The sequence below is a fragment of the Phoca vitulina genome, unplaced genomic scaffold (assembly GCF_004348235.1).
Source record: "Phoca vitulina isolate PV1807 unplaced genomic scaffold, GSC_HSeal_1.0 scaffold24, whole genome shotgun sequence".
NCBI classification, from domain to species: domain Eukaryota; kingdom Metazoa; phylum Chordata; class Mammalia; order Carnivora; family Phocidae; genus Phoca; species Phoca vitulina.
Window position 1 is genome coordinate 11,328,678 of NW_022589727.1, and position 144,179 is coordinate 11,472,856.

At 37.7% G+C, this 144,179-nt stretch overlaps 1 protein-coding gene and 2 pseudogenes across 3 annotated transcripts; all 3 read left to right on the forward strand.

The window, feature by feature from the left end:
- Nucleotides 1–641: 641 nt before the first annotated feature.
- TRAPPC8 (trafficking protein particle complex 8) lies at nt 642–84,007 on the forward strand. Of its 3 annotated transcripts, none has more exons than XM_032421184.1 (30): nt 642–1,241; nt 7,961–8,155; nt 14,203–14,292; nt 15,101–15,275; nt 18,087–18,240; nt 20,371–20,464; nt 21,326–21,582; nt 21,890–22,005; nt 22,708–22,858; nt 27,258–27,358; nt 28,622–28,727; nt 39,322–39,342; nt 40,261–40,392; nt 44,502–44,726; nt 45,660–45,768; nt 47,409–47,603; nt 48,251–48,381; nt 50,581–50,655; nt 51,150–51,276; nt 51,687–51,841; nt 58,282–58,724; nt 61,982–62,129; nt 64,080–64,176; nt 65,365–65,433; nt 65,522–65,580; nt 67,621–67,794; nt 71,309–71,410; nt 75,252–75,397; nt 81,926–82,015; nt 82,962–84,007. In XM_032421184.1, the coding sequence occupies exons 1-30, from the start codon at nt 1,085–1,087 to the stop codon at nt 83,194–83,196; spliced, it is 4,329 nt and encodes a 1,442-aa protein (XP_032277075.1). In that variant the 5' UTR covers nt 642–1,084; the 3' UTR covers nt 83,197–84,007. The 3 variants fall into 3 exon arrangements, with proteins under 3 accessions (XP_032277075.1, XP_032277076.1, XP_032277077.1); XM_032421185.1 differs by having other exon boundaries at nt 39,325–39,342; XM_032421186.1 differs by lacking the exon at nt 39,322–39,342.
- LOC116642712 lies at nt 10,658–11,335 on the forward strand (annotated as a pseudogene).
- Nucleotides 84,008–89,746: 5,739 nt separating the features above from the next.
- On the forward strand, nt 89,747–90,571 carry LOC116642840 (annotated as a pseudogene).
- The last annotated feature ends 53,608 nt before the right edge of the window (nt 90,572–144,179 follow it).

A 144,179-nucleotide genomic window follows, 5' to 3' on the forward strand; every position in this document is an offset into this window, starting at 1 on the left:
TTGGTAAGGAATTACTGGCTTCTCACCTCTGGGGCTACGAAGAAAACCTCCCGGCATAGTGAAATAAAGGACGCGGCTGCGGACGAAAGACTCAGACGTTTGCAAGCATACTCTTTCCCTGCGACCAACAAAAACGCAGTAGCGCGAGCTTTCCGTTACACTCGCGTTAATTGCGGCACATACATTTCTGCTCACTGGTTGAGTCCACGTTCGTTCGTGGTAGTCCGCTTCTAAAAGCATGGTTGTGTTCAAGCGATACCAGGCCGGCGCCACGGGAACCACTCTTCCGCGAGCAGGTGCCCCTTGCCGTTCTATCGGGAGCTCGGGAAGCAGAGCGAACAGCCACATTATTTCCCTATTGTTTCTAGGGAGAGCCTTTGGGGCTCCAAACAGACCCGGCTCGCGTGGAAGGCGAGCGAGCGCCCCCACCACTGTGACAGCCGGATCTCGAACGCCGACCTGTACGCGCGCCCCCAGCGGCTCTCTTGGCTTTGCCAATGGCCCGCCTGAAAACCAGGCCTAAAGTCGCGCGTCTCCTGTTTGGCTCCGCCCACCAAGTTGGTAGCCCCGCCCCTCCCCGTAGGGGCCCACCCACCCCACCATTTCCGGCACCAGTCTTCCCACCGGCCTCCGTCGCTCTTCACTTCCCTCTCCTCGCTCTTTCCCCCCGCCCCCATCGCCTCCTTTAATACCGTCACGTGAGGGGCGAGCGCGGGGCCTGCCGGGACGGGTACTGCCGGTGGGTCAGGGTTCGGCCTCGATATGGCGGTTCCGGTCGGGCAGTGACCAAGGTTTTGCCGTCGGGAGGATTAACTGGCGATTGTCGGCGTCTCCACTTATCGGGGTGGAATGCGAGGACGCCGGGGCGAGCCCTGAGGAGCGGCGGTGCCGGGGAGGGGTCGGTGTTGTGTGCCCGTGAGCCGAGGCAGCGGCGTCTGTTCCTTCTGTTGGTCTCAAGGCTTCAGTGCGGAGCCCCGCCCGGCCGGGCTAGGCCGGCGGGCGGCGGCAGTAGCTGCTGCAGCCGCAGGATCAGCCTCTGAGAGTGGGCCGGAGGGCGGGCGCCGCCGCTGCTTGTGCCGCGGCGATGGCCCAGTGTGTACAATCAGTGCAGGAGCTAATCCCGGACTCCTTCGTCCCCTGTGTCGCCGCTCTGTGCAGCGACGAAGCCGAGCGGCTCACTCGTCTCAATCACCTTAGCTTCGCGGAGTTGCTTAAGCCCTTCTCTCGCCTCACTTCGGAGGGTATGTGGTCTCCTCCCTTTTTCACTGTGCTCCCTCAAAGCCGGGCTGGGAGAAGGAAGTTGGGAGCGGGCAGGGAAGAAAAGGGCGATGTTTACATCTTGGAGCCGGTAGAGTGGCGTCTGGGGCTGGGGCCCCGCGGTGTCTCCGGCGGCGGCTGGGGGAGGGGCCATGAGTGAGGTTGTCAAGACAGCGCGGTCCTATCCAGTTTTTCTGGGCACTTTCCTTCTTCCCGGGACAAGCCGAGCTGCTTGGTAATTAGAGGAAAGAAAAACATGAGCCCCAGAGAAGGGCGTTGAGACGGTTTTCAACGGCCATAGGGAGGGAGTTAAAAAGTTGCAAGGCGGGTAAGGGTAGGAAGATTGCTGCCTCTTAAACCGATGAGGTCTTAGTAAAGAAGACGAATCATCTTCCTCTGGGTGTTAAACTGGACTTTCAAAGTTGTCTTGAATATTACATTCTTCGGGTAATGGGGTCTGTCTCTTTCTAAGCTTCTGTTTAGTTATTTCATGTATTTTCTTAGAAAATATAAACATTTTAGTAGGTATATAATATCTTATTTAACCTCTTCCCAAAAAATGTTATGAAAATAATAACTTGTAATAGCCTTTTGCTTGATGGACGAGGAAGTAAGGACAAGTTGTAATTAATCTAGATAGTTGGAGTTGAATAGATTTATAGGAATGGAAAACCCCTAAAATTTAGCTTTTCAGTTAAAAGTTTAATTAACAGGAGAAATGTGTCTTTTATTTAAGAGCTACCTGTTTTCTCCACCTTTAGGTTCTTTATTAGGGAGAAATAAGCATAGTAAAACTCCCGAGTATTTAACCAATAATATATCTGCCTTTGTGAACAGAACATAAAGTATAGGTGAAGTTCTTTGTTAAGGGCTGTATAAAATGAAGGGTTCTATAACAAGGCTGTGTCAAGCGAACGACTATGATGTTTATTTGGTTATGATGATTTCTCTACAAAAAGTGCTGTGCCATAAATTTATGTATTTACATGCCACAGGTGTGTATTCTTTGGGAGAATAGCTCCGTAAGTTCACTTTATTATTTAAAGGAGAGCAGGAGCTGTCCAAAAAAAGTTTGGGAACTCTTGGATTTCTTCAGCTTGTACCTTAGTGATCAATCTCAGCTCCTCCAGTGTTATACTAAATCAACAAGAACAACAAAGTGCCCTACATTCTTAAAGTCTTTTAAAAAATGTGAGAATCTGTTTGACTTTGATGTGTATGCCCTTTCCTGCTTTTTAATAAAGAATAATACTAATACCTGATACTTGCTGTATTTAGCTTTTCTCTTTTAGTCTCATTGAATAATATGAGGTAGCTAACTTACCACCATTTTAAATTTGAGGACATTGAAGCATAGAGATGTTAACTTGTCCACAGTCTTCCATGTGGGAAAGATTTAAAAACAGGCAGTGTGACTCAGGGTGTTCTTAGCTCATCTTATCTCCTCTCAATAGAATTGTTTATTCACACTAGAGAGCAGTGCTATCTAGTAGAAATAAAATGGGAGTCACATACACAATTTTAAATTATTTAGTAGTCACATTATAAAAAAAGTTAAACAGGTGAAATTAGTTTTAATATTTCCAAAATGTTAGCATTTCAACATGTAATCATTATAAAACATCTTTGTATTTTATATTCTTTTTCTGTTGCCAAGTCTTTGAACTTTGGTGCGCATTTAGACATTTATATTTTAGTTTGGACTAGACATTTCAATTGCCCAGTGACCACATCTGGCTTCTGCCTTCTGCATTGAATGGTGCAGTGAATAGGGGCTCACTTCAGTATTCTGATTTCCTTCTGTAAACTGCAAAAGATTTAGGGAAGAAATACAATGAATTGGACTTTCATCCTTGAGTAGACAGTTGGTGGAAAGGAAAAGTGCCAGCATTCCCTGTTGAGGAGGGGTGAGGTTAGAATGGCATGGGCAAAAGGTGTAAATTATGGTTGAGTGGTTGGGGAACAGTGAGGAAACTGTCCCTATCAGAGTACAGGATAGTAAGGGAAGATGCCTAGATGAGGGAGGGTCTTGAATTCTAGGAAAGGGATTTTGGATTTCATATCTAATGGTTAAGTGTATAGCAGTCATAGATTCTTGAGCAAGGGTATCAAATTGGGGAGATTAGAATTGTAAGGTTTATAAGGGTAAATAGGAGTTGATAACAATTTCAAAGTTAAAGATAATTAGGGCATAGAAATTTGGTGAAAAGGACTTAATTTTTCTGTGGTTTAATTTTTTGGCTGGTAAATAAATTTTGGGGTTCTTTGCCATCCAGAAAAGCCTACTTTTTTTTTTTGTCTCAAGTGTGGGGATTCCTCGAAGTTAGCTTATCTTTAGGCAGTGAGGCATGAGCATATAACTTCAGGCACATAATTTAAGAATACAACTAACCAAAACAGCTAAAATTTCCTTAGAAGGAGAAAGGAATGTTTAAAAAATGATTGGACTGCATTTCTGGCCTGCGGGTATTTGAGGTCAAAACTTGCTTTGACTACTGAGGTATCAACGTACACTGTTGAGTATTTCCAGGGGACTTTTTTTTTTTTTTTTTTAGATGTCAGTAGAGAAACACATGGTTTAAAACTGTACTGGGAGAGTTGAGAAAACAAATTTGAATACCATGCATGTGTAGTGCCTTAAAAATACAGTTTAGACCTGATGTATTAGGCAGTGGAGAACCATTCTAGATTCCTTGGATACATTTTTTTAAACCCAAGTATTTATATTAAATAACAGTAATTAGATATATTTTTATGATCATCATGCTAGATATATGTTTGAAACTTAAAGAATATATATTTGTCATTTCAACACAAAGTTTGTAATCATAATACTGCTTGAGAAATTTCCACTGGCCATCCATTCAAAGAGTAGTGGTGGTAGTATTACTTAACCAAACCTCACTGTATTGCTGCAATAGTGATAGTTCTTCAATAATTCTAAGCAGTTTTCAACACATCATTTAGACATTTATAAGACTTAAGAAAATTTAACTTAAACACCAACTTTTGAAAGTACTTGGTTTTTACTTTCAAAAGGTATATATTACTATTTTTAAATGGTTTAAATTTAAGGGTTTAAAAAGAATAGAATGTAATTTTTATGTAAATCTTGAATATTTTCTGAAGGACCTTTGAAGGATACTTACTGCCTCTTGTTTTCTTAAGTTTCTTTTAAAAAGTATTTCATCAAATTTTTTCATCAAGCTTAACTACTTCAAGTACCAAACTGGGTAAATTCAAGTCGTTTTCAAAATTTAGATATATATGTTGTTTGTGTCATTTTTGTACAAGTTATGATTTTTACCCAGCAATTGAGGTTTGCTTTATACAGTAAAGTTTCTTGTGCTAGGTAAAAACATAAAAAATATCATTATTACATTTTTCAAAATATGTTCCATAGAACACCCGATGTATTATACGTTCTCTGGAAATGAATTTTGTGATCAAATAAGTTTCCTTCAAATAGATGTGTTTGGGAGAATTACAGTGTCATTTAGCACATTAAAGGCTCTCGGAAGACCTGGTATAAAGAGACCTTTTAAAAACTTAATCCTATATTTCTCAAACTTACTTAAACCTGGAATCGATTTTTCTAAAACAACTCTTAACTAGCTTGAGGAAAAAGTATTCCATGGAACTGCACATACTAGGAAATGTTACTTCATAATAACAGTATTCAAGAAATTATATGGTAACTTATAAAAATAAGACAGTGGTAGAGCTGAATTTTATTTTGAAATTGAGATGTTATGTGATATATAAAGTCAGCTTTTGTGATGTTGTACTCTTAATTAAGCTGAGCTTTTCAATTTTTTGTGTGTGATTTTTTTAAGAGCATATCTCTTAATCATTCTTAGTTCTTATCTTCCTTTTTATTAGGTTAGTTTTGTGATACTCCCGTGTTTTACTTATCTATTGTTGTATAACAAATTACTCCAAAATTTAGCACCTTGGGGAAAAAAAAAAAGCATTTATTTAAAATCTTTCAGTTTCTCAGGAATCTGGGAGTGGCTTAGCTGGGTGGTTCTGGCTCAGGGTCTTTCTTGAGGTTGCAGTGGAACTGTCGGCAGAGACTATAGTCATCGGGCTGGAGGATCTGCTTCCAAGCTCACTCATGGGATTGTTGGCAAGTCTCATTTCCTCACTAGAAGTTGTCCCGAGACCTCTGTTCTGTGCCATGTAGGCCTCTCCACAGGCTCCCTGAGTGTCCCCATGGCGAGGCAGTTAGATTCTCTCAAAGGGAGTGATGAAAGAGAGAACCCAAGGTAAGAGCTGTACTCTTACAATGTTATTTCAGAAGTAATATGCCCTTGCTTTTGCTGTGTTCTACTGGTCACATATGCCAACCCTGGGATGTGGGAAGGGACTACACAAGAGTATGTATAACACAAAATATGGCATCATTGGGGACCATTTCAGAAGCTGGCTGCCACATCTGTTCATTCATTTCTGGATTTATTAGTAGGATTATCTAATAAATCACCTCTGAACATAGAATGTCTTTTTTTTTTTTTTTTTTTTTTTTTTTTTAATGTTCCTTTACCTTTTTTTTTAATGTACCTTTACCTTTTTTTTTTTAATGTACCTTTACCTTCTAACTCACAACCTCCCTCCCCAAACCAAAAGTCAGTGCTCTATGGACTGAGCCAGGCAGGTACCCCTAGAATGTCTTTTTTTGTGTTAACACTTAGGAATACTAAAAGATAATTAGCCAATTTAAAATTTTGAGAGACGTTTAATACACACATGGCTACTTCTGTTATTTAGCAATTATAGACCAACTTTAGGGAGAATACTTACTTAATATTTTCTTAAAATATCAGAAATACAACATGGTATTTTCATTTTTTTCATTTGCTCTATTTCATAGACTAGCTGAGAAGTTTAATTAGGGAGAGAGGCTTGTGTGTGTTTATTTAAATTAGAAAACAAACAATGAATTCAGAGAAGCGAATTTCCTACTACCCAGCTCCCCACTATGCAGAACCAACTAATATTAATCTTTATGTCATATTTACATTGTATTTTTTCCTTTAACAAGAAATCAAACATTATATGATTGAAGTCCCCTTTCCTACCTTCTTTCATTGTGGGCAATCATAATGGAATTTGCATGTATACTTTCTATATATGTATTTATTCTTATAAGTACACATATTTATACCATATATACTATTTTTAAAAGATTATTGTCTGTTTTTATTTTTATTATTATTATTATTTTATTTTATTTATTTTTTTTATTTGAGAGAGAGAGAATGAGAGAGAGAGCACATGAGAGGGGGGAGGGTCAGAGGGAGAAGCAGACTCCCTGCTGAGCAAGGAGCCCGATGCGGGACTCGATCCAGGGACTCCAGGATCATGACCTGAGCCGAAGGCAGTCGCTTAACCAACTGAGCCACCCAGGCGCCCAAGATTATTGTCTGTTTTTTAAAAGGAGGTATTGGGGTGGGAGAAGGGATCTGGGCATTACGGGTTTTTTGTTTTGTTTTTTTAAGTAGACTTTATTTTTTAGAGCAGTTTTATGTTCATAGCGAAATTGAGCAGAGAATACAGTTTCCATATACCTCATGTTCTGGCACATACGCAGCCTACCTACTATCAACATCCTGCACCGAGGTGGGCACTGACTTTTCTGATGGTGGAATAGGGCTGAGAATGCAGGCAGTACACTAGGAGAAGCAGAGGAAGCCCACATGCAGCACTTAATTTCCCTTTCTTCCCCTTTACTGTTTTCAGCAGTGATACCACAGATCTCACAGGTCACACTGCCCCACACTGGTCTGAGGGTGAGGTGAGAATTAGGGTTTTGGTATGGATGGGGATTGGTCCCTGGCAGGTCCAAACATAGGGGGAAGGAAAGGACCTACAAATAGGAAAATTGGGAGCAGTAGCATTGTGGGAGGTTAGACTGTCTAGCTAGCCCTTTTGGTGTATAAGGAAGTATTCTAAGTCAGTTGTATTTCTGGAAGACTGTTCCATTTGGAATTTCTGCTTTTTTCTTTTTTTAAGATTTTATTTATTTGACAGAGAGAACAAGCAGGGGGAACAGCAGGCAGAGGGAGCGGGAGAAAGCAGGCTCCCTGCTGAGCAGGGAGCCCAATGTGGGGCTCGGTTCCAGGACCCTGGGATCATGACCTGAGCCGAAGGCAGATGCTCAACTGACTGAGCTACCCAGGCGACCCCCCTTTTTAAAAAAAAATTTTTTTTTTTAAAGATTTTATTTATTTATTTGACAGAGAGGGCGCACAAGCAAGGGCAGCAGCAAGCAGAGGGAGAGGGAGAAGCAGGCTCTGACGTGGGGCTTGATCCCAGGACCCCGGGATCATGACCTGAGCCGAAGGCAGACGCTTAACTGACTGGGCCAACTAGGCGCCCCCCAAATAATTAATTAATTAATTAATTAGACAGAGAAAGAGCACGAGCAGGGGGGAGGGGCTGAGGGAGAGGGAGCTCCCCGCTGAGCAAGGAGTTGGATATGGGACTTGATCCTAGGACCATGGGATCATGCCCTGAGCCTAAGGCAGATGGCAGATGCTTAACTGACTGAGCCACCCAGGTGCCCCCTCTGTTTTCTGATTTGAGCATTCTTTTTGTGAAGTATTAACCCAATTGTTTATTGTTGTTGTTATAGTTGGGTTGTTATGCATTGTGTAGAATTAATTTCAAGTTTTTTTCCTTTTTTTTTTTTTTTTTAAAGTTCATATGAGAGATCCTAATAATCAGCTTCATGTAATCAAAAATCTGAAGATAGCAGTAAGCAACATTATCACCCAACCACCCCAGCCTGGAGCCATTCGGAAGCTTTTGAATGATGTTGTTTCTGGCAGTCAGCCTGCGGAAGGATTAGTAGCTAATGTGATTACAGCAGGAGATTATGACCTCAACATCAGTGGTATGTAATAAGTTTTATTATTTAAGTAAAGTTTTCTTTTGTTAGAAAAAGCGGTTCTGTATCTTGGAAATCATTCAACAAACACTTAAATGCCTACTGGGTGCTAGGGGCTGGGAATACAGTTGTGGAAAAAACAGTCCTTGTTTTTATGGAGGTTACAGTCAAGTAGGCAGCCAACTATGAACTTCATGATTTCATTTTATATTTTTATAATGAAAATGTTTTTGTAGTTCTCCTTGTAAAGTTAATAGAAGGCTCCATGAGGGCAGGAACTTAGGCTCTTTATTTTCTTTCCAGTGCTTAAAGTAATGTCTAAAACATAAGCATAATAAATATTTCTTGAATGAAAGAACTAGCAGTAGACAAAAAACATTTTTTTTGTGACATAAGTAATACTAAAATAAAGAACATTAAGTTTATTTTACTTTTTATCCAGCTTAGTGTTAAGTTGAAGAAATTTTTATAACATATGAGTCTATATTTAATCTTTTTAAAGTGTTTATTAATCTGATTTAAATGGTAAATGTTTTCTTAATAAGATTGGTAGGTGAAATATATTAATATGTAAAATGAGTTGGCAATGTTTGGTGTGACTCTTTTCTAGTATGAAAAAGGCTAGAGAAATGGAATAGACTTTTAGAGGAAAAGATTAAAAGTACATCATCTAATCAGGATATTTCAGCAACCTAATAAAATAATCTTTTTAGGTTGGTATAATTTATAATCTAATTATTTTAGCACCTGCTTGCATTTCCTTAAACATTCAAAGAGAATTTAAGTGGTATCTTTTAGGTCGTAAAGTTAGTTGGTCGCACTTGTATAGCTAGAAACGTTTGTAGAATTATTTTGTTTAGATATCTTTCTATGTTATTAGCTTTAATTCCAGCAAAAGTTAATTTGATTATTTTAAGTTTAGAATATTATGGTTATCTTTTACATATTAAAAGAATCTGAATTTCAGGTTACGTATTTGAGCAGTTCCTGGCATAATATGTTTTAACACAAGACAAATTTTTGGATATTTCTGGGAGTAAGTGTTGGAATTTGAACTATTGTTTCCCTGTCACCATGGAAAATTCATGTTGAAATGTGAAGGACAATAAATGCCAGAGTGTCCAAGTTTTTATACTACTGTAGTCATTAGTTAATTGGATAATTTGAATAAGTCACTTATTCAGACTTGGTTTCATTTTTTAATAACAAGAGAATTTATTTAGATTCTTTCTTAAGGCCTTTCCTAGAACTTTAATCCTGTGATTCTGTTTCATAGGGTCTTTAACACTTTCGTGATTCTTGCAACAAATATTTATTGATTTCCTACTATATGCCTTGCTTCGCAATAATAGAGATGAATAAGACGTTGTATGAGTTCATAATCTGGTGGGGAGATAAACATCTAAATCAGTAATGGTAATACATTCTAATTTACAATATCTTATAATCATAATACATTATGACAGGGATGTGGCATATCTGATATGCCAGAGTGCTAAGGGGGCACAGAGCGGGATTAACTATCATATTCAAAAAACAAAAATTTTTTTTCTATACTGCAAATATCTTCCTAACCTCTAAAGCCCACAGTACCTTTTACTTTAAAAAAATTTATCAAAATGATATGTGCACATAGATAAAATGCTGAAAAGACTTGTGCTCCCTAAGTCTCTGCCCCACCAATTCTTTTTTTAAAGATTTTATTATTTGTTTGACAGAGACAGCATAAGCAGGGGGAGCTGCAGGCAGAGGGAGAGGGAGGAGCAGGCTCCCCACTGAGCAGGGTGCCTGATGCGGAACTCCATCCCAGGACCTTGGGATCATGACCTGAGCCGAAGGCAGATGCTTAACCGACTGAGCCACCCAGGTGTCCCTGCTCCACCAATTCTTTTAGTGGTTTCCTCTGGTATTTAGTTAAGCATTTTTTGTTTTGTTTTGTTTTTAAGATTTATTTATTTATTTGAGAGAGAGAGAGAGAGAGAGAGAGAGAGAGAGCAGGGGAAGGGGCAGAGGGGGAGGGAGAGAGAATCTCAAGCAGGTTCCACACCCAGTGCAGAGCCCAGTGTGGTGCTCAATGCAGGGCTTGATCTCACAAACCCTGAAAGCATGACCTGAGCTGAAATCAAGAATTGGATGCTTAACCGACTGAGCCACCCAAGTGTCCCTTTGTTTAGTGTTTTTAGGTACTATTTCTATATGGCTGGCTATGGCTTAATCAATTTTAAATTTTATTTATTGATTTTTCATTATAATTGATGAAGATTTTTTTTTAAAGTTTTTGTTCTTTTTTTTTTTTAAAAGATTTTAGTTATTTTTGCAAGAGAGATTGAGAGAGAGAAAAAGAGGGAGAGAGAGCACGAGTGTGGGGAGGGACAGAGGGAGAAGCCGACTCCCCACTGAGCAGGGAGCCTGACACGGACTCGATCCCAGGACCCTGGGATCATGACCTGAACCAAAGGCAGACGCTTAACCATCTGAGCCACCCAGGTGCCCTATAATTGATGAAGATTTAGCTTAATTATTCCCTCTTGTCCTTTCCCCATCTTCCTAATGTAGTTTTCAAAATTTTTGGTTAAGAATGCTGCAGTCTCGGGTCAAAATGGCGAGCAGGCCTGCTGTTGTAGCATCAAGCTGATGGCTGGAGGGTATTCGAAAGTGGTACTACAGTGCTGCAGGGTTCAATAAACTGGGGTTAATGAGAGATGATACAATATATGAGAATGATGATGTGAAAGAGGCCATAAGAAGGCTTCCTGAGAACCTTTAGAACGACAGGATGTTTCACATTAAGAGGGCACTGGACCTGACCATGAGGCATCAGATCTTGCCTAAAGAGCAGTGGACAAAATATGAGGAGGATAAATTCTACCTTAAACCATATCTGAAAGAAGTTATTTGGGAAGGAAAAGAGAAAGAAGAATGGGCAAAGAAATAACATGGAGTTGAAATCTGTGGTTGCAGCTGCCCTCAAATATTTTTAAGAAGTTGAATAAACCTGAAATATACAATTTAGAACTAAAGGGGCTGCAAATGTATTACTTTAAATAAATGTCTATTGTGATTATTAAAACAAAAATTTGGTTAATATTCACTGTTTACAGTATTAAGATTAAACATTCGCTTCTTTATTTCAAAGCCAAATATTGGGCTCAGTTTGTTCTTATCACTTTGTTTTTTTAGGACTTAGTAATTGCCTTTTTTTTTTTTTTAAGTAAACTAGGCCCAACGTGGGGCTTGAACTTAGACCCTGAGATCAAGAGTCACGTGCTCTACAGACAGAGCCAGCCAGGTACCCATAATTATTATTTATTAGAGAGAGAGAGAGGATAAGCAGGGGGAATGGCAGGCAGAGGGAGAGGGAGAAACAGGTTCCCTGCTGAGCAGGCAGTCCGATGGGGAGCTCAATCCCAGGATCCTGGGATCATGACCTGAGCTGAAGGCAGACACTTAACTGACTGAGCCATCCTGCTCAGCGGAGAGCCTGCTTCTCCCTCTGCTCGCGTGCTTGTTCTCTCTCTCAGGGTCATAAAGTGGAGCCATGCTCAGGGTGCAGTCTGCCAGGATGCAGTCTGCTTGGGATTCTCTCTCTCTCTCTCCCTCCCTGCTCTGCACATGCTCTCTTTCTCCCTCTCAAGTAAAAATAAATATATGAAATCTTAACAAACACACACACACACACACACACCGGAGAGCACCTCATAGTAATATATAAAGATTTTCTCTCTCTCCATCTCCCTCCCTGCTCTGCACATGCTCTCTTTCTCTCTCTCAAATAAAAATAAATATGTGAAATCTTAACACACACACACACACACACACACACACACCGGAGAGCACCTCATAGTAATATACAAAGATTTTCTCTCTCTCCCTTTCCCTCCCTGCTCTGCACATGCTCTCTTTCTCTCTTTCAAATAAAAATAAATATATGAAATCTTCACACACACACACACACACACACACACACACACACCACACACCCCCCCTCCCCGGAGAGCATCTCATAGTAATATATAAAGATTTTCTCCCTTCTTATACAGCTGCATGGTGCATCCTTTAATGGATGTGCCATATTTTATTTCACCAGTCCCCTCCTGATGAGCATATGGGATTTGTAGTCTTTTATTACAGATAGTGTTTCACTGAATAGCCATTTTGGAAGATTTAATTTGTTTATTCAGAACTCCTCAAAAAAACCCGAAAAACTCCTCAACCTCATCATGAAACAAACACCTTTTTATATATCTACAACTTTTATTACAGATAGTGTTTCACTGGATAGCCATTTTGGAAGATTTAATTTGTTTTTTCAGAACTCCTCAAAAAAACCCCAGAAACTCCTCAACCTCATCATGAAACAAACACCTTTTTATATATCTACAACTTACCTATTACTTGTTAATTTGAAGCAGCAGCAAAGCAGCAAAGTAACTAAAAAAATAAAGTAGATAGAGAACATTTCCCCATATCTGTAAAGATTCCTTCCTATTTAACCAAATTTTCTTGTCCTTGGTGCTGAGTGAAAATATACAATAATTTTCTAGACAGACTAATTTGCACTGATTTGGGGGGGAAGATATAGGATATTGGTTGGTTAGAAAATTGGTTTTTGTAACAGAGACTAGTATTGTCATTTATTCTCCAATTTTTGCCACTTTTCATATAGATTATAATATTTCTGGGAATGCTTTTTCTCTCATAGCAGTGAACATGAAATGGTTACAGTGATAGCCCTCCTAAACAATATATGAGTTATTCTCATAAGGTATTTGTTGGAGTGAAAATTTTATATATATATATATATATGGCACCAGGTTAGATATTACTATTTGGTCAAGATGAATGGTTCTTTTTCCCCTTTACCTTCCAGTTGGTTAATGTAGTATTATAATGTGAACAAAGTATATTTGCTGTTTTCAGTGATTAAGATGAAAGGTTTGGTAATCAGCATAAATAGCTGGGAATGGAATGTCTTTTATTTATTTATTTATTTGACAGAGAGAGACACAGCGAGAGAGGGAACACAAGCAGGGGGAGTGGGAGAGGGAGAAGTAGACTTCCCGCCGAGCAGGGAGCCCGATGTGGGGCTTGATCCCAGGACCCTGGGACCATGACCTGAGCCGAAGGCAGACGCTTAATGACTGAGCCACCCAGGGGCCTGGAATGGAGTGTCTTTTAGTAAAATTGATTTAGATAATCTTTTTAAACCTTGTGAAATGACCAGTCTAATGACTTAACTTTAAGTAAGTTTAAAAAAAAAAAAAATTGTAGAATGCTTAGCATGGAACAAGAGAGGTTTGACATTTTAAGGATTGCATTATATACATTTATTAAAAAGTGAAAATACACCTCTTTATATTTGATTATATAAGGTAAGTATAGTTTGAAATTTCATTTAAAGAGGTTTTGTTATTGTTATACTCAAGTAATCAAATTATAAGGTAGAGGCTGTCAATCTTAACCACTATTGACATTCTGAACCAAATAATTCTTTTTTGTGGGGAGCTGTCTTGGTCTTTTCATTGTAGGATGTTTTGCATCATTTCTGATGTATTTCCCTAGAAGCCAGTAGCACCTGTCTCCATCCCTAGTTGTGACAACCCAAAATATCTCCAGACATTGCCAAATATTTCCTGGGGGTCAAAATCACTCTTGGTTGAGAAAACATTGCTTTGAAATGATATTTATGAAGAAGAGCCACTTGTGACAACGTGACTAGTGGCAGAGGCACAAAACTTTAGTTCTAGAATCTTTTTACTCATATAGGTAATATTTAACGGATGAATAGGTAAGTAGGTTCTGGGATCATTGTATAGGTTTAGGAATAAGTCAGTTTTATTTTTGCAAATATGTATATATGTAAACCTTAAAGAAGAGGTGAAATCTTAAAGAAGAGGTGAAAAATTTTTATATCTTTAAGTACAAGTGAAAAGTGCTTATTTACTGCTGGGAATTATCTTTCACACCTTTTACGAGTATGGACTTAAAATATTGTCTGTTGTAGATTGATTCTATTGAGGAATTTTAACTATTTTATATATTGTTCATTTTAGCTACTACTCCATGGTTTGAGTCTTATAGAGAGACCTTTCTTCAGTCGATGCCAGCATCAGATCATGAATTTCTGAACCACTATTTAGCCTGTATCCTTTGACCTTTGCGTTTTCTTAAAATGAAATGTTTTGGAAGTTATCAATCTCAGAAATAGTTCTACGAAGGCAAAATTATTGAGAGGATATGGAGAATGGAGAAATTATTTTTTATTGATGATGCTTCAAGATTTTGTCATTGTTGTTTTGTTAAATGGCACTCTAGATACAAGACTGGTTGCAAGAAGTTAATTTTTTAGTACAAAGTAAGAATACTTTTCTCCAGCTCAAATATTCCACATTTAATAAGTTTCTAAGCCATTTTACAAAGAGGAAAGGTAAACTGTCAGTGTTAACTGCTTTTGCTGATTGCCTCAAAATTAATTGCTTATGCAGAAACTCATATTTAAAGATAGTTTTCCATTTTTTTAGTAACCTGTTTTATAGCTGTTAACCTCTTCTGACCATTATGGCTTTTTAGTTTTCTTAATGAAGTTGCAGAGAGAAGTTAAGAGGTAGGATAGATATGAAATTGCAGTGAGATGGATTGGGGAGGAACAGGATTCAGCAGAGTTGTTGAGGATGTTGATGTATAATTTTGATACTGTTTATTTTTATGTTCATGGATTCCTTTATATATGTAAATGACCTAAAAAACTGTTAACAAAAAACTAAGATTTAAAACCTTGAATTATTTGGAAATGTTGGAGGAATTACTTTGTGTTTGCGGTGAAAATCTATGAAATCAGACTTTTTTTAGCTTGAAAAATCTTAAAGTTTTATTTTAATAGGATAAATATCCTATTAAGGATAAGTGATAATTACCTTAATTAAGTGATAATACCTTAATATGGTTTATAAGGTATGTTGGTAGCATCATCTAGTGAAGCTGAACCTGTGGAACAGTTTTCAAAGTTATCACAAGAACAGCATCGAATTCAGCACAACAGTGACTATTCCTACCCCAAGTGGTTTATACCAAATACCCTTAAATATTATGTACTTTTACATGATGTAAGTGCAGGAGATGAACAGAGGTAAGCTTTATTTTTTTAATTTAAAATTTTCCCTGTTAAATGACTAAACATTAGTTTGGACATGGCTTGTTTAAATTTTAGATGTATTTTTTATCTAAGAAAGTAAAAGCTTATTAATAAAACATTTAACTATATCTTTTATTCCTGAGTTATATTTGACAACAGAGTCATTTTATGTTAGATTTCATGTGCATATCCAAACTTCCCTTTCGCTATATATCTCTGTTACTACAATGTTTGTACAAAAGTGCCTGCCATTTTACACCTATAGGTCTTAGCTGTTGTTTCTTACTTTAAATTATTTCCAATGTTTTTCTTTTCTCCTTCCCAGCTTTTCTTTTACTTTTCACTTCTTGACTGTTTTTTAAAGACACTTCTTTTTTTACTCTTCACCCTCTTGTCACTTTATATTTTTAGCCTTGATATTTTCACGGTCTCAGAAACATCGAGACATTTCTTTCTTACGTGCCCTTTAATAATCATTATTAGTGAGTTGCCATAGTCCTTTTATCTTTGGAACAAATGATTAACTTATCTTTAAAAATAAGTCTTGAAAAATAAGATAACATAAAATGCAGTTTTATTTTTATGGTTTTGGAGTTTATTTTGACTTTTGATTCAAGATGTGGATCAAATTAATTTTTTGTTTCAAACTGTCACTGTGATTTCTCAATGCCATTTAGGAAATGCAGTCAAATAATTGTTTCTTGCCGTTGTTCTGAGCACATACCATTATCTTTTAAATAAATATTCCTTTCTTTTTATTTTTTTTATTCTTTTTTTTTAAAGATTTTATTTTTAAGTAATCTCTACACCCAGTGTGGGGCTTGAACTTACAACCCTGAGATCAAGAGTCCCATGCTCTGGGGCACCTGGGTGGCTCAGTCGGTTAAGCATCTGCCTTACACTCAGGTCATGATCCCAGGGTCCTGGGGTTGAGCCCCACATCAGGCTCCCTGCTCAGTGAGGAGCCTGCTTCTCCCTCCTCCCTCTGCTGCTCCCTCTGCTTGTGCTCTCTCTCTGTCAAATAAATAAATAAAATCTTAAAAAAAAAAAACAGTTGCCTGCTCTACTGAACCAGCCAGGCACCCCATAAATTTTCCTGTATAACCAAAAAATTTTTCTGAGGAATAATTATTATTTGGGATTTTTTGAAATCATAAATAGTCTGTAGCCTGTGGATAAGGTATACCGTATAAATAGAAATAATTTGAACTGGCTATTAAAATTAATTTCTATCAGTTGAATATGGTATATATCTTTCATACTGAATATTTGTAACTGGGATATTTAAGTAATTCAGGTATTAGATCAGTTGTTAGTATGTTTAGCAGTATCATTGGTAAAGTGAGCAGTTTATTGTACTTAAGTGTATATACATATATACACATACTTGTATCTGTTTATACAAATTTATAACTTTTATTTATCCAGTCTTTTTTTTTTTTTTAAGATTTTATTTATTTATTTGATAGAGACACAGTGAGAGAGGAAACATAAGCGGGGGGAATGGGAGAGGGAGAAGCAGGCTTCCTGCTGAGCAGGGAGCCCGATGCGGGGCTCGATCCCAGGACCCTGGGATCATGACCTGAGCCGAAGGCAGATGCCCAACGACTGAGCCACCCAGGTGCCCCTATTTATCCAGTCTTAATTTTATAGTGTATAAATATGAATTAATAGTTTGTCACGCCTGCTATTTGTGTGGTACTATTTTTTACATTTGAATACGATATAAGATTTCTGGGTTTGGGTTTTTTTTTTTTTTTTTTTGCACTAGATGGCTAACTAAAAAGATACCATTTAAATTAGGTTAGCTCTATGTACTAAAATTTCATTTTTCATCAGAATATGATGTTTGGTTCTTAGGCTGTCTTATCACTTGAATTATCTTTTTACCTACCAACTAGCGTAGTTTAGTTAAAGTATGGAAATAAAAATGCTTTTTGTTGCATCTGAGATGTAACTCATGGATCTGGCTATTATAAATTTTGCAAGAAAAAAGGGTGGATTTTATGCAATAAAAACCTTGGCTGCTCTTCAATTTTCTCTCTTTTTCTTCCTTTGAACTGTGTCCCTTTGAAGACAAGGGAAGGGTAAACTGTGGCAGTGAAAGATGTTTTTGAAGTTTTGGGGTGCTATACTTTTCTGTTTAGCCCTTACTTTTTTTTATAAATGTTTGTTATTTAAGATGGAATTTCCAAAAGTTTACTTCCCAAAACCTGGTTGTCATAGTTGAAAGAGTTCCTGATCTATAAGTTTGAAGCCATTCTTTGGAAATTCACAGCGGACATTATTTGCAAATGGAAGGCTTGGACGTGGTCTCCTGGCTTTGTTTACTGTGGTTCTCCAACTAGTTTGACCACCAGTACCCTCTCTTTGAATAATGTAGGAGTATCTTGCAAAATTTTATTCCATGAAGCACATTTTGATAACTGTTTTTTTTTTAAAGATTTTATTTATTTGAGAGAGAGAGAGAATGAGAGAGAGCACAAGAGCAGGGAGGGTCAGAAGGAGAAGCAGACTCCCTATGTGGGACTCGATCCCAGGACTCCAGGATCATGACCTGAGCCAAAGGCAGTCGCTTAACCAATGAGCCACCCAGGCGCCCTTGGTAACTCTGTTTTAAGGTGATATCCAAGCTAGCTAAATTTCAGTTAGGATCATGATCTTTGTTTTAATTTTTTTACTACTTTATCTCTGATTTTCTGTTCTGCCTTTTTTGGGGATTATTTTTACATTATTTTACTATCTGTTATTGCTTAAGGTATGCTCTCCATTTACTACAAACTTTTTTTCCATTTTTTATTTTAGAGCTGAATCAATTTATGAAGAAATGAAACAGAAATATGGAACTCAGGGTTGCTATTTACTTAAAATTAATTCTCGAACATCTAATCGAGCATCAGATGAACAGATACCAGATCCTTGGAGTCAGTATCTCCAGAAAAATAGTATTCAAAACCAGGTATATGTAAAAAACAACAATGAAGCAAACCACAAAAGCTGTATTTCAGTTTTATGACATAATGATATCACTGTAGAATTTTTTTTATGTCTTCATCGAACTAGTAGAATTGTTAATATTTGTTTTGTGGAATCTGGCTAGTTCTGATCCATCAGCATGTGAGCTCTTAATTCAGTGGTTTAACACTGTTTTAACTAATACGTAATCCCTTATGCGTACTCCTTCCAGGTATATAACATCAGTGTTACTTGATCTTTTCTTAAAAGATGAAAAGTAAATTACCTAAGAATTGAATTGGATTGGCTAGACATGTAGCAAATAGAATTTTTTACTTGTACATTTAATTCCTTATGAATGCTTACAGTCAATTCTTTATTATCCACATGCTCTGGGGTTGCCTTCCTTCATTTTCAACATGCTGTTCTTATGGCCACCTTTTGGAGCTCATACTTTTTAGGTGGGTGGGCTTTTTTCCCTAACTTTCCTTTGATTTCCTTTCCTTCTGAATTTTCAGGAAGTGTTGTTTCTTCCTAATTTGCTCCTTTCTTAATCTAGAATTCTAGACTAATGTTAATTGTTGTCTATGGGTTGAAGTGGGTAGGTATAAGTTTTCATGGTCTGTCAAACTTTTTAGATAGAATTGTATGCCACTTGGTAGTAGTCAGGTGCCAATTTCCCATGCTTAGTTCAGATAATCAAGAGTTGACTGTTTTCTGTATAGAAGGGGGATTTTGTAAGTAAATAGAAAATGTATTTGTATTTTGTACATTTAAACTACATGTGTACTTTGTGATATTTTTTAAAATATCAATTATAGTTTATGTAATTTTGGATGTCCTAATATAAATATTGTTTAATAATCTGTTTATTTGCCTTATTTTTCTATTTTACATATGGAATTTTTGATCCAGATATAGTGCTATGCTGATATTTACTTTAAGATAATGCTGGGGGAAAGTGAGGAAAAAAAGAACCAGTTGAATAGGAAGGAGTTTTATTTTAAAATATGGTCTTTCCGGGCCACACTCAGAATAGGAACAATATTGAAAAAAAGAATTTTGAGTCCAGTCATCCTAAGGAAGGGAAGCATAAGTCATATTGTCCAATTTGAGAACTTTTAACAGAAGACAGAAGTATCAGAAATTCTATAGCTAGAAGCCTAGGATTGGAGGATAGTTTTAAAGCTTATCAAATCTAACCCCCTAATCTAATACTTTTAATTTCCTTTACCTAATGAATAACCTCATCTAGTACTCACTCTCTTAAGTGACCTGTTCCATGTCTGAACAGCTGGAGGATCAACCAAAAATCATCTCCCTTTGCTTGTACTCATTGGTCCTTTGGGACCAGTTTTTCATTTAGTCAACTTTCAAAATATAGTTCCCATGTCCCCTTTTATATTTTTTCTAGGCTAACTATACCTAGTTTTTTCAACTCTTTCTTGAATGGTGGTTTCAGACTGTTTCTTGTCCTAATCACTTTTATCCTGTTAAGTTCCAGCTTATATATTTCTCTGAAAGCAAGACACTCAGAATAGTACCTCAGATTTACTACTCTCACAGAGTAGTCTGGGTATTTATTTATTTATTTATTTATTTTTCGTCGGCTGGGTATTTTTATTTTAAGTTTTTTTGTTGACTGAGAAACCAGCGCCTTTGTACAAATATCACTTTGGATATTTTAACACACTATGATGTATTCAGAATTACTCCAGCCTATTAACACTGTATCCATGACCCAGGAGATTACATACCATCCCTCTTATTTTCCCCTTCCTGACTAGTAGTCCATCTCTCTTTGCATTTATTTACTTCAGACACTTCTACAGGTATTAGTTTGGGCATGTACTTACCATATGTAAACAGGAAAACTGAGCTAGAGATCATTTGAAGTCAGAAGAATTAGGGTAGTAGATTGAATGTGAAAAGGAAGTTAGGAATATAGGAGGTGTGGATTGGAATGATAAGATAGATGGAAGAAGTTAAGAATTTGGAGGACTGGAAAGAAAGTGTCTTGCTAAAACAAATAAATGAGGCTTAGAGTTAGCAGAAGTTGTTGATGGATTTGGTGGTATCTTAAACATGATTAATTAACTATAACTGCTAATGCTTTTTTATTTTATTTTGATAGGAATCATATGAAGATGGCCCTTGTACTATAACTTCAAATAAGAGTTCTGATAGTAACTTGCTTTCATTGGATGGATTAGATAACGAAGTCAAAGGTCTTGATATACTTTCTCTAAGTTTCTCTTTTGATTGGAAATATGCACTGTTCTCAAAGCATGCTAATCCTTACAGATAAAAGATGAGGGAAATTTTCATAATAAAAAAAATGAGCAGATTAGCTTTTCCTTTGAAGAATTTTTTGGATCATTTGAGTTTGAGTTTTTTTGACATTTAAAAATTTATAAGAGTAATATAACATATTTCTTTTATTTATTTATTTATTTTTTTAATTTTTTTAAGATTTTATTTATTTATTTGACAGAGACATAGCGAGAGAGGGAACACGAGCAGGGGGAGTGGGAAAGGGAGAAGCAGGCTTCCCGCTGAGCAGGGAGCCCGATGTGGGGCTCGATCCCAGGACCCTGGGATCATGACCTGAGCCGAAGGCAGACGCTTAACGACTGAGCCACCCAGGCGCCCCTCATATTTCTTTTAAATAATTTGTAGAAAGCAAGGGGGAAGATACTGTGTGCAGCATTAATTATTCCCATAGTTGACATGATTTTGAGAGCTTTATTTCTGTATTTTAAATACAGTTTTGATAGTGACAGCTCTAAAATTTCTTTTGTTAAAAATTTTTATTAGCTGTGTTATTTTAAAATGACTCTATTATTTTAACACTGTATTTTTCTTTTATTTACATGAATCTTTAAATTTCTATTATGTGTAACAAGGATTAACCCAAGTTCTATAATTTTAGGAGGGAAAATGTTAATGTTATTGTATCTTAGACTTATAAGATATACAGAAAGATAAAGGGTTCCAACATTGTTCTTTTTTTTCTTTAGCAGTATGGTAGTAATATCACAATTTTCTGTTGCATTCTGAGAGTAAAAGAAAGATCTGTTTTTCAGTAGATGGCTTACCAAATAACTTTAGAGCTCATCCACTTCAGTTGGACTCATCCAGTGACCCTTCTAACAGCATTGATGGCCCAGATCATGTAAAATCTGCTTCATCATTACATGAAACAAAGAAAGCAAATACTGGAATTATTCATGGTGCATGTTTAACTCTTACTGATCATGATAGAATTCGACAGTTTATACAGGAGTTCACGTTTCGGGGCCTTTTGCCCCATATAGAGAAAACAATTCGGCAATTAAATGATCAGGTAAGCTTTAATTATTTGGATTAGTATTTTTAAAATTTCAGCGAAGAGTTAACTTGGGAATATAGTAGTGTAAGGTATTTACTAGGATTTATTGGTGTCACTGTTAGTGATGAAATTTTGTTAAATCCTGGAAGGTACCTATTCATTTACATTAGGGATTTTGCTAGCATATTGAACAATTTTCTTTAAATTGATGTTGTTAAAATGAATATTTGCTCACTTTTAAAGCTTTTTAGTTATTTAGAATTCTTTTGTATGTAAAAGTAAACTATTAAATTCTCATATTTGTAATAATCTTTTTTGGTAGCTAATATCAAGAAAAGGTTTAAGTCGATCTCTATTTTCTGCAACTAAAAAATGGTTTAGTGGCAGTAAAGTTCCAGAAAAAAGCATTAACGAGCTGAAAAATACATCTGGATTGCTGTGAGTAAAATATTATTGTTTTTGTTTTTCCTGTGTTTAACTCTGACTGGTGTTTGACTTTGTGATGTCCGGCAAAAAATGATTATGTTTTTAGATTTTTAGTTTCATATTGGTTAAAACTGAAGTAGATAAGAACAGTGATTATAAGTTAATTATAGTAAAAAGTTTTTTTAAACCATTAGGTAGATATCTAAAAATAAATAAGAACTGGGAAGGTCCCTTACTTTGGGGTTCTTTCCCTATTTGTAAAAAGATGGAGTTAGATTAATCCATTAATAACTCATCTAAATTAAAATATAGTCTAGTGATTCGGAGTCATGGCATACATTTAGACAGTTTTCATTAATATAAAATCTTATTTTAAGGGAAAATAAAATTCATTTTGGGTTTTTATGTTTTTCTTGGTTATATATAAAGTTAGTCACCTAGAATTAACCATTTGCTTCATAATTTGACTATGGAGAAAATGCTTGCCTGCTGTTGAGAAGTTCTCAGTATAGGGCTATAAATTATATAAATATAATTGTTTCCAAATATCTCTGGGAAATGACAGTCTCTCGTTGGAGATAGAATTCTTATAAGACCAGATTCGTTTTCCTAATGTTTTAGACAGTTGAACAGCTTGTTAGACATTTTATAATATTTAATGGTTTAGGGGTCATAAATTACAAATTACTTTTTAAATTTATTTTATATTTACAGGTATCCACCAGAAGCACCAGAGCTTCAAATCCGAAAAATGGCTGACTTATGCTTTTTGGTGCAGCATTATGATTTGGCTTATAGCTGCTATCATACTGCAAAGAAAGATTTTCTTAATGATCAAGCAATGCTTTATGCAGCTGGTGCCTTGGTTGGTATTCTATAATATTATAATTTCTTACTTCTGTTACCATAAATGATTTAGAAATTTCTGTTTATGAAATGGTAAGCAAAATACCTAGGAATGAAGTTGTACTCAAAGAGGATATAATGCTTTATAGGTTTTGAATTAGTTTATGCTGAATTGATGGATTTTCCTCAAACTAGTATATTTAAGTATATCATATATGAGAGTTGATGTCTTAGCTTTGGCTAGTACATTCTAATTTTTGTGTATGCAAAATTTAATTTGAATTTCAGTTATTGAGTGTAACTTTTTTTTTAGCAGATGCTTTTAGACCTATTGAAAAATCTTTTAAAATTGCTTACATGCTTTTTTTTTTGACGTATGACTATATATATCAGTTAAGAACATGTACTTTGGTGTGAGACAGACTGTCATCTGAGGCAAATATTGAACATCCCTAAGCCTCAGTTTTTTTGCCTGTTAAATGTTAGATAAGGTATAAGGCATGTGCTGTGTCTAGCGCACTGCTTTGTATATAAAGAGCTGTAAGCATCAACTATGTTAATTTTTATAATTGATATGTAAACCTTGGTGTGGCAGTATTTTTTTTTTTTTTTTAGAGAGTGAAAATGAGTGGGGGGGAGGGGTAGAGGGAAGAGGGGGAAAGAGAATCTTAAGCAGGTTCCATGCCCAGCAGGGAGCCCGATGTGGGGCACCATCTCATGACCCTGAGATCATGACCTGAGCCGATATCAAGAGTTAGATGCTTAACCGACTGAGTCACCCAGGTGCCCCCAGAAAGAATTTTCTATACTTGTTTGCCTTGTAACATATTTTTAAAAAGTTGTCATACATAAATGCATAATCTGCTTTCTGTGTGTAGAAAAGAGTAAAATTAACACTGTTCCTTTCTACATAATCACTTTAAAAATATATAAGCTTGTAAACAAAAGTGTGAAGAACAAAAATGTATAAGAATAAATATTTCATTGGAAATTATCATGTAGACACTCGTTTAATAATTGCCATTTATTTTGCATTTGTTTTAATATGTATGTATAAAACTAAAATACGTAACTTAATGTAAAGCTAAAATAGCAAAATTACATTTTTCTTTTTATTTCTGTAATATTTTTAATGAAACACGTCTGCTAACTTTTGAAAACCTTGTTCAGGAACTGAAATCTTTATGAGTTGAAGTGCTTAAAAACTTAAATGATTTGTCCTTGGCTAGACATTCTGTAATCTCATCTAAAATAATGACTGTATGAATATGAAATCATAAATACTTAATGTTATTTCATAAATACTTTACAACATAGGTATGAATTTATAACATGTACATTATATAACTGCTAATTGAATATTTGTATATAGGTAGAATTTTATAAAGGTAGGGCAAAAGATTTCTGTGGTTTTATGGTATGTAAGCTTTTTCATTTTTATCTACAATCTGTTAAATACCATATTTAAATCATTTAGGTAGAGGTATTAGTAGCAACTATATGAGAGAAAATAGTTTCGCCCTGGAAAATAAAGTCATATCTCCTATAACATAATATATGAATACCTGAAAATTCTTGTAGTCTATAAAAACTGCCCTAAAAATAACAGGCTTTGGAGAAAAATAGGGTTGGGACCTGTATATGTATCTTTGAAACCAGACTATAAACAAAAACATAAAATGTGTTTGTTCCTTGCGAGGTGATCTATGTAATGTAGTGAGGCTACTGCAGCATGGCTAGAAGTTACCTCAGGGAATAAAAAACATACACAAAACCAACATGTAAATACTAGCTGGAAGTAGAGGTGGAGGAGAGTAGCTCCTAACCAGTGGACATGCCATAAAGTAGAACATGGAGGGAAGTGCAGCTGCCTTGAGCCAAGAACTGTGCAAGTACACTGGGCGTGTACTTCTCTGGAGAGAGGATCTGTGTGCACCGAAGTGTAGGTGGTCATTTTCTGTTTTCTTAAAATACAGATGAAAAGAGCTCCTGCCTGTGCAACAGCTGAGGTCAGGGCTTATTCCTTTCCTGCCAAAGGTTATAATTTTATATTTGCTATTTTTGATCCCCTTGTCTAAGAAAAATTGTTTATAAATGAACACAAATTTTATTTGTACTGCTACCACTTTCCTATTTACCATTCACGTATTAGCTAATTGATAAGGTCAAAATGTATCATAGTAGAACAGACCATACTGCCTGCCTTTTTAGCTAAAAATTGAAGATATTTAGTTATGGTAACTTTAAGTTAAATATCATAGCAAAACTAGTAATAGGAACTTTTTTTTTTAAGATTTTATTTATTTATTTGACAGAGAGAGACAGCGAGAGAAGGAACACAAGCGGGGGAGTGGGAGAGGGAGAAACAGGCTTCCCGCAGAGCAGGGAGCCTGATGCGGGGCTCGATCCCAGGACCCCGGGATCACAACCTGAGCTGAAGGCAGACGCTTAACGACTGAGCCACCCAGGCGCCCCTAGGACTTTTTTTTTTTAAGAGGGGGAGCGTGCATGCATGTGCAAGTGAAGGGGGGGAAGAGGAGAGGGAGACGGAGAGAGAGCATCTTTTTTTTTTTTTTTTTTTTTTAAAGATTTTATTTATTTATTTGAGAGAGAGAATGAGACAGAGAGAGCATGAGAGGGTCAGAGGGGGAAGCAGACTCCCTGCCGAGCAGGGAGCCTGATGTGGGACTCGATCCCAGGACTCCAGGATCATGACCTGAGCTGAAGGCAGTCGCTTAACCAACTGAGCCACCCAGGCGCCCCGGAGAGAGAGCATCTTAAATAGACTCCACGCTGAGCACAGAGCTTGATCTCACAACCCTGAGATCATGACCTGAGCCAAAATCAAGAGTTAGACACTTAACCGACTGAACCACCCAGGTGCCCCAGTAATAGGAATTCTTAAGGAAATATTGGTTTGTTTTTTTTTTTGTAGTTTAATCTGTCATAACTACCTTAACTAACTGAAGGCTAAGTAGATCACTCCTTCTTGATGAAAATCTTTGTAAAAAGTATTAATCCACATCAAAGACTATGAGACATGATTTAATGGATTATTGAACATCACATGGTAACTTCGGGTGATCATTTTGAATGTTCTCACCAGATCTGTAGAAATTATGTGTTTTGTTTGATGTATATTGATTTAATATTTCTTGCAGAATTAAGTTAGAACATAACTTAGAATTTGGGGGCATATTTTTTTCTTCTACGATTTTTTCTTAGTACCCTTTTATTAATGTATTGATATATAATATATATAATTTGTGTATAGTAAATATGTGTTTCTGTACAATATAGCATTCTACCATATATTCAATACGTATTTGCTTTTTTGTATAATAGAAGCATATGTATATTCATTATGTATATTAGTTAAATTATAAAGTAGCTAAAACACGCTTCAGAGCTGTAGTATATTTTGTCACATGGATATAATATATTTTCATTCAGCTTATTCATTAAATTTTGGAACAAATACTACTGGACACCAAGGATGGAAATGCATTCTGAAACAGATACAGTTTATATTATCATGGAACCTATAGTCTGTCGGGTTAAAGGTTTTAATCATTCTCCCAATTTTTAGATAATTATTTGGTTTTTTCTATTTAAAAAAATGTTGCAGAGAAATACATTTATTCATTCTAAAAGTGGATTGGCATTAATGGTTTTTCCCCCCAATTTCTGAAAGTTTCATTTATTTCTAGTTAAATTTTTATTGAAACTTAGTCTATAAGAGGACATAGTAGTGTAACGAAGGCCAAAACCCCTTAATTTAGTCTTCATTCCTAGTCTAAATTCCTTAGCACCATTGTGTATTATTTGCGTTATTAACTAAAAGCATAGACGTCAACAACAGAATGGCTTTTAAAAGTGAAATAAAAAGTCCTAGAAAATTGACGGTAATATAGATCTAAGAAATGGTCTTTTGTGCCTTTTGTATGGTATAGGATATAGAGTGTGTAAGTAGCTAAAATATATATGGTGCAAGTTGTGAGCTCTGCTATCATGCTAGTAATTAGAAAGAGATGTACTTTACCTTATCTCTCTCTATATGGTCCTATCATCAGTCTGTTTACTCATTGAGGGATAAGGAAGAACAGGGAGGAGGTGGTAGCGGAATCTTAAACTAGGTACACCTGGTAGTTGTATATACTATAACTCAATGTGTTTATCAGGTCTTCTTGAAAAATCTTATTTAAATACTGAATGACAGACTTTGGTATTTGACTAGAGAATTTAAAAACTAAAAGCATATAAATATATTTTTCAAGTCTGCATTAATCCATGAAATTTATACATGTGCATACATAAAAAGCTCCAGCAAACTTCAGTCCAATTTGTAGGCTTCCAAATGCTTAATAATAAGTATATTTCTCCTTTTGAAGTAGTATAAATAATGTCTTTTTCTTTAGGAAATGGCAGCAGTGTCCGCTTTTCTTCAGCCAGGAGCACCTAGGCCATACCCTGCGCATTACATGGATACAGCAATCCAGACATATAGGGATATCTGCAAGTAGGTGACTAGAATGTTTATGTTCTATCCATTTAGAGGTAAATTTAACACTTATATTGTTATTAGGTATAAATGGTTCTTTGTTTTTCATGCTTTAAATTTAAACAAGCTCCCGAATCAAGTTAATATACTCAGAGACAAGATGAGGTGATTTTTTAAAACTAGTGTTTTATTATGTCCTTTCTCTTCCTATTTTGTTTGGATTTGTGGTTAGGAATTTGTTATATGTAATGTTGAGGTTATATGTTACAGTGAGGGTGATTTTATTGTGGGGACATTTCTAACCTGAACTACTCTTAAGCCAGGGGTTAGCCATTTTGAACTTTTCTTGTTAAATAGGCAGAACACAAAGAGTTAAATAATAGTCCAGGGAAGAAAATGAGAAGTGTTTTGTACACATAATGAGCTCTGTCAGAACTCCATAGGAGTTAGAACTTGCCACCTGTGAGGAGACTAAACTGATCCAGAAAGTGGTCAGAGAGGTTTCATAGGATTTTTGAGGAATGGATCTGAAAGAAAGGTGGTTGGGATTTGACAGCCATGAAGACATTTCAGGAATTGTGATTGGCAGAACACAATGGATGCGTCATCACTGGTGAAAGGGAATAGGGTCCTGGCTAGGTTAGAGGATGTATATGAAAAGGTGTTTTGAAAGGTATTGGTGTGGGGAGCCTTCATTCTCATTTATCATTGTTATTGTTAAGCTGTAGTTAAAATTTATGTAGTTGCAAATGGAGAGTTCTTGAATATTCTGTAGAGGCTTGACATAATAAAAGTTATTTTTCAGAAAGATTGATCTGACTGTTCTATGTAGAATGGATGGGTTGGAAGACAGATATAGAGGTAATTCCGTCTCTTATAATATTATTTAAGGAGTAGTGATAGTAGTAAAGCAGTGCATTTACAACACAGCACTAATAATCATTAGCATTTTTTTGTGTGCCCGGCATTTGCCACTATGCCAAAATAATTTACACACTCATTGAATCTTCATAACAAATCTATGAAATGGTGGGTACTATTACTATCTTCATTTACAGATGAGAAGAATGAAACTTAAAGAGTTTAACTTGCCTTAGGGCCACAGCTAATAAGTGGTGGAGCCAGTTTTGGATCCCACCTCTTAAACTTTACAATCTATTCTAGAATGTATTTAGAGATTCTGGCAGCAGATACAGCCCTCTGTGAGAACACATAGTTACTGTGATGTAACAAGGTATTACTGTAGTGCTAATTATATTTTTCTTGTTTTTTTTTCTTTAGGAATATGGTATTGGCTGAGAGATGTGTATTGCTTAGTGCTGAAATCTTAAAAAGCCAAAGCAAATATTCAGAGGCTGCAGCCCTTCTAATACGGTTGACTAGTGAGGTACTGAAAATGTGTAGTATTTATTTACTTCAGTAACGTTTCATAAATTTTAAAAAATGTTTCTTTTTTTTGAGAGGGTGTGCAAAACATGAAAGTAGAGGGAAATTTCTTTTTGAGAGTTTACAATATGGCTACTTATTTGTGAATTAATTTTAAATGTATTTTTAAAATATTTTATGAATTTATTTTATTTCTATATTTTAAGTCTACATTATTATTAACTACCAACATGTATTGTACATCTTTTATGAATTAGATTTTGACTTATGCATAGCAATATTGATTTATTCAGGTTCTTTTTTTGTTTTTAAATTTTTTATTTTGAGTATAGTTGACATACAATGTTACATTAGTTTCAAACGTACAACATAGTGATTCAACTTCTCTATACTTTAGGTTCTGCTCACTATAGGTGTAGTTACTATCTGTCACATACAACAGTATTACAGTATCATTGAGTATATTCCTTATGCTGCCTTTTATTCCTGTGATTTATTCATTCCATAACTGGAAACCTGTATCTCCCACTCCCCTTCACTTGTTTTGCCCATTTCCTTATTCCCTTCCCTCTGGCAACCTTCAGTTTGTTCTCTGTATTTATAGGTCTGATTCTGCTTTTTTTTAATTCATTTGTTTTTAAGTTTCCACATACGAATGAAGTCATATGGTCTTTGTCTTTCTCAGTCTGATTTGTTTCACTTAGTATAATACCCTCTAGGACCATCTATATGTTGTTGCAAATGGCAAGAGTTCATTCTTTTTTACGGCTGTGAATGTTATATTGTATATATATAAACCACATCTTTCTTATCCATTTGTCTATCAGTGGACACTTGGGTTGCTTCCATATTTTGGCTATTGTAAATAATGCTGCGATAAACATAAGGGTCCATACAGTTCTTTGAATCAGTGGTTTCATTTTCTTTGGGTAAAAACCCACTAGTGGAGTTATTGGATCATATGATATTTACTATTTTTAGTTTTTTAGAGGAACTTCCATACTGTTTTCCACAGTGGCCATAACAGTTTGCATTCCCAGCAGGGCATGAGGGTTCCTTTCTCTCCACATCCTCGCCAATATTTGTTATTTCTTTTCTTTTTTCTTTTAGCCATTCTGACAGGTGTAAGGTGATATCTCATTGTGGTTTTGATTTGCATTTCCCTGATGATGAGTAATGTTGAGCGTCTTTTCATGAGTTTGTTGGCCATCTGTATGTCTTCTTTGGAAAGATGTCTATTCAGGTCCTCTTCCCACTTTTTAATGGGATTGTTTATGTTTTGGTGTTGAGTTGTTAAGTTCTTTATATATTTTGGATATTAATCCCTTATTGAGTATATCATTTGCAAGTATCTTCTCCCAATCAGTAGGTTGCCTTTTTTGTTTTGATGGTTTCTTTTCACTATGCAAAAGCTTTTTATTTTGATGTAGTCCCAATAGTTTATTTTTGCTTTTGTTTCCCTTGCCTTAGGAGAAATATCTAGAAAAATGTTGCTACGGTCAATGTCAGAGAAATTACTGCATTATCTTCTAGGATTTTTATGACATCAGGTCTCACATTTAGGTCTTTAATCTATCTTGAGCTTATTTTTGTGTATGGTGTAAGAAAGTGATCCAGTTTCATTCTTTTCCATATAGTTGTCCAGTTTTCCCAGCACCATTTATTGAAGAGATTTTCCCCTGTTGTATTTTCTTGCCTCCTTTGTCATAGATGGATTGATCATATAAGGATGAATTTATTTTTGGACTGTCTACTCTGTTCCATTGGTCAAAGTGATTCATTTTTATGCCAGTACCAGGCTGTTTTGATTTTTAGAGCTTTGTAGTGTGTCTTATAATCTGGAATTCTGATATCTCTAGCTTTGTTCTTTTTTCTCAAGGTTGCTTTGGGGTCTTTTGTGGTTCCATACAAATTTTAGTATTAATTTGTCCTATTTCTGTGAAAAATGCAGTTGGTATTTTGGTGGGGATTGTATTGAATCTGTAGATTGCTTTGGAAGTATGGTAATTTTAATAATAGTAATTCTTCCAGTACATGATCATGGAATATCTTTCCATTTATTTGTGTCATCTTCAATTTCTTTTTTTTTCAATCTTTTTTTTATTATTATGTTAAATACCATACATTACATCATTAGTTTTTGATGTAGTGTTCCATGATTCATTGTTTGTGTATAACACCCAGTACTCCATGCAGAACGTGCCTTCTTTAATACCCATCACCAGGCTAACCCATCCCCCACCCCCTTCCCCTCTAGAACCCTCAGTTTGTTTCTCAGAGCCCATAGTCTATCATGGTTGGTCTCCCCCTCCGATATCCCCCCCTTCATTCTTCCCCTCCTGCTATCTTCTTCTTTTTCTTCTTTTTTTAACATATAATGTGTTATTTGTTTCAGACCTACAGGTCTGTGATTCAACAGTCTTACACAATTCACAGCGCTTACCATAGCACCCAATGTCTATCACCCAGCCTCCCACCCCCCACCACTCCAGCAACCATCAGTTTGTTTCCTGAGATTAAGAATTCCTCATATCAGTGAGGTTGTATGATACATGTCTTTCTCTGATTGACTTATTTCGCTCAGCATAATACCCTCCAGTTCCATCCACGTCGTTGCAAATGGCAAGATTTCATTCCTTTTGATGGCTGCATAATATTCCATTGTATATATATGTATGTATGTGTGTGTATATACACACACACACCACATCTTCTTTATCCATTCATCTGTCGATGGACATCTTGGCTCTTTCCACAGTTTGGCTATTGTGGACATTGCTGCTATAAACATCAGGGTGCGCATACGTACCCCTTCGGATCACTACATTTGTATCTTTGGGGTACATACCCAGTAGTGCAATTGCTGGATCGTATAGTAGCTCTATTTTCAACTTTTTGAGGAAGCTCCATACTGTTTTCCAGAGTGGCTGCACCAGCTTGCATTCCCACCAACAGTGTAGGAGGGTTCCCCTTTCTCTGCATCCTCTCCAACATCTGTCGTTTCCTGACTTGTTAATTTTAGCCATTCTGACTGGTGTGAGGTAGTATCTCATTGAGGTTTTGATTTGGATTTCCCTGATGCTGAGCGATGTTGAGCACTTTTTCATGTGTGTGTTGGTCATTTGGATGTCTTCTTTGGAAAAATGTCTGTTCATGTCTTCTGCCCATTTCTTGATTGGATCATTTGTTCTTTGGGTGTTGAGTTTAAGAAGTTCTTTATAGATTTTGGATACTAGCCCTTTATCTGATATGTCATTTGCAAATATCTTCTCCCATTCTGTCAGTTGTCTTTTGGTTTTGTTGACTGTTTCTTTTGCTGTGCAAAAGCTTTTTATCTTGATGAAGTCCCAATAGTTCATTTTTGCCCTTGCTTCCCTTGCCTTTGGCGATGTTTCTAGGAAGAAGTGGCTGTGGCTGAGGTCGAAGAGGTTGCTGCCTGTGTTCTCCTTTAGGATTTTGATGGACTCCTGTCTCACATTTATGTCTTTCAACCATTTGGAGTCTATTTTTGTGTGTGGCGTAAGGAAATGGTCCAGTTTCATTCTTCTGCATGTGGCTGTCCAATTTTCCCAACACCATTTGTTGAAGAGACTGTCTTTTTTCCATCGGACATTCTTTCCTGCTTTGTCGAAGACCATAGAGTTGAGGGTCCATTTCTGGGCTCTCTATTCTGTTCCATTGATCTATGTGTCTGTTTTTGTGCCAGTACCATACTGTCTTGATGATTACAGCTTTGTAATAGAGCTGGAAGTCCGGAATTGTGATGCCGCCAGCTTTGCTTTTCTTTTTCAACATTCCTCTGGCTATTTGGGGTCTTTTCTGGTTCCATACAAATTTTAGGATTATTTGTTCCATTTCTTTGAAAAAAGTGGATGGTATTTTGATGGGGATTGCATTGAATGTGTAGATTGCTCTAGGTAGCATTGACATCTTCACAATATTTGTTCTTCCAATCCATGAGCATGGAACGTTTTTCCATTTCTTTGTGTCTTCCTCAATTTCTTTCATGAGTATTTTATAGTTTTCTGAGTACAGATCCTTTGCCTCTTTGGTTAGATTTATTCCTAGGTATCTTATGGTTTTGGGTGCAGTTGTAAATGGGATTGACTCCTTAATTTCTCTTTCTTCTGTCTTGTTGGTGTACAGGAATGCCACTGATTTCTGTGCATTGATTTTATATCCTGCCACTTTACTGAATTCCTGTATGAGTTCTAGCAGTTTTCGGGTGGAGTCTTTGGGGTTTTCCACATAAAGTATCATATCATCTGCAAAGAGTGAGAGTTTGACTTCTTCCTTGCCAATTTGGATGCCTTTTATTTCTTTTTGTTGTCTGATTGCTGTGGCTAGGATCATCTTCAATTTCTTTTATCAGCGTTTTATAGTTTTCAGAGTACAGCTCTGTCACCTCCTTGGTTAAGTTTATTCCTAGGTATTTTATTCTTTTTGGTGCAGTTGTAAATGGAATTACTTTCTTACGCATAACAATATTTAAAGCAACATGCATGCGCATCATTCTAATATAAAATTGATACTTAAAATGAGTAATTACTGAGGAATTTTTAATCTTAGTTTCACTAGTATGAACTTGTAAAAACATTGTCTTAAGCATTCAGAATAATCTATATTATGAATATTTCAGAAGAGGAGAAAGCAATCCATTTATATAGTTGCTATTGAAAGTTTAAAGTAGGTATTATTTTTATTATTTTGCATCACTAATAGGTATGTAATGTATTACCTTTCTACCCCATCTCCAAACTGGCCAACAGTATTTGCATATTTGCCTTAATCTCAAAGAATAAACATCTAATGTCAGCATGCCAGGCATCTGCTGCAGGTGGCTTAAGGTCAGATGTTTCTGACCATGTAAGTTCAAAGGTCTGTAGTTAAGGGGAAGGGTTGTATGCTAGGGCTCAATTTCAAAGCTACTTTTACAGCATCTGACTTACTCTCTTCCTACTTTGAATCTGATTGGTAATAAAAGCATCAATAGATAAAATTTGATAGGTAATACATTAATATTAAACAAGGGTAAAAGAGTGTGTTTTTTAAAGATTTATTTATTTTAGCGAGAGAGCCACGGGGGAGGGGCAGAGAGTGAGGGAGGGAGAGAATCTCAAGCAGACTCTCCACTGAGCATGGAGCCTGACATGGGGCCTGATCTCACAACCCTAAGATCATGACCTGAGCTGAAATCAAAAGTCAGACCCTTAACTGACTGAGCCACCCAGGTGCCCCAAAGACTGTGTGTAGATGGAAAGTTCCAGAAGAGCCACCGGCGCTGCCACCTCCTCTTCCTCCTCCTCCTCCTCCTCCATCATCATCATCTTCTTTTCCTCCTCCTCCTTTTTAAAATTTAAATTCAAGTTAACATATAATGTAGTGTTGGTTTCAGGAGTAGAATTTAGAGATTCATTACTTACATACAACACCCAGTGCTCATCCCAACAAGTGCCCTCCTTAATGCCCATCACCCATTTAGCCCATCCCCCCACCCACCGCCCCTCCAGCAACCCTCAGTTTGTTCTGTGTAGTTGAGTCTCTTACGGTTTGCCTCCCTCTCTGTTTTTATCTTATTTTTTCTTCCCTTCCCCTGTGTTCATATGTTTTGTTTCTTAAGTTTCACATATGAGTGAAATCATATATTTGTCTTTCTCTGACTGACTTATTTCGTTTAGCATAACACACTCTAGTTTCATCCATGTTTCTGCAAATGGCAAGATTTCATTCTTTTTGATGGCTGAGTAATATTCCATTGTGTGTGTGTGTGTGTGTGTGTGTGTGTGTGTGTGTGTGTGTACACAGCAGATATTATTAAGTTGCATTGACTCCAGGCTTGTAAAGAATGGTAATGATTTTTTTTTTATATGTATGGCTAAAGACAGATTTTTTAGATGAATGCTCAAGAACAAAAGAACGAAATCAAACACTTCCTTTGTTTGCCTTTTAAATGTTACTACACCCTATGGTTTTAATCCTTGGATCACTATACTTTTTACTGTACACATTTTTTGGGTGATCAGTTCTTAGTGATGATTTTCACTCTTAAATCTGACTGACTTCTCTTTGAGCTTTAGATTTGTAATGCCAGCTGCCTTTTAGACTTACCTACTTGGGTGCTTCCAAAGCAACTTAACAACATATCTATACTAAAGTCATAAACTTGCTTACCTTATTGCTCATGATTTAAAATTACGTTATAACCAGCTAGTTCCTCATCTACTCAAGGCAGAAATGGGATGTTACAGGAAACTGCCTGTAGTCTCCTATCCTATCAGTAATCCATTTTTTTAATTTCTTTTTTTTTTTTTAAGATTTTATTTATTTATTTGACAGAGAGAGACACAGCGAGAGAGGGAACACAAGCAGGGGGAGTGGGAGAGGGAGAAGCAGGCTTCCCGCAGAGCGGGGAGCCCGATGCGGGGCTTGATCCCAGGACCCTGGGATCATGACCCGAGCCGAAGGCAGACACTTAATGACTGAGCCACCCAGGCGCCCCTTTTTTTAAATTTCTTAAACATAATTTACTTCCCTCCCCCCCTTTAAATCCCTCTTCCTGCTGTCCTGGTTCATGTCCGTAATGTCCTTCTCGACTGTGGCCCTTTTCCTCTTTGTTCCCTTGTCTACTAGTCCTTATATCAGTCATGTCCTTCAGATAGTCATCTGCAATACCCCAGGTTATCCTAAGTGTCTCTATCCTCCCCTCTCATATAATGCTGTAAGACCTGACTTGTCATATTATATTAGAAATTATATTTAAGTTCTTGAGGGTAGGGAATTGTGTTGTCTTCTACATATTTATCTTCCGTGCCTGACTCTAGCCTTGGCACCTGGTATATAATTTACATATGTTTGCTGAACTGAACATTAATTATTCTAAAAAGATTTCTGTAAGATATAACTAATTAGGTTAAGGGATGATATTAACAATGTAGAATAATTGATATTGCATGGACACTGGCCAATATGAACAGTTGCTAGACATAAACTATTTAGTAGAACTGAATATAGATTCTTGAGTGTTGATGTTTTGTATTGTCATAAATAATCTTAACTTGGGTTTGAATATGTTGCTGTTTTTCAGTCCAGGTGAATGTAAAGGGAATTTATGGTTTTAGGAGCTTGAATAAAAATTATTTGGACCAAATTCTTCTGTCTGCATTACAACCTTGTTATTTTCTGTCATTATTCTTTCTTCCTTTCCAAGTTTGTTTTCACCTTTTCAAACCTGGATGATTTGTTTTGTCATCAAATTTGAAGAAACTTATCGTAGTCATTGTTTGGGGGTGAGAGGTGGGATGAGTGGTGGTACCTTTCCCCAGAAATTGTCATTCCCAGTGGTTTTTTTCTGCTATACCTTTCAGATATTTCTTTGAAGGCAAAGACTACTAGGCATAGTGTGCATAAAGTTATGTTAAATTTTAAGTACTAATTGTATTTATTGTGTGCATTCTGTTAATTAAAAAGGCTTATAATACGTGAAAAGTGCACTTGTCTTGAGGATAGGGAACAACAGAGTTACGTACTCTTCACATGAGTGAGTTAGGTTTCCTAGATTTTTGCTAGCACTGTTTTGGAAAAGACAGCTGTGAGGCCTGGGTGGAAAGAGTTGGACTTTGGCTTTATTTTTTGGACTGCAAATTTATGGGCAAGTGGATTTTATTCTTGTTATGGATTCTCAGGATGACGGAGCAAAGCCAGGTAATGATAAAACATGCCACAGTTACTACCACCTAGGACGGTATGTCTGAGTTTGGTGCTTAAGATGTGATGCTTTTTCCCTACTGTGTCTGTGTTTCTGTGCTGAACATTTATTCTGGTCTTAATAGCCCCTTTGTCTGTTACTGCATTTAAACACAGTAAGTCAGGGTTTTTACCATCAGGGATAGTAGTAACAGTTTTTACCAGTTTCTCCACCTTGGGAGAAACTGTTCCTGTGGTAAACTGATCAGCTCATAGCACCTTTCCTACTAACCTCAGTTACACAAGGAAAATCTGAAAGCCGTACTTGAGATTTGATTTATTTAAGTCTGTGCAACCAGTGCCCACATCCATTGTGTTTTTATGGAAGCGTTTATTGAATCCTCTACCTCAGATGATTCCCCCCCCCCAATATTTATCCTCATATTTTAAGTTAATGTTGCAGGTTTTAAAATTATCTCTTGGGTTATGGGCAAAGTTCATAGGCTGGAATTCCTGTTGAAATAGTATCAGAGATTTTTTTTTTCTTAGTTCCTTGTAGAGCATATGTAATACTTGTCATATTGTAGGTGTGAACCACCACTAAGATAAAACTTTATTCTTCAACTCATTAAAAGCCTCTGCTTTCTAGATAAAAACTATCACCTTGTGAAATTCTTTCATTTTTCTTCCATCAACACTGAGGGCAGTTGTCATTTTTCTTCAGGACTATTTTTTGGTTTAAAGTAATCTACTTTCTACTTTAGGTGTCACTTTAAGAGACAGGGACTACAGAAGAACAAAGTTGCAGTGAGTCATGGGAGTAGGGCATTCAGTTCAGCAGATCAGTTCTTTCTCAGACAACTGCCATACTGGATGCAAGAGCGAAAAATACATGCCATGGACCTCCTGGTCTCTCCTAAATTGGTCAGCCCTTGACTATTAAATTTGACAATGCTGAGGGTTTACGGTGCTGGTCTCAATTGGATTGTACATTAGAATCATTTACACACCCTCAAAGTTATCTAGGCCATGTTCCTTATCTTAATTTGAATGTCCAGGATTACTGCCCTTCAAGGTTTCTAGCTTAATGAAGCCTCACAGGCAATTAAAAAAATATGTATTTATGCTATATGTCTGTATGTGACTGCATGTGTTTGTGTGTACATACTAGGAATAAGTTTATAGCACTTAAAGACTGTGAAATACTATTGAAAAGCCTAAATAAAATTCTGAAATGGAAGAAGTAATTAGAGGGAATTGCCTGTTCCAGATATTAAGATGTATTATAAAGCTACAGAAATTGAAACTGTTTACAGTGATAAGAAAGAGTAATGGAGTAGAATGAGAATTTAAATATAACATATGATTAGGTGTCATTTAAAATTAGTAGAGAATGTTAGGTTATTCACTAAATGGTATTGTGACATCTAGCTGTTTGGGGTTGGATTCCTGTCTTACTCGCTATGTGATGATAATAGTTTGATTAAGTTATAATATGAAAAAATGAAACATATATAGCAGAATATATAGGAAAGGATTTTTTTTTTAAATCTAGGAATAACATCCTTTCTTAGTTTGACGCAATATCTTGAAGCCATAGAGGCAAAAGTTAGTATGCTTGACTACTAAAGAATAAACTCTTTCATGTCAAAACTGGGAAATACTACTTGCAAATGTATGACAAAGGCCTGATATTGATTAAGTGTACAAAGGGCTCTTACAAACCACATAATCACAAAAACCCATTCACAAAAGAGTATAAATGAACAATTCACAGAAAAAATACAAAGACCCTTAAACATACGAAAAGATTACCAGCCTTACTATTAAATGTATGTTGAGGAGCAAAGTGTCTTTTTTTTTATTAAAGAGGTAAAAATTTTTTAAAATAATTTTTGGCTGAATAGAGTGGAAAACCTACACTCTAATTCTCTGTTGATGAGATTATATGTTGGTACTACTTTTTTTTGTAGCAGTTTGGCTCTGTCGATTAGAATTTGAACTATATACGCAGCTTTCATTAACTCAGTGGTTCTACTTCCAGAAATGTGTCTAATAAAAATATATAATTACTCAAAAATGGTTTTATAAATGTTTATCAAAGCACTTTTTTGTAGTAACAAAAGTAATAAAAGTATGAAGCAATATTAGTCAATTGGAGACTGTATTAATAAATTGTGGTATATTTATATAATAGAATACAATGTAGCTTTAAAAGAAATAAGAGATGTAGATGTCTTAGAAGGATGTCCATGATACTATATTAAGTCCAAAAAATGAGATAAAGAATATTTTGTATAATACCATTTATGTATGAAAAAGTATGTGTATTTTTAGAAAACTGTATATATTTAACATAAAAGCACAGATATAGAGAGGAAGAAATGACAGATAACAACACCAACCTGGTAACTCTAGTTACCTATGGCAAGTCGGATGAGGCATGGAATGGGGAAGAAAAATGTTCACTTTTTTTTTTGAAACATTTATTCTTTAAGGAAAAAAAAAAGTATTTTTTAAAGAAGAAAACATTTTCCTAAAAATTAAAAATACACTCCCTAGCTCCGCTAAGTAATTCTTATGTAAACCTTTGGATAAGAACTGTGTGTCAATTGTACATTCCTGATTTTCCCACTTACTAGCTTTTGGATCTTACTTGGACAGAAACATTTGATCATTAGTTTTTGTCACAAGGGGGTTTGAAATAGGTAATAATATCTACCATTTACTGAATGCTTTCTAGATTGTTTCCTCAGATCTGTTTCCACTCTAATTTTGTAATTGCTGCAGAGATAATTATAATAATCAATGATCTATGAGCACTTTTTTGATGTAACTATAATTTGTTGACATTATTGCATTTAAAGTAAATGTTTTCTGTTTTCAACTCTCCCTGGGGAAAATAATGGCAGCAGAACACATGGAAGGGCATGGTAAGTTCAGCTTGAGAATAGCTGAAAACGTAGAGAAAGTTTTGGTGAAAATGTTGTTGATACTTGATCAGCATCCTTCACTACTTTCTCTGTTATTTGTAAAGTGATGATGGCTCTTTCATTTGAAAGGTTATCCTTATGGGTGAGGATGTAAATGTGGTATGTGGTTTTTGTAGATACTGATGTAGGAGTCCATTGAAGTGGAAACTAATTTGAGTTGTACCATTTACTAATAATGCTAATAGCCAGTGATAATCTTTGAAGGGGAAACCTTCTAAACTTTTTAATGAAAAGCAGTCATTTTGGTATTTTTGAATTAAGCAAAAATTGAGAATTGCTTTTAGATACAGTAAACTTAATAGAGGATAAAGCAGTAGATTAGATTATTTCATAATTACACACATTCTCTTTTATCTTTCCTTTTTTTCTTGGATAAATGGAAATATGCTATTGGATATCTCAGATCAATTTCCTGAAGAAATTAGATTAGTGTGAGTCTGTTGTTTTCTGTGCTCTCCTTTCTGGTTTATCTGTAATCAGTATACCTGTATTAAATTCTCAGGTTATGTACTTTTTTTTTTTTTGCCATTTAAAAAGGGATTGCATTTCTTCAGAGATTTATTACATGCTGCATATCATAACCAGACATTTGGCTTTATGAAAAGCAAAAGAAAATATTTCATAGTAGGGAATTTTTTGAAGGATTTTGAGAAAAATTTGTGCTTATTCGAAGAAAGAATCGTCAAGATTGGATTGCCCCTTGATCTCTGCCCTCAGATACTCTTACATTAAACAGTGAATATGCTATAGATTATTTTTAGAAAGTAAATTTTTTTTTTTTAAAGTAAATGTTGAACGGTTATCTTTTTACTTTTAATTTTGTGAAACTAACCTTATTTTCTTTTAAACGTTCAATAGGATTCTGATCTTCGAAGTGCACTTCTTTTGGAACAGGCGGCACATTGCTTTATAAACATGAAGAGTCCCATGGTTAGAAAATACGCGTTTCACATGATATTGGCAGGCCATCGGTTTAGTAAAGCCGGGCAGGTGAGTGCATTTTCTTAAAAAAAAAAAAAATTTTGTAATAATTTAATTTTTGTTATAATTTGTTATAATTCTGTTATTTTATAAATGTATGTCATTTGTATGGCATTTCTCCAGCCCCAGTTGCCCCTTGTAGTATTAGTTGGAGGGAGAATTGCTAGAGGCAGAGTGGTAGCAGAACTAAGTGGTGGTTTACTATAAATATAGATAAGTGTGGTTTGAAGAATCATCTCTGTATTCCTGGGACTATACAAGGAGCTTAGCATGTACCCATAAAACCATGGTCTTATTTCTTAAAGAGCTTTTTATATGGTAGGGGAATATGAGGACTTAAAAAAATTTGGTTAATAATAAATTTTTATGAACATACTTATATTTTTCAGTCTGTGCTAACCAAACATGTCAGTGTTTTAAATTGTATGTTATTACAAAGGTGCAAAGAAACAAGTGTTCAAAAATTACTCTCAATTTCATGTAAAAATGCCATGGTTTGTTTGTTTTTTTAGTATTTTTTTTTTATTTATTTGACAGAGGGGGACATAGCGAGAGAATGAACACAAGCAGGGGGAGTGGGAGAGGGAGAAGCAGGCTTCCCGCAGAGCAGGGAGCCCGATGCAGGGCTGGATCCCAGGACCCTGGAATCATGACCTGAGCCGAAGGCAGACGCTTAACGACTGAGCCACCCTAGTGCCCCCAAAATGCCATGATTTTTAGAAGACAAGTATTTCAAGATTGGGTTCCTCCCTCTATTTTTGGAAACTGGCAAGTTAGAAAATAGGTGAACTTACTTTATATTAGATGTAAAACTATAAAAATATTTATAAAATTATATATCTTTTTATAATAATTGATACACTCCATCAACTAGAATTTCTCAGGTTCTAAAGTGGAACAAAATTTTAAACTATCATTTTTCACCTCCTTCCATAGTAAATGCAAATGCATCTGAAACATGTTATCCCATGGTTTATTGCCGTTTAAAAGTGTTTTATTTAGAAATTAACAAAACGTAATAAGCATGTGGTTCCCTTTGCTTGAGAGGAAAATTAAATACCCCATTAGGAATGGTCCATTGTCTCTTATTAAAAGTAAGTAATCTTTTTCCACATCTTTGTCCACTTTTGTGAATAGTTTCATTTATGAACATGATGATGTCACTGGAACTGGAAATAGCTGCTCATATTTCATCTTCTGAAATTATAGGGCATGTTGCTTCTAGGAAATGCATGCAAATTAAAAATGCTACATTTGTAGTAGGTTGACATACATTTACTATTTGGCTTATTAATCATCTTTTTCTTTTTAATAAGATTTTATTTATTCATTTGAGAGACAGAGCACAAGCAGGGGGAGAGGCAGAGGGAGAGGGAGAAGCAGGCTCCCTGCTGAGCTGGGAGCCGGACACGGGGCTCAATCCCAGGACTTGGAGATCATGACCCAAGCCAAAGGCAGACACTTAACCATCTGAGCCACCCAGGCGCCCTCTTATTAATCATCTTTAACTGTAGTTATCGCGTGGTGTTAATGATTCCAGGGTACCCAGTTTTGTATTTTGTGACCACTCTATATATACCCTGCATCCAGAAAATCTCTTTCTCAGACAGTATGTAGAAACTGAAAGTATAACTAGAAATGCTTTTCTATTGAAAAAACAAATACATGTCCTATTGTAGCTGGTCAAGAATAGTATCTTCCTTGGAAGGTGGGACATAGAACACAAATAGTTGTGACTGAGGGCAAGTTGTTTCTGAGACACACCAACTTTTCATGACATTTCCATTAAAATGTGTGTTGTTGGCAGGGATGAGAGGATGCTAGAAAAGATCATATGTGTATATAGAAAGGCCATTTCTCAGTCCTTTCTGACTGAGAGCTCGTGCTGAATCGCTTATCTTGTCCCCAGCATTTTTAATAGTTCCTTTTTTTTACCATTAGTTTTCCATTAAGAATTATCAACAAGTAAAAGGCATTAAAAAAAAAGAACTGGCGGGGCGCCTGGGTGGCTCAGTCGTTAAGCATCTGCCTTCGGCTCAGGTCATGATCCCAGGGTCCTGGGATCGAGCCCCGCATTGGGCTCCCCGCTCTGCGGGAAGCCTGCTTCTCCCTCTCCCACTCCCACTCCCCCTGCTTGTGTTCCCTCTCTCGCTGTGTCTCTCTCTGTCAAATAAATAAAATCTTTAAAAAAAAAAAAGAACTGGCATTACCAAAGATTAAAATTAGTAAAAAATTTTAAGAAAGTGCTAGAGAAGGGTGTGTTTGTGTCCAGTATACCCCGGGACAGTGTTTCAATTTTTACTTTAAAAGGCAGATTTTATTTTTTTTATTTATTTTTATTTTTTTAAAGATTTTATTTATTTGAGAGAGAGAAAATGAGATAGAGAGAGCATGAGAGAGGGGAGGGTCGGGGAGAAGCAGACTCCCCCCTGAGCAGGGAGCCTGATGTGGGACTTGATCCCGGGACTCCAGGATCACGACCTGAGCCGAAGGCAGTTGCTCAACCAACTGAGCCACCCAGGCGCCCTTAAAAGGCAGATTTTAAATCCTTGTTACCTTTTAAATCTCTTTAGATGCTTTTCCAAGAAATCCTAAAAAATGCACTTGAACTCAACATTTTGACATATTAAGTTGTTTCTTTGTATCTTAGTTTTTTTTTTTTTTTTAAGATTTTATTTATTTATTTGACAGAGACGCAGCGAGAGAGGGAACACAAGCAGGGGTAGCGGGAGCAGGAGAGGGAGAAGCAGGCTTCCTGCGGAGCAGGGAGCCTGATGCGGGGCTCGATCATGACCCGAGCCGAAGGCAGACGCTCAACGACTGAGCCACCCAGGCGCCCCTGTATCTTAGTTTTTAAGACTCAGTGTTTGTGTTCCTTTTTACTAAATGCAATATGGAGATTGGGGGTGTTTTTTTCAAGAAACATCACTTAAAAATTATTTTGAAACAATCTCAAACTTATAAAGAACTTACAAGTACAGTTCAGAAACTTGACCTGAGTGATTTGATAGTTGTCTACCTGGTGCCTCATTACCCACAAATACTTTAGGACATATTCCCCGTTTCCTAGAAACAAGACTTTTTCTCCTGTATAACCATAATACAACAATCAAATCAAGAACTCAATACAGTACCGCTAGCTAATCCTCCGACCTTATGCAGGTTTTGACAGTTGTCCCATAAATGTCTTTTATAGCATAAGGATCCTGTTTAGAAGGATCCTTTGACTTTATGACCTTGATACTTTTGAAGATTACAGGCCAATTATTTTTATAGAGTGTCCCTCAATTTGTTTGGTGTGTGTTTGGTGTTTCCTCATGATGAGAATTCAAATTGTGTATCTTTGTAGGAATATCACAGAAGAGAGACTGAGTTCTTAAACTGCATGCTGTTAAGTGGCAGATGATTTTGATTTGCTTTAATTATTTACCAAGAAAACATTTCTTTAAAAAACAAGCAGTCCTGGATATACATGGTACAAAGTTTGTAATCCACCCTCGAGAGGGGAGTAGGTACAAGAGTATACTCTGAAGTAGAAGGTTTAGTGGAGTGAAGCCTCTTCCTTGGTACCAAATCCCAGGTTTAAGATAGAGGTTGTCTGACTTCAGAGGGTAGCAGTGATAGGTAATTAATGCCAAACATATGCTCACAGGTGTGGCAGGATGCAGCAGTGGGCAAAAGAAAAGAATATAGCATACTCTTAACCAAACGAAACAGTAGTTTAGTTAGCCTTCAGCCCAGTGCAGTGGTATAGAGATGACCATAAGAAAATTAGTAAGATAGTTCTCAGTTATAAAATAACAACCTGACTAATTCACGACTCTGTATGCTACTGCTCTGAAAACTCCCGGATGGTTTTTCATAAAGTCATGATTATTTTTGACTTCTTAGACTTCCTGCCCTTGGACAAAGCAGTCACTTGCCTGCTTCAGGACCTCTTGTTTTTTAGTAATAATTGCAAAGGGGTCTTCATAAATGTTAGTTTCATTTTCTCATCATTCTAGTCTCTGTTAGAAGAAACACCAATTACCACGTTCGTGATTCTGTGTGTGTGTTTATTTTTTCTAGTCCAAGAGAAATTTGGATTTTAATACTTCGTTTTGTTTATTTTCTTTCAGAAAAAGCATGCTTTACGCTGTTATTGTCAAGCCATGCAAGTTTACAAGGGAAAAGGCTGGTCTCTTGCAGAAGATCACATTAACTTTACTATTGGGCGCCAGTCGTATACCCTTAGGCAACTGGACAATGCTGTGTCTGCTTTTAGGCATATTTTAATCAATGAAAGTAAACAATCTGCTGCTCAACAAGGGGCCTTCCTCAGAGAGTATCTTTATGTTTACAAGGTGAATACTTATTTTCAGTAGTAGATATTAAAATTTAAGTCATTATTTTTAGTAAAAAAAAACTCCTTTAGTAGTTGTTTAATAAAATGGTTTTCTTAAAATTTATGTAATTGTCATAATAAAGTGTGGCAGTATGCCCTTTGGTCATAGATGTGAGTTGCATTGCCCTTCTACAGATCTTTAAAAGGGAATTTTAATATTCCAGTAAACATTTGATCTGTGCCTGTTCTTGGAACTTAAAAAAAAAAAAGAAGAAGAAGAGATGCCACAAACTTTCTGGACTGCTTCTTCTTTATTATTATTTTTTTTTGCATCATAACTGATTTTATAATATACTGGGTCCTCATACCATCCTTTGGAAAAAGTAGTTTACTTTCTTTTACCTATGAAAGATGAAAAGGTATGTGTCTGTGGGAAGTGGACATATTATTATGGTCTAACCCAGAAAATAGGAAGGAAAAATACCTCACTGAGACAGGAGGTTAGAAAATATAAAACATTGTTTTACGGAAAAATTTATTTTTCAAATTTTAAAAATTTTTCCTCAAGACTTGTGAGTATATGAATATTTTATCTATCCTGCAGAAAATACCCTTTCATACTTTATAAATTTGAGATCATATGGGTTAGAATTTTGACAGATAGGATGCTGTAATGAGTCACAGAAAATAAAGTGCATAGCAAAATAATATTTGGAAATTTCCACATCCAAAGAGAGCTAATTAGCTGAGGAACTTTAGATCTAAAGATTCTCTTGGCCAGGATAAATGTTATTTAAAATTTTAAGGCTGATAAATTAAGTAAAACTAGTAATTCTTTATCTTAATATTCTTGCTTAACATATTTTTAATACCTTGCATGTTAAAAAATGAGGCAAATATAAAGAAAGTAGAATTTTCTCAAAAAGTTCTTTTTCTTCTGTATTTCTCCTAGAATGTAAGTCAGCTATCACCAGATGGTCCTTTACCACAGCTACCTTTACCGTATATTAACAGTTCAGCAACACGGGTTTTCTTTGGCCACGACAGACGACCAGCAGATGGTTCGTAAAATTTTATTTCGCCTTGTTACCTAGTGACTATTTTTTTAAGTGTTTTTTTTTCTTTATTTAAGAAATGATGTTGTAATTGTTAAAGAATATTTGAAAATAAATAACTCTGTACCGAATCACTTAACCATCCTACCACTACTTCAGTGGTGTACCTTCCAGCTCTACAAGCTAAAAATAACAACAAAATAGCTATAATTATAATGGATTTTTTCACATAGTATAAAGAATGCTCATGTTATTACGTAGTCTTATTAAGCATTTTTAATGTCAGTAAGATACTCTATTCAGTACATATAAAGTACTTTAATATTTGCTTGTTATATAGTTGGACTATTTCCTTCTTTCCTTACATAAAATTATGTTGTGATGGACATTTTTGTGGATAAAACTTTTCTTAAGTTTTTATTATGGAAATTTCAAATATTCTTAGAAGCAGAGAACAGTTGCCAATATTCTGCTGTTCTTGTAAGACTTTTTAAAATATAGGCTTATTTTCTTAGGATTGAGCCTTAGAATGGCAGTACTGGGCCAAGAGTATAAATATGTTAAAGTAAACTTTGTAATTCTAAGCATTCTTATATTTGAGCTTATTAATATGTTTCTCCTTGAGATTTAATTTAGTATTTTATTTAAAAATATTTATCAATGGGTGCCTGGGTGGTGCAGTTGGTTAAGTGTCCAACTCTTGGTTTCAGCTTGAGTTGTGGTCTCAGTGTCCTGGGATCAGGCCCTGCATTGGGCTCCATGCTTAACACGGAGTCGTCTTGAGACTCTCTCTGCCCTTCCTTGCTCCTCTCTCTCTCTCTTTCTCAAATAAATAAATAAATCTTAAAAAAAAAATACGTATATATATATATATTTATCAAAATGTTTATGCCGGCATTGGTTTTAATAGCAAAAAAAGTAAAATGATAGAGGAGATGATAAATTTTGGCATATTTATATAATGGATTCATGCTGTAGGACATGAGTGAAATTGTTCTACATGTTTCAATATGAATAATACACCATAATGTTCAGTGAAAAAAGTTACAGAATGATCAATCAAACGTAATTCCATTTATATAAATTTCAAGCATACAAACCAATTCATACAATGCATACATTGTTTATGTATACACTAATATTTGGTAAAGTAAAAAATATGGATAAGAACACTATATTTCAGCTTTGGAATAGCTCTGGGAAGAAGTGCTAGTGGAGATGAAGGAGAGTAATAGGATTTGGGAGGGTTACAGAGAGGATAGTAATTATTTGTAACATTTATCTTATAAAGAATATTTTGGATCTTATGACAAATGTTGACATTTGTTAAATTTCAGTATATAAATATTGTTATTCTCCATGTGTTTCTGTATGTTTGAGGTATTTCATATAAAATTGTTTGTGCAATATTAGGGAAAATATATTCTTTCAGAGTTAAGGAGAAAAGAACATCCATATTATAAGTCAAGTGCCAGTTAGACTAGGGTTATAAGAGGATATTTTTCTCTCAGATAATTAAACAGGCAAGAGTGAGTATGTATGTATACTTATTTGGCTACTTTGGATTTTTATTTAAAATGTGTTTCATTTGAGGGCAGGTGCTAATAAATGTGTGCTTAATTGTGACTTTTTTTTTTTTTTTTTAGGTGAAAAGCAAGCAGCTACTCATGTAAGTCTTGATCAAGAATATGATTCTGAATCCTCTCAGCAGTGGCGAGAACTTGAAGAACAGGTTGTAGCTGTGGTTAACAGAGGAGTAATTCCATCCACTTTCCACCCCACACAGTACTGTTTGAACAGTTATTCAGATAACTCAAGATTTCCACTGGCAGTTGTAGAAGGTGATGTACTTGAATTTTTATTCATGATTTTTTGTTTGGTTTACTTACAGCAGATACAAGATCATTTTCTATGTGCCAAAAATCACTGGAAGCCGGGCATGAAAAAATAAATTAGGAAACATAACTTAGTGAGCTGCATCTATAAAACCAGGCATTGTGGGCTCTAATACTGGTATATACAGTATGCTATTGGAATATAGAAGAGAGAATGACATTTGTTAGTACAAAGAAATTGGGGGGAAATCTTTTAGAGGAAGTCTTTTTTTTTTTTTTTTTTAAGATTTTATTTATTTATTTGAGAGAGAGTACAGAGGGAGAGTGAGAGGGAGAAGCAGACTCCCCGCTAACCGGAGAGCCCGATGCGCGGCTCGATCCCAGGACCCTGAGATCATGACCCGAGCCTAGGCAGCCGCTTCACTGACTGAGCCACCCCGGCGCCCCTAGAGGAAGTCATTTTAAAACTAAATCCTGAATAAATGGACATGTACAAGGTGGTAAAAGATAGTCTAGGCAGAAATGAAGAGCTGTGAAAGTAAGGTGTGTTTAGAAAATTGAAGAATAGGGTTTAGAGGTTTAGGTATAGGTTTAGAGAATCGAAGCATAGGTAGGGTTTATTAAAGTTATTAATTTAGGCCTTTCTTTTGTAGAACCAGTAACAGTGGAAGTGGCTTTTAGAAATCCTTTGAAGGTTCCACTTTTGTTGACTGATTTGTCATTGCTGTGGAAGTTTCAACCCAAAGATAGTAGTGGAAAGGATAATGAAGAAGTTAAAGAACTAGTAAGTTATTAAAAGGTATTTGTAATAAGCATGTTTCAGTAATAGCCTTAACAGATGCATAACATTTCAATTTTTTCTGTTCAGTGAGCTATACTTATTCTTTTTTATGCTTATTTGCCCTAGTTATAAAAAGTATGACATATGCTTATTGTTGAAAATGAGTATACAAAAAACATAAGGAATAAAAATAAAACTGTCTTCTCAGTATTTAGAAATAACCACTTTAACACTTTTCTGTATCTTCCTAGTCATTTCCATTTGTATGTTTGCTCTCATATTTGGGATTCTATCATATTGTGTATGTTCGTTTTTTTTCATTCTGTTGATTCATATACATATTTTGATATTAAAATGTCTCAATATTTCATTTCTTTATAATATTCCATCATGGATGACCTGTAAGCTCTTCTAATATCTCTCCACTGATAGTAGTTTTAGAAGTTTCCATTTGTTTACTATCATCATAATACAGTGGTGAAAATTTGGGTGTATAGTTTTTTATCCTGATAAATTCTGTAGTAAAGATTCCTGGGCATGAAGTTAAAACATTTTAGGGAATAAGTATTTTGGTACTCTATTAGTTTCCCAAAAGGTCATACCAACAAGCTTTTCACTAACAGCACATGGGGTTGCATATCATCTTTGCAGCATTAAGTATTCTTATTTATTAAAAAAAAAAATCTTACTGATTTGATAGGTAAGAAAAATGCTATTTTACTTTATTATTTTCCATGTCATTAATTTCTGGTGAAGTTGAAGTTCTTGTATTTCCTTTTTTTGTGGATTGTCTTTATATATATGTATCTTTTTCTTTTCTTATTCAGGTCTGTAGTAAGCTCTTTATCTAGGATAGTTATTTTTGAAGCGGGAATGACTTGAACAAATAATTTTTGTTACTAAGCTGATTGTAGCAGAAAGAACTGGGACAGTACATTCTTTACCCATTTATATGTTATTCACCAATATCTACTCTATAACTTTAGCTTTTTTATACACCTAACTATATGTTTTAGAAATGTGGTAAATATTATTTTGGAACTGGGAAATATCCCAACATTTTGGCACTGATTTATGGAAGGAGAACTTGAAAGAAGATGTATGTCATACTAACTTTAGTATAAATTATTTTTCTTGAAGTGTTTTGATTTTTAAAGATTGCCTTATTTAAAGTCTTGTTAGTTAAGTCCATTAAAGACATTTTGTGATTATTTACACTCATTGTGAATAATTTGAAAGATTGAGATTTTGTAGGCTCTATTCTGACTGGAATTTTAGCAACTTTATGAATTTTTCTAATGTTTTTTAGATGTCTGGAATACAAATTAGAAGCATATAAACTGTTTACTCTTGGGAAAGTTTTTTTTAAAGATCCATTAGCTTTTTAAAATATATTAGTCTGTTTAATATATTAGATTTTAAAGGAGGTTTATTAAAGTTGAGTGAAAATTTTCATTGTGTATAATTAAGTTACACTTTTTGCTGTAAATTTCAAACTCTTTGGATTTCTTCATAAGCTTCTGCTGATGGATTAAGATGCTGAAATGGAACTTAGGGAAATGTAATTTTTATTTATTGTGTGAAATAACTAACTTCATGGTAAAAGTAAAACAGTGTTTATGAGGACCAGCTTTACCCCAAGTGTAAGTCAGTTAACTCTGCTTTGTTACATGACCAGAGATTGTTACAGAAGTCCTTGGTTTGGAGGCCACAGGCCTTTTTTTGCTCTCTCTTACTGCCCTTATTATCCACCAGTCTTTTATGCATCTTGCTTAGGTGCCATTACTTTGTGTAATTGGCCAATTTGGAAAGAGAGGCTAGTCAGAGTACAAAATGGGGAAATTTGCTCTGATTGTAAGATTAAATGGCCATTTTGGCCATTGTTGACCATTAGTAACTGAACTTTATCTCTTGAAGTTTTATCCTCTTGGCTGCAACTTAGAGTAGGTCACTTACCCCCCCTCACTTGAATTGGACTGAATGAAATGAAAAAATGTATATATCATGCATTCTGCTACTTGCGTGGGTTTACTCCAGGTGTGAAAGTAAAACACTTTGCATCTTGCTTAGCACATAGTAAGAACCTAGTAAATACTAACTATAATTATTGTTATTGTTCTTAAGTACTGACATATAGGAATGTTAATATACTGATACTTTATTCATTAGAATGTATGTTTTACAAAATAACTTATTTTTCAGGTAACGGGTGAACCTGAAATGATTGGAACTGAAGTTATTTCAGAATTTTTAATTAATAGTGAAGAATCTAAAGTGGTAACTATTTTATTATTTTTTTGTCTTAAGCCTTTCAAAAAGTAAGATGCAAACAAATTTTAAAAATCAATTTATTCAGTTTGTTTTATATTCTAGTTTTCTTAAAAGGTAAAATTTGGAAGATTGGGAAACAGGAATTGCACAAGAGGAAATTGGTGGGAAGAGTAGATTTGCAGTGGTCTTTGGTTTGTTAATTTCCAAAGAAGCCTGGTGGAAAGTTTTTGCTTTTTTGAAGGCGGTCAGTGTGATAATTTCATATAATATTTGCTTGACCAGAATATTTTGGTTTTTGTTGACTTGGAAGTGTTAATGAAGATCCAGGCCTGTTTACAGATTTTCTTTTGAAGAAAATGCTTTCCCATATAAGAAATTAATTGATTATTCAAAAGTTTAGGTCATGAATTTATATTTTTGCAGTATTACAAAATTTAGGTATTGCGCTATTTAAGATACTATGAAAACAGATAATAAGAGTGACTTAAATGTCTCCACAGGCAAGACTAAAGCTCTTTCCCCATCACATAGGGGAGCTGCATATTCTGGGAGTTGTTTATAATCTTGGCACTATTCAGGGCTGCGTGACAGTAGATGGCATTGATGCTCTTCCTAGATGTCACACAGGTAAAACTATAGCATTGCTAAACAGATACAAAACTAATAATTAAATCTCCATAGAATAAATGAATGAAAATGAGGTGTTTTTAAAATAGGTTTAATGTGCATTAACAAAGGCATTTAGTCAGATTATTTGGGTTATTTTAAACTCTGCCATTGCTTCAAAAATAAACTTTATTCCCTTCTAATGTATTTTATATCTGCAAAATAAGTAAATCCTAATGAGAAATTAATCAGCATACAGTAGATGTGGTTAAACATAAAAATAAAGTACTCTTAATTCTTTGATTAACCATGCTACTCAGTAATTATTTAGGATTTTTCTAGAAATAATCTGAAAGTTACAGTATTCAAGCTAAATTGATGTCATTTAACATATCAAATTACTCTAGGGCATTGACTGTTTTTTGTTTCAGGAAAACATTCCTTGAGTATGTCAGTCCGAGGGAGACAGGATTTAGAAATTCAAGGTCCTCGACTTAACAATACAAAAGAAGAGAAAACATCTATTAAATATGGTCCTGATCGACGTTTAGATCCCATTATCACGGAGGAAATGCCACTATTGGAGGTATTTCACTTTTTAAAATTTCATGGATTAATAAATTGTCTATAAGGTCAGATAATATTTTCAATAAAGTAATCTTAGACTTTGAAGTTAATGATATTACATTGAACTATACTTTTTATTATTAAGCTAGGTTTAATAGATCTAATTCACAAAGATAAATCACAGCCAGGTTATAAAATATAAACCTCAAAATATTAATGGAAATTGAGAAAATACATTTAAAGGACACTTTGTTTAATAAAATCAATGACTTTGTTTATTAAAATCAATGGCTTTTTTTTGATAAGGTACAAAAACAATATGGGAATTAATGCTTATAAAAAGTTTGAGCAAAATAGATAAATATATGATTAAAAAACAATATTCCCTTCATTCTCTCTGTTTCCCACCTCACCCTACTTTCGTGCCTCTAAGTTAAAGCTTTTTTAGTTACAGAAGATAGAAACTGATGGCTAGATGTAGCATAAGCCAAAAAAGAGAAAATGTTTATTATTTAGTTGAAGGTTATTGGAACATCTTTGAGAAACTGAAGTATTATAGAACGATAAGTCTCAAAGAAGAAGGACTTGGCACCTCCAGGAAATGTAGCAGCAAATGTTTGTAAGCCTTTAGAAAGCATTACTTTTGATATGACCTTAGTCAAACAACTTTTCTAGTCTTTGTGCCACTTTATTACAAATTTCACGTTTCTGGGAGAGGAATCTGGCCTACCTTGGATCAGTTGTCTACCTGAGAGGCAAACTAATGGCAGGGTCATGCAGTGTTACAAACACTGGCAGGAGATCTGTCTGCCTGCATCCTCAAGTTTTCCTTCTAAAAGTGCTGGTGAGGGCGCCTGGGTGGCTCAGTTGGTTAAGCGACTGCCTTCGGCTCACGTCATGATCCTGGAGTCCCTGGATCGAGTCCCGCATCGGGCTCCCTGCTCGGCGGGGAGCCTGCTTCTCCCTCTGACCCTCCCCCCTCTCATGTGCTCTCTCTCTCATTCTCTCTGTCTCAAATAAATAAATAAAAAATCTTTAAAAAAAATAAATAAATAAATAAAAAATAAAAGTGCTGGTGATATTAAATTGGTGTTTCTCTTTTCAGGCCTTTCATTGTACACTCATATATAGTTTTAGTAATTATAAATGGAATCATACTGCACATTTTACCCTTACTTGCTTGGTCTTTGTTTTCATTCAGTAAAAATTCTTTTTTTTACACCTACATATGGCATTCTTTATTTAGATATATCATAATGTATTTTAACCATTTATCTGTTGATGAGTGTAGTTCTGGTTTTTCATTACTGACAGTTCTTCAGTAAGTCACATTATGTATATATGTTGTCCATGTTCTAGTTTAGACCAAAATGGAGTTGCTGGGTCAAAGGGTATATAAATAAAACATTTTGCAACATACTACAAAATTACCTTCAGCAAGGCTATAGCAATTTGCACTTTGCTTGAGAATGGGAATCCTTTGCCTCACATCTATGCCATACTGGATATGATCTTTTTTTTTTTTTTAACTTTCGTGAATTAGGTTGGTGAAAAACATTTTTTTTTTTTTGGAAGATTTTATTTATTTATTTGACAGAGAGACACAGCGAGAGAAGGAACACAAGCAGGGGGAGTGGGAGAGGGAGAAGCAGGCTTTCCGCTGAGCAGAGAGCCCGATGCAGGGCTCGATCCCAGGACCCTGGGATCATGACCCGAGCCGAAGGCAGACGCTTAACGACTGAGCCACCCAGGCGCCCCAAAACATTTTTTTTTTAAAGATTTTATTTATTTATTTGACAGAGACACCGTGAGAGAGGGAACACAAGCAGGGGGAGTGGGAGAGGGAGAAGCAGGCCTCCCGCAGTGCAGGGAGCCCAATGTGTGTCTCAATCCCAGGACCCTGCGATCATGACCTGAGCCTAAGGCAGATGCTTAACTGAGCCATCCAGGCGCCACATAAAAATGACATTCTTTATTTACATTTCTCTAATGTCTGCTAAAATGATCAGTCTTTGTGTTTTTAGTTCATATGATTTTTTTCCTTCCATATGTCTATATGATTACCTGTTGATATCCTTTGAATTGGCTATCATTTCCCTTTTCTCATCGGATGATTTTTATGGGCACTAATCCTATACCTATAGTGGGGGCAGGGTAGGTATATTCATGAAAAGGTGGCGTGTGTGTGTGTTGAGGGGAGGTTATTGCTGAGCTGCGTATATTCTGCCCAAGTTTTACACTTGCTTAATTATGTTTCATTTAAAGAGTTGTGTAGGGCAAATAGAAGACTTATAGACTGACTTCAGTGCTAGTTTCTGGTTGATAAATATTTCACACATATTGATTTGGTGTCTTTCACCATGTTAAGATTTTTTTTTTTTTTTTTTAAAGATTTTATTTCTTTATTTGACAGAGAGAGACACAGTGAGAGAGGGAACACAAGCAGGGGGAGTGGGAGAGGGAGAAGCAGGCCTCCTGCGGAGCAGGGAGCCCGACGTGGGGCTCGATCCCAGGACCCTGGGATCATGACCTGAGCCGAAGGCAGACGCTTAACGACTGAGCCACCCAGGCGCCCTCACCATGTTAAGATTTTTGACATACATGAAGTCCTATCTGATTGTCCTTTGTTGCTTCTGAATTTTAGACTTACAGAGACTTCTATAGTCAAAACTTTTATAGTTTTATTTTTTAATGTCTGTGTTCTTTTTTAAATCCAAGAGAATAATACTCTTCTGAATGTCTAGGGGTAGGGAATCAAACTTTATTTGTTCCTGGTCCTAATTACCATTAATTGAATATTGGCAACTCACTATACCTTCTTTCTAATACACTATTAAATATCCTGAAAGTATGCATACCTGTTTTTTGGTTTTGGGGGTTTTTTTGGATGATAACCTATTCTGCTTGATCATAGTTCCTCATCTCTCTGTGTCAATACTATATTCTTGCTTTATCATTTTTCTTAACCAAATCTTTCTCATAATCTTTAATTTTTTTTTTCTTAATACTTGCGCCATTTTATCCAAACTTGTCAAGTTCCCATAGTAATGCATGGGATTTTTATTATGATTTGCATTGCTACACCTAGGAGTTCTAAGGCTGAAGATGGATTGAAATGAGTTGGGATCCAAATTTTATTTTAGGTTTAGTCATAATTTTAGGTTAGAAATCACTAATTAATAAACAGTTTGCTTGGAATTCTATACGTAAGAATTTGCTAGAGCTTACTTTCAAAAGGGAAGATTCTGGCTACTCTGGTTAAATTGAGATCAGACAGTAGAGGACACCAAAATACTCCATTTTTATGATTTTACTAGCTTATAATTTTCATTGTACCATATTACGATGGTCTTTGTAAGATTGGTAAAAGTAGGGGCGCCTGGGTGGCTCAGTCATTAAGCATCTGCCTTCGGTTCAGGTCATGATCCCAGGGTGCTGGGATTGAGCCCCGCATTGGGCTCCCTGCTCCGCGGGAAGCCTGCTTCTCCCTCTCCCACTCCCCCTGCTTGTGTTCCCTCTCTCGCTGTGTCTCTCTCCCTTAAATAAATAAATAAAATCTTAAAAAAAAAAAAAAAGATTGGTAAAAGTACAAATGGTTTTTTTTTTTTTTTTTTTTTTTTTGAGAGAGAGAGAATGAGAGACAGAGGGCATGAGAGGGAGGAGGGTCAGAGGGAGAAGCAGACTCCCTGCTGAGCAGGGAGCCCAATGTGGGACTCGATCCCGGGACTCCAGGATCATGACCTGAGCCGAAGGCAGTCGCTTAACCAACTGAGCCACCCAGGCGCCCGAGTACAAATGGTTTTTAAGTGCAGTACTTCTCAGATGACATATTATGTGTAGAGGCTTACTTTTAGACTTCTTTCTAAGCCCCGTCTCTAATTATCTGACCTTGGAAAGTTTCTTTTCTTATGAAATGGGGTAAGTTGAACCAGATGATGTATGATTTTAAATCTATTTAACTCAGTAGTTTTAAAATTTGTTTTTTATACTGCTAGTTCTGTACTTAATTTTTCTTCTTGTATACCACAATGAGTTTTTAAAAAACTTTATTGTTATAGATGCAGTTCTCCTTGAAGAGGGTATTTTAACAGAGGACCTCTTACTCTACATAATAACTGGTGTTTTGTTGATTAAACAAAAAAGCTTGTAAAGTGAATAACAAAAAAACCACAATAGGTCCATACCCTAAATATTTTACCTTAAGAAAACATACAAATGTACACATTTATTCACTATTTTGAAGGGGCGGGTGGATTTAGGTCAGAGGCCTTTTCTGTGAGTTCTTTGTATTGGCACAGGTTTCCTAATATGAATTTTGTTTGTCTTTCACGCATTCACCCACATCCATAAGTTGTCATTTTAAGTTTCCAGTTTTGGTTTCATTAGAGTGAGAATCTAAAGATCGTTGTTAAGCAGTTTAAGTACAATATATATCTAGAGTAGAGTTTATTTAAAAATGAAATCAATACTTTCAGGCAAAGATAGAAGCAGTTTACATAATAATTTAATTAAGCAAGTTTGGGAATAAATAGTAACTCTTGATAAGGAGAAGAAGGAGGGCATAGTAGAAAGCCTCAAGTCACTAATGCTCACTTCCTTAAACATTACTCAGTATTTTCTACTAAGATGCTAGAGAAATTGGTTAATCCAACAAACCACAGTATGAAGTCAGTTAAAAAGACCTTTTATTATATTTGGGTCAACAATGGTAGACATTAATATTGGTAAGAGATTTCATGGAATATTCCTATTTCTAATACCTTATGTCAGAAGTATTTTATACAATTCAAAGTGTTTAAGGGAGTAGTGAAAGAAGTGACCAGTCTAGTGTCTGATGAAATAATCTCTTAAGATGTGTTTACCAAGACAAGAGTGAGGATGAAGATCTACACATGGTGCATCACTGTTCTGCTAATTCCAGCACCCTTCCCATTTTACCAATGCCTTAGCCTTCTTGATGGTATTCAGGTGTCTGTGTATTTTAGTGTGTCTTTTTGGTACTCTTTCAACTGTTTTTGACATATCATCTCAAAATTTATATTCCTTCACAAATTTTAACTTATTTGACTAAGTTTATTTGACACTGGCTAATCAGTACATACTCAGTGTCTTTAATCCTATGCCTGTTTTTCTTCTTTTTAACCTAGTTTTAGATTTCTACATTAATTCCTTATTTTCTCATACCTGTTTTTAAAGCTTCTGATGTCCACAGAATTTATCTTCTTCCGTAAGACTATGGCCATAGTGAATTTCCATTTAAATTTAGATTAAGAAACATAGGTATTTCTGGTGGTGGCTCAGTCGGTTAGGCGTCTACCTTCTTCTCAGATGATGGTCCCGGGGTCGTGGGATCAAGCCCCGAGTCGGGCTCCCTGCTTGGCAGGGAGCCTGCTTCTCCCTCTCCCCGCCCCCTACTCGTGCTCTCTCACTCTCTCTCAAACAAACAAATAAATAAATAAAATCTTAAAAAAGAAAGAAACATAAGTATTTCCACTGGATTTTAATAACTCCTGTGGGACTGCCAGCCATAACTTTATTAAACCTTTTTTTCCTCATACTTGTACCTTTATATTCCTCCTTTCTTAGATACTGTGTGTGTACTTCTGACATTTACACTTAAGCATCTTTTAAATGCAAATAACTTACTAGGTGATTTTGTTAGCCCATATTTCTACCTCTCTAGTACAGCTTCACATTCACTTATCTGAAATCCTGAGGCCAGATGTGTGTTGAAAATCATTTTTTTATCCTTAATTTTTAGAAAGTGTGTGTGTGTGTGTGTGTGTGTGTGTGTGTGTGTGTGTGTTTATATCCAAAGTGTTATATAACCCCTTTTGGGTTTGTGGTAGCATCTGGAAATCAAGCACATTAATATTGCATGAGTGAACCACATGAATGTCTTACTGAATGGGAAAGGGTATAAAACGCTTTTGTTAGATCAGGTTTCATTCCCATGTGAGTTACTAAAAGTTTGAGGTTGTTCAGAGCTTTTTGGGTTTTAAAATTATGGATATGGAATCATGGATCTGTACATTCTTCCCTTTTAAGATCTCTGGTGTATCTTTGCATCTTAATGATGTATAAAAAATAGTTGAATTATTTTTCAAGTTGACATTGATAAGGGCTTTTCAACTGATAATCATTTAATTTACATAGCCATGTTAAATTACTTGTAACTTGTCCATAGTCTACACAGTTGTCAAAGTTTTGTTGATAGCTCACTTGTCACTGATGTTTTATTTTTAATTCATAACTCTGCAATCTGCTACTGAATAACATTGGTCTCTGTCTCATCTTTTCTAAAATGGAGTTGTTAATTGCCATATATTCAGGGAGATATCAAAGAGAATTAATAATTGTAAACCTTTTGTAAAGAAATACAGCATCTTAAATTGTTTTTCACTAGAGGTTCGGAATTTTTAACAGACAGTATAATAATATTTTTTCCCTCCAATGCAGGTGTTCTTTATACATTTTCCTACAGGGCTCCTCTGTGGAGAAATCCGAAAAGCATATGTAGAATTTGTCAATGTCAGCAAATGTCCTCTTACTGGATTGAAGGTTGTTTCTAAACGTCCAGAATTCTTTACTTTTGGTGGTAACACAGCTGTTCTAACACCGCTAAGTCCCTCAGCTTCTGAGAACTGTAGTGCTTACAAGACTGTTGTGACAGATTCTACCTCTGTGTGTACAGCACTCATATCGTCAGCTTCCTCTGTAGACTTTGGCATTGGCATAGGGAGTCAGCCAGAGGTGATTCCTGTTCCCCTTCCTGACGCCATTCTTCTGCCTGGAGCTTCAGTTCAGCTACCAATGTGGTTACGTGGGCCAGATGAAGAAGGTGTCCATGAAATTAACTTTTTGTTTTACTATGAAAGTGTGAAAAAGCAGCCTAAAATACAGTGAGTATTATAAAACTTTCTTGATTTAACCTCTGTGTTTAATGTATGTGCACAAATTCAAATAAACATTTTGATATTTGTTAACACATGTCATCGTTTGTTAAGAAATTATGCCCTTCCAAATTATACATGATGTTTATATTTGAGCTTGTCCCTAATATAAGTTCTGAGTAGCCAAAAGTAGAAAAAATGAGGCTACCTTAATCTTTTTAGTGGCTTCTATCTATAAACTTCATGATTCTTTGATACAACTAAGTACTCTGGCCAAAGTTACCACATAATAATGAAATTCACAGGTACCATTTGTATATGAAGACAACCTGCTATAGTCATCCTGTTTCAAGAAAATTATTTTGTTTTACCCTTCCTTTTCTCTTGTGCCCTCTCCTGACCCCTGAGAATGTATGGGGAAAAAGGTATATATTTGTAGAATAGATGATTAGGGTAGTGTTATAATGAGGGTCACTGAAGAAATCAAACCTTGGTGCTCACAAGGGTCGGTGGCCTATATATTATTAAACAACATATTATTTTATTTATGATAATGCTGTTGTCATTTTTATAAAATTAACTAGGAATAATTGTGTTACTCCATTTATTAATGGAATATTTAAAATATCTTCTAAGACTTACTGTGAGGACAAAATGATACAGTACTTATAAGCATGGGGACATTTTAGATGCTCAATAAATATTAATTCTCCTTCAGAAGACAATAGAGCATACTCTGACCAAGCAGTCAGGGAAGGCTTTGTGGAATATAGTAGTGGTGAAATGAGCTTCCGAAGAAAGTAAAGATTTCAGAATTTGGATATCAAGGGGGATAGGCAAGAAAGTAGTGGGTATTCCAGGGAGTAACTATATATAAATGAAGATTTGTAAATTAGGAAATATAAACCGAATATAGTTAGTTTGATCACAGTGTAAAATATGTGTAAAAGAAGTAAAGGGGAAACTATTAGAACTAATAAATGAATTCAGTAGAGTTGTAGGATACAAAATTAACATATAGAGATCGATTGCATTTCTATAGTTCTATAATGAACTATCGGAGAAATTAAGAAAACAGTCCTATTTACAGTTGCATAAAAAAGAATACCTAGGAATAAATTTAACCAAGGAGGTCTTTTACATTGATGAAAGAAATTGAGATGACACAAATAAATGGAAAGATATACTGTGTTCATGGATTGGAAGAATTAATATTGTTAAAATGTTCATACTACCCAAAGCACTCTACAGATTCAATGTAATCCCCATCAGAATACCAATGGCATGTTTTACAGAACTAGAACAAAGAATCCTAAAATTTGTATGGAACCACAAAAGACCCCAAATAGTCAAAGTAATCTTGAGGAAGAAGAATAAAGCTGGAGCTATCATGCTGCCTAATTTCAAACTGTACTACAAAGCTATAGTAATCACTGCAGTATGATACTGGCACAAAAATAGACACAGATCTATGGTACAGAATAGAGAGCCCAGAAATAAATGTATGTGTATGTGGTCAATTAAATCTATGACAAAAGAAGTAAGAATATACAGTGGAGAAGATCATTTCTTCAATAAATGATATTGGGAAAACTGGACCATTATCTTATACCATACACAAAAATAAATTCAAAATGGATTAAAGACTTGAATGTAAGACTTGATACCATAAAACTTCTAGAAGAAAACATAGGCAGTGAGCTTTTTGACATTCATTGATCTTACCAATATTTTGGGGGGTCTTCTCAGGCAAGGGCAACAAAAACTAAAACGGGATCACATCAAACTAGAAAGCTTTTGCACAGTGAAGGAGACCATCAGCAAAACAAAAAGACATCCTACTGAATGGGAGAAGGTATTTGCAAATCATGCATCAAAAATATATAGAGAACTTACACAATTTAATATAAAAAATTAAAAAATGGACGGGATCTAAGTCCACATTTTTCAAAAGACCTACAGATGGCCAACAGGCACATGAAAGGATGCTCAGCATCACTAATCAGGGAAATGCAAATCAAAACTACAATGAGATATTACCTCAAATTTGTCAGATTGGCTATTATCAAAGACAAAATAATAAGTGTTGGTGAGGTGGTAGAGAAAAAGGAACCCACAGACACTTGGTGGAAATGTGAATTGGTACAGCCACTTTACGGAAAACAGTATAGAAGTTCCTCAAAAAACTAAATAGAACTACCATATGATCCAGCAGTTCCAGTTCTGGTTATTTACCTGAAGAAAAGAAAACCGCCATATGCACTCCTGTGTTCATGGCAGTAGTATTTACAATAGCCAAGATATGGGGGCAACCCAGGTGTCCCATCTATCAGGATAAAGAAAATGCGGCATGTGTGTGCACACGCACACGCACACAAATGTTACTCAGCCATAAAAAAGAATGAAATTGTGCCATTTGTGATAACACGGGTGGACCTAGAGGGTATTATGCTAAGTAAAATAAGACACAGAAAGACCATATTTTTTTCACCTATATGTGGAATCTGAAAAAACAAAACAGAAACAGACTCATAGACACAAGGAAGAAGCTGCTGGTTATCAGAGTGGGGAGGGGGTTGGGGGTGCGGGTGAAACAGGTGAAGGGGATTAAGAGGTACAGACTTTCTAAAATAAGTCATGGGGATGTAATCTATAGTATAGGGAATATAGTCAATAATATTACAATAGCTTTTTATGACGACACGGTAACGAGATTTATCAAAGGGATCATTTCATAGTGTATACAAATACTGAGTCAATATGATTTATCCCTGAAACTCCTAGGACATTGTATTTCAGTTGTACTTAAAAAAAAAAAAAAATTTAAGAGGTAATATTAAAAAAGAGTAGTAGTAAAGGAATTAACATTGAAATGTAAAAAGCTCTATTGTGGAGGGCCTTCAATGCCTGGTGAAAGTTTGGGGTTTACTTGATAGGGGATCAGTTGCTTTGAAACCACTGTCAGAGAAGTGGCATAATCAGGACATTGCTACATGAAAATTATTTTCATGTGCTATACTGATGAGTTTGGTGAGCAGACATGCCTAGAGTCTGGGAGACCATTAGTTTCCTTCCAAACTGAGAAGAAGGAATTTGAAATGAAGTTATGCTAACTAGATAATTTTACTGTATTATATTCTTTGTTTTTGTTTTAGAGTACAAATGGTCCTGAGAGCAATTAGGTTTTAAAAGCTTTGTTTGGAATTAGAGAATCATAACACATGGAGAGGTTCTTCCATTAAATTTGCAATTTTGTATTTCTTCAGTCACAGAATATTAAGACACACTGCAGTTATTTGTACCAGCCGATCTTTGAATGTACGAGCTACTGTCTGCAGAAGTAATTCTCTTGAAGATGAGGAGGGCCGAGGGGGCAATATGCTAGTCTTTGTGGATGTGGAAAATACCAATACAGTAAGTTGGTTTAAAACTAAATTTTATTTTTAATTATATTAAAGTGTTTCCTTTATTTTTAGGGAAGGATTTTTTTCCCCACAAGATAGCGTAAGGTAAGAATTTAGGAATGTTCATCTACAACAGTGTGAAAACATCTTAATTTTCCATTAACTTTGTAATTTTTTTTATATATATATTTTTAAGATTTTATTTATTTATTTGTCATATAGAGGGGGTGCACAAGCAGGGGGAGCAGCAGGCCGAGGGAGAGGGAGAAGCAGGCTCCCCACTGAGCAGGGGGAGCCCGATGCGGGACTCGATCCCGGGACCCTGAGATCATGACCTGAGCCGAAGGCAGACACTTAACTATCTGAGCCACCCAGGCATCCCTAACTTCGTAATTTTAAGTCTAAAAGGGACCTGGTGGCGTTAATATATTCGTATGATATATAGCCCCATATGTGAGTAATTCAGTACCACAGAGATCTAATAAAGTGCTTTCTAGTCTCACCATTGAGAATCTATTGATATAACTAAATTTACAAAGTTGTGTTAGGATTTCACATTCCATATTAACTTGATAACCTTCACTTACACATTTCTGAGAGTATCATTTTCTTCATATAAAGCATTTCAAACATTTTACCATTCCTGTTTAAATACTCTAAATATAAAAATGAATATTAAAGAAGGGAATTGAGATCTCATGATTAAAATAAGATCTTAGCTTCAGGTTGATTTAGTTCAAATACTTACTTGAAGTGTTATTCTGAATGTCCTTTGCTTTTGGCTTCATAAACTTGTAAGGTTGCTTCTTTTTAAGATATTTGGGGTTTATATGCTAATACTTTGCTGATCTTCAATGAAAGTAACATTTGTAAAAATAAGATTTTAAGATTTTATTATTATTATTTAAAGATTTTATTTATTTGTCAGAGAGAGAGAGCACACAAGCAGGGGGAGCTGCAGGGAGAGCGAGAAGCAGGCTCCTTGCTGAGCAAGGAGCCCGATGTGGGACTCGATCCCAGGATCCTGGGATCATGACCTGAGCCGAAGGCAGATGCTTAACCAACTGAGCCACCCAGGCGTCCCTAAAATTTTAAGATTTTAATAATTTCAGGAGAATAAAAAATTATGTACAGTTTAACTTTATGTGCATTGGCTGTATATTGGGATTCTGATTTGTTTTTGTTGTTTGTTTTTGCCTTAGTGAGAATGAGATATCTCAGAAAGATTAGAAGAAATGAAAATGCTACAGTTTTGATTCAAAATTGACAACAAGGGGTGCCTGGGTGGTGCAGTCGGTTAAGCCTCTGACTCTTGATTTAGGCTCAGGCTCTGCTCTCAGGCTCCAAGCTCAGGGCAGAGTCTGCTTAAGTTTCTCTTTCTCTCTCTCTCTCTCTGCCCCTCCCCTCCGTGCTTGCACACGCACTCTCTGTCTCTTCTCTCTAAAAATAGGTAAGTAAATCTTCAAAAAAAAAAATTGATAACAAATACTGTTTGGTCTAGTAAATACTACCAGTAACTCATTACGATAGGTTCTAATAACTGAATACCTTTCAGTATTTTAAAATTTGCCACTGGTGTACATTATAGTTAGATACAGTTTTTGGATAGAATGTTGACTTCTCTGTTTTAAGAACGTTTAAGGAGAGGGTGCCTGGATGGCTCGGTCAGTTAAATGTCTGACTCTTGATCTCAGCTCAGGTCTTGATCTCAGGTGGTGAGTTCAAGCCTGGCATTGGGCTCCATGCTGGGTGTGGAGCCTACTTAAAAGAAAAAAAAAAGAATGTTTAAGGAAGGATTTAAATAACTTAAGCTTTCTGAAATGTATATTGTTTATTTCAAAATAAAAATTTCATCTTATGTTAATCAGTACTTTGGTAGCAGTGTCAGAATATTGTTTTCATTAGAACACTCTAAGTTTGTGCTCCTAAATCCTGAACGACTCTTATTTCTCTTCGATAGAGTGAAGCAGGTGTTAAGGAATTTCATATAGTACAAGTATCAAGTAGTAGCAAACACTGGAAGTTACAGAAATCTGTAAATCTCTCTGAAAACAAAGGTTTGTGACTTTTTCCTTCTTCATAGTGAATTCTCACATCTTCATTGCTTGATTTTTTTTTTCAGAGTAGTACTATAATATCATAAGATTGTTGGCACCTTTTTAATAATTAACTTTAAAGCATTCAATTGTGTTTTCATTAGTGTATTTGACTGTGAATCAAATTACCTTTCTTAATTCATTCTTTCCCATTTTTTATTTCCTTCCACATCTTTCTGTTCGCATTTTCTTTAATCAATTGGAAAATCAGTGCCTGAGTACATAATCACTTTCAAAATTTCAAACAATGCAGAAACACATAGACTAGAATATGGAAGGTTCTTTTTGTTTTCTTTGCTGTTTTTCTGTGTATAATGATACCTCTGTAGTGACTGACTTTTCCATGTATTTCCATACCTAGATAATGCTCAAACAGAATATGCATACTTGTGATATATATTGACAAATTGGTTTCCAGAATATTTCTTTCAGTTTATTATCCTGGCAGTAATATGAGAATGCCAAGTGTTTGTAAGAGTATAGTGAAGCTAGCAAAATGATATTTGCTCTTTCTGGAGAATTGTACAGTATATTTCAAAAAATATAAAAATGTTTAAACTCTTCTTTAGTCTTGGTAATCCTTATTTTTGGAATTCATACAAAGGAATTAATTCAGAATACATAAAAATCCATACATTGAAAACAGAGCAGTGTATTGCAAGGTTATGTTTAGTATGGAAAAATTCAGTGTGGATTTAATGTAAATTATAACTCAGACTATTTTTTAGTCATTAAAATATGTTAACATTTTTAAAATGTTTACAATACTGAGAAAATGCATCATAGCACAGTATGTGCATATAATATTGATATAAATCATACATACGAAAAAATACTGAAAGGAAATGAAGAAATGATAGAGTGGTGGGATTGTGGGCTCCCTGGTTCCCAGGTTCTGATCTTTTAAACTTTTCTGTTTATCTGTAATGTCACACACACACACCCCAACATGTATTTCAAGAAAATTGAATTTCATCCTTTTTAAGAGCTGAAATTTGCTTTATGGAGATGAAAAGAAAGATTTTTTCATTAAACATTATTTATAATTGTGAATTATTTTTCAGTTTGACTAAGGAAGCTTGAATGAGTAAGGTTTTACCGTGTCATAAGCAGCTAAGAAAGATCTTTGAAATTTTCTTTTCTTTCTAGATTCCAAACTTGCCAGTAGAGAGAAGGGAAAATTTTGCTTCAAGGCAATACGATGTAAGGAAAAAGAAGGTAAATTCATTTTATTTTCACACTTTCCTAAGGGTCATTTTATATTTCATGCCAATGATATTGATTAGTTTGTTTTCCTGTTTTTCAGTTGCCACACAGTTCTCAGAAAAATATACCTTTGCAGATATCATTTTTGGAAATGAACAGGTATGCAAATGAGCACAGTAGCATTTGATTTTAAAAGTCACAGTTTTAGAATATCTGACTATTTTGGCAAAACTATTGATTTAGTAATCCCCAGAATCTTTTGTGGATGAACATGTCAACTTTGTTGGGTTTTGCAGCTTATCTTCATGTTTCAAAACAGAGCAGAAATGCTATATGGATTATACCATTTTAATTAGTAAACTAACTTCCTTTTGAGAGCATCATAGGTGTAAAAAGTATAATCCTTGGGATTAAAAAATGAAACCGGATTATACAAGGGAACCTATTTATTAGGGAAAGTGGTCACAGTGGAACATAAAGATGATAATCGTCTGGATTTTGGTGTATCATATGGTTCTGACATCCAAATAATAAACTTTTTTGTGATTTTAAATATGTTGTCTAGGACAGTGATAATCCAACTTAATTATTTGTAAGAATCACCTAGAGCAGTGGTTTTCAAACTTTCAGAGACTGTACATATGAGTATCTGGGGCTCTTGTTAAAATGCAGATTCTAATTCAGTAGGCCTGGGATGGGACCTGAGAGTCTAAATTGCTATAAGTTGGGGCACCTGGCTGGTGCAGTCAGTAGAACATGTGATTCTTGATCTTGGGGTCATGAATTAAAGCCCACATTGGGCACAGAGTTTACTTAATAAAAAATATGTATAATAAATTTTTATAAGCTCCTAGATGATGTTGAGGTTATCAGTCTGCAGACCCTATTTTTGATCTAGAAGATTTTGTAAAAATGAAGGCTTTGTCTCCCCAACGCTAAAAATTATGGCTCATTACGTCTTGGGTGGGGTTTAGGAATGTGCATTTTCAACCAGCTTTGAGAAATACTGGACCAAGGGTGTAAAATTCCATGTAGTTGTGCCCTGTTACTGTTATTATTGCTACTGTTTCAGTTACTGTTTCTTCTTTGTGTTTTTTTCTTTGATAATCCTAGACATTCTTACACTTTTGTATTTCTCTTATCATTTGCCTTCATCTGACACATTCTTTGTGGCTGTCTTTTGACTACTTGAAGAAATAGTTACTTAGAATATCTCAGTGTACCAAAAGCCCAGTAATTCCCAAACAATGTGACTTTTGGCAACACTGTGCCTCTTGAATGATTGAATTTAGGTTTCATGATTTCAGTTGTTTGTTCTGTTCATTTCTTTTTGAAACTTAAAATCTTTAGAGACATAATTAAGACCTTTAAGTTATATTAAGATTGTAATTTTTATTGTATTTGTTGCCAAATAATTTTACATAGGAGTACTGAAGAAGGCAGAAACAAAGACATTTTCCCTTTTGACGAATCTGGTTGAATAAATAGAACTCACCAAGCACTACAGGTTACTGAGAAACCTATAGGGACAATTGTTTACCAGAAAATAGTTCACTCTTAAAGGGGAAAACATCTATTTATTAATATTTAATAATTAACTTGAAACTTAGCATCTATGTAATATAGCCTATAATGCAGGGAATCTTAAGTATAGAGATTTTACTATGAAACACAGTATTCTGTGAAAGGAAATCCTGTAGTTCTGATTCCATTTAAAATTTTTTTAAAAATTCTTTTTTCATGTTCTCTCCCTTCAAGTATAAAAACTGTATTAAGACCAGTAATTCCATTTGCATTCTGTTTCATTGGACGTTGTCTAGGGTTCTAAGTATTTGAATGAGAAATATTTCTGTTATTTTAATAGTACAAAGAATATTACTTTTCAGTAATTTATTTTTTATGCATTTTCTTAGAACTACGCATTATCCTCCCTTGATACTTGGAAGGTCAAACCTAATGTCATGGCAGTGTAGTTTAATTACTTTGAGATAGTAGCTTTAAGATTCAGGGTAATGTGTACCAAATATTTTAGGTGTTTACCTGTCTTCGTGTGTTTTACAGCCTCCCTGTACTGACAAATTGACAAGAAATTATTGAATAAGCCTTTTGGTTATATAGAAATATATAGAGAAATATAAATTTTGGTAGGGTATATTTAGTTGAAAACATTTATGTAGATAAATGATTTTCTTTTAACAGATAATAAGTTCAGCAAGTCCATGTGCAGACTTCTTTTACCGAAGTTTATCTTCTGAATTAAAGAAACCACAAGCCCAGCCATCTGTGCATGCAGAAAAACAGTCAATAGAGGATGCTGTGAGATTAATTCAGAAGTGCAGTGAGGTGGATTTGAATATTGTCGTATTATGGAAGGTATGTGTTATTAAATTATTTCAGCAAGCCTTGCTTGTAGATTCTTCAGCCTTAAGCTGAAGAACAAATGTAAGCTGGTATTATATTTTTTCTGTGTAAAATTTTCAGTTTCAATATTTAAGTTATTTTATAACTTTTTTTAACAGTTCCATAATGACTTTTTAAATCTCTTTTTTTTTTTTTTTAGGATTTTATTTATTTATTTGAGGGAGAGAGAGAGAGTGTACGTGCATAAGTGGGAGGAAGGGCAGAGGGAGAGAGACAAGCAGACTCCCCACTGAGCGGGGAGCCTCATGCAGGGCTTGATCCCAGGACCCTGAGATCATGACCTGAGCTGAAGTCAGACACTTAACCGACTGAGCCACCCAGGCGCCCCCCATAATGACTTTTTTTACTTAGAGAAAGAATTCATTCAAATTAGATAACTTTCTTCTTTGTTACTACTGTTAGTTCTTAGTGGTACTGAGAACATTGTAGATATAGTAAGCTCCATGAAAACAAGTATCATTATTAAACTCTTTATTATGGGCATTTTCAAACACCAGAAAGAGAAAAAATAGCACTGTGAACCTTCAGGTACCCATTACTCAGGCTCCATAGTCATTAATATGTTGCTATTCATTTTTCATCTATTCCAGTAGCCCCTCTCCTTTGTTTTATTTTTACCTTCCTTTATTTTTTGCTGTAGTATTTTTTTAATAACATAATATTTTATCTGTAAATGCTTCTGTATTTACTTCTAGCAGATGAGGACTCTCTTATATAACATAACCCCAGAGTATTTTTTATCTCACCCAACCAAATTAACAATAATTTTGAATTATTATCTATTTGTTGGTTTGTTTTCAGTTTTTCCAGATTATTTGAAAATATTTTAAGTTTTTATTTTTTTAAAGATTTTATTTATTTGAGAGAGAGAGACAGAGCACAACAGGGAGGGGCAGAGGGAGAGGGAGAAGCGACTCAGCTCTGAGCAGGGAGCCTGATTCGGGACTCGATCCCAGGACCCTGAGATCATGACCTGAGCTGAAGGCAGAGGCTCCACAGACTGAGCCACCCAGGCACCCTGAAAATATTTTAAGTTTTTAAAAATCACATCCAGATAAGATCCACACATGGCAGACCAGAATGAGATGGTTTAGACTTTAGTCTTCCTTAAAGTTATTTACTATAATACAGAGGAGGCTTGTTTCTCACAGTGCACCCTTTTGTATTTTATGCATGTATTATAAGAATTTGTAATTACATATAGATTATGTTACATATAATATATAATAAAATTACATATTATTTTTTAAAAGACAGTTCTACAGTGCAATTAAGGATCTTGCCCTAGGATATTCACCTGAACAGGGTGGAAAGGTTTGATTTTATGTTGTCTGAAACAAGGGCTCACATAGAGATATGCCCATAGTAGATGATCAGTACACGTATTTTTATTTTTTTTAATTTTTTTTTAAAGATTTTATTTATTTATTTGAGAGAGAGAGAATGAGAGAGAGCACATGAGAGTGGGGAGGGTCAGAGGGAGAAGCAGACTCCTCGCCGAGCAGGGAGCCCGATGCGGGACTCGATCCAGGGATTCCAGGATCATGACCTGAGCCGAAGGCAGTCGCTTAACCAACTGAGCCACCCAGGCGCCCCAGTACACGTATTTTTAAATTGGTTCAGATACTCTATTCTTTTTTACTACATCACACAATAAACTTTTTTAAAACCAAGGTGGCATGAGTTTTTTTTTCTTTTTTGCATGAGTTTCAATAAAATTTCAACAAAATGGTACTTTAATTGATTTAGGTGTATAATAATAAAAAGATCAGTTTCCCATTTTTAGCTTGAAATCAAATCTTCTTGAAGCTTAGGATCAAGAGGCTTCTATTTTCAGGCTCAGTGGTATTGCCCCTTAATGCAAACCAACCACTCATTAAATGTATACTAGACCCTTGAGGTATGTGGCTGCATTCCAGATTTCTGCCCTGTAACAATTTGAAGTATTTCTGAGACAAGATTTTGAGTAATGTATCTGTACTCTGTATTAATTGTTAAGTCCACAGTTTGGCTGGGGGGAAAACAGCCCTGAATAGCAGCCCACTACTACTAGTATTGCTGATTACATGAAGAAGAAAACTAAGCTATGATGCTCCTTGGCTAGAAAATGGAAGTTTGAATAGAATAAAGAATAGGATATTAAGTTGATTGTGGCTAGTATCTAAGATAAGTTTAGCACATACTCATTTGAGAAAGTGGTAGATTTTCTTTAGTGAAGTGTCTAGATAATGCAAAAAAGCACTGCATGAAAGGAAACTTGAAAAGTCATTTAAGTTGTGGAGTAGGAAACAGGAAGCATTAGGAGTCTTTCAGTAAAATAGGATGCAGGAGAAAAACGAAGAGCTCAGACAACATTTTTGTGAAAAATAATTGGAAAAGGGGCACAGAACAATTCCTAACCAGTCTTAACCAAATATAAAGGTTTGTTTTAAAAAGTTAAGTCTTTGTGCAGAGAGAAGAATACATTATAGAATTTGACAAGGCTATGGATGATTTTTGTTCAATCCCATGAGACCATTGGAAAAAACATAAGACCTGTCTCAGAACTTTACCCTGTCAGCATTCATCCTCTCAGCTAAAGGCCCACCCCAGCAGGTGTTTAACTACAGCATCGCTGGGCTGTGTAGTAATGCACACTGAGCAGGTCTCGGCTGTCCTGTGTCTTTGTGCAACACTGCTCCAGGTGTGATGTACGGGTGGCAAAACTAGCCATGATAAAATAAGTACACAGATTGAAAATATGAAATGAAAACATTTAGAAACTTTTACAGCATTTTGCCTGAGAAATGTTATGTCTGTTGAATCCAATAGTAAAAAAATTGGGCTTGTCAAAAAATTTTTAAGCCTTTGTATTTGCATAATGTGATGATAACAGTATATCAGAGCCATTTACATATAACATTTTCTCTGGGGCAGAAGCAGTTCAAGAGGGTGATGAGTTATATGCTGGAACCAGTGTTTTGATATAGATGAAATCAGCCTTTTTTTTTTTTTTTAAGTGTATGTACTTACGGTTAAGATATCCAAGGGTGTGACATTTTCACTTACAAGATTCATGATTGTACTCACTGATTTTGTTCTACTAGGTGATAAACCCTGAGGCATTTCAGAAGCAAGACTATGAGGAAAAATGTTCTGCCTGTATATCGTCAGTCCAGTAACAAGAAGGCTTGTGTTAGAGCACTGCTCTTTTGGACTAGTTTCTTAAGAGCTCTAGAGAACATTGAAAAAGATTTTAAGATGTGTCCCTTAAATATTCAGGCCAACTGTGTTAAATTGAAGCAAAACAGATTTTGACAGATTCTCTATTGATTGAATGAATAAATAAAAGTAGAAATTCTGACGCATCCATAGTGTTGATAATTGTTAAGTAGCCATAATATTTCTCCCTTCCATCAAATATTGCATTCATTACTTTTGAGGTTACTGCCGAGAAAGGTAACATTTTTGTGCTTTGTATGTTTAGGCTTATGTAGTGGAAGATAGTAAGCAGCTTATTTTGGAAGGTCAGCATCATGTTACTCTTCACACTATAGGAAAAGAAGCCTTTTCATGTCCTCAGAAACAGGTAATAACAGAGTTTTCTTTGTTTGGGTCTTCTTGTGAACTGTGGAGTGTTTTGTTTGGTTGGTTTTTGGGTTTTTAAAGGGGTCTGGCTTGTGCAGGCTTTTATACTGAGATTTGAGTGGGGGGGTTGGTGGCAGAAGACTAATTTAAATGAGAAATGAACATAAATTAAAATTTATTAGCATCTCATAAGAGTATTAAGATACACTTGTGATCTGGAGGTTTCTAATAAATATTCTATACTGAATCTAGAATTCATAGTTATAAAAAGAATTAATTTGCTTGAGGGGAAGGGAAACATGCCTATACCACTGCAGAACTCCAGGGAGGGCAAAGCATAAAATATAAAAGATGCTCCATGGAGTGGTGCAGCAGCTGGTAATAGTGTTTAATGTGTTTTCTGATTTCTCATAAAATACTGTTTCATCTTACCAAAAAGTTCTCATAGTATATATGAACAAAATTTAAGCACATCCAGTAATTCAAACAATGACCTTGTATTGTGTTAATAAATATTGGATCTTAATTTCAAGCTTTCTCATTATTTTTGAAAACTTTTATTTTGAAATAATTTTCAAACTTGCAGAAAAGCTGCAAGTATAGTATAAAGGACTCTCTTATACTTTTCACCAAGGTTCACCAGTGGTTAGCATTTTACCTTCTTTGCTTTATCATTTTTTTCTCTATTTATGTACACATTGATTTTTTTTTTTTCTTAATTTACTCCCAAGTAAATTGCAGACATCCTTCTCTACCCCCATTTAGTTCACGAGTATTCCTAAGAATAAGGACAATCTCTTACATAATCACAGACACCATTATTAAATTCAGGAAGTTTAACATTGATGCAGTACTCATATTAGTCCATATTCAAATGTCATCAGAGGTCTCCATTATATGCTTGACAGTTTTTTTTTTTCCTACCCAGGCCAGTCCAGGATCATGAGTTGCATTTGCTTGTCATGTCTCTTTAGTCTCCTTTAATCTGGGACAGTTTCTGAGCCTTGATCTGTCATTATGTCATTGACATCTTTGAGGAGCATGGGCCATTTATTTTAATGTAGAATAATACCTCTTTGGGTTTTTCTTGTGTTTCTTCATGATTAGATTAAGGTTATACATTTTTTGGCAGGAATACCACAGAAGTGATGTTATGTCCTTGTCAGTGTATTATATCAAAAAGCACTTGATATTAATTTGTTTCATTATCAGTGATGGATCATTTGATTAAGATGGTCTCCACCGTATTTTTCTACAGTAAAGTTACTGTTTTTCCTTTCGTTTTCTAATAAGTAATTTGTGGGGAGATAATTTGGACCTATGTAAATGTCTGATTTCTTATCAAACCTATGTCCACTAGTTTTAGCATCCATTGGCAATTCTATGACTTGAATCAGTTTTTACTTCGATGGTTACAAATGGCAATATTCCACTAGTTTTAATGAAGATATCAAATTTAACCCCAAATCTATTTCTTAATTAAAAAATTGTTTCTTGGGGCGCCTGGGTGGCTCAGTCGGTTAAGCGTCTGCCTTCGGCTCAGGTCATGATCCCAGGGTCCTGGGATCGAGCCCCGCATCGGGCTCCCTGCTCAGCGGGGAAGCCTGCTTCTCCCTCTCCCACTCCCCCTGCTTGTGTTCCTGCTCTCGCTGTCTCTGTCTCTGTCAAATAAATAAATAAAATCTTTAAAAAAAAAAAAAAAAAAATTGTTTCTTCACCTTTGATTAATACAGAAGTCCCAAGTTTTAGTTGTATATAAACTTTTGATAATTTGGAGCATCTCAAACATTGGCAAAATTAGCACTTAGAAAATGAAGAAGTGATTTCTATAAAATTTATTCATGTTACATTTTCATTTTACATACCATGAATGGCATATCATTTTTATTTCTCTGTATTTCACCTTTGAAATATTTTTTATTCTCTTTATATGATTAACTGAGCTTGGGAGATAGGCAGTTTCATAATACTGTGAATAATAGATTTGGAGCGCAAAGACTTTGAGATTGATGACCAAATTACTTGCATAACTTGATGAACCTTAGCTTACTACTCACTTACAAGACAAAGATAATAGTTCTTTACTCCTTGCCTCTCTTGTGGTGGAACTGTCATAAGGTATGAATCAGGTCCTTATTGTCAAATTACTGGACAAATATTTAGCGCTGGTTGTGAAAATACTTTTTGCTACTTTTAAGCTGGGAGAGGGGGAAACTCTTTTAAATATTCTCTCAGTAAATTAGCTCAGGCCTTTGGTATCCTTTTATGGCCATTGTTCGTGTGTTTTCTACCTAAGTGGCATATGGAAATTTATTTAGTATAATTTAGAAGTCTCAAACAATAGCTTGGTTTTTTTGATGTTTAGAATATATTAAACAATAATACATTTTTTGAACTTTCTATTAAAGTTTAACATTGATGCAGTACTCATATTAGTCCATATTCAAATGGACTAATATCTTACATTTGATAAATGTAGAAGAAATGTAGAAATGTAAATGTAAGATAAATATAGAATAGTTGAATAGCTCATTGAATTTCACAAATTGAAGAACACTTCAGTATAACCAGGACCCAGATCAAGAAATAGAACATAAGTAGCACCCCAGAAGTTCTGCTTCTGTTCTCTTCTTTCCTCCAGAGTAAACCTTTAGTCACTTTTCTCTGACTTCTAAATCAAAAGCAAATTTAGTTCTTGCTTTTACAGCTGTATACATCAGGGATCAACAAACCTTTTCTTTTTTTTTTTTTTTTTAAAGATTTTATTTACTTATTTGACAGAGTGAGAGATAGCGAGAGCAGGAACACAAGCAGGGGGAGTGGGAGAGGGAGAAGCAGGCTTCCTGCCAAGCAGGGAGCCCGATGTGGGACTCGATCCCAAGACCCTGGGATCATGACCTGAACCGAAGGCAGACGCTTAACGACTGAGCCACCCAGGCGCCCCAACAAACCTTTTCTGTCAGTAGCCAGATGATAATATTTTAGGCTGTGCTGGCCAGAAGGTCTGTGTCTTAATTACTCATCTCTGTTGTTGGAGTCCAAAAGCAACCATAAACAATATGTAAACAAATGGATATGGCTGTTTCAATAAAACTTTCTTTACAAAAACAGGAAGCAGGCTGGGTTTGGCCTGTGGGCTATAGTTTGCCAATCCCTAGTGCAGATCAAAATCCCAACTAGGCTAGCAGGAAATTAAAAATCAAAATTTCCCTGGATGGTAAAGAAAAATGGAGAAAAATGGTTAAAAAAGATAATAATAGTAGAAAGGGGGTGATATTCTCTGTTTTCATTTAGGTGATAATGATATTTATTGAAATGTTTACAGTGTGCCTGGCACTGGTTATACTGAGACTTTTACATGCATGATTAACCTTCGGTTAATACAGATGAAGTACTGTAATCTATAATAAACACAGCAGTCTATTTTCAAAATGAAATTTTAAAGCAATTTTAGTTCTTCAACTATTAAAACAGGTGCTATACAATTCAATGTCTGTGGCTTAAGTACTATGTAACAACCACAACAGATTTTGAAATTATTATGAACCCCTTTTTATAAATAAGGAAATTCAGTCTTAAAGTATTAAATACCTTATGTGGAGTTGCTGGAATTTAAGTCTAACTCCAGCACATAATAAATAGGGAATGAATAAATGATTCTGATCCTAGATTGTTTATCCTCAATTGTATCGCAGATGATTCTGTTAGTTTAAATAACAGCAGAAAAAGTATTGTTCATGCTTTCCTTTATCTCAACTGTTTTTAACTTCTTTTATTTGTATATGCTATATTTTAACAAGACAATGTTTTTATTGTCATGTATATTTTTTTTCTTTTCTCAGGAGCCACCAGAAATGGAACTATTAAAATTTTTCAGGCCAGAAAACACTACAGTTCCTTTAAGACCATCCGTAGAGCAGCTTTCTAATCTCATTAAAACGAGTCTTCACTATCCAGAATCATTTAATCATCCATTTCATCAAAAAAGGTCTGAGGTTTATTTTTGTTAAAATTTTTCTACAGTGCATGTGTGCGTATATACGCACACACTCTTATTTATTTATTTTAACAATGGCATTAACCCCAGTATTGAAAAAGAAATTTAGAATAATATTGAGTCTATGGAAATTGCTCTTAAATAATTTACCCTTTACTATGATTACTATATGCTGCAGCTGTGGTTAGAGGTAGATAATTGCCTTCGACACCTCAGTTGCTGAAAGTTTCCTTTTGGTGAGCACGTTTATCATTAAGTCAAAACCAAGAAAAAATATAATTTTGGTTTTGTTTTAGACACAAATTAAATGTAAGAAATGACTATAGTATAGACTCATCAAACAGTTCAAATTTAGACAGCATTATGAAGCTTTACTAAGTGCTAAATGCTAACTTCTTGGAGAATGATGTTCAGTTGACCCTTGAACAGTGTGGTTCCATCTATGTGGGTCTACTTATACATGATCTTTTTTGATAAATACAGTATTGTAAATGTGTTTTCTCTTAAGGATTTTCTTGATAACATTTTCTTTTCTCCAGCTTCCTTTATTGTAAGAATATAAAATATAATTCATATAACATACCAAATATGTGTTACTCGACAGTTTGTGTTATTGGTAAGGCTTTGAGTCAGCAGTAGGCTATTAGTAGCTAAGTTTCTGGGTAGTCAGAAGGTATACACAGATTTTTGACTGTGTGGGGGTTAGCACCTCTAACCCCTTTGTTGTTCAAGGGGCATCTGTATTTGTAATTTTGGTAAGTAGCTTGATTATATAAACTTAAGATTCTAAAAATAAAAAGTCCTAAGTCAGATGACACTTCAAAAAGTTGCTAGTTTGCAGGTATAAGAAAAGATGGAGAGACGTCTATTAGAACCAGTCTATAAGTGATAAGTGAAGGTATGAATTTTGGTGAAAAATTCACCCTGGATAAGGGTGGCGATGGGGTGGGATAGAACAAAAAGAGAACAGTGACTTGCAGAGCAATGACATCTGAGAGAAAAGCTAAAGAAAAAGGAATCCACAAAGAAGACTAGTTGAGAAGTAATTAGGAAGAAAAGACCAATGAGGAGAAAGTGGTATCTCAAAACTTGAGTGAGAACAGTTCAAAGAAAGAGAATGGTTTAATTGTTTAAAATGCTGCAGAAATGTCAAGTAGTAAATGGACCAGAAAATTATTTATTGGATCTGACAAGAGGTCATTAATGGTTTTTTAGAAGAATGTTACTATATAATGGGAGTGCAATCAGGGTATAATAGGTTGAGGAGAGATTGGGAGGTAAGTAAGTAAAGTGTAGTCTACTAGTGTAGACCACCCTTTCAGAAAGCTGGGCTATGAACAGGGATCCAGGAATATCCATTCAGTATTGTTTTCTTACTAGGTAAGATATGGTTATGTTTATGGTCTTGAAGGAAATGATGGGATATAGGGAGAATAACAGAATCCTTAATAGATGGAAAGATACATAGTCCGAAGAATCATGGGATTAGCTTTGGACTGCAGAAGGGATCTCCTTACTATTGAAACAGGGAGAGAAGAAAGTAGGGAGAAATTTTAACGTATTCACACATGATGGAGTGCCTCCATTTTAGGGAATATTTCTAGGAGCAAAGTAATATAGGAGATAAGAGAATAAAGGATAGAACATTTGAGAAGTAAAATTTGAGGGTAACTTCTGAGAGGAATGAGAAGAAGCTGGCTAAGGACACACAGATTGCTGGGCAAAATTAAGACCTTGACAGAGACTTAATGTCAGACATATTTAAAAAGTAACTTAAATGGTGCTAACCACTTTTAAACCTTCTCTTTATTAAATATAACACACAGAAATGTGCTCAAAAACAACATGTATGACCATGGTGATTTTTTTTTTTTCCCACAGAGTTAACACCCAAATAACCACTTCTATGCTATTGCTAGCATCACAGAAGCCCCCTTGGTATTCCCTCCCAGGCACTACCCCGTGTGCCCCCAATATTGGTAGTCACTTCTTTGCTTCTCTTTATAATTTTTCCAACTAAGTATACAACTCTATAATTTGCTTGGGGCATTTTTTGAACTTCTTATATAAGTGGAATTATAGAGTATATTCTTTTTATGTCTGGCTTCTTTCATTTAATATTATGTTAGTAATTGTTAACTATTGCACGAAGCAATAGAATTTTCATTGCCTTATGAATGTGTGAACATACCGGAACAGTTTATCTATTTATCTACTCTACTGTTGATGGACTTTTGGATTATTTTCATATTTGAGCTATTTTGAATTCTTCTGTGAATAATCTTGTGTATAATCTCCTGGTGTATGTGTGCTTGCCTTTTTTTCCAAGTTCTTCCAAAGTTTAACCAACTTGCACATCCCACTTAGCGGTATACGGGAATTCCCTTTGTGCCACACCTTTACCAACACTGTTGTCAGATTTTTAAAAATTTTAACCATTTAACTTATTTATAAAACTTTTTTGTCTAGGTCTTAATGTTGCTCTAGGTCTTAATGTTGCTCTAAAGTGCAGCCATAGTTGAGGAAAAAAATTTTATGTTTTATCCCTGTTGAACCTGTTTTGACTTCATGTACTTTCATGGGCAGTTTTGATTCCCTGATGTTTCATTTTAAGCAGTTGTTCTACTTCGTTTATCAGACCCATCCTGCTTCACGTACTTCCTGAATATCTTAGATCCCACAGTGCTTCTTTTTAACCTTAGTGGTTAAAACCTTGGCTGTGCTTTAGAGGCAAGGATGTTTAGGAGTTTTCCACATGATTTTATTGGGGTAAAAAGACTCATAGAATCTAGGCACTGTAGGGAAGTATGTGAAGCAGGACAGGTTTGATCATCACTTCACCTCCCATTCATCTTATACATCTGTGAAGCAGGGGCATACCACCTAAATGATCAAGCTAAAGTAGAGTAGTGGGTTAAAAACAAAACATCACAGTTAAATAAAACTGTGCATGGAAGTATGTGAAAACAAGACAAGTTAGATAAGGATAAAATGCGGCATTTTTTTCCAACCCTGGCTGCACAGAATTACCTGGGGAATTTTTGAAAATCCAAATGCTTGATGCCACTTTAATCAGAATCTCTGGGAATAGAACCCAGGCATCTGTATTTTTTAAATGTCCTCACATGATAGCAGCATGCATCCGTATCAGTCATGGTTGCCACAGTAATGCTTCATAACAAACCACTCCAGAATTCAGTAGCCTACAAGGCATTCTCACACTCATGGATCTGCAGGTCAGCTACCATTTGGCTTGAAGCTCATCTTCAAGCTGTGGGTTGGTTGGGTTCCTGTCTGTACCACATATATTTTGGGCTCAGTCCAAATGGGCAGCAGCTACTTGGATATGTCCTTCTCAGTGAGTATCTCTGGAGTACAAATGTGAACCATATTGTGAGAGCACATTTAAGGCTTCTGTTTGCATCAAAGACATGAATATTCCATTGGCCAATTAGCCTCACCTTCACAATCAACAAGGATGATCCACAGTCCCCCAGTGGGAAGGGTGAAGGGAGTGAGTAACTGCTACACAGTAGTTATAGTTATACCACACTAACTGAGATTGAGAAACACTGAAATAGAGAGCCAAAGTGATTGGTCATCCCTGTGACACTGAGAGTAGAAGTATAATTGAGTGAGAAAGCCGGAGAGATGGGAGATAATTGTCAGAGAGTGGAGTGACAGAGTATTATTTCAGAGGTAGCTATTTTAGGTGACTAAAAAAAAATCACAGTATGGTCACGGAAAGTAGATGGCTGAGTTTTGAATAGTACTAAATTTGAGAAGATGTTGAATGGGTCGTCTACTTAGTAAAGTTGTCCACATGATGACAAGACTCGGGATTAAAGAGAAGAAAGCAAATTCATCCCGAAGCTTTTAATAATTGAAGCCAATAGATGATATGGAAGAGATGCGTAGAGCAGTGGTATGCCCCTGCTTCACAGACGCAGGAGATGAATGCGAGGTCAAGCGATGTTTCCCTCATCTTTACCTAAGATATTTCAAAATACTCATCCTTTCCCCTTCCCCCAAAGAATCTGCTGTACTGAGTTACTGTTGCTGGGTTTAGTATGTCAGTATGAGGACACAAAAAAAGATGAAAAACTGTGGAGTAGTTTATTACAAATAAATGGGTGTTTTGACAGAGGAGATAGGAAGAAATCATCAAGGAGTGGTATTGGAACTACATTAATGATACATTCTGACCGGAGATGTGGAAGATGTTGGAAGAACAGCATCTCTTGTCAAGAGGGCTATAGAGGAAGCTGTGTACTCAGCCAAATTTCAGTTCAAGTAAGATATAGAAACATAAAGAGAAGAGATTGAGGACCTGAAGGAGTGTTCTTCATGTAATACAGAAATGTGGGAGGGGATGCATCAGGAAGAGGTTTGATTACGGCACGTAGCACACGGACCGTACAGGAATAAGAAGATGAGAAAGAATATGTGACCAGACATAACAAAGATGTGAAACATACTGAGTTTAGCTGCCATAGCTTTCAAAATAAGAAGTCACATTAGACATGTTTATGGAGCTTTTGAACATGTGCTAGGCATTATTCTCAGCACTTAGCGTATTTGATCCTACCTAATCACTATCATGAGCCCAAGATGTAGGTACAATTATTGTTCCTAGTTTACAGTTGAGAAAACTAAGATACGGAATTGTTGAGCTAATATTTAAACTTTAGTCTAACTGTAGAACCCATACCTTTAATAATGCTAAATTTGGTGGCTGGGGGATAGTTCTCAGCAGTTTGGTCTCTGTGTGGCTCATCAGATTAGCATTTTTGAAAGACTGTTGTATAAAGTGGTTTTTAAAACGTAGTCTCGGACCGTGCCCTCAGCATTATCTGGGAACTTGTTAGAATGCAAATCCTTGGGCCATTCCTCAGACCTGCTGAACCAAAACTGGGAGTGGGGCCCAGTAGTCTTTTTTTTAACATGCCCACCAGGTAATTCTGGTTCATGTTCAAGTGTGGGAAACACAGGTCAGATATGAGAAACACCCCATGTAAAGAATGGATTGTGTCAGGGTGCTTATCCAGAGGCTGTTGTAGTACACCAAAAGACAAGGTGCCTTGAACTTGTAAGGAAAAAAGATAAAGTAACCAGGTTTCAGAGTGTGTGGGAGAAAGAATTGACAGGAATTTGTGAAGAATAATAGAAAATTGGGAATGGGGACTAGTGAGGCAGGAGCTCCCATTCCCAAGTAAGAAGCACTTAGTATGATGCCTGTGGGATAGATGGGGGTGCTATCCACTGCAACAGTGAGTGGAGGAAGAGAAGGAGTGAAGATAATGAGTTTGGTTTGGGGCTAGGAAATACCCAGATGTTCACATTTCTAGAGGCATTTAGATAAGGCCTGGAACATTTGATATTTGAGGATCAGATGGGAACAGAATAGCAAAAGTTCCTGAGGTTTTGCTTTGTGTTACAAATTATGTAGTTGGATTTAATTTAAGGAGGCGCTTCAGACTGGAAACCTGTGCAGTAGTCTTTATTACCCTCCTTTCCTTGTGAGAAGTTTGTGGGGGAGGTAAGGGCATAGCACGGGCACAACTGAAGGGTATGTTTTTGAAATTATCTGAGCTTTTTGGTTGAGGGAAATCTGTTATTTGCAGTATTGTTTGGAAAATATTTCTCAGTAAGAGGATATAAAATTTCTGAAAGCATTAAATACATTGAGCAGAATTTTAAAGTTATTTTGTGTGAACTTATAAGGTTACTGTATTTTATTTTTTACTATCTCTTTATTCTTTGTGTTTATAGAGTAAAATATTAACAATAGTATGTAACCAGCCTTCATTTGTGCCTAGGTTATGTTTGTTTATTATGTTCTTGATTTGAAATTTATACCAGTCTGTTCATATGTCCTCTTCTGTCACTGCCTGTCCATTCTATGCTTTATTAAATGCTTTAGTAATTTATTAATTATAAAGCAATATCAGAAACTGGATTACCTGAGTAAATGTGTTCACTTAAAAAGGCTTTCCTCGTAATTTGTTTTATAGAAATTTTCATATTCTCTAAAACAGGGTGGCTTTTATGCAGATTTGGTAGAAAAGCAAATGTCAATCAAGGCCAAGTTCTCAAAATAAAGTAATTTTCAAGAAACAAAGAGAACAGGATTAGTTGTTGGCATTTTCACGATTTATTTTTTCTTCATTGATCTTTCCTAGTTGAGATTATTTATAAATTTTTGTTTTTCATTTTGAGAAATAACCACCAAGAAACACTTCAGTTATTTTTTAAGAGTAGCTCTAATAAATGGAAACAAAATGGTTTTGTGGACGTGTATGTTCTGATATTTAGCATTCAGGCATTGTAGGAACATATTTTCCTTCTTATTTACACAAATAATGTGTCTTTTTGAATTTTGGAACTCAGTTTTTTCCCTTACTTGAATCTAATTGTCTTTTTTAAGGAGCTTGTTAGGTATTCGTTAAGTGTTATTTTCAAGAAAGTTGATTTTAAAAAGAAAATGCACAGCTTAACCTCTCTATTTTCCTTCCACAGCCTTTGTTTAGTACCAGTCACCCTTTTACTGTCTAATTGTTCTAAGGCTGATGTTGATGTAATAGTTGATCTTCGGCATAAAACAACAAGGTAAAGATTCACTTGGTGCAAGATTATTTTGTAGTTTAGGATTGATGTGAGAACAGTTTAGCATTTTGAATTATGCACATAATGACCTAACACGGATAGAGAAAGTTTACTCAGGTGTGCCCTGGATTTGTGTTTGACATTACAGAAGTGTTATAGAGGAGTTAGAGAGGATTGTCTCTGCATCATAGTGGTGACAGAATGACAAGCGATTTCCAAAAGAAGCAAATTGTTTTGATCAGAGACAAAAATTTTTATGAAAGTTTGTTGGTGATAAAGAACTCTAAAATTGAAAATCAGCAAGTTTGCAATAGAAGTTTTTTTTTTTTTTGTAATTATAAAATAATACTTAAAAAAATACAGGTCCATACTCCCATATCTGATATCTCAAGAGCTAGATGCTTTTTGGAATTCAGAAATTTTTGGATTTTTAGAAAAGTAATGTGAAGTGTATACGGATTATTATTATATAACACCCCGAATAGGATCTGGAGCAGCTCTCTGGAATCCAGACACATTCTGTGTATGATTGATTATGTGTGTCATAAATAACGCCTTATTGGTAGATTCTGGGTTGCTTCCCATTTTTCAGCATTATAAACAGTTTCAGTATTATAAGCATTCCTGCATACAAATTGTTTTTATGTTATGGATAACCAGTTGGTTAAAAGCTGAGGTTTGAAATCAGGTTCCATAATTTACTAGCTGCTGTTGTGAGCATTAATTGAGATAACACTTGTGCTTAGAACATAGTACCTGGTAACAAATGTTAGCTATTATAGCAATAGTAATACTACCTATTGCCCTTGTCATTATTAATAAATAATTGGCTTCATGAAATAGTTTCTAGAAGTAGAATCTCTAGATGAAAGGGATCTGTTACTAGAACTTCGGGAAAAAGTTTATAAAGAAAAACCCTCCAACTTACCATTTTCCTTCTCCCACATAGTCCAGAAGCATTGGAAATCCATGGATCATTTACATGGCTTGGACAAACACAATATAAACTTCAGCTTAAAAGCCAGGAGATTCACAGTTTGCAGCTGAAAGCATGCTTTGTTCATACAGGTGTTTATAACCTTGGAACGCCTAGGGTATTTGCCAAGTTATCGGACCAAGTTACAGTGTTTGAAACAAGTCAGCAGAACTCCATGCCTGCCCTGATCATCATCAATAATGTGTGACAACTTGCACATTTGTACTGAAATCCACAAGAATCAGTTTTATCTTACTGAATGGATTTTAACAGCAGTATTTTAAGTACCTAACTTGTTATGGAGGTTGGTGTCGGATTGCTGCAAAATACTTTCGACTTGTCAATGTGTTGATGATGCAAAGCACGTTGGACTGAGAATACTTACATTCTTTTTTTGTATTTCTTGAAACCCTGGTAATAATTTACATACTCATAATACAGAGTTTCAACATATCCACGTACCTTATTAAGCCCTGTCTTAAAAACCAATGTCTAAGTCTGCTGTTACAACTTATTGATGGTATCTGAATATTACCAGATGATTCTGAGGAAGGAAAGGCCTTGTTGGCAGTACTCCTGTTAAGCCATTAGTCTATAAATTCCAGCTTTACTGTGAAGTTCTATAGAGTGTTAAATACAAGTTTTCCTGTCTTGCATCACACAATTCTCTAAAATCAGTTTTGAACTTTGGTTATAGAGTCTTCATACTTCAGTATCTGGTGGTTCCTATGGCTTATACATAACTTTGTAAAAAGAAAAAAAATTTTTCTGATGCTTTGAATATAGTTTTGAAAGGGGTTTGACTTTTTTTTCCTCATTCATCTCAGCATAGGGTGCACTATTTCACAATATGAAAATTTTTGTCATTTAAATTATCATATTCTTTATTATGTAACTTTAACAATTGAGTTGATCTGTTTAAAATATAAATCTACTCAAGTTAATTAAAAATAAGCTTTTCAAAAATGTATTATATTTATAACAAATGTAAATAGAATAAAGACATGCTATTCACTGTATAGATTTATTAGATGCTTTTATTTTTTAATTCAAAGGGTTTAACATATTCTTTATTTAAAATGAATGCCAACCATATTAATTACAGCAGGCCAAACCAATTGTTTCCAAACATGAAATACAATTTTTGTTCCTACAGTCCTTGGTGGCCATGTTTTACACAAGCAAATGAATTTTGTCTTTAAATGTGTCATGTCTGATGCCCAGTTACAAATTTGGATAATTGTTTTATATCCTGGGAAAAAGGAAGATCATGCTTACTAAACTATTGAAAGTAACCACATTACAGACTGTGATGCTGGGTATGGTAGATTAGGTGATTTAGCCTTCCTGCTGAAGAAAAGTAGAGTCTAAAAATGAGAAGAAAACATCTTACTAAAAACAAAGTGTTAACAATATAGTCAGTTATTAGTGGACCAAAATCTTGGAGAGGTAGAGAAAAGAGACCACCATTTGGGGCTACTTTGCCTTGGGAGTGTTTATCTACTTAGGAAGAAGCAACTGAAAGGCAGAGCCTTACATTTGATGCACTCTGAAACAAGAAATACAGGTCAGGAGAAATCATCTAAGCTGAAGCAAGGAGACAAAAGTTTGGAAGATAGGCACAAGAAGGTAAGGGACCTACTGGGTTCAGTGGGAAAGTTTTATGTTTATTTGGAGTCCCAGAAAGAGGGGAGAGAGGGTAGTGCGGAGGTGGTATTTGAAGTGAATCTCTGAGAATTTCCAAGATGGACGTCAAGTTACAGATTCAAGTGGTTTAGTAAATCCCAACAACATAAATATAAAGAAACAATATCCGGATGCCGCATAGTGACCTGCTGGGAATTTTAAAAAGGGGGGAATACAGTCTTGAATACAGAAGACAAGTGGTAGCACAACTGATAGCAGACTTCTCGACAGAAATCATGGAAAACAGAAAATGGGTCTGGGGGTTGAGGGGGATATCTTCAAAGCGTTGAAAGAAACAAACTACTAAGCCACAATTCTAAACTCAGCAAGAATACCTTTTAAGAAGGAAATTAAGACTACCTAAGTCTTAATCCTTCCATTCGTTCTGCAATTAAATATACAAATCAAAAAAAAAAAACAAGAAAAAACAAGTGAAGCCACACCTAACTCATACTTCGGACATAACTACACAGAGAATACTCCTAACTTCAAATTATCTGTAAGAGAATTTAGCACTGAATTCCAACAAGCTGTCTCAAGCATCTACTTACAAGCCTTTGTAGAAAGTAGAGGTGGGGAAGACAGGAATCCAGAAGGAATTGTGGAGAGGAGACAAGAGAACTCAGGGTCTAAGGGCGAGCTGAAGTCACTCTGACACAAAGCAAGTCTCTCCGGAGCCTAACTGTAAAAGTACTCAACGAGATCTGGCAGCTAGAGCTCTGATGACAGTCTGTAGTGGGGCCTTTAGGAGCAACAAGGGACAGGATCTATTCCTCAGGCAACAAGGAAATGCCTCCTAACTGGGGTAATCTCATAAATTGGCTACTTAGAAGAGTACTGAGTATTTTGAAGCTTGTGCCGCCCAAGAACTTTCAATCTCAACTGAAATTTTTCCATTAAGATTCATAGCCCTAGGCCTGATTTCCAGAAGACTCCATTAAAATGCAAATACCTGTTAAGTACCCTGATAACCTACCATAATCGATATGATGTGCCCTGCAGCTTGTGAGAGCAAGGCTTTACTTGGAATGGGACGCCAGTACAGTACTTAGAAGGGAGGTGAGGAGTGCAGGTGGGAGGAGCAGGAATGGGGGCAGGGGGCTGAAGGAGCCAAAGAAAAACTTAGCCATTACAGACTTTTTGCTTAGGGTCAACCCTGTTTGATAATATTCTATTGTTCGTTCCCAGGATTAATGGGCTATGGTATTTGGCCTCAGGAGAGGAGATTGCATGTCATGTGTTCCCCTTTCTCCCCTATGTTTCTATTTTGATTGTAAGCTGTGATAGAAGTCAGCTTTCCTAACTTCAACATTTCTTCCCTTCCTTAGCGATTGAATTAATTATGCTGTAATTGGTGGCAGAAAGGGACACTTGTGAAAGGCAAAAAAAAAAAAAAAAAAAAAGAGTGTTCTTTTTTGCATTTGAATAGTATGTCTTGGTTCAGTAAACATTCCAGGAGGATTATCCTTTGAAGACTATTACTATCTGTTGATTAGAAAGTCTGATTTCAAGATAACTTTTTAACCAGAGAAGGGGCATTTGGCTGGGAGAGGCAAATCTAATTTTACTACAGAACCTTGGTACTTGCAGATAAAGGAAGAGGAGAAGGTGTTTCCAAGGGAGGCCGCTGTAATTGAAGGAGGACAGGCTCAGCCAAGTCTGGAACAGGTGGAGCCCCAGCCCCGGTGCCTTCCTTGGCTGCCACAGTTTAGTCTGCCTCCCAGCAACCCTCTAGGGGGAACTGCACAGAAGTGAGGAGAAACTCAAAAGACCTCATTTTCCAGATTCAAAAACATTGAAGATTCCAAACCTGGGTGCAGAACAACTCTTGTTAAGAGCAGGGTTGCGCACCTCTCTGCCACAGCTGCTTGCACTTCTGGGTCTTTTGCTACTGTCCCCAACTCTGCATTCAATGACGTCTTCGCTGGCAAAGCTTGAAACTGCCCATAGTGGAATATTTACCCCAGGGGCATCAAATGCTACCTATTAGGGCTTGATGTATTGATTTTTGCTGTTTACTCTAGATCTCCGAAAGCAATGGAGAAAATGTTAATAATGCAGATTAAGTTTAAAAGTGTTGCATGAAGGTAGCTTTTACATTATGAATAGCACAAATATTTGAAGAAATATTCCTCCAGTACCTGAAAACTATTATCCAGATCAGCAAAGAAGTTGCTCCTGTCATTGATGAACAACATCAGGTGAGGATTAGCATATCTTCTCACTTTCCTCTTCCCCCTTAACATAAACAAAAATATCAATCAAGGTTCGTACTGGAATTGTTCTCATTTGTTAATTGCAAGATAGGTGGGTTGCTCAAGAGCTTGGCAAAACTTAACAAAGGCCCTCTGTGAGGATCACTGGGCTATATGGTATTTGCAATATAGAATACTGCATATTTTATTATTATTTATAAGTTGCGTGCTATGAAGACTTTATATCTGCTTAAAAAGCTTTTTTAGCCTGTAATTTGATAAATATTTACCAGCATACCTCTGGGTATGGGCATAGACCATAAAGAAAAGTTAGTATTCTGACTGACATCCGCATTGCAGTTAGCCAGGAGCTGAAGTGTCTTATAGAATATTCCAGGCTTTCGGACTCAATAGCGAAATGGTTCTCAAAATGTATGGGCGTAATCATTTGCTACTAAAAATGTAATTTCAGAGGCTACTTACCCAGAAATGGATGGTCTACCTGCCTAGACCAATTTTGTTGGTCTAGTTTGAGTATGGAATCTTGTTTTTGTTGTCGAGGTTTGTTTGTTGTTTTTTTTAAATCTTGTGGTTTTAACAAGCCCTGATGCTGAATGGGGGACCTGTATACCACGCTTTCGGAAACACGGCCTTAGGGAGCCTGAGAAGCACTGTTTCTGGCTGCAGATTTTTATTAAATTTGTTACTATCTAGTTTTTAGTCACATCATGGAAATGTTACTCTTCTTCAAAAGTTCTAGGTGACTAGGCCAGTGTTTTAAACATAAGCCCCTAAAATGTGACAAATTGTTCAAAGATTAATTTTCTACTTAAGGATATTGAAAGAAAAATTCCGTTTACAATAGCTCATTTGCTCAGTTGGTTAAAGTAAACAATTAGGCTGCAGCTGATGTTCAATCCCAGCTTGCCTGTGACTTTATTATTTCTTGGCTGCTGATCATAAGTAACTATCAAATCTTACTAGCTTTTGGTGTTGTCAGTTTTGCTATTCACAATAATTGGATTCTTTTGGGCAGGTATTTGTCCTCTCTGCTAGGTATAGGTAGATGAGGGCTGTAGATAGGGTGACCACATAAGTTTTCACCCAAAATGAGATAACTTGAGAGTGAAAGGAGGCGCTATTAATAATTACAGTGGGACAAACAGGCATAAACTGGGTCTGTTCCAGGCACACTGGGATATGTGTTCATATTAGCTTAGGCTTTCCTTCCTCTCAGGCTATTTGCTGACTGGTACATTACAATGAATTCTGCTACATGTCCAGATACTGCACATTCATAAAGCAGCCATAAGGCACATTCCCAGATGCTTAGAGAAGTTCTAGTTCCCTACTTTTTTGGCAGAAATGTTTACTCAGTTCAGATGTGATGGTGAGTGGCAAGATTCAGCTAATCTTCAAGTTGGAATCAGGTGACAGAATTCTTTGATACTTAGTGACCTGAACCAGGACTGAATTTTAGCCCTAGGCCAAGAATGCCACTCCACTGGGTATGGGCTACTGGCCTATCTAGATTCTTAAACCCTCTCCATGTAATTGTGGAAGAGCTTGTACATATTTAATATTTCTAGCCAATATACATATCTTGAACACCACTTATATCACCTTTATGTTGTTAAAACTCTCTATGGCTAAGTGAAACAGCTGATATTTGAAAGGTTTTGATAGCCATTTTTTGGATTCTGGACTGATGAGATTTTCAATGGCTAAATAACCACCCCTGGGTTAGGTACTTCAGATGTTTTTGTAACTACTCCTAGGTGGTTAAAACAAAATTTATATATCACCCTGTCTTTGGTGAGCTATTTTTTTTTTTTTTTTAAGATTATTTAGAGAGAGTGGTGGGAAGGGGAGAGGGAGAGAGAGAATCTCAAGCAGACTCCCTGCTGAGCGCAGAGCTGTTGCAGGGGTTGATCTCATGACCGCAAGATCATGACCTGAGTGGAAGTCAAGAGTTGGATGCTTATGGGATGACTGGGTGGCTCAGTTGGTTAAGCGTCTGCCTTCGGCTCAGGTCATGATCCCAGGGTCCTGAGACCGAGCCCCGCGTCAGGCTCCCTGCTCAGTGGGGAACCTGCTTCTCCCTCTCCCTCTGCCTGCAGCTCCCCCTACTTGTACGCTCTCTCTGACAAATAAAATCTTAAAAAAAAAAAAAAAGTCGGACCCTTAACCAACTGAGCCACCCAGGCACCCCTGGTGAACTATTTTATTTTTATTTTTATTTTTTTTTAAGATTTTATTTATTTATTTGAGAGAGAGCATGAGAGGGAGGAGGGTGAGAGGGAGAAGGAGACTCCCTGCTGAGCAGGGAACCCGATGTGGGACTCCATCCCAGGACTCCAGGATCATGACCTGAGCTGAAGGCAGTCGCTTAACCAATTGAACCACCCACGCGCCCCTGGTGAACTATTTTAAAGTAAATTATACTCAATATAACGTTTGGTTGTAACTTAAGTAAATGGCTATAGATGTACCAAGATGGAATATTTCCTCTTAGGTTGATAAGAACTGTAATAATAAGACTTAAGTCTTTAAGAACAATATCATAAAATAGTATTTCCCAAAATGGTTTCCACGGAATAGGAGGGTGTTAATAGATATTAGGTGAAAAAAAAGATTTCCCTGACTAAACAAAATTAGAGGTTTCTTTACGCTCGTGTGCATTCATGGGAGTTTCCTAAACATATTCAACTAGGGATCAGCCCTCCCTTGTCAAGCATTTTTCAGAACTAGTGATATGCTCATAGACTAAAGATTGGTAAGCTTTTTCTGTAAAGTATCAGACAGTAAGCCTTTCAGGTCTATGGGGGTACATACAATCTCTGGCTGCCAAACACAGTATGTAAATGAATGGGTGTGACTGTTTTTGTAAATAAACACCTGTTTCTGTAAGTAAGAGAATAATAACAGTGTTACTCGTTTTAACACTGAGTGACATCATTAGGATATCTTGGGAACCTGGGCAAGACCAGAGAATAAAGGAGGAGAAAGGAGAGAGGACAGAACATAGGGAGAAGGAATGTCTCATTCCTCTATGGCAGGTTTCACTAAGATGTGGCAAGTGATTCTCAAAACCAACTATATCCACTAGAGGGCACCAGGGATGCAATTTTACATGGGTGCCATGCTTACCATTTGCCTTTAAAATGTGGAAATTAGCATTTGATGAGGTAGCACTTAGTGGAGTTTGGCTTAGCATTTTTCTTCTGCTACAGAGAATTAGAATCAGGCAAGTTAATGAAATTTACCAACCTAACATATTAACAATATTAACCCAGGAAATAGTTCATAATTAAAACAATTATTGGCAGATCATCCAGTAGTGGCGGCCAGGAAGGAAACGAGGGCACCGCGGCACGACGCCATGACTTTCTTTGATGTGCAGAAAAGGCTGGGCCTTAACTTAGATCATCGGATGACAATCCAAAGTGCTGAGCAGCCTCACAAGATTCCAGGTCGATGCCATGCTTTTGAAAAAGAATGGATAGAATGTGCGCATGGAATCGGTGGTACCTGTGCAGAGAAAGAGTGCAAGATAGAATTTGATGATTTCGTAGAATGCCTGCTTCAGGAGAAAATGATGAAACGTCTGAGTGACATCAGGAGGCAATGAGATAAACTAATAAAGAAGGGAAGTACACACCTCCACCTCACCACTTGGGCAAGGAGGATCCTAGGCCCTGAGCAGAGCTACTGCTGATGGCTGGAGGCTGATTTTCATGTTCTCTCTTCTCCACTGGAAAGTTCATTTACTGAAAACCTCTTTGTGAAAGTGTCTAAAAATAAAAGATTGCTCTATCCTTAAAAAAAAAAAAGATTATGGACTTTTTAGTAGCCTTTACATCATCCAGAGAATCAGGATGGATGGATTTTCTTGAAACTTTTAATATCTTTTTTTTTATTGGGTGGGCGGGGGGGGGCGGGGTGCAAAGGGAGAGAAAGATTTTTTTTTAAAGATTTTATATTTATTTATTTGACAGAGACAGCGAGAGAGGGAACACAAGCAGGGGGCAGTGGGAGAGGGAGAAGCAGGCTTCCTGCGGAGCAGGGAGCCCGATGCGGGGCTTGATCCATCCCAGGACCCTGAGAGCATGACCTGAGCCGAAGGCAGACACTTAACGACTGAGCTGCCCAGGCGTCCTGGAGAGAAAAATTCTTAAGCAGGCTCGACAGGGGGCTTGATCTTATGACCCTGAGATCATGACCTGAGCCAAAATCAAGAGTCTGATGCTTAACCAACTGAGCCACCCAGGCACCCGAGGTTTTATTTTTTTTATTTTTTTATTTATTTGAGAAAGAGAGCACAAGCAAAGGAGGGGCAGAAAGAGAAGCAGACTCGTGGGGCTTGATCCCAGGACCCCGGGATCGTGACCTGAGCCGAGGGCAGATACTTAACTGACTAAGCCACCCAGGCACCTGAAGCTTTTAATATCTTAAGACCCTGTAAAGTTTTACTGATCAGAAAGTCATTTTAATTTGCCATAGTGCAATCTAAAATGGAGGCTAAAATGGGAAATTGTTAAACCAACAAAACCTCTGATAAAAGATGAGGGTAAGAAGAACTCCTCAATCTGGGGGTGCCTGGCTGAGACTTGATTTCCAGGTTGTGAGTTCAAGCCCCACATTGGATGTAGAAATTACTTAAAATCTTTTTTTAAAAAAAGAATTCTTCCAACCCCACTTGTTGGCTGTGGACAAATCTCTTAACCTTTTTACTTCTATATGTATATGGAAGATTTTATTTATTTATCTGACAGAGAGCACAATCAGAGGGATCAGCAGGCAGAGGCAGAGGGAGAAGTAGGCTCCTGCTGAGTAGAGAGCCCGATGTGGGGCTCGATCCCAGGATCTGAGCCTCATGACCTGAGCCACAGCCGCTCAGCCACAAGACTGAGCCCCCAGGTGTCCCTCTTTACTTCCTTATAATGCAGGATTCTTTTATGGTATATATTAAGTGAGAAAATGGGTTTTAAATGGGACATAGTTGGTGTCCAATACATATTGGCTAAATCATACATGGGTAGGCTCTATGTTTGGGTTTTCAAAGTACCTGCAGAATTCCTCCTAGTGAGATATATTAGGGCAAGATGACTGAAGCCAGAAGGGACCCCAGGCTGCTGGGGAGAATAGGAAAACTTACCAGCTTGATTCAGTCATTTGGACAGCTTTCAGAAGTATCTCACAGTTACCTAAAAGTCAAAATCTGGCACTCGTTAGAAGTTGGCATAAATAATCTTAAAATTTTTTTAAAGCAGAAGTTGCAGTACTATAAACTAAAATCTTGATTTCAAGATCAATGCCAGGATTGAGGTATCAAGTGTACTACTTGAATACTTACATATTTAAAAGGAGATTATAATATTTTGTAAGCAGTAAAGTAAGGGTCTATAATTTGGGGCTTTTGAATTTCCTTGTGGATAATAGGCTAGAACCTCTGCAAACAAGACTGCCTTGGAAGATCTACTGTGAATGGCTCCCCTATCAGACTACCTGGGTTTGAATCCATAGCTTTAGTCCTTACCGAACATGAGACCTTGGAGAAGTAAAGTAACTGAACTAGCCATGTTTGTTTTCTCATCGGTAGAGTGTGGCAACCACAGTTCTCATCTCACTGGGTCATTGTGAAGATCAAATGACTTAAGTCCATAAATGTCTTAGTTCAGTGACTGACAGGTAGTAATTAATAAATGTTTTTAAATATGATTTACTTAAATTCCCTTTGAGAATGCCCTTTCATAAGGCTCTCTAACAGATGCAGTTTGAAATGGCTATATAAACCATAAACCCATAATCTATCTATAGCAACCATTACACTATTTTAAGTTTCCAATTTTGTTCAAGATTATAGGCTTTATTTTGATTGCAGGCTTGGGCCTCATGCACATTAACTATGAGATTTGCTTCCTTCATATCATCTCCTAATACCTATAGCAGTGCAGGATGCACCATAAAAATGCTTTTGAATTGAAGAATTGATTAAATTACCTTTTGGCTATTATACAACCTGAGTGAATTTCATGATTAGCAGTGCCAATATACAACAACTCTTCAATGGCTTTAATATAACATGTATGGAATGCTTTGTAAATAATACTAATCATAATCCTGGCATTTAGTTTACTAAAAATAAGCTTTCAAAACTGAGTTCATATAATTGCATGCAACCGGGCCTTTTACCCATGACCAAAAGTTTAAGGGATTTAGGAAAGTGGAAACATTGGATTTGATTCTGTATTGTGCTTTCTTGCCAACATTGTCATTAGAAGTGATTGCAAGTATAGAAGTTATAATGTGTCATTTATCCAACAAATACTAATAGATAGAATTCTAAATATTAATTCTCTGGCACTATTCTAAGGGCTAGAAACACTATCCTGGGCATTGGTTGCAGGGATATCTAATGTTAACTTAAGAGATTAATTTTTAGCTTAGCAGAGATAGCAGTCTTTAGACAACAACTGTATGAATGCTGCATTTGTGAAGAACCAGAATTTCATTTTGAAAGATGCAGGAAAATGTTTTGCTACATACATTTACTAGACCAAGCAGTGAGATCTTTTGTTCACATTTTTCTGGTTATTACATTTAAATTTTTTTGTTCACTTTACTTACATACTGTAAAATTAATTGCTTTTTGTGTATACTTTTTAGTTTTGACAAACATACGTAGTCCTGTGACTACCACCAGTCCAGACACACAGCAGTGCCACCACCTCCCCGAATTCCCACCTGCTGCCCCTTTACTTCAGTTTGCCGGGGCTGCCGTGACAAGGTACCACAAACTGGCTGGATCACACAACAGACATTTATCGTCACAGTTTTGGAGGCTGGAAGTTCAAGATCAAGGTGTTGGCAGCGCTGGTTTCCTCTGTGAGTGAGAATCTGTTCCATGCTTCTCCCCTGGCTTCTGGCGATTTGTTGGCAATCTTTGATTGTCCCTTGGTGTGTAGAAGCATCACCCTGTCTCTGTGGTGTTCATCACCCTCGTCTTCCCGTGGTGTTCTCTCTGTGTGCACGGCTGTGTCCCAGTTTCCCCTTTTTATAAGGACACCAGTCGTTGGGATTGGGGGCCCACCTTACTCCAGTATGACCTCATCTTAGCTAATGACAACAGCAATGACCCTATTTAGTCACATTCTGAGGTACTGAGGGGTCAGGACTTCAACACTGAATTTTGGGGACACAATTCAACCTGTAACAGTGGTCAACCGCTCCCCTAACCCTCAGCCTCTGGCTGCCACAGACCTGTTCTGTATTTTAAGTGTTCCTTTTCCAGAATGTCATATAAATAGAATTATACAGTATATATACCCTTGTCTCTGGCTTCTTTCGCTTAGCATACTGCATTTGAGATCCATACACATTGTGTTTTTGGTTTGTTTTTTTAAAGATTTTATTTATTTATTTGACACACAGAGAGAGAACAAGCGGAGAGAACGGCAGGCAGAGGGAGAAACAGGCTCCCCGCTGATGTGGGGCTCGATCCCAAGACCCTGGGATCATGACCTGAGCTGAAGGCAGACACTTAACCTACTGAGCCACCCAGGCGCCCCCATACACATTGTTTTATGTATGTATCAGTAGTTTCTTTTTGTTGTTGAGGAGTATTTCAGGAGGTACCAAGTTTGTTTATCCATTCACCAGTTGAAGGACATTTGAATGACTACCAGTTTTTGGAGATCATAAATGAACTTGTTATAAACACTCACATTCATGTTTTTATGTGAAAACAGTTTTGATTTCTTTTTGGTGAATTCCTAGGAGTGGGGTTACTGTGTCATGAATGTGCAGGTAGTGTATGTTTAACTTAGTAAGAAACTCAAATTATTTTCTAAAGTGGCTGTACCAGTTTACATTCTCACCAGCAATGAATGAGAGTTCTTATTGCTCTTCATCCTTGCTAGCAACTAGTATTGTCAGGTTTTTATTAATCTTTAAAAACCCAGTTTTTTAATTAATGTTTAAAAATTCCAGTATAGTTCACATACTGTATTATATTAGTTTTGGGTGTACAATATAGTGATTCAGTACTTCCATACATCACCCAGTGCTCATCACAAGTTCACTCCTTAGTCCCCATCTCCTATTTAACCCACCCCCCCACCCACTGTCCCTCTGGTAACCAGCAGTTTGTTCTCTATAATTAAGAGTCTGTTTCTTGGTTTGCCTCTCTCTCTTTTTTTCCCCTTTTCTCATTTGTTTTGTTTCTTAAATTGCACATATGAGTAAAATCATATGGTATTTGTCTTTCTCTGACTTGACATATTTCATTTAGCAGAATACTCTTTAGTTCCATCCATGTTGTTGCAAATGGCAAGATTTCATTCATTTTTATGGCTAATATTCCATTGTGTATGTACACCCACATCTTTTTTTATCCATTCATCAGTTGATGGACACTTGGGCTGTTATAAGTGTACTCTTAATCTCCTTCACATATTTCACCCATCCCCCCACCTACTTCCCCTCTGGTAATCATCAGCTTGTTCTCAATAGGTAAGGGTCTGTTTCTTGGTTTGTCTCTCTCTCCTCTTTTTTTTTCCTTTGCTCATTTGTTTTGTTTCTTAAATTCCACATATAAGTGAAATCATTTGGTATTTGTTTTTCTCTGGCCTATTTTACTTAACATTACACTCTCTAGTTCCATCCGTGTTGTTGCAAATGGCAAGATTCTTTATAGATTTTGGATACTAGCCCTTTATCTGATAAGACATTTGCAAATATCTTATCCCATTCTGTCAATTGTCTTTTGGTTTTGTCGGCTGTTTTCCTTTGCTGTGCAAAAGTTTTTATCTTGATGAAGTCCCAATAGTTCATGTTTGCCTTTGTTTCCCTTGCCTTTGAAGTTATGTCTAGCAAGAAGTTGCTGTGGGTGAGGTCGAAGAGGTTGCTGCCTGTGTTCTCCTCTAGGATTTTGATGGATTCCTCACATTTAGGTCTTTCATCCATTTTGAGTCTATTTTTGTGTATGGTGTAAGAAAATGATCCAGTTTCATTCTAATGCATGCTGTCCAATTTTCCGAATATGATTTGTTGAAGAGACTGTCTTTTTTTCATTGGATATTCTTAACTGCTTTGTCGAAAATGAGTTGACCATAATGTTGAAGGTCCATTTCTGGGTTCTTTATTCTGATCCATTGATCTATGTGTCTGTTTTTGTGCCAATATCATACTGTCTTGATGATTACAGCTTTGTAATAGAGCTTGAAGTCTGGAATTGTGATGCCACCAGCTTTGCTTTTCTTTTTCAACATTCCCCTGGTTATTCGGGGTCTTTTCTTGTTCCATACAAATTTTAGGATTATTTGTTTCAGCTCTGTGAAAAGAAGTTGATGGTATTTTGATAGAGATTGCATTGAATATGTAGATTGCACCTGACTTGGATTGAACCTGTGTGGCTAGATCCCCTAAACCAATATTTATTGGGCTTACAAAATATGTATGAACATGCTGGCTTATAAATATTTGCTTAATAAGTGTTAAAATATGTGCTCCAAGGTTGCTTTCATTAAAACCTACTAGAAAAGTTGTGTCAAAGAGCTGACCCTCACCTGCCTCTAACCCTTTGAGGGCAATTGTTATCTATTAAACCTACCCAAGACATTTGTTCAAAATGAGCCTCACTTGTCATCACCTAAAGGGATAATAAACAGTAAACTGTAAACTTAAAAAAAAAAAAAAAAAAGACATTTGTTCTTCCAATCTATGAGCATGGAATGTTTTTCCATTTCTTTGTGTCTTCCTCAATTTCTTTTATGAGTATTTTATAGTTTTCTGAGTACAGACCGTTTGCCTCTTTGGTTAGGTTTATTCCTAGGTATCTATGGTTTTGGGTGCAATTGTAAATGGGATCAATTCCTTAATTTCTCTTTCTTCTGTCTCGTTAGTGTGTAGAAATGCAACTGTTTTCTCTGCATTGATTTTATACCCTGCCACTTTGCTGAATTATTGTATGAGTTCTGGTAATTTGGGGGTGGAATGTTTTGGGTTTTCCACATCAAGTATCATGTCATCTGCAAAGAGAGAGAGTTTGACTACTTCTTTGCTGATTTGAATGCCTTTTATTTCTTTTTGTTGTCTGATTGCTGAGGCTAGGACTTCTAGTACTAGGTTGAATAGCAGTGGTGATAGTGGACATCCCTGCCGTGTTCCTGACCTTCGGGAAAAGCTCTCAGTTTTTCCCCATTGAGAATGATATTCACTGTGGGCTTTTCATATATGGCTTTTATGATATTGAGGTATGTACCCTCTATCTTACACTGTGGAGAGTTTTAATCAAGAAAGGATGCTGTACTTTGTCAAATGCTTTTTCTGCATCTATTGAGAGGATCATGTGGTTCTTGTCCTTTCTTTTATTAATGTATTGTATCACATTGATTGATTTATGGATGTTGAACCACCCTTGCAGCCCAGGGATAAATCCCACTTGGTCGTGGTGAATAATCCTTTTAATGTACTGTTGAATCCTATTGGCTGGTATCTTGGTGAGGATTTTTGCACCATGTTCACCAGGGATATTGGTCTGTAATTCTCTTTTTTGGTGGGGTCTTTGTCTGGTTTTGGGATCAAGATAATTCTGGCCTCATAGAGTTTGGAAGTTTTCCTTCCATTTCTATTTTTTGAAATAGCTTCAGAAGAATAGATATTAATTCTTCTTTAAATGTTTGGTAGAATTCCCCTGGGAAGCCATCCAGCCCTGGACTCTTGTTTATTGGGAGATTTTTGATTACTGCTTCAGTTTCCTTGCTGGGTATGGGTCTGTTCAGGTTTTCTATTTCTTCTTGGTTCAGTTTTGGTAGTTTATACATCTCTAGGAATGCATCCATTTCTTCCAGATTGCCTAATTTGTTGGCATATAGTTTCTCATAATACGTTCTTATAATTGTTTGTATTTCTTTGGTGTTGGTTGTGATCTCTCCTCTTTCATTCATGATTTTATTTATTTGGGTCCTTTCTCTTTTCTTTTTGTAAGTCTGGCCAGGGGTTTATCAATCTTACTAATTCTTTCAACGAACCAGCTCCTAGTTTCGTTGATCTGTTCTGCTGTTCTTTTGGTTTCTATTTCATTGATTTCTGCTCCAGTCTTTATTAATTCTCTTCTCCTGCTGGGTTTAGGCTTTATTTGCTGTTCTTTCTCCAGCTCCTTTAGGTGTAGGGTTAGGTTGTGTATTTGAGACCTTTCTTGTTTCTTGAGAAAGGCTTGTATTGCTATATACTTCCTTCTTAGGACCACCTTTGCTGCACCCCAAATGTTTTGAACAGTTGTGTTTTCATGTTCATTTGTTTCCATGAATTTTAAAAATTTTTCTTTAATTTCCTGGTTGACCCATTCATTCTTTAGTAGGATGCTCTTTAGCTTCCATGTATTTGAGTTCTTTCCAAATTTCCTCTTGTGATTGAGTTTCAGTTTCAAAGCACTGTGGTCTGAAAATACGCAGGGAATGATCCCAGTCTTTTTGTACGGTTGAGACCTGATTTGTGACCCAGGATGTGATCTTTCTGGGGAATGTTCCATGTGCACTCAAGAAGAATGTGTATTCTTGGGCGCCTGGGTGGCTCAGTTGTTTAAGCGACTGCCTTCGGTTCAGGTCATGATCCTCGAGTCCCGGGATCGAGTCCCGCATCGGGCTCCCTGCTCAGCGGGGAGTCTGCTTCTCCCTCTGACTCTCCCCCGTCTCGTGCTCTCTATCATTATCTCTCTCAATAAATAAATAACAATCTTTAAAAAAAAAAAAAGAATGTGTATTCTGTTGCTTTAGGATGGAATGTTCTGAATATATCTCTGAAGTTGATCTGGCCCAGTGTGTCATTCAAAGCCCTTGTTTCCTTGTTGATTGTCTGCTTAGATGATCTGTCCATTGCAGTGAGTGGGTTGTTTCGTTATTAATTGTTTCATTTAATTGGCTGCTCCCATGTTAGGGGCATAAATATTTGTAATTCTTAGATCTTCTTGTTGGATAGACCCTTTAATATAGTGTCCTTCCTCATCTCTTATTACAGTCTTTGGTTTAATATCTAATTTGTCTGATATAAGGATTGCCACACCAGCTTTCTTTTGATGTTCATTAGCATGGTAATGGTTTTCCACCCCCTCACTTTAAATCTGGAGGTGTCATTGGGTCTAAAAGAGTCTCTTGCAGACAGCATATCAATGGGTCTTGCTTTTTTATCTGATCTGATACCCTGTATCTTTTGATTGGGGCATTTAGTCCATTTACATTCAGAGTCACTATTGAAAGATATGAATTTAGTGCCATTGTATTACCTGTAAAATCACTGTTTCTGTATATTGTCTCTGTTCCTTTCTGGTCTATGTTACTTTTGGGGCTCTCTCTTTGCTTAAAGGATTCCTTTTAATATTTCTTGTAGGGCTGGTTTAGTGATCACAAATTCTTTTAGTTTCTTTCTGTCCTGGAAGGTTTTATCTCTCCTTCTATTTTCAATGACAGCCTAGCTGGATAAAGTATTCTTGGCTGCATATTTTTCTCTTTTAGTACCCTGAATGTATCATGCCAGTCTGGCCTGCCAGGTCTCTGTGGATAGGTCTCCTGCCAATCTAATGTTTCTACTGTTGTAGGTTACAGACCTCTTGTCCCAACCTGCTTTCAGGATTTTCTCTTTGTCTCTGAGATTTGCAAGTTTCACTATTATATGTTGGGCTGTTGATCTATTTTTATTTATTTTGAGGGGGGTTCTGTGTGCCTCCTGGACTTGAATGCCTGTTTCCTTCTCCAGATTAGGGAACTTCTCTGCCATAATTTGTTCCAATATACCTTTTGCCCCTTCTATCTTTCCTCTTCTAGGATCCTAATTATTCTGATATTGTTTTACTTTATGGTATCACTTATCTCTCAGATTCTCCCCTCATGATCCAGTAGTTGTTTATCTCTCTTTTTCTCAGATTATTCTCCATCATTTTGTCTTCTATATTACTAATTCTCTCTTCTGTCTCATTTATCCTAGCAATTAGAGCCCCCATTTTTTATTGCATCTCATTAATAGCCTTTTTGATTTTGACTTGATTAGATTTTAGTCCTTTTATTTGATTAGATTTTAGTTCTTTTATTTCTCCAGTAAGGGACTCTCTAGTGTCTTCTATGCTTTTTTCTTTTTTTTCAAAGATTTTATTTATTTGACAGAGAAAGACACAGCGAGAGAGGGAACACAAGCAGGGGGAGTGGGAGAGGCAGAAGCAGGCTTCCCGCTGAGCAGAGAGCCCAATGCAGGGCTCGATCCCAGGACCCTGGGACCATGACCTGAGCCGAAGGCAGACGCTTAACGACTGAGCCACCCAGGCGCCCCTTCTACGCTTTTTTCAAGCCCAGCTAGTATCTTCATAATTATTATTCTGAACTTTAGTTCCGACATCTTACTTATATCCACACTGATTAGGTCTCTGGCAGTCATTACTGCCTCTTGTTCTCTTTTTTGAGGTGAGTTTTTCTGTCTTGTCATTCTATCCAGAGAAGAATAGATAAACAAGAGAGCAAAACACTAAAATGGCAACAACAACCCCAGAGAAATATACACTAAACAAATCAGAAGAGACCTGAAACCAAAAAACAAAAAAATTTTTTAAAAATTAATTTTAAAAAAAAAAAAAAAAAGAGAGAGAATATAATCAGACAGGTGAACAGAACAGAGCAATACACTGGATCCTGTGTGTATTTTGTTCTGTTTGTTAGAAAACTAGATCCCAGAATTGTAAAGAAAGAAAAACTTATATATGTACAAAAATAAAATTAAATACAATGAAAGGACAGCACCTAACTGTAAAAATGAAAATTAAAAGACTTTAAAAAAAGAGTTGGTAAAATAAGAAATTGATTCGAAAAGGAAAGAGAAAAAAATTAAAATTGAAAGACTAAAGAATCATGGGGAAAACCCCCATGAATTCTATATACTATTTTCCCCTAGTCCTGCAGTTTTGCAGTTCTCATTGATCAGTAAACTTGGTCTTAGCTGAATGTTCTTGCTGATCTTTTGGGGGAGGGGCCTATTGCACTGATTATCAGGTGTCTTTGCACAGCCCTTGCCACGGGGCCAGGCTAAGTAATCTGCTCAGGTTGGCTCTCTGTGGCTTTGTTTCCTGAAGGCTTTCCACACAGCTTTAGAGGATGAGAATGAAAATGGCAGCCTCCCAATCTCTGGCCCCAGCTGAGAGCTCGTGGTCCCGCTCCTCTGTGAGCCCTCAGAGAAAAGCAGTCAATCACTTCTGTCTCCCTTTTCCCCATCCACACTCCGTGCTTACCCAACCTATGACCCAGCATTCCTATCTCAGGCACGTGACCCCGTTTGGAGTCTCCAAACCCTGCAGACTCCTGTGGTGCACACCCGCTGGAGGCTCGCTCCCCACAAGGTTTATCTTCCTATATATCACCTCAGATTCACTTCTCTGCATGTCCTACCTTGCAGAAAGTGGTCGCTTTTCTATTTGTAGAATTGCAGGAATTCTTTTCTTAGTTCTCCAGGTGAGTTTGCAGGTATTCAGAATGATTTGATAGCTATCTATCTAGTTGAATTCCTGGGACCAGACAAAACTAAGGCCTCCTTTGCCATCTTGGACTCATCCAAAATTTTTTTTTTGTTAATGTGGTAGGTACTGACCCTTTGTACTGTAATTGTTATTGTGTGTGTGAATCCAGTCATCTTTTGATATTTGAGGGCTCTCTCTATGTTTTTGCTTATAAGGAAAATAATTTTGTTTTCATTAGAAGCTTAAGACTTGTAATATATATCAAGGAGCATGTGACATAATTCTGCCCAAAAGCCTTTACTTAATAGCCTTAGTTTAGTAAAACTCAGTTTGAGCTTTATTATTTCTTGGTTTCCTGCACCAAAATGTAGTATTTTATCTTAAACAATCTAACAACCTTATTTTGTAAAAAAAAAAAAAAAAAAGTTCCCCAAAGCATTGCAAATGTTAAATTAGGTTTGCTCTCTAAAATTTGGATGGATTATAACCTCCAAGCCAACATGAGTTGATTGTAGCAGCTATTTAAATACATATTTGGAAAAATGAATGCTTTTTAGGCTGTATTTCTGGAAGGTTAGAGGAGAACCTGGTAATGGTTGCCTCTGGACTGGAAAGGGGAGGGAATACTTGTGGGACAGGAGCAGGGAGTGAGGGGAGACTTCCTTTTACTCTATATTCTTTGTCACCATTTACATATCAATCCATGCAAATAGCTTTATTTTAAAATTACAATAATTTAAAACAAAGCTAAATTCCAAACATTATGCAGGATATTTTAATTAAACAGATCTGAGTAGGGAATCACGAATTTACATATTTAACAACAAAAATGTTCATTTCTTACATTTCCTCAGGAATGTGACATTTTTATGAATGTAATGATAAGATTTAGAATTATCTCCTGAATGAATGCATGGTATCAATATTTACCATCTGTCACTGGTAATTACCATAATCTTCACATTAACTAAAACAATCAACAATCTAGTTTTTGCCTCTAAATGACATTTTTGGATCCATTCCCCTTGATAACAAAGAACTGGAGTATTCTCACAGAGATTCTCAGGAATTAATTAAGTGAAATATAATTGACATGTGTACAACATATTGATTCAATATTGGGGAGTGAGAGGTACAGGCTTCCAGTTAAGGAATGAATAAGTCACAGGGATGAACAGTACAGCATGAGGAATATAGTCAATGATATTGGAATAGAGTTGTATGGTCGCACTTGTGAGTGCAGCATAATGCATAGACTTGTCTGCCAAATCATTACGTTGTACACCTGAAACTAATGTAACATTGTGTGTCAACTATATTTCAATAAAAAAAAATTTGTATACATTGCAAAATGATCACCACAGTAAGTCTACTTACCATCTGTCACCATACAAAGTTATAAAAATTTTTTCTTGGGATGAGAACTTTTAAGATGTACTTTTTTAGCAACTTTCAAATATGCTATATAATATTACTGACTATAGTCACCATGCTGTATATTACATCCCCGTGACTTATTTATTTGATAACTGAAAGTTTGTTATCTCTTGATCCCCTTCACTCATTTCACCCACCCTAACTCCCCCCTCTGGCAACCACCCAACTATTCTCTGTATCTATGAGTTCTGTGTCTCAGGATTATTTTACATGACTCATCTAAAACTTACGGACAAAACATGTCCCATTTCCTCATGCAATGCCCAATTGTTTCACTTTCTAAAGTGCCGATGACCCAAACTCTGTGTTTCACAGACACTCGAGGTTGTGTGGCAATGGAGCGTTGTTATACTGGAGCACAACACGGTGGCAGGTGACATCCAGGCAGCAGTCTGTTGAGGACCTTTACCCCAGGCATCATTTTCCACTTACCTACTTTCCCACTTCCCATCTCATCATCTGGCTACCAAACCTTGCTCTCTCCCTTTCCGTCTGCCTCCTGAAATGCAGTATTCATGTCTTACGGACTTACGGACTCGTAGGATGCTGCAGAAAACAATTCTGTTTCTTTTCCTTCCCCTCCCCAGTACACACACTGAAACCCACCCAGGTGAATTGAATGAAAGTCGGGGCCATAATACTTTCAGTCAATACCCTCCAGTCACCTTAAATCTCAAGAACAGCCTCAATTTCAATAATTAAAATTTCCAGGGCACCTAGCTGGCTCAGTCAGTAGAGCATGCGACTCTTGATCTCAGGCTCTTGATCTCAGGGTAGTGAGTTCGAGCCCTACTTTGAGTACAGAACCTACTGAAAATTAAAAAAAAAAAGAACCACACAACTGTCTTGGTAAACCCAGCCTTAAAAAAAAAAATAATTAAAATTTTCAAGCACCTTATTTATTTATTTTAATTAAGTTTTTAATTTTAATTCCAGTATAGTTAACATAGTGTTATATTAGTTTCAGAGGTATGATATGGTGATTCAACACTTCTATTCCAAGCACTTTAACAACTAGCATTCTGAGTTTCATAAAGTTAAACCTTTGTTTCTCTACTAGGAAGCCTTAAAATGGAGAGGAGCATGGCCAACTTGCCCCTTTTTCTTTCATGTCTCCTCCGCTTCCGTCTTGGTATACCTGGCTGCCTCCAAATCTTTCAGAATTTGGTGAGAGAACTAAGTAGGAGAAGCAAGGGTTAAGAAAGGTCTCACCTCACTGGTACTGTGGCAATCTGACATTGATGTTCTCCCGGCTCTCTGGTCTTCGCTATTGTTTAACATTGACTCTATCAGGGAATGTTTTGTGTTTTTGGGAGAACTGCCGTTGCTAGAGATTTCTCGCCTAATGTGGGCACACCTCCTTGGGTGGCTGTTGATGGCTCCCATTTCCCTCTAGGTGAATCCCTTTTTAAAAAAAAGATTTTATTTATTTATTTGACAGAGAGAGAGCACAAGCAGGGGGAGCGGTAGGCAGAGGGAGAGGAAGAAGCAGGCTCCCCGCTGAGCAGGGATCCCGATGCGGGGCTCGATCCCAGGACCCTGGGATCATGACTTGAGCCGAAGGCAGACGCTTCACCGACTGAGCCACCCAGGTGCCCCCTGGCAGCTGGATTTAAAAAGGGGTTCACCTAGGGGCGATTTAAAAGGGGTTCACCTAGAGGCTCCTGGGTGGCCCACATCTGGTACTTAGTGCCAACAAACTGCAAATGCAGACTATTCCCAATGAAGCCACCTCTCTCCTTGCTCTTCTATTGGAGGAATTAGCCGGTTTCTTGCCTTTCAGCTTTTCCGTCCATGGGCCTGATCTTTACCTCTCTTCCCTACGGTCTCCATGAGATCCAGGTCACAGTGTCTGAGAAGTTCCACCGAAGCCCACCATACCCTTTTTTTCATACCCTTGAGGGGCATGTTGAGTCAACTGGATGTTGACCATCTCCTCTGTGCATCTTGCACAAGACTGTTTAGTGACTGCCTTTGGGATATGGGAGTACTTTCCACCTTTTGTGTTATTCTTGGGATTTGGGATATCAGTGAAAATGAAAACAGGAGTCCCATTTCAGTCATTATGCAGAACAATTTAGGTTTCTTCATGTCATTATTATTGTATATTGGCCATTTCCTGACGGTAATGCAACCAAAATGACCCAGCAGAATTTTTTTTTTTTTAAATTTATTTGACAGAGAGAGAGAGACAGCGAGAGAGGGAACACAAGCAGGGGGAGCGGGAAAGGGAGAAGCAGGCTTCCCGCCGAGCAGGGAGCCCGATGTGGGGCTCGATCCCAGGACCCTGAGATCACGACCCGAGCTGAAGGCAGATGCCCAACCAACTAAGCCACCCAGGCGCCCCTACCCAGCAGAATTTTTGAGGCTGTTATACTCTTCATAAGGAATTTTACTCTGTTCATTTCCGTTTGCTTTCTCTTGGTTTTTTCAATTTTGTTCTCAGTATCCCTGTATTTTCAGCAATATCTCATTTTTGTGCTGCTTCCAATATAGGCTTCACTTGTATATTTTTATTTTCCACTTTTGTTCATGTCCTTCTCATCTTGTTCTTGTGATCTTATATCTCTTGGCCTCATGCTCTTGTTATGTAGAGGGGATTGCTTCATTAAGTGTTTTTTAATTTGATGGGTGTATCTTTGGTCACATACTCTGTCTGCTTTATGGCAACATTATTCAGGTATTTTTCTTGTTTTTCCTTTTTCCTTCTAGTATTTTTTATGTATATTCTAGTCTGGTTTCTAACGTCATCCTCAAAAGAAATGAGTTCCTTTACCAACTAGGTTACAAGAGGTTCATGGAGAGATGGTTGTGTATGTTTGTTAATGCTGTGTGGCAATAATTTTGTGTGCATGTGTGTGTGTTGCAATAATTGTCCTTATAATCGAAGGTTATATATATGAATAATTTTAGCCTTTGCTATTTTGTAGCCAAGAATAATAGCTGTGGAAGTTCCTTGTGAATGTTTTGCCTCCACTCTGCCTCATTGCAAGATTTTTTTTCTTACAGAAAAGGCTTGTCAGTGTAATTTCTTGTCCAGCCCTACCTTCTCTGTTTTTCTTACATTCAAACTCAAACAAGAGAGACTCATGACAGAACACTCTTCTGGTTATCCTTCAATACATTTGATGCTATCCTTCAATACGTTTGATGCTCATTAAGAGACTCCTTTTTAAGCTCATTTTTCTTTATTCAACCATCAACAGTTGGGTCTAATTGTTTATTAACGAGTAGACTGGTTTGGGCACAAAATGACGTTTCAATTAAAAGGAGAGGCTTGATTCTACTCCTATTTTTAATTTCCATGCTTGCATGGAATCTTGGGCTAGTAATCATAGATAATCATAGGGAAAATGACTTTTCTCCTGAATTTTTAGGAAGCATAATTAAGCACTTAAAAATTAACAGTGCTCAGGACTAGATGAATTAATAAAAAGACAACACAGAAATAGCTTTATAATAAAAAAATTCCAGAGTAACAAGATAAAATAAATTTTAAAAATATTCTTCTATAATAAATGAGAGGTAAGCCTGATGCTATTCTCTAGAAAGCTATTCCTCTATTATGAAAAATAGAATTGTCGACTCAAGGAAAGTTAATTAAAATCTAGAAAATGTCTGTTAGCCTAAAATGAATTGTAGTTTGGGGAGATTCAAAACTCCTTGTTAAGTTTAATATTTTATAAATTAGTACTGTCTGCCTCGTAAATTTTTTATGCAGCATATTTCACCTTAATGTATTGATCAATCAGAAAATGGTTAATTGCAAGTCAGGTATCACATGTAAAATAAATTATTGGGGCACCTGGGTGGCTTAGTCATTAAGCGTCTGCCTTTGGCTCAGGTCATGATCCCAGGGTCCTGGGATCAAACCCCGCATCGGGCTCCCTGCTCAGTGGGAAGCCTGCTTCTCCCTTTCCCACTCACCCTGCTTGTGTTCCTTCTCTTGCTGTGTCTCTCTCTGTCAAATAAATAAGTAAAATCTTAAAAATAAATAAATAAATAAATAAAATAGATTATTATTGCTAATGTAATAATGTAACTAATGTAATAATTCTTATGTTCTTATATATAGAAAGTTGGAAATGGCTACTTTACACAAACACTCATCTACCTATTATAATTATTTTAAAATGTAAATTTAGGTCTACTGTATAGGAATTTGGAATTGGATACTTGTCACAAACTCACATTTGTCAGTTATAATTATTTTTATTTTATTTATTTTTTTAAAGATTTATTTATTTATTTTAGAGAGAGAGAGAACGCAAGCACCAATGGGGGGTGCAGAAGGAGAGAGAGAGAGAAATCTCCAGCAGATTCCCCACTTGAGCACAGAGCAAAATGCAGGGCTTGATCCCACAACCCTGAGATCATAATCTGAGCCAAAATCAAGAGTCGGATGCTCAACCAACTGAGTAACCCAGGTGCCCCAGTTACAATTATTTTTATAGGTGAGCTTAGATCCACCATTTTGAACATGATGATCAATGACAAATTTATATCTCCAACCAAAATTTCTCTCTGAGCTTTAGCCCATTCAAACTCAGCATGTTCTGAGCTATGGCACCTTCCCGTACCTTGATGTTCCTACCTTATCTCATTTATGGCACTATGCTTCAGCCACACACCAAAGCCAAGACGCAGAGACTTGTCCCTAACTTCTTCCTCTCCCGCATTCTCCACAGGCAATAAACTGTCATGTCTTGTTAATACTATCTCTGATCACATGAATTTGTCTACTTTACTCCTTTTCCATTGCTATTCCCAGACTCCAGGCTTCTGTGATGACTAGACCGGTTTACAAAAGTTACCTAATGGGTCTAATCCTCATGTTACCCCGCCTCCAATCTAGTTTCCAAATTATGGCTGGAGTTTTCTTCTAATGTGCAAATCTGATCAAGTAATTGTAAGTGTTCTGTGCATCATCTGGGAAACGTCCTTCAAGGGATGGGATGTGCCTTCCTTCTCTCATTACTCTTGCTGAAGGCCAGGATGCAGACTAGGATGGCTGGGGCTAGAGCAGCCATCTTTAGCCACGAGGTGGAAGCCATGTATTGAGAATGGATCAACTAGTTAGTAGCAGCCCATAGTCCTAATGATTGCAGCATCTACATGGTAGCCTAGAATTCTTTACTTGGACTTTTGTGAAAAAGAAATAAACTTTATTTTTATTTAAGCCATTGATATTTTTTACTGACTATAACCCTAATAAAACTGTATAGCCATTACCAGTAAGTCTGTTTGGTGTGCCATAATATATTGTTTATGCCCAGTTTCTAATACAGCAGTTAATTTGGTTGGATTTAGCATTGCTATTGTACACCAATTATCCCCCCAAATTCTCAGCCTTCCATACTCGTTGTTTAAAGTCTCGTCTTTGACCAGGTCCCCTCCACTATCTCCAAGGATGCTTTTCTACTATAAGGCCATTCTGGCTGTGCTTGTCTGGACAGCTGCTGCTCTCACTTCTGGGAACACGTCTGTCATTGGGCAAGTAATACACTTCTCTTTGGCTGCAGCTTCTCCCATGCCACTGGGCCTAAGTGTGGGCCAACCCACGTCCTTCCTTAAGGCCCCAAAGCACAGCTGATACTAAGCTATAGCACTGGAACAAGAATTAACTGAAGGCTTGCAGTTAACAAGAACACAAGCTAGAATCTAAACAGCTAAAATTGCCCAAATGCCCCATTTTCCTAATTTAAACGAAAGCGTGAAGTTCGGTCTTCGCCGATCCATTTGTCTCAGTGGGCTTTTACTGGTTGACAGTGGGGCAACATCGATTCAAACTGCTGTTTATAAAATATTTACATCTTTTGCAATGGGCTGCAAGCACACCCGCCTTACCTTCACTGCACATGGGGACATCCGCTTTGTTCTCCTGGATGCTAGCTTCCAAGGCTGCTCACTATACAACTCTTCTGGAAGATTGTGGTCTGACACAAAAGGTCAGGTAATGTTCACAAGACATGCAGAAATGCAAGACACATGGAGAACTTCTCCCAACAGAAGGCCATTATGTCCCTTGCGGGGTACGCCAAACATTTAAGATGCTCTCTTGAGTAATATTAAGAGTAGCAAAACACTTTTAGAATGTACTCTACCTGGAAAATTATCCATAGCATATAGTCTTAAAGAGAAAAGTGTTATATCAAGGAATTGTTAGGATTGCTAGCCAAGAACCTGGGAATATGGATAGCCTTAGAAACCGTATTTGTAACCTCTCGTGTTACATAACATCTGTGCTAGACATTTATTTCTTGGCATCACAACGCTATTGATGATAATCAGAAGTTCTTTGCAGATGAAGACAATTGTTCTGTAGTTTGTATGTGCTCAAATGACAGGTAATGCAATTCCAGGCTTCCCAAATTTCACACGAACCTTTCCATTTGGGGAGGCTCACACCTGGTCTGTAGCTTGTTATTTCCTTTTTCTTATTTCCTATTTTGGCTTCATATGCATCCAAAATGTTCTATATTTAGTGTGACTCTCCCCCCATGTGAGATGGTATGATATTATAGAGAATTTTTAATTCTTGCCGGCTGAAGTAACTTTACCTTTAGTCCCTTATTTATGGTGGAAATACCACAACTCTCATAATTTATTTTTTATTTATTTATTTTTTTAGAAGATTTTATTTATTTATTTGACAGAGACACAGCGAGAGAGGGAACACAAGCAGGGGGAGTGGGGGAGGGAGAAGCAGGCTCCCCGCTGGGCAGGGAGCCCAATGCGGGGCTCGATCCCAGGACCCTGGGATCATGACCTGAGCCGAAGGTGGACGCTTAACGACTGAGCCACCCAGGTGCCCCCCAATTTTTAAATCTATTTTTAAAGAAATTGTTGTTACAGTGTGATAAGAAGTGACACTTTAAAACCCAGCTCAGGTTGGGTTTTTAAGGCACTCCATGGAATCACCACAACCCAGAGCTGGTTTTTAGCTTTATAGACATATCGGCAACTTGATTATGAATACCCCAGAAATATGTAGTCTCTAGTGGAAATGACTCATGTTATTCAAATTCACAAACGATAGATATATTAACTAAAATACTAATTTATTACTTTTTAATGAGGGATATTAGTTTCTAGTGTTAATAATATTCAAGACCACTATAGTAACAAATAACCCAAATTTTTGTTACAATAAAGTTATTATAATGGTTTTTGTGGGTCAGGACTTCAGATAAAAGAGAGGAGATGGCTTGTCTCTGCTTCATGATGGCTGGTTACCTCAGCTGAAAGATTGAGGGCTGGGGGCTAGACTCACTGAAGGCTCATTCTCTCACAGGTCTGTCTTCCGGTTGACCCTGGGTGTTGTTTGAGACCTTAACTGGGCTGTTGACTGCAACATCTATATGTGACCTCTTCGTGTGGCCTGGGCTTCCTCACAGTATGGGTGGTTGAGGGACCCGAAAAATCAGCACACAGGGAAACTGAATTATTAATCAGAATAATACTTAATTTTTTATGACTTTAGTGAGTGAAGTACATTTTTATAACTTTTAGAGATAAAGTAGGTCATCATTTGCCATCTGGAAGATAAATCGATGGTATACATGCCACCATTACACCATCCGTGCTCATGGGGAATGTTGTGCTAACTCCAGAATCCTTCACAGTGCAGTGTTTCAGGTAACCATGACCAATAATCAGGGTTAAACAGACATGTTGAAACCTGTCTGCCATCCTCATGAAGGATTAGTTTTCCTTAGGTTTTGGCCTAAGTCAAACAAATTGCCCTGCTTCAGAAGAAAGAACTTCGTGATTCCAGGTCTAATTTCTGCTGAAGACGTTTGCCCACTTATTCTGGAGTCATCTCTACTGTCTTTATGTTCCCGTATAAGATGTATATACACATGTATTACAGTGTTTAACTGATTCTGCACTACTCTAAATTACTTAAATCTTTAGCATAAACCTAGCTGGGTTAATTTCTTTTAGCTAATGATACTGCAGCATGCTTGTGTTAAATTTCCAAATACATTGGTAAAATTACATTTCCCAGAAGACGTATCTTGATCTTTGAATAGATATGTAATTTGTCACATGTCCTCAACCACTCACTTTTTAAAAACTTCCCATAGATTAGTCATTTTTCCAGCAGACTAAACTCACTCATGGTAATGGATTTTAGTAGTTTGATTTTCAAAGGTTAACCTTATTTCCCAGTTCCAGGAAACTCTGACAACACTAATTTGCTGACAAAATGGAAAAAAAAAAAAAAAACACTTTAATTTTAGAGACAATGTTTGGCTATCCCTTCATCTGAGCTTGCTACATTTCTGATTATTCCACTAAAGGTTCAAATAGCTCTTTTTTTTTTTATAGTGAAATAAACCTGAACTATATTTTATGATAGACCAAACCCTATTCCAACTCACAAAGATGCTATTCTTATTGTACTTACTGGAATTTATGTATATTAATAAATGAGCCATTGACTTATGTCAGGAAATCTTTGCTATTCTGAAATTTCCCAGTAATGCCATTAACCAAGTTTTATATTCTATTGCTTAAAATGAAATACTTGAATATTTTAGGTTAATCCAAGTATTTTTATAGATCAGATAGAGCTAAACGTATTCATCTGTTTCAGAAAAAAAAAAAATGCAATCAGAATAAAAATTGATGTATTAGATGATAGCTATTTGACATATTAATTCATTCACCTTTCACCTCTGAATGGCATTTATGAACACTAACAGCCCTACTTCATTGGGGTTGTTAGAGTTATTTAATTTGACTCCATATGTTTTATTATTTTACATATATATTTGAAAATTAAAATATGTAACGTATTTGATATAGGCCCTGATACATGTTAAGCTCTTATTATATAGTAGCTATTGTTTATTATTATATTATTATTATGAAATGACCCTTAGAGTTAAGTGTCCAAGGTCACCCAAGTTATCAGTGGCCCACCCACGTTTGGAATTCAGATCTACTGATTCTTTCCCCTTAACGTGATAACTTTCTGGCATTCCTGGGACAAGCCCCAGCTCCACCTGAGGGGGAAAGTGACCATCATGGAACATGAGTACCACCCCAGCCTCGGTGGGGCTGAGGGCGCTGTGTATGCATTGCTATAGGGACAGAGCAAAATGGCAAATGGACAAGACCACGATTAGTCCAGAATTTTAATTTTGTTGCTGGTAGTTATCGAGCCCCTTCTCCCCAGTTGTCTGGAAGAGTTGTCAAGGTTACCTGAAGGTGTTTGAGACCCCTGTGGCATGCAGATTTTTAGATTCTAACCATAGAAAGATGCTTCTAGCACCAGGGAACAAAGCTGTGTTCAAAAGCCCATCCCAGAGATGAAAGAGGACATAGAAACTAAGAATTTTCTTATGACTATGTGTCTTTTCTGGATTGTTACCTTCTTTCTGAAAGAACATCACACACGTCCCCAGGCAAATCATGGGATTTCTGGGTGTTTCATGCAACCCCATGTTTCAAAATTTATTTGAGTCATGTGGATTTGGCTGAGATTGAGGATTTTGATACTATTAGAAAGTGGCAAGACCCAACAGATGCAGCAGAAGTATTCTAAAGCAATTAGCTGGGACAGCAGAAGCTACATTAGCATAGTCATTATGCAAATCCAGGGCCATTAAATGCTGGTCTTCCTGGCAAAAAGAATGTCAAAACCTGCCTGAGACCCAAAGGAAGGGAAGATAAGTGCATCATGTTTTTCTTCAGCACAGTTCACCACATTCAGGCCCAGGCTGTCCTCACACCAGGCTGACAAACTGCTTCACAGCGCAGACCTGCAGATGACTTCTGAGGGAAACGATGTGCATTTAGCGTGCTGCTTTGGTCTCCTTTCAGTATCTTCTCCACTTTGCAGGTTTTTTCCCTAAGTTTCAGGGTCAAGGAGACTCAAGAAAATAAGCAAGGAAAATCAGCAAGCAAGGAAGACCCTGAGGGCAAAGCATGGCCTGGTGGGCATGGAAACTGCCCCCTCAGCGGTAAGGGCTGCCTGGAGCCAGCAAGACCCCGCCCGTGCTGGAGTCCAAGACCGGGATGGAGTCGACCTTCACTGCCCACCTGCGCGGACCCACCCTCCTTTGCCCCAGCTCTTCCTTATAGAAACCTGGAAGCATTTTTGGCCCCTTGGAGTTAAGTCTTTGAGACGCTAGTCCGCTAGTCTGCTGTCTTCCTCGTGTTCTCCCTGGAAGAAGTTCCTTTCTTGTTTCACCGAAGTCTCTCTGCCCTTGGATTCTGTCAGTGGGGAGTGGCCAGCCGAGCCCGGTCTGTCTGGGACCCGCGGAGCCATGTGTGCTTGCACCCCTGTGCCCTGGCTTCTCTCGCCTGCAGACTCCTCGCTAAAAGAGGAAAGAAACAGGAATGCAAGCTGGTGCAGCCACTCTGGAAAACAGTATGGAGGTTCCTCAAAAAGTTGAAAATAGAGCTACCCTACGACCCAGCAATTGCACTACTGGGTATTTACCCCAAAGATACAAATGCAGTGATCCGAAGGGGTACGTGCACCCCATTGTTTATAGCAGCAATGTCCATAAGAGCCAAACTGTGGAGAGAGCCAAGACGTCCATCGACAGATGAATGGTTAAAGAAGATGTGGTATATATATATATATTGTGTATATATATATATATATATATATACACACACACAATGGAATATTATGCAGCTATCAAAAGGAATGAGATCTTGCCATTTGCAATGACGTGGATGGAACTAGAGGCTATTGTACTAAGTGAAATAAGTCAATCAGAGAAAGACAATTATCATATGACCTCACTGATATGTGGAATTTGAGAAACAAGACAGAGGATCATAAGGGAAGGGAGGGAAAAAATGAAACAAGATGAAACCAGAGAGGGAGACAAACCATAAGAGACTCGTAATCTCAGGAAACAAACTGAGGGTTGCTGGACTGGTGGGGGGTAGGAAGGATGGGGTGGCTCGGTGATGGACACTGGGGAGGGTATGTGCTATGGTGAGCACTGTGAATTGTGTAAGACTGATGAATCACAGACCTGTACCCCTGAAGCAAATAATACATTATATGTTAATAAAAAAAATAAATAAAAATTTAAAAAAAATAAAAGAGGAAAGAAACATGTACACCTGAAACCAATGTTAACAGTGTGTCTCCACTACACTTCAATTGAAAAACAAAAACGAAATAAAAACAAGGACAATGGTATACTTCATATTATTTTGAAATGTCATATGGTGGCATAAACCATTTTATGCAGCAGTTCTAGAGTCTCTGTAATTATATGTATAAAAACAACTAAAGAGACAAGTAACAGGTGCTGTAATTCTGTCGTTCGTTAGTGCCCAAATAGAAAAGCCCAAGGCAAAGAGTGCTCGCATCACCAGGGGGGAGGGGAGAGGACAATGCCACTGTGATGTTGCTCCGTACTCCCCATAAGGATCCAGGTACAGCAGCAGTGGGGAACTGCGCCAAACTAGGAGGAATGCAAGGGGGAAGGATCCAGAAGCAAGCAGGAAAGAGAAATGACAAGCTGAGGCTTGACAAAAAGGGCAGATCTGGTGAGACAAGCATCGGTTTTGGACCAACGATCCTAGAGGGGAAGTTTCCTAGACTTGGAACCTGAAGATCGGGTTTTTCCATCAGTTCCGGCGCTTTAGCGGTGATGGCAACAGATGAGCCGCCAATGGAATTCTCTGAACCGTAAAGCAGAAGCCAGATAAATGTGAGGTCTCAAGAGTGTTAAAGATACATTGGGCATATTAAACTTTTAAGAGTTTATTTGAGCAAAATTGATTGGAATCAGGCAGCGCTGAACTGGAAGGGTTAGGAGCCCTCCACTGATGGGAGCCAAGGGAAAGGAAACAAAGGAAGGAAATTATTTGATTGCTATCGCTTAAAGCCCACATTGTGATCGGCTCTCCTTAGTGTTTTGATTTTGTAACCCTGAGACATTTACAAGGTTCCATTTTGGTTTGCTCACGGGTGGCTGCCATCAGAGCCCCCTCCATCCAATGGCCTCCTTGTTCAATTTAGCAAGTCACGTGCCGAAGAGGGCCTAGGCCCGTCCCACCTGGGAATTTCCTCTGCAATCTTCTTGTTTTTCCAGTCTGCATCCCTGATATCCTGGAAGCCACAGCTTCTAGAATGTACTTTCCGATGACTGACTGAGTCTCTCAGAGTCAGTGTTTCTTCTTCGTGCCTGAGCCCTGACACATCCCTTCTCATTATCAATCCCCACTTCTCCCCTTGCACGCAGACAACATCCCCTGCTCACCTGTCCTGCCATCGGTACATCCACAGCCGTGATAAAGCTAGTTTCCTTTGCCTCCAACCAATCATTACTTGCCTTCTGCTGTCTTTCCATTTATGGCCTGGGAGAAAGCCCAACCTCTAACATAACTCTTGAACAGCGATGAATCACCGTCTGTTATGTTGTAATTTACTGGTCTAACACTCAGGGGTTAACATGTACTCCTTCTTGAGATGTACTGGGGGGTATTTCACAGTTATGTCCATATATATGGCACCATCAGAAGGGGGACTGTCAAGAAAGGTGGGTTTTTGGACTTTGGGGCCTGTTGACGATTGTGATTGCCATTCTCAGCAAGCGCAGCATGGGGGGACTTTCCCTCCGAAAAGAATACATGTTTCTACTGTCAATCATCCTGAGGTAAGATGGGATGGGGGTTGGGGGACATCCTCTGGGGTGGCTGGGTCTGGACTCAACCTCAGTCTTGTGGGGTGCCTTGAGATGCTTGGGGTTGCAATGGGAAGTGGAGCTCGCTCCCCTGTGTGATGGTATGTGGCAGTGTGCTGTGTGCTCAGGACTTCTTGAGGTTAACCCAGCAGTCTCTGCACCATTTTCTTTTTTTTTTCTTTTAAAGATTTTATTTATTTTTTGACAGAGAGAGAGACAGCGAAAGAGGGAACACAAGCAGGGGGAATGGGAGAGGGAGAAGCAGGCTTCCCGCAGAGCAGGGAGCCCCATGCAATGCGGGGCTCGATCCCAGGACCCTGAGATCATGACCCGAGCCGAAGGCAGACGCTTAACGACTGAGCCACCCAGGCGCCCCTCTGCACCATTTTCTGATTCCTACTGTACTAAAAATTGATAAAAACCACTGTTTGGTCTCACCTGTCCTCTGGGCAATTAGTGGCCACAGAACACCCCAACTGAGGACAGAGCAGGAGCCTCAGAGTGGTCATCATGGGGACAGTGGACCCCACCAGGGGGCTAGTTCACAAGGCTCATCAGAAGACACAGAGGGACTCCTGCGGCAGGTCCTCGGGACGCCCGCCAAGAGGCCGGCAGGCACTCTGAAGGGAGTAGCCCGTGGGTGTGAGAGCCAGAATAAGGTGAATACACAAAGAGGATGTGAGCCCATTCGGAGGTCACAGCCGCATGCCATGGCAACGGGAATTACAGCAGTGTCTTTCAGTATCTTTCAATAGTCCCCACTTCCCTTTCTTCTAAACCGTGCTCACCAAACATTTGCCAACAGGGGGAGAATATGCTGGTGGTGGAGGTGTGAAGACGTCCTTGTCTTCTTGTCTTCCGCACCCTTAATTCTACACTGATAATTAATTTCTTTCTCTCCAAGCTCAGACAGAGAAATGCTTTTTCCCTTGTCCCAGGTAAATTCCTCCACCTGAGCCTGAAGTCATATTCCTTCCTCTGAGACATGCTTCTCTGAGTTATTCCCTGCCTTCAAATTCTTCCTCTTATTGGCTCTTTCCAGCTTTGGAAGCCCCCGGAGCCCAGTTATGTCAACAGCCACCCAGTTGAACGAGCTCTCCATGGCTGACACATTACACAAGCCTGGAAAGCGGCATCCCGATGTATTAATATATAGTAACAAGCACAGCTTCCGAGGAAACCAACCAGTCCTTACTGTTCCTTTGAGACAAAGTTTAAATCTCTTCTAGGAGGCCTTTTCTGCTTTTGTTGTTTAGCTTTCCTTGGGCACTCAGCATATGCTACTTCCTGTATGTTGTCACTGTCATATATATTTACCGTCCTGTGACACCCAACTAGACTGAAGTTCCCTTGAGAACAGAGATCATATCCAACCTTACTTTATTTGCCTGGCCTACCATTCTGCACACAGCAACTGCACATAAGGAGTTTGCTTGATTATTTCAGCACTTTTCTCATCCGACAAAAATTTATTAGCTGTTACTATGTGTCACACATTGTTCTAGACTTGGGGAGTGAGTAGGTATAAAACAATGAATCCAATCACATAGAGCCTATGTTCTAGCAGAAGGAGATGAACAATTAGGAAATGTATGTCCGGTTACAATATGAACCATAAGGCAAAATAATGCAGAAGACAGTGTTAGGGACTTGAGGGGGGATGCATTATTTTACAGAAAGGGGTCAGAGACAGCTCTGATAAGGTGACATTTGGTGGAGACCTGAGTGAAGTGAGGGAACAGAGGCCTGGCTTTATCAGCACGAATGTTTATGAAGCTGCTGGCTTAGGATATGACATCACCAATCAGTCGCATAATTTTTTTCCCCCTAATATCTTACTACAAAAAAAAAAAAATTGGAAAAACTGAAAGAATTTAAAATGAACACCAAATACCACCACCTAGACGCTACTGTAAGCATTTTACTTTAACACACATCTCTCTACCCATCCTCTATTCATCCATCTTATTTTTTTGATGCATTTCAGAGTAAATTGAAGACACTGGAATACTTTCCCCTAGGGGCGCCTGGGTGGCTCAGTCCGTTAAGCATCTGACTCTTGGTTTGGGCTCAGGTTGTGATCTCAGGATCCTGGGATCAAGCCCCACATGGAGCCGCATCGGGCTTAGTGCTCAGTGGGGAGTCTGCTTGGGATTCTCTCTCTCCCTCTGCCCTGCCCCCACTTTCTCTCAAATGAATAAATAAATAAATCTTAAAAAAAAAAAAAGAAGAATCCTTTCCCCTAAATACTTCAGTATACATAAATTCAATTTTTTTAGTTTTATTTTTCCTGTAGGTCAAAATGCAATGCACAAATGTTAAGTGTACATTTGCTGATTTTTTGACAAATGCATGTGTCTGTATAACCCAAATTTGATCAAAATATAGAATATTACCACCACCCCAGAAAATTCCCTCATGTTTCATCCCATCAATCCCTGTACCACTCCCTTACAGGTAACCACTGTTTCCCTCCCCCCCAACAATAGATTACTTTTGCCTGTTCTAGAATGGTCATATAAATGGAATCATACATTATGTGCCCCGTCACACAAGGCTTTCTTCACTCACAATGTTTTTGAGATATGTCCACATTGTTGCATGTATTAGTGACTTTACTACAAATGAAACTATAGTCCAGTGGGTCTCAATCCAGGGCAATTTTGCGTCCAGGGGACATTTAACAATGTCTGGAGACATTTTTTTTTTTTTTTTTAAGATTTTATTTATTTATTTGAGAGAGAGAGAATGAGAGACAGAGAGCATGAGAGGGAGGAGGGTCAGAGGGAGAAGCAGACTCCCTGCCGAGCAGGGAGCCCGATGCGGGACTCGATCCTGGGACTCCAGGATCATGACCTGAGCCGAAGGCAGTCGCTTAACCAACTGAGCCACCCAGGCGCCCTGTCTGGAGACATTTTTAGTTGTCACAACTGAGTGGGTTGTTGCAGGCATGTAGTGGTTAGAGGACAGATGTGCTGCTAAACATTTTCTTGTGCAGCGAGAGGACAGCTCCTTCCCTGCTCCTGTCTACAAAGAATTATCCAGTTCAATGTCGATAGTAGTGAGGTTGAGAAACCCTGCTTTGGCCAGATGTAGAATGTTATTCGTCTTTCCATCCAATCAATGTCTTCTGTCAGCTATCATTGGTCAACTAAGGCATTAAATATGGATCGTTTGTTTAGTTTAGTCTTCTTGGGAGTGTTTTTTATTTTGTTTTGTTTTGTTTTTATTTTTATTTTTTGTTTTACATTTTAAAAAGGACCTTGTTTTAGCCAAAATAGTTTTTTCTTTAATAGTAGAAAATTCATTCATCAATAGCAGACCCATGTAGGAGGAAATTTATGTGTGGTTCTTTCCTGGGATTCATCAAATTTTATCGCATTCAGATTTCTTGAAAAATTCAGGCTGTGCTCAAACCACACTAGCTTCTAGGGATTACCAAAGAAAATGCAAGTTTAGGGGTGCCTGGGTGGTTCTGTCATTAAGCGTCTGCCTTCGGCTCAGGTCATGATCCCAGGGTCCTGGGATCGAGCCCCACATCGGGCTCCCTGCTTAGTGGGAAGCCTGCTTCTCCCTCTCCCACTCCCCCTGCTTGTGTTCCCTCTCTCACTGTGTCTCTCTGTCAAATAAATGAATAAAATCTTAAAAAAAAAAGAAAATGCAAGATTAGAAAATTTCACTTTATTTTTTCACTATCCTTATGAGTGTGAGGAACGACTAAGTGGCCACTTGATTTAGAGAAGGGGTTTTATTTGTTGCCTTTCAGATCCATACTTCAAGAATACATAAAAGCTGGGAGGTGGGTGGAAGTGGCAGGTACTTTGAAAAGTTCTGTTATATTTTTCAAACAAAAGTCATTGACTGATACAAAGAAAATGAGATTCACAGAAGTGTACTGAAAAGAAGTTACATTAAGTGTCTCATAAATTTAATGGCTATTGTTTTGAACTACCTGATAGATTTTCTGGTGTTGAGACTGTCATGAGGCTGAATTTCTTGTTTCAAAGAGAGCCAGGGTTAGCATTCAGATGGCTTCCAGGCACCGCTGAGAGTGGAATTAAACACAGAGTAGAACATTGTTTTCAAAAGCCAGCTGCCACAAAGCTCCCCATTTATGATGTGTTTACTATTCTCATCCATGTAAGTTGTTTAATTTTAACAGTTGTATCTGTTTTAGCTAATTATTTTAAACATTAAAGAGCAAAATTAATGGGTATAAAAGCCTTTTTTTGTAAATTTAAATCTTTATTTTTATTTCTTTGACTTTTCATGTTATAAACACAATGCAATTTAACTTTTGATAATCTAATTTTTAATTAGTTTAAATTTAATTTAATTTTAATTAGTTTTTTTTACATCAATGTGTGTCGAACTACAAACAAGTAACATAATATAATGTTGTATGAAATACAGAGGAGAACAAATCACGTTAAAACTTAGCTAGTATTGGGGTGCCTGGCTGGCTCAGTTGGTAGAGTGTGAAACTCTTGATTACAGGGCTGCGAGTTTGAACCCCACATTGGGTGTAGACATTACTAAAAAAAAAAAAAAAAAAAAAAAAAAAGACTTAAAAAAAATAAACTCTTAAAAAAATACTTAGCTAGTATTATCTCTCTAACATTCACACTCACATCGTTAAAAAATAACTTTCTTAAAAATACATTTCTTCTTGGGGCCCCTGGGTGGCCCAGTTGGTTAAGCAGCTGACTCTTGATTTTGGCTCAGGTCATGATCTCAGGGTCGTGAGATCGAGCCCTGTGTTGGGCTCCATGGTGGGTGGGGGAGTCTGCTTGAGAGTCTCTCTCTCCCTCTCCCTCTGTCCCTCCCCATCTCCCTTCCCCCCCAACTCATGCTCTTGCTCTCTCTCTTTAAAATAAGTAAATAAATCTTTAAAAACAAAATATGTTTCTTCCTAAGTCAAAGTTCTGTCAGCTGGTATGCTCTCCCATCTCTATTTTCCAGTGCTTCTTTCCCTGGCAGACTCTTGAGATACTCCTAACACAACCAGACAATCAGCTCTTGCTCACTGACATACTTTTCTTTATAACTTAGTTAAAGTGTTGTTTAATCTCCACAAGCCAAATATATTCTTTTTGTCACATTTAGCTTCCTACCCCGAGTGGTTCAAGTGATTCCTTCAAAAAATGCCATTACTAGTCATGGGCACCTGGGTGGCTCAGTTGCTTAAGCGTCTGCCTTCGGCTCAGGTCATGATCCCAGGGTCCTGGGATCGAGCCCCGCATCGGGCTCCCTGCTCCACAGGGAGCCTGCTTCTCCCTTTCCCTCTGCCTGCCACTCTCCCTGCTTGTGCTCTCTCTCTCTCTCTCTCTCTGTCAAATAAATAAATAAAATCTTAAAAAAAAAAAACCCATTACTAGTCATAAGTTCCAGGTGAGAATATTGTCTCTCTACTACACAATAGTGTTGTACTCATTTGCTAGGGCTGCCGTAATAAAGGATCACAGTGTGGCTCAGAACAAAAGTTTGTTGTCTCACAGTTCTGGAGCTAGTAATCTGAAATCAACGTGTTGGCAGGGTTAGTTCTTTCTGAGGGCCCTGAGGGAAGAATCTGTTCTTGGCCTTTCTCCTTGGTTTGTAGATGGCTGGCTGTCTTCGTGTCACATGGCCTTCTCTCTGTGCATGTACTTGACTTCGAATTGCTCCTTTTTTTAAAAAAAAGATTTTATTTATTTATTTGAGAAGGGGGGGAAGAGAGAGAGAGAGAAAGAATGAGCAGGGGGAGGGGCAGCGGGAGAGGCAGAAGCAGACTCCCTGCTGAGCATGGAACCTGATGACATGGGGCTCGATCCCAGGACCCTGGGATCATGACCTGAGCAGAAGGCAGATGCTTAACTGACTGAGCCACCCAGGTGCCCTCCCTTTTTTTTTTTTTTAAGATTTTATTTAAATTCAAGTTAGTTAACATATAGTATATTATTAGTTTCAGGAGTAGAATTTAGTGATTCGTCAGTTACGTATGACACGCACTGCTCATTACATCAGGTGCCCTCCTTAGTGCCCATTATGCAATTACCCCCCACTTTCCCTCTAGCAATCCTCAGTTTGTTCCTTATAGTTAAGAGTCTCTTATGGTTTGCCTCCCTCTCTGTTTTTATCTTATTTTTCCCTCCCTTCCCCTATATTCATCATTTTGTTTCTTAAATTCCACATATAGAGTGAAATCATATGGTATTTGTCTTTCTCTGACTGACTTATTTCGCTTAGCATAATACACTCTAGCTCCCTCCACGTTGTTGCAAATGGCAAGATTTCATTCTTTTTGATGGCTGAGTAATAAGTCCATTGTGTATATATACCACATCTTCTTTATTCATTTATCAGTCAATGGATGTATGGGCTCTTTCCATATTTTGGTTATTGTGGACATTGCTGCTATAAACACTGAGGTGCACGTGCCCCTTCAAATCACTGTTTTTGTATCCTTTGGATAAATACCTAATAGTGCAATTGCTGAGTCATAGGATAGTTCTATTTTTAACTTTTTGACTAACCTCCATACTGTTTTCCAGAGTGGTTACTTATAAAGACACTGGTCATACTGGATTAGGGCCCAACTTAATGACCTCATTTTAACTTGATTACCTCTGTAAAGACCCTATCTACAAAGTGGACATTCTGAGGTTCCGGGGTTAGGATTTTGACATATAAATGGGGGGGGGGCACAATTCAACTGATAACAAGTGTTATTTTCCAAACTTCCTGAGAACTCTTACAGAGCCCCAAACAAATTATATGTATAAAACACACACACACACACACACACACACATATATATAAAGTTTATGTTTAAAGTGTATAATTTGATGTTTTGACTGTGACATATGTCTACACTCATGAAACTATCACCAAAATCAAGATAATGAACATATCTTTTACCTCCTTCCACCAAGATTGGCCCCATCGTCAATTCTCCTTCCTGTTCCTCCTCAACCCATCTAACCCCAAGGCAACCACTGATCTGTTTTCTGCCGCTGTAATTAGTTTTCATTTCCTATAATGTTATACAAGTGGAATCATAAGTATGTACTCTTGTTCGTCTGGCTTCTTTGACTCGACAGAATTGTACTGATATTCACCCATGTTGTAGTCTGTGTCAGTAGTTCATTTCTTCTTATTGCTGAATCATCTTCCAATTTTTGGATATACTGCAGTTTATCCATTTACCTGTAGATGGACATTTAGGTCATCTCCAGGTTTGGCTATCATAATGTGGGTATCTATTAGCTATGAACTTTTGTGTATAAGTCTTTCTATGGACATATGCTTTCATCTCTTAGTAAAGTGCCTAAGAGGAGAGCGGCTGCATCATAGAGTAGGTATAAATTTAACCACTTAAGAAACTGCCAAAGGGTTTTCCAAAGTGTCTGCGCCATTTTATATTGCCACCAGCGGTGGATGAGAGGTCTGATTCCTTTACAACCTCACCAACACTCAGTATGGACAGTTTTTTTAAATTTAACCATTCCGATTGGTGGGGAGTAGTGACTCGTCATGGATTTAAGTGGTATTTCCTTCATGCATAATGACTTTGAACATCTTTTCAGGTGCCTTTTGGCCATTCATTTAGAAAAGCTGATTATGAAACAAAATTTCTTAGACAAACTCAATCTTGACTTTATGTTAAAACTCATAAATTTGCTCAGGACAGGGAGACAGTAAAGTTCAAAAGAGAGAGGGAGAGAGAGAGGGAGGGAGAATGGAAGTATTAAATAGGTGGGAAAGAGAATGATTACATACATAGCTAATGTTTTTCAAAGTAAAAAAAAAGTTTGCAGTTTCATTTCACATCATGACCCTGTCAGTAGGTACAAAAAAAAGCCTGGGACAATGTGATCCCAGATGCCAGATACGTTGTCTGCCAGACAAGAGGGAAAAACCATCTCCAAGCAAACGATGAAGGTACATCTGTGGTGCTAATCACTGGAATAACAAAATTTCATCCCCCAACGGAGGTGCTGATTAGTCCAATCAACCTGAAAAGGTGAAATGGGGTGAGCCAGAGAGCAGAAGCAGAGCACCAGGGAGTGCAGCTGAATGTGAAACAGGCTATTGCCTGCAATGATTGTTTTTCCAGGATCCAAACGAAGCCGCAGAATACACAGTTCTTCTATTTCCGGATTTGGAGACTATTTTTTTCCCCTTGATGCCATCAAAGAGTATGGGAGAGTTTAATTGTTTTAAATAATCAAGTGAGGGGTGTTGAGTTGCTGTGGATTGTCTGGGGGAAGGATGCCTCCTCTGCAAAGAGAATGGTATTGGGAGAATGAGGCAGGTGAACAACGTGACAAGGTAGCGAAAAGATTTTTAAGAACAGGTCCCGTTTAATTTTTAGCTTTTGGAGTTGCTGTCTTGTCAATACCTCTGTCGACACCAAATGCCAGTAAACTCTGTTATACACACAAATGCCTTGTTTCAGTGTGTGTGTGTGTGTGTGTGTGTGTGTGTAAACCACGGGCAAGACGCTGAATCTGTCATCTAGCCTGGCACACAGGAGGTATTTTTGAGAGTCATGAGTCCTGCCGGAGCAGGAACCATGAGCCAGAATTGCCCACGAGAAGAAAAGCCCTGGAGAATCTGCAGGAACTCTTGGAGACCATTAGACCTCCCACAAATGTGGGCATGTAGATTTCAGCTAATTTTGTCTAAATCTTTAAAAACAGAGTGATATTTGGCTTTTATGATTATTGTGCCATGATAGTCTTGTGTTGGTGTCAATTCTTAGTGTGATAAGTTTGTTTTTTTTGTTTTGTTTTGTTTTTTTAATGTAACCTCTCTATGCTCAATGTGGGGCTTGAACTCATGATCCCAAGATCAAGAATCACATGCCGTACCAATGGAGCTAGCCAGGTGCCCCTATTTTAAAGAACATTAAGAAGCATATTGTTGAAGATGCAACTTTTTTGGGCATGTAAATCCTGCAACTGTCATAATCATTAGTCTCTGATTTACTTAAACTCCTGCGCTAGGAAGGGTAGCCCCAGCTTTGGATCATTTTTCCTCCCTCCCCTCCAAGAGCATCCAAGGACCTGGGCTGCGGTCCATCCACTGTGGCTTTCACTGGTCTATTTGGCTGACAGGCTGGCTGCTGTTGGGGCCCCCCTTCTCCCTTGGCCCCATTCTTCTACATTCCTTTGTCCTCAAGCTGAGGACCTACACGTTGACTGACTACCTGACCAGCTTCCTTTCCCTCTCTTACCATCCATTGCTTCTAGGAGAATTAAGGAACAGGTATAGGTTGAAGCGACCTTGACTGATCTGGTTGCTAGGGCTGCATGAAAAGACAAGGTCACTGTGTGATATGTATCAGTCTGAGAAATACTTTGTGATGATTCCATTTATCGTAATGATATTTATTTTTTTTTTTAAAGATTTTATTTATTTGACAGAGCGAGATACACAGTGAGAGAGAGAACACAAGCAGGGGGAGTGGGAGAGGGAGAAGCAGGCTTCCCGCGGAGCAGGGAGCCCGATGCGGGGCTCGATCCCAGGACCCTGGGATCATGACCTGAGCCGAAGGCAGACGCTTAACGACTGAGCCACCCAGGCGCCACCTATCGTAATGATATTTTAAAGAAGTGATAAGGCCACAGTACTGTTCTCTGTACTGCATATGTACAGTCCTTGAAACGTATAGCAGATTAAAACTTCTGTGGGTCATAAAGCATTTGATGACTGTTTATGCTGATTTTACAAAGACAACTATTCCAAGTTGAAAACACTTGATGAGCCTTTGGGTCATTGACTCTGAAATTTGGGAAATAAATAAAATCTTTCTCAAAAACAAGACCAACCATAATGAAAAGACTTGTGTTAAAAAGAAAGAAAGAGGATTTCTGCTTGTAGCTATGTTGGAGTAATTGGTACCAAATTCGCCCCCTTGCTGCAACAAATGATAAAATTGTATGAGGGAACAGTTCTAGGTACTAGGTAAGAGGTGTGCAAGACTGTGATCCCTGAGATAAGGAGAAGTCATGAGGTGAGTCCTATATGCATCTGAGGTCTCTATTCAGGGACAATTTCCAGTCTATGGCCTAGGACGGTGGAGACTTAACAGAGCATAGTGGTCTTGCTGAGTTAAGGAGGCAGAAATCCGAGTCTGGGGGCCACTAATGCAGCAGGAATTGGCAGGGCACGGCACTGGAGAGGACAGAGCTGTGCAGAAGGGGGCCGGAAACGTGTTTGTGGGATCCCTGTGAGTCTGTCTAAAGACAGGGCTGTATATGCACCGGTTGAGAACTGGGAAGGCTTACCAGGGAGTTGCTGGTACACAGTTAAGTTTGGGACAAGGTTGTAAGAAATCAAACATTGGAGTCAGAGTAGAATGACACCCATCAAGACCATGTCTTAGGAGTGAGGAGCATGTCCTAGAGCAAGGCCTATTCTAGATCACTCTAAAAAAAACCCATAAGGGGAAGGATTATGGGACTGGGGCTTCTCTTCACCTCCACCCTCCGCCCCTAGTCCCCTATCCCTGGGGCTGTTTATTTGAAAAGAATAATAAAAGGATTTAAAAAAAAACCCATAAAACCAAGCCTTGTCAGGGAAGCCTGGCTGGCTTAGTCAGTAGAAGATGTGACTGTTGATCTCAGGGTTATAAGTGTGAGCCCCATATTGGGTGTGGGGATTACTTTAGAGAAAAATCTTAGGGGCACCTGCGTGGCTCAGTCGGTTAAGCGTCTGCCTTCAGTTCAGGTCATGATTCCGGGGTCCTGGGATCGAGACCCCATCGGGTTCCCTGCTCAGCAGGGAGTCTGCCTGTCCCTCTCCCTCTGCCCCTCCTTCTGCCCACTTGGCCTCTCTCTCGGTCTTACTCTCTCTCTCAAATAAATAAATATAATCTTTAAAAAAAATCTTAAAAAACAAAACAAAAAGCAAGCCTTGTCAAAATCTACTGGGTAGACAGAGTTTGGCATTTGAATCCTGTGTGGGCATGGTATCTTGGAACTTTCTGCAGATCTGCTCTAACAAAGCCTATACAGTTTCAAGATGGCTAATGATAATTAACAGCCTAATAAAACATACTTTAACATTGTTTGGAGAGTGAGATAACAGAATCCAGAATCTATTAAATGTCTTTCCAATAATATCCACTAGACAACAAAAGAGTTACCAAACATCCAAAGAAACAGGAAAACATGAGTAATAGTTAAGAAAAAATAGGTAATAGAAATGGACCCTGAGATAGTCCAGACATTGGATTTAACAAACACTTTAGAAGCAACTATACATATATATACAAATATATATTCGGAGACTTAAAGTCTTAATGAATGAACAGAGAAATGGAAATTGCATTAAAAAATACAAATTATAGAATGGAAAAGAACAATAACTGAAATGAAGAATTCACTCAATAGTCTTCAAGATTTTTTTTAAAGATTTATTTATTTTAGAGAGACAAAGAGAGAGCACGAGAGCGCATCAGCTGGGAGAGGGGCAGAAGGAGAGAGAGAATCTCAAGCAGATTCCCTGCTGCATGCAGAGGCCAATGCCGGGTCCGTCTTACGACCCTGAGATCATGACCTGAGCCAAAATCAAGTTCAACTGACTGAGCCACCCAGGCACCCCCACTCAAGAGTCTGAATAGCAGATTAGGGTTGGTAGAAAAAAGGGTCAGTTCATATATTAGTTTTCTCTGCTGCACAGAACTGTTGTGCAACAAATTATCACAAACTTAATAGTGTAGAACAACACCCATTTTATTATCTGTTTCTGTGGGTCAGAAGCCCAGGCATGGCCAGGCTGCATTTTCTGCTCATCATTTCACAAGGCTGTGATCAAGGTGAAGGTCGTGCTGTGGTTCTCAGCTGATGCTCAGGAGCCACTTTCAAGCTCATGCACGTTGTTGGCAGAATTCATTTCCTGTGAGTATTGGACTGAGGTCCCCGTTTTCCTACTGCCTATTGCCTGGGACTACTCTTAGCTCCCAGAGGCCACCTGCAGTTCCTTGGCATTTGGCCCCCAAACCAGGCTGCTTGTTTTCTTCCCGGTAAACAGGAGCACCTCTCCCTGATTTCAAATATCTCGCTTCCTCTGTCTCTCACCTGTAGATCCATATTTAAAGGGCTCATCCAATTAGGTCAGTCCCACTTAGATAATGTCCTATGTTAAAGTCACTGGTAGACCCTAATGACTACTGCAAAATCCCTTCACTGTAGCACCTGGATTAGTGTTTGACTGAAGGACTGGGAGAAGGTGTGTATACACCAGGTGTTACTATTGCACACTGCAGGAAGAGCTTGTAGCTCTCTTGGTATAATGGTGCCGTGATGAAAATCTTCACTAATGACACTTGATAATTCCCTACAATTTGGAATTTCTTATTTTCTTTTTTTCTTAATTTGGCTTATCCCAGAAAGTGCTGACCTTCCTATAGTTTTTATTAGGAATTACAAATATCCTAGTCATTTCCAACCACTGTTGCTTCTGTTAATATGACGAGAGCAAGCATTGCCGGCAATAATCTAGAAAGATTTCTGTCCATTCTGGAGGGCTGAATCTTGAAATAAATAGTTAGATGGATCTGCCTGCTCCAGATAACTATCTATAATAATATCTGAAGACATTTTATCTTTTATGAAGATCAAAAGAGGATTTCTGAGATTGAAGAACCATAATTCCCTCACCATACATTAATACGTAACTATCATGGATCCAAAGATGCTGCATCTCCCACTTGTATCCAAGAGCTCTCCTCTCAGTGGTCGCCATCTGGATGTACCCTACGTGTGGTTGGAGGAAAAGCAGCTTCTGGCATTACCTGGGAGCTTGTTAGAAATGCAGAATAAAGCCCTACCGAGACCTGCTACATCTCAATCCACATTTCCACAACATTTCCAGGTGATTTATATGCACATTACAGTTTGCAAAGCACTGTTCCAGAATACTGGGAAAGAGGACATTTGATTCATGTGTATTCTTTTTTTTTTTTAAGATTTTATTTATTTATCTATCTATCTATCTATCTATCTATTTATTTATTTATTTGAGAGAGAGAGAGAAGCAGACTCTGCACTGAGCATGGAGCCTGACAAGGGGCTCGATCCCATGACCCTGAGATCATGACCTGAGCCGAAATCAAGAGTCGGATGTTTAACCGACTGAGCCACCCAGGTGCCCCGGATTCATTCATACTCTTAAATCATCACCTGCTTTCTCTTGCTTCTGACTATTTTCAGCTCTGCTGTGGCCAAGTTCACTTCCCCACTGGTAACTGCTTGGAGCTCCTGAGCAACAGCTGGAGGAGGCTGTTCCCTCCACACATCCAGAGCTTCGTTGCGTTTTCTCAGTAGTCCAATTGAAAAGTGGAAGAATGTAAATCCATCAAAGGTGGTCTACCTCGTAGAACCCTTCAAATCTTAACATCCCTTACCTGTCCTTGAGTTCACATCCCTTTCTGAAGGGGTCTTCTTAAAAGCCCACACCTTTAAGAAAACCCCAATAGGGACAGATGATTTGGTTCTAAGTTGCCTGCTCCTTCTCATCGACCTCCATCTTGCCATCCAGAGCATACTGTGGGATGTGGTAATCAGCAGGAGAGTTCCCAAGTCAACCTAGTCCCTCTTCAGTGGCACCAGTGATGGGGTGGAGCTGAGGAATTGGAATTTGAGCAACACAAGCCAAGGTATACTCTGCAACTCTCAGCCCCACAGAACCATCAGCTGTGGGCTTTGCCACTTCAAGTCTGGTCCCTTCTGTGGTCTGTAAGCCAGTCAGACACTGATAAAATCAGCTCTCCATCCTTCCAATGGGTAACTATGACTAGTTAGTAAAGTTACTAGAGACTAGTAAATATGTCTCTTACACACACACACACACACACACACCCCATGCTCCCAAGAACAAACACTGGTTCTCACAGACTTGCCAGTATGAATCCATACACCTTTCCTATCTACAAAATACTCAGCATGCTTGTTCCAGCCTACACTAGAGTCTGAAGGAGTAAACAATGGAGGCTGCTTCCCTTTGTTCTACTTGTTATTTTTGGACTCTACCTTGGAATATATTCAAGAGCAGAGCACCTAGTTATACTCACTTGTAAGCTCATCAAAGGCCCAGGAGATGCTCTAAAATGAAAGGGTGTTTTTGTTTTCCTATTTTGGGGGTCATGTCAGACGCTCATGCAATTTTTAGGGTCAGCTCTGTAAGAGCAAGAAATCTGGGGTGGGCGTCTATCAACCTCAGGCCCCCAAAGGTGTGGGAGAGGGCTTGATTTTCACCCTCCTGTTGCAAAGTAATTTTAAAGAAATGCAGTTCTAACTGCATTTGGAAACCAACTTCCAATTCCACATCATGAAAACTCTCAGCCATTGTGGCTAAGAAAATGGTCAGTTTTCCATTCTGGTCTGTATTCCTTTTTTTTTTTTTTTTTTTTTTTAAGATTTTATTTATTTATTTGACAGAGAGAGAGAGAGAGACAGCAAGAGAGGGAACACAAGCAGGGGGAGTGGGAGAGGGAGAAGCAGGCTTCCCACCAAGCAGGGAGCCCGATGCAGGGCTTGATCCCAGGACCCTGGGACCATGACCTGAGCTGAAGGCAGACGCTTAATGGCTGAGCCACCCAGGCGCCCCCGTATTCCTCTTTTTTGACTCTACTAATATTTTCCTGTTTCCCACATCATTCCCTACTCTCAGCTACACTAATGTATCACTTTCTTGTATTAGGTCTCTTTACTACAGAAGTAAACAATCCACTATCTGTAACTCCAGTCCAAAAAAAAAAACCTCTTAAAATGAAGCCCATTTGGCAGCAAAACTGCCCTATTCTAACCTAATTTGACTGTACAACCATGCTTGAGCACATGGGAAGCTATGCACACTCCTTACCATTTAGTGTGAATATCAGTAATAATTCACAGTAGGAGTTTTAATGTGTTTGATTATGAGCCATTGCTAGGGATCTTATTAGGAATGTTCTATATTAGTTGGGTTTTCACTGTATTCCTTTGTAAAATCTGAAAAATTCTGAATACTGAAACACAACTACCCCAAGAGTTTCAAGTAAGAGATTATGGATTTGTATTTGCAGACAGTTCTTAACCTTGACATCAGCAAATACTAACATTTACTTTAGGAACTGAATCTTTATCTTATTTTTACTAAGAAGTCTTTGCTTCTCTCCAATATGCTTTTCAAAATTCTAGTTATCTGGTTCTATATTTAAGGAGTGACTGACTGCTCAAGGTCAGTCTTCTTGTGCCTACGAACTCTTTCTTCTGCTTCTAAGTCTCATTATATCTTTGTGGGGAAGAATAATTTCTGTCAAGATCTGAGGTATAAGCAGGGTTTCCTGTTACACAAGCCCTAAATATGTCCCTGTAATGCCATTAACCCATTCTCCTAGAGTAGGAGCTGAGAGGTTTACCCTGTTGCATTCACAATGGTGTCAATTCTCAAATCGGGATTCTATTAAAAATGTAAATATTTTCAAGTGTCCATCGACAGATGAATGGATAAAGAAGCTGTGATACACACACACACACACACACACACACACACACACAGGAATATTATTCAGCCATTAAAAAGAACGGAATCTTGCCATTTGCAACAATGTGGATGGAATTAGACAGTCTTATGCTAAGCGAAATAAGTCAGTCAGAGAAAGACAAATACCATATGATTTCACTCATATGTGGAATTTAAGAAAGAAAGAAACAAAAAACAACCAAGAAAAAAGAGAAAGAGAGAGAGAGAGACAAACCAAGAAATGGGCTCTTAGCTATAAAGAAAAAACTGATGGTTATCAGAGGGGAGGTGGTGGGGGGAATTGGTAAAATAGGTGATGGGGATTAAGGAGGACACTTGTCCTGCTAAGTGTTGGGTGATGTATGGGATTATATTGGGATTTAAAATTAAAAAAAAAAAAAAGTAAATATTGACAATCCTAAGGAGGGAGCACCTGGAAATCCAGTTTGAGGGAGACTATTAGTGCTTCAAATAAAATATTACATCATTGATGACTTTGTTTAACATTGAAATTAATTAAAAACATGTTTGTTTTTTTTTTTTTTTTTTAAAGATTTTTTTATTTATTTACTTGAGAGAGAGAGAGAATGAGAGAGCAAGCACATGAGAGGGGGGAGGGTCAGAGGGAGAAGCAGACTCCCCGCCGAGCAGGGAGCCCGATGCGGGACTCGATCCAGGGACTCCAGGATCATGACCTGAGCCGAAGGCAGTCGCTTAACCAACTGAGCCACCCAGGCGCCCCTAAAAACATGTTTTTAATTAAATAAATGCCAAGCTGAAGCCATGCTGATGAAGAGGAGCATAATATACCACCCCAAAATATGCCACTTTGGCATATTGATTATTTTAAATTAAAGTTACTTGAGAAACAGCTGGTATAAGAGGGATACTCGGACTCTCCTCTGTCACCCTGACAGCAGGGAATAAATCTCCCATGTGAAGACATTCTCCCTATACCAGGAGGGTGAAAGGCATCCTTATCACCAGAGAGAGGGAATTCAAGGCGAAGGTGGCTGTATAAACAAACCTTGTTACTTTCTCATTAATTTGCTACCCCAAGCCCAAACTTCTTTGTCTTGTCAATCCTTCATAAATATATTATTTCTTTGTCTAAAAGGTATAAAAGCTGCCTGCTTTGGTCACCTCCTTGAGTCTCATATCTTTGGGGCTCCCATACATATGAAATTAAATTCGTTTTTTACCCCTGTGAATCTGTCTTACATCAATTTAATTATTAGACCAACCGAAGAACCTAGAAGGGAAGAAGGGAAAAGTTTTTTCCCCTACAGTCTCGGCACCCAATTGGAGCTGTCCCCTAGCTGGACATGCCTTACTCCAGGGTTACTGTAGCTGCAAGTTTCTGGAACCCCTGACAAGAGCCAGCAGAAGGTAAGAATTGGTACCCTGCCAGTCCCCTGGATCTCTGCCTGCAGCCTGATGGATGTGAGAGTGGTGAGGGTGCTTTTCTTTTTCTAAATTTAGATTAGCAGGAGAAAATATTTGTGGGAACTAGTTCTTTGGGTGTAGCAACTCTGGTAAAGATTTGTTATGAGTACTCTTGTTTTTTATTGATCCCTTTCCACCCAGAGAGGGACATTTGTTTTCCTTTGTCTCTGACTGTTGTGTCATTTGTCATAAGGAGGAAAACCATGGGGTAGAACACAGCCATAGATCCTATAAGCCTCTTGTTCAAATTGGCCTCCCAGACGAGTTCATGGTTCTCACCAAACTGGTGTCAGTTTAGGCAAACTTTGCTGTGGGTCCCCTATGTAAAAACCCGGTGGGATTTTCTTTTCATCTGGTTCTATGTCCTGAGAAGTTGGCTTTGTGACCAGTGAGAACATTCTCTCTGGTTTCCACCATCTGGAAGGTGCATGTACTGGTGTATATCTGGTGGCCAGTTGAATAGACGGAGTTTCTGAGCCACGAAGTCGCAAGCGTCATTCTCTTTGGCAGTGCAGCTCTCAGGGAAATTTGTCATAAAGGGTCTCAATCCATAGGGGCCTTTGTTGTCTCAACCTTAGTTGTCTTATTAGTGCTGGAAAAGTTCCATTCCAACAGCACCTGCCTGGTGTCACAGAATAGCAGCTTTGTGACTGGAGGCGTTTCACATTCCTGTGAGAGACAGGACGCACCATTTCCACTACACAATCCTTACCACCGGTGACAATGAAGGCCCTTGTTTCTGAGGCTAAATCTGGGAGTGAACTTTCTGGGTCTTGTGAGGGTGACATCTTGTGTACTCACCTTTGGGGACTCCCCTTAAGTCCACGGTTAAGCTGTAAAAAAGCTTATTGGTTTGAGTCTCTACTGAGATTAATAGATCCTAGTTGTCAATGGCCAGATGATGGATCCTTTCCTTTTCTTTTTTTTTTTTTTTTCAAAGACTTTATTTATTTATTTGTCAGAGAGAGAGAGGGAGAGAGCCCAAGCAGGGAGAGTGGCAGGCAGAGGGAAAAGCAGGCTCCCTGCTGAGCAAGGAGCCTGATGTGGTACTCAATCCCAGGACCCTGGGATTATGACCTGAGCCACCCAGGCGTCCCTGATGGATCCTTTCAACTGAAAGAGAGCTCTCATCCTGAACAATTGTCTTATTGGTATCCATGGGAAGACCAAGTTGAAAAGTGGATACAAAGGAATATGATGGCTAGCCTTAGGGACTCTTTGAACAAGGTGAAAGAACAGAAATTAAACTTAGAACAAAAAGGCCCTTGTTTCTGAGGCTAAATCTGGGAGTGAACTTTGATTGAAACTTTGAAGTCCACATCCAACGTAAATTCCCCTTCTTAAAATCTGGCCCATCTCCCCAGCATACTTAACGCTCAGTACTCCTTCACCTTCCCCAGAAAATCCTTTAAACACCCAGCTGCTGGTTCTAACTTCCCTTTCCCTGCAAGATTTACAGAGGATACTCCAGCCTAATCTCTAGGTCCCGGATGTCCGGGTTACTTGTGTAAGTGCTGGAAGCCAAGAAGTGAATTTAGCAGAATCCCCTGAGACAGACAGTAAAGCTGCTTTGCTTCCTTAAGACCCCTCCTGTTTTCCAGGGCTCTCTGATGGGGCTCTGCTAGCTTCGGGCCTTTCTTTGCAATGTCTTTGCAGATGTATCCTGGGCCCCCACTGCAAACAATTCACATCCCGTGGACAGCAACAGATCTTTTACCTTATAAAGCCCCTTTCTGCCACTTTCAGAAGGCCCTACCAAATTTAAAGAGGACTTAAAATGATGAAAGGCCATTCACAACCCCACTCACAGGGATCTTGTTTGGCTGCTAAAGGCTGTTCTTCCACCCATGATTATGCTGTAGTTATCAGACAAGCCGGATGACACCCTGGGGTGGGGTGTGGGGGGGACCCCTCACAATGGAAACGTGGCCAGAAATTCTCCCAGGTCTTCCTGCAAATGACCAGGAAAAGGATCAACTGGAGGCCGATGGAGAGGGGCTATGGGGAACACCAGCAGAGGCTTGCCCTCTAAGGTGCACTGGGCCAAGGTTAAATGGTAGGTGCAGAAAGCAGGAGAGCAGTAAAGGCCTTTGATGAACGCTCTATACAGACTTTTCAGAGGCACACCGCACGACACCCTGAAGCCCCAGAACACAGACATCTTAGAATTTCCGCCTTAGTAGGAAACTTTCTCCTGGATATAAAAAGGCACGTTCAAACTAGTGTGGTTGGGTAGGCGAGTCAATCTCTCAGCATTATAGCATAAGCAGCCACCCAACTCTTAAAAGAGAGCTTGCAAAAATACAAGAATTTGTATTTTTTACAATTCTTTATTTACAACTTCAATCTTTAGAGAAGCAAGAGCCTAACTCTCAGAGCAACTCGAAAGCCACTCAGACCCTTTCCTGTTTGCCTTCAGATCTTTGCAGATATTTAAAATATCAGGACATAAGGAAGTACAATTGTTCTGCACTTACTAAAAAGAAGAAAACATTTAAATAGTAACTACCCTAGACTTTTTTTTTCCTTTCCCCCCACCCACTAGACTTCTGATAATAGACAAATATATCCCCAAACTCCTAGGAGAAAACTTACATTCTTTCCCTGTCCCTTGAAGATGTAAGTCTTACCATGTCTTTAGAATGTAAACACACAGAAAGTAGCTAAAACACTGTCCCCCCTCCCTGCCAGGGACTGGAAAAGAAAAGTCAGGGGGTGGGGGGAGGAGCCTTTTAAAAATACAAACTGCTACAAAATCTCCTTTGCCCAAATTTAGTCCACACCCTCCACGAGATGACTCCTCAAGGACAAACACAAATCTTAAAAGTCTTCTCCAGCAGTATTAGTTAAAATTTTTAGCAGGTAAACTTACTTTGTCTGCCAGAGACACACTTAAAAACTAATGGGTTTTGTGTTGTATCTGACTCATGGCTAAAGTTTTAAGATGGAAGCTGTAAGGTCGCTCTTTATGTATCTATGTATGTCTATGGATGTGTTACATATGTGCTATTTTTCTACCTCTGGATGGCCTTACCAAAATTAATTTGTAAAACAGCTCTATTTGTTTGGTTTGAAGGGCAAGCGTTTATATGGATTGGGTATTCCAAAACTCGCAGAAACACAGAAACTAACCCACATGTTATTCAAGTTTGCATGGTCTAGGATACTTTTCAGTAAATAAAAGCTAACATATGTTTGTTGGTTTAATTAACACAGGCATGTCTTTAGAATTATCAACATTAAGTATAATACATTTATTCTATCTAGATTTACTAAAAGTCAAATAAGGTCATGTTATCTCCGTTACAAAATCCGTCAGCAAGAAAAATAATTTAAAATGATGGCTAACTGCTTTAATGTCTCATGAAATTTTCATGAGGAATCTAAGTATGACTGTTAAGAACAAGTGAATTTGGGGCCCCTGGGTGCCTCAGTCGGTGGAGCATCCTACTCCTGGTTTGGGCTCACATCCTGATCTCAGGGTTGTGGGATTGTGCACCAAGTAGGGCTCTGTGCTCAGCGGGGAGTCTGTTTGTCCCTCCCCTGCCTCCCCCCCGTCCCTCCCCTCTGCTTGTACTCATGTGTATGCACTCTCTGATAAATAAATAAAATGTTTTTTTTTAAAAAAACAAGTAAATAAAATAGATGTAAGTAGGATAAGAGTTCTTGGGTGAACTTTTCAGCAATGATTATTTTATGACATTAAGTAGTTTCCCAAATCTCTTTGTAACTTACACCCTTAGGGTTTTGCTGAGTTAAATTTTGGGGAATTCACTGAATATCTAGATCATTTCCAAATAAGATAAAATACAGAAACATTGTCATTAAACATGAGTTTATCTACTTTTGGCTTCTTATTGCAGAGGAACTAAAGATACTTGGATCTGTCAGTAAACAGGTCTTGTGTCACATTAAAAAAGATGGTGCAGTGAGAAAGTGTATGCTTCTCGAAGTTATGAAATGTATTCATAAATTTGCCAACCTAAAGCACGCTAGCATAACAGTTCACAATTGCTTAGTTTTTACTAGAAATTAAGATTTCTAAGGTTTAAGAACTAATTAATATATGTAATTAAAGCTACTAGAAATAATAAGGGAGACAACTCTGTATGCAAAGAAATAAAATGTGGTTTTCGCTGATAAAAGTTATGAAGTACGGAGATGCATTTTTGTTAAGGGAAAAGAAAGCATTCTTGTCTTAAGGGAAAGCTGGTTATTTCAGAATGGGAAACATGAAAATAAAGGACCAACCATGGACATAGAAAGTTGCGAGAGGGAGAAAATGTTACCTTGTATAATTAAGCTGGCTAAAATGGAATGGTTATAAGGGTTTTAAAAATAAGCTTTAACATCAGTAGTGTACTTACGTAACACTGGAACTTAATTCTCTTTCATTGCTGAAAGGACAAAGCTTTCTTGGACGATTGATCTGCTCCTGATACGATATTTGATTACTTTTAAGTAATCTGCCTAGAAAATGAAGATTCTATGTTTTATCAAAATAATTGCCTTTGCTTCTTTGTCTTTAATAGCTCCTAGATTACTTGGGAAAACTGAGTCTTCTCTATTAAGAGAGCTAAGGTGTTTTGGGTTGTTTTATTTTTTCCCAAATATGTAACTTTCTGTATTTGCCTGAAGTCTTTGTCACTTTGGTTAAATGGGTAACTAAGTATTGTTTCACAGTGACCCATAATCCTATCTAATCAAATGTTTTAAAAACCTTGTTGAGGGGCACCTGGGTGGCTCAGTCGTTAAGCGTCTGCCTTCGGCTCAGGTCATGATCCCAGGGTCCTGGGATTGAGCCCCGCATCGGGCTCCCTGCTCCGCCTGCTTCTCCCTCTGCCACTTCCCCGTTTGTGTTCCCTCTCGCTCTGTCCCTCTCTGTCAAATAAATAAATAAAATCTTAAAAACAAAACAACAACAAAAAACCTTTGTTGATATTTTTGACAAATGTTCCCAAATCGAATTCTAATCTTTTTGACCTGGAACTATCCTTAATTGTGAAGACCACAGGTAGTTTGAGATGGCTGGGGCAGGGAGTGCCTTTGGAGATGTGTTGGCAGATAGGCCCAAGGGTCATAAGACCTCAGATCAAGAGGAACCTTTGTCATTCAGGTGGAAAACCATTTAAAGATTTAAACATGGGGGAAAATGTGATCAGATTCCTTAATAAGATAATTGCCTTGGCTCCAGAGAGGAGGACAGACCGAGAAAAGGCAATGTTATCTCCCTCATGGGGCGGTGAGAATCGCTCTTTAATAAATGCTAGAAAAGGCATTGTGTTTTTCACAACATTCCAATTGCCAAAACCTCAACAGAAGGGTTATGGTAAAAGTGAAAAGTCAATATTAGGGAAAAATCAAAGCAAAACAAAAGAAAACAAAATATATCCTTCTAGCCCAAACAGTGCTAATATTTGTAGACAACAAATTTCTAATGAAAGTCAACGCTCTAAGAATCAATCTTAGTCTGATGTTGGAAACTCCTATATCTCTATGAAAAGATTTTATTTCTTTTCACTAAAGCTTAAAGAGGACCTAGGGGTTCATATGATTCATTCAGAAGCAGCTCACTACAGGAATGTTTTAGGGTAATGGAGAGTGAAGCTGTATCATTTGACTCCATTTACAGCAAGCAGCGCACATGGGGAGGGGGGTTACACAGCCTGATGCTGTGACCCACTTTGTAGTGGAAGCGCTCCATTGTCCTGGGAGCAAGGTTATTTTTGTTTCCTCTCATCTCGTAGCGATATACATGGAACACAAGCATCTGCTGCTCCTGAAAACATCCGGACAGTCCTAGGGCAAGAGGGGCTTCAAGGTTATTTAATTTAACCTCTTAAAACCTCAGACACTTCTTTCCCCAAGTCAAATTTCATGAAGTGTACAGAATGTTTTACCTTTTACCCAATTTCTCCTAACCATCACTTTTTTTTTTTTTAAAGAAAATAATCCAAAGCCTAAGTGGCTGGCTGGCTTTTGTGTTCCTAGATATAATGTTTGTTTTGTTTTCCTGAAAGATTACACTAAAATATACTTTTTCTTGGGATATGTATGCTAACTTAAAAAAATTATAATTTTAAAAAAGCTTCAATAACATTTCCTTAGGAAAACAACTGGGAGCACATCATCATGGTATCCTTGGAGAAGGTTATGTCCATCCCTTTTAATATCTAGGGATTGGTTGATTTTTAGGATTGCTGGATTAGTCTGGTTTTAATTTTCTCCAGCTCGTTTAGAAGAAGTCACCATCCTTGTTTTTTTTTTTTTTTTAAAGATTTTATTTATTTGTTCATAAGAGACAGAGAGAGAGGCAGAGGGAGAAGCAGGCTCCCCGCTGAGCAGGGAGCCCGATGTGGGACTCGATCCCAGGACCCTGGGATCATGACCTGAGCCGAAGGCAGACGCTTAACCATCTGAGCCACCCAGGCGCCCACCATGCTTGTTTTAAAAGGAATCCTTCTCATATCTCAGGCAGTCATCGTGTGGGAGTTTATTCAGATCACTTTTGTGTTTGATTTGACGTGAAGGTCTGTGGTTCATCTAGCAGCATGAGGCTATGCAGCATTGCCTGGTATTTCTGCAGTAGGGAAAGTCTTTTTCTTTCTCTCATAATATGTAGTTAATAATGATAAACTTTACCTGGGTATTTCTATTGATAAGGAAAATCTGTGTCCTAAGATGGCCGACCGAGCCAGCAAAAGAGTCCCAGTCCTTGCCCGGGGGCTCTTCCGGGTCCTTCTCCCTGCCCCGTTTCGCGCATGCGCCAGAAGTGCCACGTATGCGGAAGTAGAAGTGTATAAATTGTCCCCTTTGCGCTTGGGGCTCAGACCTTTGGAGGTCCCTCTCCTCTGAGCCCGCCAGCGTTAAATAAACCTCCTATTCTCCAAGAGGTCTGGGTGCGCTTGGGGTTCTTCCATTGGGCAATCCAGTCCAGGTTCCGTAACACTATAATAACACACTAAAATAACGGTATAGACCACAAGTAGTAAGGAACAAACTTTAGAACAAGACGCATCCGTGTTCAAATCCTAACTCTACCACCACCAACTTACATGCCATCAGGCAAGTAACCCTTGGGCTTTTCATCTGAAAAATGGTGTGATTTCCGGGGCACCTGGGTGGCTCAGTCATTAAGCATCTGCCTTCGGCTCAGGTCATGATCTGAGGGTCCTGGGATCAAGCCCCGCATCGGGCTCCCTGCTCTGTGAGAAGCCTGCTTCTCCCTCTCCCACTCCGCCGGCTTGTGTTCCCTCGATCGCTGTGTCCCTCTCTGTCAAATAAATAAATAAAATCTTTGGAAGGAAAAAAAAAATGGTGTGATTTCCGCTACGAATGTTTGTTTTGAATTATTAACAAAATAAAATACCAAATGAGGCACCTAGAATGGCATCTACTAATGATAGGATTTCTTTTTAAAAATTTTTTTTAAAGGTTTTACTTATTTATTTGAGAGAGAGAGCATGAGCTGGGGTGGGGGTGGGGGAGGGTCACAGGGAGAGGGAGAAGCAGATTCCCCACTGCGCAGGGAACCTGACATGGGGTTCAATCCCAGGACCCAGAGATCACAACCTGAGCAGAAGGCAGACGCTTAACCGACTGAGCTACCCAGGCATCCTTCCCAATAACTTTCTAGTTTGCAACTGGATTTTGTCCAACCTTTACAATGTTGATTCTATTTTGATATTTTGGCTACTATTTCCTTTCAAATACTGAGTCCTTCCTTTCTGGTCTTGATCTGTTATTTTGATTTTTCTCTAATGATTTCACTGTTTGGGTATAAGAATCATACTTTATTTCGTCCATTTTATTCTCCCTGCTATTTTAAGTCTCTTTTTCTTCTTCACTGGTTATGCTGATAACTGTGATCAAAGTTTCTAACTTTAGACATCAAATTTCACCACTTTCCCGGTCAGGGCCTCTCAGGGTGAACTTAGAATCAACCACCAGCTTTATTACAAGTGTTCTTTTCTTTTTTTTTTGGTAAAATATATTTGACCTCACATGTTTTTATTGAAGGATGACTTCGGATGATTTGCAACCTTTACCTTTTTTTTTTTTTAACTTTTTATTTTTAATTTTAAAATATTTTTCTGTAGATGTCTTTTTTTTTGGTCGCTCATATTCAGTATGATTGTTTTTCTCGTGTGTTATATTCCCCCCAGCTTTACTGAGGTATAATTGACAAATAAAATGGTCAGATATTTATTTATCTATATATTAAGATTTTATTTATTTATTTATTTAGAGAGAGCGAGAGCAGGGGGATGGGCAGAGGGAGAGGGGGAGAGAGTTTCAAACAGACTCTGTGTGGAACCTGACACAGGGCTTGACCCCACGACCCTGAGATCATGACCTGAGCCAAAACCAAGAGTTGGATGCTTAACCGACTGAGCCACCCAGGCACCCCAACTGTCAGATATTTAAAGCATACAGCGTGATGGTTTGATACACAGCTAGGCTGTGAGAGGATTCTCCCCATCAAATTAATGAACACATCCATCACCTCACGTATTGACTTTTTGGTGAGTACATTTAAGTTCTACTCTCATCAGCATTATCAGCTATAGTCACTATGTTCTACAGTAGATCCTCAGACCTTATCCATCTTGTAACTGAAAGCTTGTACTCTTTTCGAACCTCTGCCTATTCCCCACCCCTCACCGGCCCCCCAACCCCTGGCCACTGTCTTACTCTGTTCTATGAATCTGACTTTTCTTTTTTAGGTTCCACATATAAGTGATAGGATCCAACATTTGTCTTTGTCTGGCTTTTTCCACTTAGCAAAATGCCCTACAGGTTCATCCATGTTGTTACTGTTTTTAAAAGACAATCACCACCTAAACATTTCCTGGCATCTGGAAATTAGAGCCCAGCAGGTGGGACCTAAATGTCCTGGTCCCTTGTGAGGCCAGTCTCTGAATGGTTATGCATATAAAGGAAACACAAATGGGGCTCTATGCAGGTCTTTACCAAACATCTCTTGAGAATTTGGAAGCAGGAAATTTATATTGTGTTTTAATATAACTGCATTTAATTTTAATATAATTGTATTTAATTTAAATACTAATACTAGCATTTAATTTAAATACTATACTAGTATTTAAATAACTCCCCGCTCCCCAAGTTCCAAGCTCCACATAAGCTCTCCTACTCACTCCCTCCCTTCTCCTTCTCTCTAATCTGTGTGCTACCCCTAGGCCACTAAACTGGTTCTCCCTTTGACTCCCCAGTACCCACTTTGCTAAGCTCTTCCCACTTGCCCGTATTTCTCCATGGGTATCTCCACACCCTTGAAGAACTAGGTTTTAGTGCCAGAAAGAGGAGAGGCTCATATGACTATTCTAGGGAGAATGGAATGACCTTAAGAAAAGCATCAAGCTTCAATACATTATGTGACAAATAATTATTAAGTGTACCAGGTACCAACAATGGAAGATGTCTCATCCTTTTTTCTCAAGGTTCATTAAGAGGTGAACATTGTTAGGGATCATTATACTTTTCAAGAAACTTGCAGTCTGATTTCAACTGCATGTCTGTTTTAATTGTTATGGTCTGAAATTACAGCAGGGTTCATGAGAAAGAATTTACAACTAACTCTCTGGCTCCACATTATCGTCCTCTGTGCCATTGAATTATAAAATGTCATAGAGCAATTATTGTGGGATCTAATAATGAACTTCATTTGTAATGGAGACATTTCTTAATGACTGATATGTTGCAGTCGGTCTTGCTGATGATTCTGGAGGCTTATAAGCCTTGAAAATTACTTGAGAAATAGCATCGACTTACTTTAGATAAAAATATACTTCTCTTCTTGCCTGCACATACAGAATTTATGCTATATTTGCAAAATTGAACTATGGTATGAAATGCTGTATAACATGTTTTTATTATACGAGAACAGACTGCTCTTCTCAGTCACTTACAGACAGAATTTGTGTCTTGTCAGCAGATGATGTGAAATTGATAATGTGCTTCAATCATACAACCCAATCAGTGTAAGAGAGATTACTAGATTCCATCTGTTTTATTACACAGATTACTCTGCCAAGAGGAAGGAAAGTAGTGGAGAAATTTGGGGGAGAATGCATACCAGAAAATATTAATTCAAGGACATAGTGTGAAGGCTCTGTAGAGGGAAATGAGGGGGGATAGGTGCACAAGAGGGCAGAAAATATAGCAATCATGCAAATTGGGAAATGTCTGTGCGCTAAAAGAAATAAGTGAAGAAGAGGCAGAGGAGGCCGCTACCCAAGGGAAATAAGACATTATGTCCTAAAGGGAGTTCGCATGGAATAGGGGTGCAGCTCTGAAAAGTAAAGGGAATCCTCTAATCATCAGGCTGATCAAGGGGCAGCCAGGGTGATTGAGACATTGGAGCAGTGCCGGGAATCTACTCTCGCTGGACCAGAGTGGGAGGCCCACAAGATCACAGAGCTCCCCATGGTGACAAAGTCTGAGCAAGTCCTATGCAGTGAGCTGAACTAAGCTATCAGCCACCCAGCCCTCTGATGCAATGGCCAGCTTTAATTCCCATGCTCCATCAGCTTTCTCTCCCTTGAAAATGTCCCTTTTCACTTCTGCAACCAGACATACCCAATCCCCCCAGATCAATTTGCCCCCCAAAGAGTGGTGGATATGGCACCTGGAATTATTCCTTGAGCAACAGATGGTTTTGATAGAGCATGGGCAGGAGGAGGTGAAGAGATTTTAGTGTGATTGGGGAGGTAGTCAGTAAACTCCCAAGCTTCTGGTCACCCCGTAATCTGCAGACTATCAATCCTCACCCCAGCCCTGAGCCCCAAACTATTGCTGATTTGTATCCCTGGGGTGGGGATCAGTGATGGGGTGAGGAGTGAGGTGACTCCTGATGGAATTAGGGAAGGAGCCTACAGATACTGATGGGTCAGAGAGAGGAATAAGGGCCACAGCTGGGATAGGACTGATCCCAATTTGTTGAAGATTAGGTATGGACTGGGGGCCGGGAATGCTTGGTAAAATTCTGTACTTAGCATGGAGCAATTTTTTTAAAAAGTGATTTTATGTTTCAGCAGGAACCTCTGATCTGGCAAAATGGCAAAATGTATCCTTTGGCAAAATATCTGCACGCAAGGTCATATTTTGGGGGCAAATCTTGTGGCAATTTCGAGAGGAACTGAAAGAGGGAAAAGACAGACTCATTAGAAATATCCAGATGTGAAGTGATTGGAGTTGAACTGGAGATCCTACAGACGGTGTGATAATAATGTGTCTAAATGATCATTAAAAATATGAAGATGCAGAAACCAGATCTGGCAACTCCCCAGTGCTGATTCGGGGCTCAGTTGGATCATTGAATAATACAGATTCCTGGGCTCCATACCAGAAATGCTGATTCAGAGGTCTGGGGAGGGGCCTCGCTGGTGGTCCTGATGGATGCTCAAGTTTAGGAGCCAGTTACCAGCAGCTCAGAGGTCCCCACCTTGGCTTCACGTTACAACCACCTGATGAAGTTTAGATGAATGTTGCTGTTGAAACTCCACCCTATACCATTTAAATCAGAATCTCTGGGAGGCGCTCAGGCATGGGTATGTTAAAAAAAAATCTCCCAGGTGATTTTAATACATAACCCAGATTGAGAACCATTGCTCTAGACCATAGTGTGGTTGTACTTCAGACTTGATGCTCTGAGAGCCTAGGCAAGAGGCAAGAAGAAGCATCCTCCCAAATAATCATCTGGCTGATGATAAGCTACAGTAAAATATCTGGCATTTATTACTATTATTTTTAG

Excerpts from the sequence above, each read along its gene's own strand:
- TRAPPC8 (XM_032421184.1), top strand. The coding sequence starts at position 1,085 with ATGGCCCAGTGTGTACAATCAGTGCAGGAGCTAATCCCGGACTCCTTC. Across the intron at positions 22,006-22,707 it reads AAAAATACATCTGGATTGCT|GTATCCACCAGAAGCACCAG; the intron begins GTGAGTAAAATA and ends TTATATTTACAG. Across the intron at positions 47,604-48,250 it reads TCCACTGGCAGTTGTAGAAG|AACCAGTAACAGTGGAAGTG; the intron begins GTGATGTACTTG and ends TTTCTTTTGTAG.